A 144,179-nucleotide genomic window follows, 5' to 3' on the forward strand; every position below is an offset into this window, starting at 1 on the left:
TGGGGTTAAAACCTCTCCATCTTCAACGGTCCTTGCCCTAACTTCTCCATTGGGGTTCCCACTCTCAGTCCTATGTTTGGCTGCTTATGTTCTCATCTGTGTTGGTCACGCTCTCATAGAGCCTCCCTGGGGATGCTAATGCCAGGCTCCAGTCAGTAAGTGCTTCTTGGAATCAGTGGTACTGTCTGGATTTTGTGTCTGTAAATGGCATGGATCCCTAGGTGGGGCAGTCTTTGGAGGACCTTTCCTTCAATCTCTGCTCCACTCTTTGTCCCTGTATTTCCTTTTGACAGGAGGAATTCTCAATTAATTCTTTTGAGGTGAGTGGGTATATGAGGTAACCTAGTCACAAAAGAACACATGTGGTAAATGCTCACTTATGGATATTAGCCAAAAAGAAGCTTAGAATACCCACAATACAACTCACAGACCCCATGAAACCCAAGAAAAAAGAAGATCACACCAAAGTATGTATGCTATGCTCCTACTCAGAAGGGAGAAGAAAATAATCTCTGGGAAGTAGATGAGCGAGGCATCTGGGAGGGAGAGAGGAGGGGGAAACAAAAAGGGGTGCCAGTGTGAATACGGGAGGAGATGGGCAGAAGAACGAAGGGTCAGTAATTTTAAAGCAGCTGTGTATCAGTGGAGGAGCGGGAACTGGGAGTAGCCCAAGTGTGTCTCAGATGCCAGGGGCCTAAGAGGTCCTCAAGACTCAACAGGAAGAACATTAGCAGAAATAGCCATAAAAGTGGAAATAGAACCTGTAGAAACCATATCCAGTGGATAAGCATGGCCACTGGTTGAGGGATTGGGCCACCCACCCACTTCAAAATGATTAGTCATTATTTTTTAACAGGCTGTCAAGACTAGAAGAAAACTACTATTTCAGTAGTAGCTATAGGAGTTCGTCACATTACTAGTATGATCAACCATTAATGAATGGAGTTACAATTTTGGTCATGAAGAATAACTATTCTCAGTTTATGTCATCATCAATAGTGATAACCAAAGCAAAAAACCACAACACCCCCCCCACACACACACAACACGACCCCCATATGCACAATCAGACAAACATGTGAGAACATGTATAAATAATGTTCATGAGAAATAATAACTGTAATGTGGGGTAATTATACTATAAAATGCTCAGAGAAGTAGATAACTGTTGTGCATATACAAAAATACTTAAAATCAATGACAAGTTAAAAATATATGAAGGTGAATTTGCTTGCAAACTGACGCATTGATGGGTAGAACAGCAAAGGTGCAGCCAAGATTCCAAGCAAAACAAAAATGATGGACTAGCTACATAAACTTGATTGATCACAATTCTGAACAAAGACAGTTTTGTTATTGATTTGCACAGTTGCTTCTGCTGTGATATCTAGAATATATAGGGTTCAAGATCTTCAAAATATAGGCCTCATTTCAAAAGCTCCTGAGTGTACATCCTTTAGTAACTTTTAGATGATAGAATTTGATTATTATATTAAAAGAGATGGTACCCCTGAACACATAACAAATACATTAAAAATAAGATAGATGAAATTAGTATTTCATAAAGTAGAAACAATACTGACATTACAATGACTTACATGTAAAATAATAACGTGATAATTGTAAGCATATAAGAAATGTAAGATACACTTAGTGTAAGAATATAAATATTTATAGTATAAGAAATAAAAGTTCTACGAATCATTATTGATGAGACATATTTTAATACTTAACAATCTAGCTCTATGTATTTAAACCACTGCCAGACACTGGTGTATACCTGGAAAAATATTGAAGCTTTATGCTTTTCTTTTTATTCAATATATTCTTTATTTACATTTCAAATGATTTCCCATTTCCTGGATCCCACCTCCTCGAAAGTACCATAAGTCCTCTTCCCTCCCCCTGTTCCCCCATCCACCCCTTCCCACTTCCCTGTCCTGGTAATTCCCTACACTGCTGCACTGAGCATTTCCAGAACCAGGGGCCACCCCTTGCTTCTTCTTTGACATCATTTGATATGTGAATTGCATCTTGGGTATTCCAAGCTTCTAGGCTAATATCCACTTATCAGTTAGTGCATACCAGGAGTGTTCTTTTGAGACTGGGTTACCTCACTTAAGATGATGTTCTCCAGCTCCATCCATTTGTCTAAGAATTTCATGAATTCATTGTTTCTAATGGCTGAATAGTACTCCATTGTGAATATATACTACATGTTTTGTATCCATTCCTCTGTTGAGGGATCTCTGGATTCTTTCCAGCTTCTGGCTATTATAAATAGGGCTGCTATGAACATAGTGGAGCATGTGTCCTTATTACATGCTGGGAAATCCTCTGGGTGTATGCTCAGGAGTGGTATAGTAGGGTCCTCTCAAAGTATCATGCCCAATTTTCTGAGGAACCACAAGACTGATTTCCAGGATGTTTGTACCAGCTTACAATCCCACCAGCAGTGGAGGAGTGTTCCTCTTTCTTCACATCCTCACCAGCACCTGCTGTCTCCTGTGTTTTTAAACTTAGCCAATCTGACTGGTGTGAGGTGAAATCTCAGGGTTGTTTTGATTTGCATTTCCCTAATGACTAATGATGTTGAACATTTTTTAAGGTACTTCTCAGCCATCTGAAGTTCTTCAGGTGGAAATTCTTTATTTAGCTCTGTACCCCATTTTAATAGAGTTATTTGGTTTTCTGGGTTATAGAGTTCTTTGTCTATATTGGATATTAACCCTCTCTCAGATGTAGGGTTGGTGAAGAATTTTTCCCAATTTTTTGGTTGCTGATTTGGCCTTTTGACGGTGTCCTTTGCCTTACAGAAACTTTGTAATTTTATGAGGTCCCATTTGTCAATTACTGCTACATTTCCCTCTTTTAAATTTGTTTTCCAAGTTATTTGAGACATATTTTAAAATTGATTTGCAGACCAAAGTGGGTAAAGATAACAATTGCATATATATGCCAGAATAGAAATGCAAATGGCTTCCAAGAGACTACTACTAAAAATTTTAAAGATTTGTATATAGAAAATATAAGTTGAGTACAGTATTAAAATAAACATAACATACATTATAAGTATTATGTGTGCTAAGAAGAACGGTCTCTCAAAGCTGATTTGTTCTAGTACCTTCTTTCCCAAGCATATTAAAGCAAAGTATTCTGAGAAGGCATCTGTCTCTTGTCATACTGCTTCTCTGACCTTATATGAGCTTGGGGAGAAACAGAAAGCTGTTAAGGTTCTTAAAAAAAATGCCCCTGAGAACAATGAAGAGGTAAAATATTTGAAACAGATTACTAGTGTTTAATACATTACATAAAAATACCTGCAATGAGAGCAGGAAGTCCTTCAGCCATGGGATTCATATGCATAAGGAATATCTCAAATGGGTATCCTTGCTCCCTGCCAAACTGTCTCCATCAGTTTCTGCTGGTTTCTTTTAAGTATCTGATTTGATGACATTATCTGTCTGCTGGTACTCATTCTCTACTTGGAAGTCTCACCTACAGGCATTATCTTGAACTTTTGGGACTAAAAAATTAGTCCAGTTGACTAATTAAACTGCGTTTTTCTATTAATTAAGGGAGATATTTAAAAGTTCTGGACTTGGATTGTAATGCACTCTCAATTGATGTACTCTAGTTGTCCATGCATGATGATTTGAAGCCCTGGTTTGATGATGTTTTATCAACTGCTGTCTCTTTTATTCTGCTATTTGCAATTTATTCTGTTATTCCTGTTAGATGTGTACTCAATAAATTCAGTTATTTGAAAACCAAAAGCACAGCTATCATGTATCATTATCTATATAGAATAATAAGTATCAGTATAATAGTAAAGAAAAATGATTTTTAAAGAAGGAGCACTCCTCCATTGCTGGTTGGATTGCAAACTGGTACAACCCACTCTGCAAATCAATCTGGAGGTTCCTCAGAAAATTGAAAGTGTATCTACCTGAAGACACAACTATACCACTCTTGGGCATATACCCAAAAGACACCCCACTATGCCACAGGGGTACACGTTCTACCATGTTCATCCAGGCTTTGTGATAACCAGAAGCTGGAAATAACCCATATGTCCTAGAAGAGAAGAATGGATACAGAAAATGTGGGTCATATACACAATGGAATACTACTCAGATATTAGGAATGACAACATCATGAGTTTTGCAGGCAAAATGGATGGAACCAGAAAATATCATCCTAAGTGAGGTAACTCAGACCCCCAAAGACATGCAATGGTATGTACTCACTAATAAATGTTTATTAGTTAAAAAAGTACAGAAAACCCAGGATAAAATCCACAGAACTCAAGAGGGCTAACAAACCAAAGGACCCAAGTGAGGATGCCTCAGTCCTACTTGGGAGGGATAGAAGAGCGATCATAGAAGTCAAGATGGAGGAAGGGACCTGGGTGGGAAAGGCAACAGGGAGAAGAAGAGGGGAACATCATCAGGTGTTGGAGGAACAGGAGCAAAGCCTTCATGGCCAGCAGAAAGAATGGAAAAAGACAATGTCTGGAGGTAGGAGGTAAGTGGATTTTCTAGAGGTGAGAGACTTTCAGGACTCAAAGGTAGGGACCTTTGATGAAGTGCCCTACAGTGGGGAGAAGTAACTTGGAGAGTCTACTTCTAGTAGAAGGACAGAGCATCAAGTGGAGAGATGGTGCTGCTATCCCACCGTCAAAAATTCTGACCTAGAATGCTCATGACTGAAAGAACTTCAGGAACAAAAATCCTGAGGAAAAGGAAGTCCATTGACTGGTGCAAATTGGGATCCAGCTCAGGGAGAGGCCCCAGGGCCTGACACAATTACTGAGGCTATGGTGTGCTTATAAACAGGGGCCTATCACGACTGCCTTTGAAAGGCCCAACCAGCAGCTGAGTCAGATGTAGATATTTATATCCAACCAATGGTCAGAACCTGGGGACTCTTGTGTTTGAATGAGGGAGAAGCTGCAAGAAGCTGAGGAAGAATTTAACCCTACAGGAAGACCAGCAGCCTCAACTAACCTGGACTCCTGGGATCTTTCAGACACTGAACCAGGCAGCAAACACCAGCTGAGATGAGGCCCTCAGCACTGAAACAGCAGAGTAGGAGCTGGTCTCATCTCGATATTAGATAGTGCTTGTATTCTTGAGACCACATTGATATAGTCTACTGATGCATCATAATATAGGCAATATTGTCAAGAAAGAGGTAAATCAATAATGACCCAATTACTTTATGAATCTCATGATGCAGAATTGTCATTAACTAGAGTTAGGGGAAATTGTTTGAAGAGTATAATAAAGTTGGGAGACAATGTGAGTTGAGGTTTATATCCCCAGTACATGGCCAAATAAAATCTTAAATATGTGACCATCTAGTTCAAGCAGAGATCCTGATTAAATATTTAAAGGTAACGTAAAAGAGTTACAACATAATAGAATAAGGAATGGTAGCTTACTAAAGTAAGATATAGGGATTAAGTAAAAAAAGAAAAATGAGTGACCTCTGGCTCCAGCAAAAGTAATTTTGTCCAAAGCTGTTTGAGTTAAATGATAGGAGTGAATATTCCATTTTATGTGTTTAAAGAGAGAAATGTGAGACATTAAGTATAGATAATTATTTCATAGAACTTAGTTGTTAAAGAAGGCAAGAGATTTCTAGCTGATAAGGCAATTCAAATAATAGAATTTTTGTTTTCTTTTAAATAAATAATAACATGTTGCAAGTTAGAATGACAGGGAAAATTAATAAAGCAGGAAGAGTAAAGACTTATGAAAGAACAGCTTTGAGTCAGTATAAGAGAGTTTGTTCCAGTGATATAAACAGATGTTGGCGGAGGTTATAAACAACATGAAATCATTTGAAATATAAATAAAAATATATTGAATAAATAAATAAATAAATAAATAAATAAATAAATAAATAAAATAAACAACATGATTTAACTCCTGGATGAATTAGGCAATAGAGATTGCATGAGAACTGCTGGTGGTTGTTGTTGTTAAGATAGGGTCTTTTTTTTTTTTTTTTTGGTAACTGACTAATTTGAATATCTGAACAACTGAGTTAAATATTCACTTGATAATAATGGGTATAAATATAACATTAAGTTATTCAACTTAACCTGGGTTCCACATGTTCTCGTTACATTCAGTTGTATCATTGCTAGCCAGGGAAGGGTGAAAGGTAGTTTTAATCGTGTCATGTTTGTTTCCCAAAATTAAGCAAGCAAAAGGCAAATGAGGCCGGGCTTTTAAAGTGGGAGGTTATAAGAAGTGTTGACTTTTATCTGGAGATGGTAGGAATTAAAATTTAAAGCAAGAGAGGATCAGTGACTTTGTACAATGGTTGCTCCAGAACTTTCTTTGTATTTGGAAGATTATTGAAGTTAAAAGTAACAATTAATTAGGGGATTGGAACAAACTGAGGTCATGGAAACTCTACAATATTTGTAATGCTAAAGCTTATGGTATGTCTATGGGTATTCAGTGTGGATACATAGGACATTACAAAGGACAAAATCCCTGGTGTGCAGAAAGTGAAGAAGCCGCAAGCTCCAGTAGAGGAGATATTTAGAAAATCAACAAGAATCAGACAAAAAAAGCATGGTTGGGATATAAGTGATGCCTAAAGTGTAATCAAGCCATAATCATCAAGTCTTATTATCTGGGTAGCATAAATGGGCAACAATAATGTGAAATATAATAAGTGTCTCATTTAAGCCCAGTGTGGTGAAACATATATCAATGACACCTGCTATGTCAGATGCAAGGGATCACTGTCATCCACAGCAGACAGTCACAAACAACAAAAATAAACACAATAAAAGAAATATTTGGGATGAGTAAATAGTCCTACACTTGTTAGCAACTTAGTATGGAAAAAAATAATGATTTCTCCCCCCCCCCCGCCTGCCCCAGGGAAACCAGGGAAATACAATCAGAAACGGAGATATGCTAGGGTGACAAAGGACCAGAGAGCTAGAAAAAAATGCAGACCTGGAACAGATATTCTTGGGTAGTTTACAAAGACTTCCTGCATTTGCTAAGGCAATAATAGCACCTGCATTAAAGGTTAGAGGAGTAAATGTGGCACAGATGTAAAAGCCTTTACCAGTACCTGGAACAACTGAAGTATACCATAAGCATTAGCTACCTCCCCTCTCATCCTCACCTCCCAGTCTGACAAACATAATGAGTGCATTACGAATAAGACATATAATTTTCTAGGAATCAAAATTTCCCTCCTAGAAGTGCATCTTTTAAATTATAATGTAAACTGATGAGGACATCAGAACCATTACAAAGAAAAAAATCATTTAGAAAACAGTTTGTCTTTTTCAAAACAATGAAAGTTATTTTCTTTAGAACTTGGGTTTCTTGACTATGTTTCAATGATTCTACAGCATTTGACATGTTGATGATTTTGATGAAAAGATGAGCAGAATCAAAATGACATTTTGCATGTCAGCAGTAAGTAATAGAAAAAGATTTAAGATTCACTGCATTTAAAAAAAATTCGCATTAGGTATGTACTTTTCGTTCAAGGGAGGTAACTCTACTCCACAGAAAATCAACTTGGTGGCTAGTTATTTTTGTGTTAAAGCACCTTTTAAACTCAAATCATTTATCTTTTCTAAAATGAGATAAATTGTAAGCAATGACCTAGCAGTAAACACCATGTGTTGATGCCTCAATGTATAATATGCTCCTATTCTGTGGTTTCCCTGAGGGTCATATTTGTTGTTTTCCTATCCATCTCTTGACCTTCCCTCTCGAGAATGTCCTTTGCAGAGTTCTGCAGTCTATTACAGGTCTGTTCTGTGTTAATTAAAATGACATCCAAATCATTTGGGGGGCTGGATTCTATAGATGCATTGCTCCAAACTACATGTAATTAATCCTCCACTCAACACTAGCCGTAGCCCTATCATCAGCCATGAAGGTACTCAAAAGATTAATGAAACTGGATGAAATAAATGGAGCTGTAATTTGGAAGGACAAGCTAAACGGTCCCACTATGCAGACACTGCCAAAACTGGCAGACTGTAGCTCATCTCTTATTGAGCGGTGACAGTAAACATTCATCAAGTGAAGGAAAATAATGTGCCAGCCTTAGAGTGATATCTCACTCTATGCATAGAGACAAGAACACTCTGACTCGTCTTTTCTAATTAACTATAAATAACAACTAGACTATCTTACAATGCCTACAGATAATTTCCAGCCAGTTCAAGTGCAAGAAGTATGTCCTCAAACCGCTTGATTAGGGAGCGAACCACATGTAAAAACAGATGGACAGCTAATAGGCCATACTGTAAGTCTGAGCAATATGGAATGGTTGGCTAGAGATGTTACAGTTCTATCTCATGAAATAGGCAGTAAATTTGAACTCTAATTACAGTGTCTAGCCCATTTCCTAATCAGATTGTCATATAAAAGGACCTCATCATTTGATGGGAGAAACTTGAATCTTTAGTTCTTCTGTGGTAATCACAGTTCTTATCCACAGCAAAGCTCATACGACAAAGCATCTTGAGATTTGGAGGAGGGACGAACTGATGGCATTAAGGTGGTACTTGCATCCAAAATGTAGTCAAAGCTATTAGATGAATATATATAAACTTATGAAATCTAACATTAGAAAATCATTTCAGTGGAAGACACACCATGATTCAAATTAGTAAAATGTATTTGATGATTACTCTGATTTTAGAGATCAGTGGTTTAAACTTGGTTCTGTCACTTAATGTGATTTTGGGGATGCAAAATTATAATCTCCAAGTTAAAAATTGTGAATAAATGAAAATGTGGCTTTGAATCTTTTCTTTTCGTTTCCATCACCTCAGTCACTTTGTGGTCTCACTTGTCTATCCCCAGATGTGATGCCAGTCTTACAGTGAACCTCGGCACTTTCATTTTTATCTCACTGCTTGGTTAGGCTGTACATGCTTGTTGTTCATTTTTGCTGGATGAAGCCATGCTTATGTTGTTCCATAATCATTTCTTCAATTCATCAGTTAAATAAAGTGTAGTATACATTGAAAGAGAAGTTTTATATAAGAATCAACAAAATTGTGAATGAGATTTTTGGAAACTGTGAACCTTTTAGAAAAGTTATGTGCATATTTACATAAGCAGGAACACTATATACACATAAAATACAACATTAATCTTACAATAAAATATTACTTATTCACTGTAAGAATTCTAAAAATATAGGAAAGCAAGTTACTTAATTAAAAACATTTAAATATCATAATTCTAACATAGAAACTACCAAAACTTTGCATATTTTATTTGTGAACATATATAAATATAATTCTTTATATATTTTTTTAAATTTTTTAAATTTATTTTCTATATTCTTTGTTTACATTCTAGAAGCCTTCCCCTTTCCCAGTCCCCCCATATGTTCCATAAATCCTCTTCTATCCATCCATTCTCCTGTCTTTCCCCCTCCCTTTTCTCTTATATATACATATAAATATAACTCTAACAAACATAATGATTAATGCTGTACCTGTATTTTTAAAAATATAGTAGCATGTAAGTCTATGATTTATTTGATTTTCCTTCTAGAATAATGATTTTTAAATTTTATCTTCTTTATTAGTGGCATATTGTAAGACTTGTGATGTTATGTATTATAGGCATTTAATTAGATTGAAATAACATATTATATTTTTGCATATGGCACACAAAATTTCATAGACTAGTGAGATGGCTCAGTGGCTAAGAGCATTAGCTGATCTTCCAGGGGACTAGAGTGCAATTACAATCACCCAAACAATTGCTTACAGCTGTCTAAAACTCTGGTCCTGGGGTATTAGGCACTTTCTTCTGGCTTTCATGTGTACCAGGCATGCACATGATGTAGGCAAAACCTTCCACAAAACCATGTAATTGTGTGTGTTGTGTGTGTGTGTGTGTGTGTGTGTTCATGTAGATAGTATCCCATGCTTCCCAATATCTACAAGACTACCAAAAGAGTAGTCAAATACTGAAATGATTAACAATCCTTGAAGCTTAGCTTTTAAAGTTCCCAGTGTAAAGTCTATCTGTGATATAAAGGGACAGGTGCATGCGGAAGGGCAGACTGTGGCTCCTGCTGTTTCTATCACTGTGTTTTTGGTCTATTGGCCTCCCTCCCTTAAGAAGAATAAACACTCTCAGAGCAGAAAGCTAAAGAAGAAAATAAACCCATTATTACTTTGTTGACTAGCTCACTTGTGTCTGTTACTGATGATTGCTTCTAAACAATTCGAATTCATCTGTTTTTTTTTCTTTTAGAAATATGGGTTAGAAGTAAAATAAATCTTAAATGCCTCAACTGGGAAAAATACTAAAATAAGTAATGAAAGCAGCACTTGGGAAGCTAAGGCAGAAGTGTCACATATGTGAAGTACCATTGAGCTACACAGTGAATTTGCAGTCAGCCAGGGTTATTACTTCAGATCCTGTCTGAAAAATCACACACAACTCAATTATCTCCACATGCTTATACAATAAATGTCATTGAAAAGAGACAACGTGCTGGTCACTCATAATTGGCGTAATGTGATCTTTAAATCTTTGAAGTAATATAATCTTTAAAGTAATGTAATCTTTAAAATCTCCAAGTATCATGTATCATGGGACCAGAAACTAAGAGAGAACCCTAACTTAACATGGGAAATGTTGCTTTTGATACATAAAACCTGTTCATTTTTAAGCTCTAATCCATGAGCACTGGATGGTCACTGTGATGTGTGGCCCAAAACATTTAGAATGGTTTTATAGAAGAATCTCTATTCATCAAAGTATTATACCATGTGAGTTAATGCCTTCATCCATTCCAGTAGCTTGACAACTTATGCTCTGAAATGAGTGAATAACCATATTGAAATAATCCATTTAAAAAGTATCTCTTTTGTTCAAGTTTCATTGTTTTCTTAATATCTTTTACATCTCTACTTTTTTAGTATTGCAGCCCTTAAAAACTATTATAAAAAATGTTCAAATGTGGATATTTGAGGAGTTAAGAGGGCTGTAAGCACAACTATTGCTGTTTTAAAGTTTGAAAGATGTAACTAGTGTTCTATCCTTGTCTCCTTGTCCAGGTTCTAATGTCCTGTCCATGGAGGGTGCCTTCTATGAAAGCAAAGAGTCTGTGGGAAAAAATAACATCAACGTTCACATGAATCATGCTAAGATATTATTACAAACTGTTAAAAGGTAAGTTGATCAGCGTAATGATGGGGCCAATTGCCTGTAGAAGATCGTCATATAAACCTTGAGCATTGTAATGATTCAACAAGGTTTTCTTTATTAAATTTCTATGGCTTAAGAGATGGCCCAGTAGCTAAGAACACTTGCTGCCCTTGCAGAGGACTTAGGCTCCATTCATGGTACCCACATATTGCTTCAGAACCATCTATCACTATGAGATTTGATGTCCTCTTTCGCTATCCATGGGCAGCAGGCATACATATGTTATACAAACATCCATTAAGGCAAACTAATTAAAATAAAACAAAAATTTAAATTTATGAAATTTCAATGGAATATAGTATTGGTTGGGTTCAGAAAATAAAAGGTAGGATAGGAAATTTAGTTCCTTATATAAATGTAAATTAAATCCCAGTAGTTGCTAAGTATTTATAAGATTTGTCTATGTTAAAAAGGAACTGGAAGAAAACTAGAAAATAAAATTTAATAGAGATCTCAATCAGAAGGAATTTTATTTATGTATATCGCTGTAAAACAATATGTCTATAATTTCAGGTAAAATACAGAGTCCCAAAAATCCAATTATTTTCCAAGATAAGCAAGCTTAAAAGTGTATCCTTAAGCAAAGTATTGTCTGAATTGTTAAATTATAGCAAAGCAAGAATCTTTGGAAAAAAGAGGCCACATTTAAGGTTTCTATTGTAGAAACTGTAATATCATTATTCCTAGTGGTTCCTTTGAGACATATGATATATTTAATATTCCTGTCAGTTCCAATGCTAGAGTGCCTTCAATTTTAATATGATGAAAACAGAGTGTTTGAAAGTGTCTCAGGAAAGGACTGAGTTTTCATGGTGATAACTTCAAAACTTTAGGTTCAATATAGTGCATGCCAAACCACGTAGGACTTTCTGTCTCTTAATTCCTGATCTGTCAAAACTTGTCCCCAAAACAAATTGTGTTGTTAGTTAATAAATTCCTTTGGGACTTGATTGCTTGTTGAAATGTGACACTTGGGGTCTTAATGTGGAGATATAATAAAGAAATCCAACATTGTCATATATTCCCTGGCACAAAAAGATGCACCTATTGCAGGCATCATTCATTTTAGCACAGACTTACAAAATCTTAGTTCAGTAATGCACAGGTTCTAGCTTAGTGGGACCTCCTTTGACACCTAGTTGTTTTGAGAACAGAAGAGTGCTAATGTATTTTGGTGCACTTGTTGGCTGCTCTCTGTAAATGTAACAAATTAAGAAAAATATATTTACCAGGAGGGTTTTCTCTGTCTCAATGCAATATAACCTCTCTAAGATTTAGGCAAGACAGTTAGACAGATATATGGAGGGAGAGAGGGGGGATATAAATACAGAGAGAGAAGATTTTGTTGTATACAGGAATATTTTGGTTACATTGTACATCCCATCTCACTTGAAATTACAGGTTTTTTGTTTGTTTGTTTTTGCATTATTCTGCTGTAAAGGTTTCAATCGAAAAATACTCACTTAGATAAAAAAATCTTCTAACAGGACTGGATTAAGGTATAGGACTGGATTAAAGTATAGGAATGAAGTTTAGTGGGATCTAAGTACCTCTCAGTTGCTCCTGAAATCAAAGAATTTTATCCACTAAATATTTCTTGGTACAGTATACCATAGAATAACTATCACTCATAAATAACTGCTGGGTAGTTCAGAGACAGTAAGACTTGGCTCAAGATCAGTAAGAATGAATTTGAAGCAAATCACAAAAGCAAACACTCCCCTCAAACACCTGAAAAAATAAACCTATAATTAATTCATATATAAATGTTGAATACTATGCTGTTTTAAGTATATATAAATAAAAACATAACAATATGCTATTAAAATTAGCATATTATTAATTAGCTGCATTTATAACAAAATACACAGAATATATATGAACATTTACTTCCTCAAATTCTATCAGAATTATGGGATTTTTGGTATTATCATTTACCCCAACTTTCTTTTGATATAGGTATACAATTGACTGGCATGTAATAAATTTCTTGTAAGTATGTATGTATCCCACACTATCCTGTCAGGGAACAAAAATTCTACCAAACATATTTGTGTAATTGATAAAACAAATTATTTCATGATCGATTATCAAAATAATTTGACAACAATTTGGGAAGACACAATTATCGAATATAGGAACATTACTAGTTTGAAAATCCTTATAACGTTAAGTTCAGTTAAAGTTTAGATTCATGCTACAGTATGTTATGAATGTCTAGGCTCTACTAGAAAATTGAAAAGCTCAGTTCTAATATCAACCATAAACTGTCACTAATAACCTCACAAGTTGCTTAGTCTCTGTTCCTGTCATAAAATAATAGTGCATTTCCATGTTGATAAATTATTTTTCCAAAAGGGAAGGCAAACACAGCAAATACATCTGTTATTCTCTTGAGTTGGAGAATGAGGCTGTCAGATACACACTTTGAAATATAAATTTGGTCACTTTCTCTAAAAACATCAAATGATATCAGGCAACACAATGATCTAAAACAAGTTAGGGGTAAAGATTCTATTATTTACTTTTTGTATTCTTCATGTTAATTAGTTCTTTAGGCATGCTCTAAATGAGTTCATATAAAGATACTTCTCCATGTTCTTCAAACTAATTTACTTTTTTAAAAAAAGATATTTCCCTGAACCATTGGGATTTGGTATTCCCCAACAGTTTGTGCAACTTCATGTACAATCATATTCCCAGATTCATAAGGACTATCATTTTACTATAAGTTTTATTGAGAGCCATTATTAGAAATAACTATATAATTAGATTCTTGTATATATAAGTGCAAACCATAATATGAGTTTCCAGTTCAATGACTCTTTTTTGTAGTTGGTCCCACTGTTCTAACTTATAATAAGGACACATGCTCTACTATGTTCATAGCAGCCTTATATATAATAATGAAAAGTTGGAAAGAACCCAGATGTCCCTCAACAGAGGAATGGATACAGAAAATGTGGTACATTTAGACAATACTAATCAGCTATTAAAAATAATGAATTCATTAAATCCTTAGGCAAATGGATGGAGCTAGAAAATATCATCCTGGGTGAAGTAATCCAATCAATAAACAACACACATGCTATGCACTCATTGATAAGAGGATATTAGCCCAGAAGCTAGGAATACCCAACATATAATTCACAGACCACATGAAGCCCAAGAAGACTGAAGACCAAAATGTGGTGATACTTCTGTCCTTCTTAGGAGGGGGGATATACCCATGGGAGGAGATACAGAGGCAAAGTGTGGAGCAGAGACTGAAGGAAAGGCCATCCTGATATGGCTCCACCTGGGGATCCATCCTATATTCAGTTACCAAACCCAGACTCCATGGTGGATGCCAAGAAGTGCTTGCTGATAGGAACCTGATATAGCTGTCTCCTGAGAGGCTTTACCAGTACCTGACAAATACAGAGGTGGATACTTTTAGGCAACCATTGGACTAAGCACAGGGTCCCCAGTGATGGAGCTAGAAAAAGGACTCAAGGAACTGAAGGGGTTTGCAGACCCATAGGAAGAAAAACAATATGAACCAATCAGTACTCCCCAGAGCTCCCCTGGACTAACAACAAACAGTACACATGGAAGAACCCATGGCTCCCCCCGGACTAAAAACCAAAGAGTACACATGGAAGGACCCATGGCTCCAGACGCATATGTAGCAGAGGATAGCCTTGTTGGACATCAATGAGTGGAGAGGCCCTTGGTCATGTAAAGGCTTGTGGCCCCAGTGTAGGCCAGTGTAGGGCAATCCCAGGACAGGGAATTGGGAGTGAGTGGGTAAGTGAGCAGGGGAGGGAGGGTGGGAAAGAGGGCTTTTGGAGGAGAAATGAGGAAAGAGAATAACATTTGAAATGTAAATAAAGTATCTAATAAAAATATGAATAAAAAAAGTTAAATACAAAAAGAGAAAAAAGAAAATCCAATTTAAAATTGAGAGCAAAAAATGTTTGTCTCAATCAAGTACTAATCTGTTTTTTTATTTTTGATAAAGTTTTATCAAAACTTTATTGTACATAAGCCTTTTCTCTCTTTCTGTCTCTCTGTCTCTCTGCCTCTGTGCCTCTCTCTGTCTCTGTCTCTGTCTCTGTCTCTCTCTCTCTCTCTCTCTCTCTCTCTCTCTCTCTCTCTCTCTCTCTTCAGATTTCCAAAGCCAACCTTTGGAATCAATTAAATCTCAGAGACATTGCTTAGTATTGTTTTGTTTAACCAATTTCTAGCCTTAGAATCAGAAGATTAGCAGTACGGTATATACAACTGAGCTGAGATTAAGTACTAAATATATTATTTGGACGAGATCAATAGTAGAGAGTAATATTTACTCTATAAAGGTTTTTGCTAAAATAATTGAAACAATAGTCATATGGAATTTTAGTGAACAATAATAAAAGCTGTCTGGTTATTATATTTTATTAGATGACATAATCTATGTAAACAAAGGATTCACAACTATTAGCTTATTTTGTATCAGTAAATTATAGGCTCCTTGAATGTAGAAATAGTCTCAACTTGATTATTTGCAAACAGAAACAAACAAAAATGATAGCAGTAACGGGCCCTCAGGTATGAACACAGTGTACTTGAGACAGTCTGGTTCATTCCCTTGGTGCATTTTCAGTGATGCTGTAGGCTTCTGCAGAACCAAAAGCTTTTAGAGGTAAATGCATCAATTACACATAATCTTGTGATACCATCCTGTTGTGGGTCCTTAGTCATTCATCTGCAGCCCACAGAATGCCATCTGCTTAATCTGGATGTACCTTGTTACAGAGAGAACTAGGAGAAATAAAGTCTCATACTGACTTCATTCCTTTGAATATGTATTTATTTATTTTCAATGACACTATTGTTCTGTTATCTATGGCATTAATTGAATATGAATGTTCAAGTCACCGCAAAGATATGAACATCCTAAATTTTGGATGAGTTATCTTACATATATACTCTCTGCTTTAAGAAAAAGAAATAAAATTCAAGAATAGCAATCCTATTCTTGCTTATATACATTCAAATACTATGAATCAAATAATTTGTGATAAATACTTAATGAAGGCTTACCAGTCTCTCAAATTTTCTGCTATTGTTTTCCTTTGACATTTATAGTACATGTGTTAATAAAATTAATCTAGAATATGAGATTTTTGTATGTAAGAGAGAGAGTGAAATAGAAATTAAGGCTCAAACTGGCTGTCAAATGGTTCAGGAAGGAGGTAGCCTTAACCTACATCTGAATTGTATGCTTTTGTATTGAATTTTGTCAATTTGTGAACACAGATATAAGGACCCTTTCTTATAAACAGATCTTGAAACTAGAAATTTCTTTCATTAAACTGCCAATTAGGCATAATAAAAGGCAAGTTACTGGATCCAGATATGGTAGATATAACTTACCAGGAAAATAGTAGTTACCAAAACACAAGAATGCTTAATTTGAATGTGTTTTTTTCTGTCAAGGATACATGCCTTAGGACAGTGCTTCCTAATGTGGTTGGGCATATATCTGGAAATTAGGTCACTGACGATATTTTCCACAGAGTGACCAAGGCTAGTCTCAGACTGATGGACAGTGGTTCTTCAAGTACTAGTTCTAATAAACCAACAAATCGGGGTCTAGATATTCTCTGTATTTCTCCATCATGCGTGTACCTCTTTCTTATGGACATTCCTTTCCTCCTAACTCCATGGTGGACTACAGCAAAATGAGCATCAACAGAGTAGAACAGAAGACAGTATCACCTTGAAGCTCCAGAACCTTAAGAATCAAGAAGCTAACATGCATTCTTTACACATATTCTGAATACATGTTTTAGTGCAGCGATACAAACCAGAGTGCTACATTATGCTTTTAATAGAGAAACAAATGGTCTATCACAAAGACTAAAAAATGGAAAGACTATGTCCATCTTTCACTTCTCTTACATACTGTTCTCACCAAGATAAAATGTTATTTTTTCCAAATGATAGTAATAACCTTTGGAAATGTTTCAATGTCCATTTTCTCCTCCAACCTGTTCTCTGTTCACTGCCACATAACTTAAGTGTTGATATGACTTACTCTTTGTTTTCATGGCTTCTTCTTGAGCAGATGGTTACTCTTCACTGTGCCTTTCTGTGCTCCATGTAGCTCAGTATTCCTTCAGTTCCTAAGGAGACTCTTTGCTCTTCCTTATCTCAGAGCTTTTACATAATTTTTCTGTGTGGAATGTACTCCCTCTCATCTTCACCTGATATTTGCACCATCTCAGCTCAGCCCTACTTATCTTTCACCTAAAAACTCCAACTCAGGCAATGCAATCAGATCCCCTGCTTTCAAAAATATTTGTTTCTCCTACATGGAAAATGTATATACATGTGTAAATTTTCATATGAACATGAAATTTGTCAGGTAAAATAATTATAAGCTAAACAAAATAATATTTATATATAAATGAAATGTATTACAAGATTCTGTCTGAAAGCAAGACAACTAATTGGAAAGACCTATTCAGGTACTTTGATATTGGATAAAATGATCTTAATTTATATTATGAATACCTATTCAGGTATTTTGATATCAGATAAAATGGTCATAATTTACATTTTGAATTCCCAGTTTCTACAATACTGAAATAGTAGGTCAAGTCAAATCTGGTAGTACATTCCCAGCAATTGGGAAGCTGAGGCTGGAAGATAATTAAAATGAAATTGGGTATAAAGTATCATCCAGTCCCCCCCAAAATTTGAGTTCAGATGGAGCTATGAAGTGACACCCAGTTCTACAGTCAAACAACAACATATATATGTATGTGTATATGGGTGTGTATGTTTGTATAACTGTGTTTATGTTAGTTTGTTAGAGATATGAAAAAGAAGAGAGAGGGAGAATTCCCAGGACCATATCACAAGGAAAACAAATTAAAACTATACATGGTTGGCTTTTTTCAAGATAACATACTTTAATTTACTAAAAGAATTAAGTTTTAAAAAAGATTTAAAAAAACAGCAATTTTAAGAGATACTATTTCTTATACTAGCAGATTGTTTTCAATGGTAAGTAGAATAACGTTAAAGCAAAAACTGAGGTTCAGATTCATGTAGGGTTCTATTATTTAATGGCTTCTTTTTTCCTAAACCAGCAATCAAAGAAACTGTGTCTCTCTTTGTGTTTGAAGGGAAGAAAAGGAAAACAGGTAAAAGAGGTATGCTTCAGCACATAGGTGAAAGAATAAATCCCACAATGTCCTCAGGAGCAGTTGTTAATTCGACTCTTGCAAGTAGGCAGAATTGTTTTGAGCATGTTTTTCTTCTGGCCTTCAGGTTCCAATTTTCCAGAATTCTCCTCCTTTGTTGCCCATTTTTTTAAATCACCTTTTGTGTATATCAAGTTATCTGCTCTATCTCTAACTGTTGGGTTCCTCATTTGTCCTTTTCCCTTCTTTAATGACTGCATAGTCTTAAATATTTCCATCATGCAGATCCTAGAGACTGAATTCAAGCAGCCAAGTTTGGTAGCAAACAGCTTTACTTGCCAAGCCATTCATGGGCATATCACTTAGGAATCTTTATACCTTTACCTCCTATCATTGCCTTCCAAATATATCTTTCTTTTATCCTCAGTCATGATATGTACATTTCTACCTTTATCTCTTGGTTTAATTTGGAAGGCATTTTTCAGTGACTGTATTGTTCTTTTTATTCTGAATTTAGCTTAAAGTTGAGTTCTCTAATAATCAGATTGTATAAGTAACCATATCCTTTATTTTACTTCTTCTATTAGTCTTTGAAAGCACTTATCTTTATCAATCTTTTGTCTATTTACTCATTTGTCATTCATTCCCTAATTCTCTATTCCTTAACTTGAAAATGAAATTTCTGAGACTGAGTAACTTGTCTAGGTTATTTAACTCTATCATCCAAGGCATGCATATAGCAAGCAGCATACATTCTGCTATATCAGTAAGCTACAGGTTCTGTAGGCTTTTTGATCACTTAACATAAAATCAATCTCTCCTTAATCACTGCAGTCTGGTTTAAACCTTTAGTTTACTGTTGTGAGAATTCAGAGGGATGGGCTGTACCAATCTTTCTACTACAAATTTGCATATGATTAGAAATGCAATTCATTATGCAAATATATATTTGTTAGAAAAATACAAGTGAGATAGGAACTAAGGAGAGCAGAGTACATGCTAAGCTAAAATGTATAGGTTATTAGTTTTACTATGTGAATATCTGATAGTACTTTTAAATCACTCTCAAAAAATACATAAATTTCATTGAAAATGGAACAGATAATGCCTTTTTTCCATTAATGAATCCATTTGAATGTAAAAAGTGAAATGTAAATGTGTATCTTATCATAAGCTTCTTTGGAGATGTGCAATCATTTCCTATTGTTTTGGGGATATCATACTTAAACTGTGCCCTGTTCACCTGACAAAATTTGGTGTTTAACAGTATGAAGGTTTTCTGTGTAAATCTCTATGCTTAAAAACTCATTTAAATATTCAGTGGCAAGCTTATCAAAAAAAAATGTCTTAGTTTTACCAAGACAGAGCATGTGTATTTGCCTCTTAGCAAAGTCTAACACAACCTTTGAAAGAGTGAACTCTACAATAGAGAGCTACTTTTCCAAGAATAGCTACTTTTAATTGTTTTCAAAGTTCAGACTTAAAGACCAAGTTGTTCATGCCATTAAATCAAAGTCAAAGGAGAAAAATTTCCCCCCTGTAATCTAGGATTCCAACTATGTCAAGACATGGGGAAGAGCATTTAAGTCACAGAGAAAAGGTCGTACCTAATAATGATAAGGGAGCCTTTGTATTCAAGAGTAAATCATGGGCAACATTGACTTCCATGCTGATATTTATGATTAAGATTACTCCCAGTTCTGAGTGCTAGCCAATGAAGAAGGAACTTGTCAATGGAACTATGGGTAATTCTACTGAGGTCCTCTGCCCTACTGTATTAGAAAAAAGTTCATTTGATCACTCACCTGGTATACTTTGTATATTGAAGGGTTTCTATACTTGTAGCACGAAGCATTGCCATGTGTATATAAGATGACTGAACTGATTCTTTACTTCTCTTCTTATTTTCCTTCCTTCCTTCCTTCCTTCCTTCCTTCCTTCCTTCCTTCCTTCCTTCCTTCCTTCCTTCCTTCTTTCCTTCCTTCCTTCCTCCTTCCTTCCTTCCTTCCTTCCTTCCTTCCTTCCTTCCTTCCTGTCTTCACTTCCCCTTACCTTTTCCTACTTTTTTAAAAATTTCTTTTCTTAATACCTATTTAGTGAGTATGTCCATTCTATGTTCTCATGCTGGGGAAATAGAACAGCATAATAGAAGTTAGTCAGCGATTCTGTGGTCAGAAAAATCAGTGAACAAACTAATACAGTAAATATATTTTGTGTCAAATGATGTAAACTAAGGGATTTTGGTAAAAAAAGAGTCTAACTATTGGATGAGTCTAGATTCCAAGCCAAGTAGAGCATCTAAACTGAAACATTAAATGTAAGCATATAAAAGTATATATATATATATATATATATATATATATATATATAATTTATATATATAATTAAGTAGGAAATATTCCTGTGATGGGAGTATTACAACAGAGTAAAAGCAGAAATCTGCATTGCATATGAGAACAGGAAAGACATAATGATTATAAATATTACCACAGGGAGCTTAATCTTACATGAAAATCTGAAGAAATGTGTGAGAAAAATAAAATGGGCAGCTGATATCTTTTCTGTATCAACAGATAACAAGCAAAACATTATAATAGTATTTCTTCCAATATATCTGTTAAACACTTAAATGGTTCCTACAGATTAAGATCCTTATAGGAAAGACCACAAAATAATTTTCTGTTAAAATGAGTGATATTTGTTTCCAAGATTGAATAGGCTCAATTAACATGAGCCCACACATTATCAGAAAAAATAACACACAGTGAAATTTGAAATTTGGACCACAATTCAAATCATCCCTTGTTATCTCGAGTGGAAATTATGAATGGCCACAATTGCTAGAGATTCTAGCACAGAAACATGAACATAGAATGTGGATATGCATACTTATAGTTAGGATTAATGTGTATAGTTAAAGGTAGTTTTAAAAAGGAAAACAAAATCCTCAAGGAAGGAAACATGATGTTTCTAAAGCCATGTATAATGTTTGCAAAGTTTGAACAATCCATGCAAAAGTTCTATCATCAATAAACCACAAGATAATTCTTAATTAGTACTCAAAATGTTGTTTGTTCTCACAAAGTAGACAAGTGTACAATATTTATTTTAATTGAATTAGGAAGTAGATGAAAACAAAGTAGAAAGGTTGCTTCTGGGCTACTTAATAAAGGACAGAAAGCTTAGTATAAGGAGATAAAAATGGATCAAATCGTATTCTTTTGCAAGGTGACCTCCAATTGAACCAGCACCATTTGTTGAAAACGCTATCTTTTTTTCCACTGGATGGTTTCAGCTCCTTTGTCAAAGATCAAGTGACCATAGGTGTATGGGTTCATTTCTGGGTCTTCAATCCTATTCCATTGATCTACTTGCCAGTCATTGTACCAGTACCATGAAGTTTTTAACACTATTGCTCTGTAGTACTGCTTGAGGTCTGGGATACTGATACCCTCAGAAGTTCTTTTGCTGTTGAGAATAGTTTTAGCTATCCTGGGTTTTTTGTTATTCCAGATGAATTTGAGAATGGCTCTTTCTAACTCTATGAAGAACTGAGTTTGTATTTTGATGGGGATTGCATTGAATCTGTAGATTGCTTTTGGTTAGATGGCCATTTTAACTATATTAATCCTGCCAATCCACAAGCATAGAAGAGTTTTCCACTTTCTGAGGTCTTCTTTGATTACCTTCTTCAAAGATCTGAAGTTTTTCTCATACAGATCTTTCACTTGTTTGGTTAGAGTCACACCAAGATACCTTATGCTGTTTGTGGCTATTGTGAAGGGTGGCATTTCCCTAACTTCTTTCTCAGCCTGCTTATCCTTTGAGTATATAAAGGCTACTGATTTGCTTGAGTTGATTTTATAACCAGCCACTTTGCTGAAGTTGTTTATCAGCTGTAGGAGTTCTCTGGTGGAGGTTTTTGGGTCACTTAAATATACTATCATATCATCTGCAAATAGTGATAATTTGACTTCTTTCTTTCCAATTTGTATCTCATTGACCTCCTTATGTTATCTAATTGCTCTAGCTAGAACTTCAAGTACTATATTAAAAAGATACGGAGAGAGGGGGCAGCCTTGTCTAGTCCCTGATTTTAGTGTAATTGCTTCAAGTTTCTCTCCACTTAGTTTGATGTTGACTACTGGTTTGCTGTATATTGCTTTTACTATGTTTAGGTATGTGCCTTGAATTCCTGTTCTTTCTAAGACTTTTAGCATGAAGGGATGCTGAATTTTGTCAAATGTTTTTTTAGCATCTAATGAAATGACCATGTGGTTCTTTCTTTCTTTCTTTCTTTCTTTCTTTCTTTCTTTCTTTCTTTCTTTCTTTCTTTCTTTCTTTCTTTCTTTCTTTCTTTTTGCAATTGCAGTATTTTTATTTTATTCGACATTTTTTATTTAAATTTCAAATGATTTCCCCTTTTCTGGTCCCCCACTCCCCAAAAGTCACATATTGTACATCATTATGTACAAGATTATGTTTTGGGTATTCCAGTTTTCCAGGCTAATATCCACTTATTCCTGAGTGCATACAATGATTGATCTTTTGAGACTGGGTTACCTCACTTAGTATGATGTTCTCTAGCTCCATCCATTTGCCTAAGAATTTCATGAATTCATTGTTTCTAATGGCTAAATAGTACTACATTGTGTATATATACCACATTTTTTGCATCCATTCTTCTGTTGAGGGATACCTGGGTTCTTTCCAGCTTCTGGCTATTATAAATAGGGCTGCTATGAACATAGTGGAGCATATATCCTTATTACATGCTGGGGAATCCTCTGGGTATATGCCCAGGAGTGGTATAGCAGGATCTTTCGGGAGTGACTTGCCCAGTTTTCTGAGGAACCACCAGACTGATTTCCAGAGTGGTTGTACCAATTTGCAACCCCACCAGCAGTGGAGTAGTGTTCCTCTTTGTCCACATCCTTGCCAACACCTGCTGATAAAGTTCACAGGGTTTCTAATTTATGTTTAAAAACTTAGAGCTAATTTTATAATTAAAGAAATATAAATTGGCAACCAATAAATTGAGAAAAGATCTTCACCAATCCTACATCAGATAGAGGGCTAATATCCAATATATATAAAGAACTCAAGAAGTTAGACTCCAGAAAACCGAACAACCCTATTAAAAAATGGGGTAGAGAGTTAAACAAAGAATTCTCACCTGAAGAACTTCGGATGGCAGAGAAGCATCTTAAAAAATGCTCAACTTCATTAGTCATTAGGGAAATGCAAATCAAAACAACACTAAGATTTCATCTTACACCAGTCAGAATGGCTAAGATTAAAAATTCAGGAGACAGCAGGTGTTGGAGAGGGTGTGGAGAAAGAGGAACACTCCTCCACTGCTGGTGGGGTTGCAAATTGGTACAACCACTCTGGAAATCAGTCTGGCAGTTCCTCTGAAAACTGGGCACCTCACTTCCAGAAGATCCTGCTAGACCACTCCTGGGCATATATCCAGAGGATTCCCCACCATGTAATAAGGATACATGCTCTACTATGTTCATAGCAGCCCTATTTATAATTGCCAGATGCTGGAAAGAACCCAGGTATCCCTCAATAGAAGAGTGGATGCAAAAAATGTGGTATATCTACACAATGGAGTACTATTCAGCCATTAGAAACAATGAATTCATGAAATTCTTAGGCAAATGGATGGAGCTAGAGAACATCATACTAAGTGAGGTAACCCAGACTCAAAAGGTGAATCATGGTATGCACTCACTAATAAGTGGTTATTAACCTAGAAAACTGGAATACCCAAAACATAATCCACACATCAAATGAGATACAAGAATAAAGGAGGAGTGGCCCCTGGTTCTGGAAAGACTCAGTGAAACAGTATTCAGCAAAACCAGAACGGGGAAGTGGGAAGGGGTGGGAGGGAGGACAGGGGAAGAGAAGGGACTATCGGAGAGGGGGGGGCTAGAAAAGGGGAAATCATTTGAAATGTAAATAAATTATATCGAATAAAATAAAGCATGAAAGGATGCTGAATTTTGTCAAATGTTTTTTTAGCATCCAATAAAATAACCATGTGATTTTTTTCTTTGAGTTTGTTCATGTAGAGGATTGCATTGATGGATTTCCGTATATTGAACCAACCCTGCATCCCTGGAATAAATCCTACATGATCCTGGTGGATGATCGTTTTTATGTGTTCTTGGATTCAGTTGGCAAGAATTTTATTGAGTATTTTTGCATTGATGTTCATAAGGGAAATTGTTCTGAAGTTCTCTTTCTTTGTTGGATCTTTGTGTGTTTTTGGTATCAGCGTAATTGCGGCTTCATAGAAGTAATTGGGTAGTGTTCCTTCTGTTTCTATTTTGTGGAATAGTTTGAAGAGTATTGGTGTTAGGTCTTCTTTGAAGGTCTGATAGAATTCTGCACTGAAGCCATCTGGTCCTGTGCATTTTTTGTTTGGAAGGCTTTCTATGACCCCTTCTATTTCTTTAGGTGTTATGGGACTGTTTATATGTTCTATTTGGTCTTGATTTAATTTTGGTATTTGGTATCTGTCTAGGAAATTGTCCATTTCCTCCAGATTCTCCAGTTGTGTTGAGTATAGGCTTTTGTAGTAGGATCTGATGATTTTTTGAATTTCTTCAGTTTCTGTTGTTATATCCCCTTTTCATTTCTAATTTTGTTAATTTGGATACTTTCTCTCTACCCTTTGGTCAGTCTGGCTAAGGGTCTATCTATCTATAATGTTCAAAATGCTAGAAGAAATAATATTGAATTTTCATTGCCAAAAAGAAATGGTATTTCAAGAAATAATTATATATAACCTTATTTAAACAATACATGATATATATATATATATTAGAATTTTAAGTTATTTTTTAACATGCACAACTTCTATGACTTTGTATAATGGTTATAAGTTCAGGTGGGGTGTGATGTTCATGCTTGTAATTCTATCAGTCATTTGACAGGTTGATGGTCACAGGTTTTATGACCAGTTTGAGTTGCACAATGAGCTCAAGATCAACCTAAACTCCAGAGTGAAAAATATGTATTGGAACCTCAAAATATTTTAAATAAAAATCTTAAAATGCTACTATATATACAATAATTTATGAAATGAGAAATCTTCAGAAAGTCTTAGTAGTCCTGACTTGTAGATTTTCAGATATTTTCATGAGCATGAACTCTAGTAGCAGAGCCAGCAAGACACACTGGATATAGTCCTCTTATTTTGTTTGTTCTCCCTTTAATCCTGATTCAGTTCTACACACAGCGGAGACCTAGGAAATTTAAGTTTCACTCTCTCTCTCCCTCTTCCTCTACCTTTCCCTCCCTCTCTCTCTCTCTCCCTCTCCCCCTTCTATCTCTATCACTTCTGTCCTTATCTTTATACTTTATACCATATATAAATATATGTTTATATATATATACATGTATATATTTATACTTTATACCATATATAAATATATATATATATATATATATATATATATATATATATATAAACACACATAGGATTATCTAGAATATTCTTAGGACATCAAGATATACCTGCCTTCTCAAGATGTTTTTAGGTCTCTCCCAAATCCTTCTAATTGCAGTACATTAGGACTGAGACTTATCGTACTGTACAGGATCATTCAGGCATCTTCTGATGTAGAACTCCTTGCTGTGGGCCTATGGTGCTATACACAAACATCTGTATAATTTTTCAGCAGAGGAACAATGAAGAATAATGAAGAAAAAGAAACATACAAAATAGCACATTTAATATCTAAGCATACTTATTGTCTTTTCTTCAGGTGCATTGATTTTGTTTATCTTGAGCCTCTTTCTAATATTTCCCCCTTTATAAAGAGCTGGCATGAAAAATTTGACTAACAACTTATGAATTCATTATATTACTAATATTTGAGAACTTTTTCTAAAAAATCATATCCATACAGTTAAATGAAATACACTATGATTTCTCTTTTTCCTTTTAGCTCTTTTCATCTTCTTACTTCTCTCATTACATCAAAAGAAACATAAAGTGTTTCACTCTCCCTGAATTAAGAACCTTATCTTAATTTTATATACTTCTTTAGTTTGGTATTTGTGTGCTCTTTGTAAATATCCAAGTCATTGTTATAGCAATAATTTATATTGACATACATTCACATTGCTAAGACAAAACTCGCTATGATATCAGGATTAATCAATAAAAAAAAATTTGGGATAAAGTTATTCAAATTAATATATCATACTGTATCTAAACTATTTTGAGCTAGGTAAAAAACTTGGAGAATATTTTGATGCCAGAAGTACTTGACATGCAAAAGTATCAGCCGTTAGGGAGAAGGGAAAGTTGATTAGTGCTGATTTTCCTCCAGAGGCCAGGCACTAAACTGCTCAGCATCATTTGTATTGCTTCTGACAGGAGAAGAAAACAGCCAACCATTTAAGATGGCAACAGTTGGAGGTTTGTTTCACATCTGTAACCTTACCCAGTAAGGTAATCACATTTAAAAGTCAGACATTGTTTTAGGAAGCATTTCTAAACTCATTGGATTTGGTGAAGCTATGAACTATAAGAAACTTCAATATACACAGTTGGAAGAAAAATATCCCCTCATTCTATGCCAAAGAAAGGAATACTTCCTAATCAAATACATTCACTTGCTAATATTTGAATTGGAGAGCCTCATACAATCTCTGACTCTTAACTACCTTTCCATTAAAATAATTTACACTTAAATATTTTCCTAAACTATTCACATAATAATAAAATATGAAATGCTTAATCCCTCTTAATAGCACCATTCTTACTTAAACAAATACAGGGAGAAATCTTTCTGATGGTATGAAGTTGGTTATTAACAATACATTATGAAATTATCAACAAAGGGGTGGAGCTGGCATCAGAACTGTAAATGAGGAAGTGAGGATGGGTGTTATCATTTTGTGGACAAAAAGAAAGAAAGAGGAAAATAAAGGCAGAATGTTAGGAAGGAAAGTTATATATAAAATCACAGTATTCAGATAAAATAGATTAAAGTTTAACATAATTTAAAAATTATATTAAATTTTAGGTAATGTTAGGCAATGTAGCTGTTGAGATATGGAGACTGTCACAGAACCCCATAAGGTACAAGAGTGGGAGCTGGGTGTCATTCATGTCGGGTGACAAATGATGGGGAAATATTTGCTAATGGTGTTTGTGTTAAACATGGAATAGATTTAGATAGTTTATGCGCTGAAATTCTGGGAGAGAGAGAGAGAGAGAGAGAGAGAGAGAGAGAGAGAGAGAGAGAGAGAGAAATTTAATCCTCAGAAATATTAAAGTAGACTGAGTCTGGTCTAGTCTAGACTAGACTGACACAAAGATAGAAACGGACATCTGAAATGAAGGGCTATCACTGCGCACGTGTGTGTGTGTGTGTGTGTGTGTGTGTGTGTGTGTGTGTGTGAGAGAGAGAGAGAGAGAGAGAGAGAGAGAGAGAGAGAGAGAGAGAGTGTGTGTGCATACACATGGGAACATGCATGTTTGGGTATATGTGGACACATGAGTACATGTGTGTATGTACATACGCAAGTAAAACTAAGTGTGTGTGCCTGTGAAAGCCAGGGGTTGATATTTTGTGTGTTCCTTGTCAACCATTCTCTACTCTATCTGTCTATCTATCTATCTATCTATCTATCTATCTATCTATCTACCTACCTAACTACCTACCTACCTACCTACCCATATATCTTAGGATGAAGTCTCTTGCAATAGTCTGAGTTTACCAATTCAGATAGTAGGAAAAGACTTCAAGTTTGATAGTGTATTGACTTATTACAATGCCATATCTCATAGATGCTCATATCTAGAGGTAACCCGAGTAAACTCAATTCCCATCCTGTTGATGATGCCTGGTCAATGTGGTTCCCCTAGTATCTATGCTAGGGAGGCTGCCTGTATTACTTATATCAAGGCTTGATCTGACTCATATATTACGATTCATCTTTTAAAATTCAACACAGGGTTCATTGTTATTTTTTTCAAGATCGTTTTCTTTAGAAATCAGGAATTAAGATATCCTTTGCAATTTTAGCAAATTGTGGGTGGAGTCCTAGCTTACTATTGGACAGAAAGTCCCATTTAGTATGCCATTAAATAATAACTTTCATTCATAGTGGCTAATTTTACATCTGAACAACTGTAATATCCATTATTATAAGATCCCTGCCTCTGCTAATTTTATTCTTTAATTTTTTCTCTCAGAATATTTTGCAAAGCATCATAGGAGTTGCCTGGCAACTGCTACGAACAAATTCAAAGAAAGAGAGGTGATTTAGTAAAGACTTCAGACACAATCAAACCCTTGTAGAACGAGTAATGTATGTGCTTTATTCAGAAAAATATTACTGTACCTTAAGCTTGAAATTTTACTTGAAATTTTAAAAATCAATAACTTATTTTGAATCATATATAATCAATAAATGAGTGTAACATGGGAATTGATGAAAAGTGACCACTAAAGCAGTTTAGAAATGGTGTTTCTTATATTACAGTACAGTATGCTCAGGTATTAGAACACAGAGATCATAAATGTATTATGCTCACTAACAACATTCCTTAAATTTTGTCTGTAATTGGAGGACACCAAGAAGAAAATTGTACCTTATCTACCACGGCCACAGAGAAGATCTGGTAGATGCATACATTTTATTGCAGCATTTATGGATGTGGGGCCATTAACGATATGGGAGGTTATCAGTAGTAGATAACTCTTAGGGGATGTGAAAATTAGAACACTGAACTTGACATCTCAGGATAAGGAAGTATTTTAATTTAAGGCAAAAAAAGTACTAAGTACTACATGAATGCTTCTATATGAATAAGAATGCCCCCATTGTAGAATGAAGGCTGTTTTCTTAATCTAGTTTAGCAGAAAATAAAAATCATTGGTTGGGTAGACAGCTGCTATTACTGAACTTTGGCATGTAAGCACTGAAACACAAATGCAGGTGCCTTCACTTTCCTCTTTTCATGGGCTAGCTTCTTGTGCGAAGATTGTCCTTTCCCAGTTCGGCTGCCCAAATGTTGGAAAGTGACCACTAGCCAATCCCAAGACTCAATATTTAAATACTCAAAACAAATGTTTCTCTCTTCTCCTTCAGTATAGTATGGAGAAGCTTAAGGAAGCACTAGGCTGTTCCCACAAGAACTGAGCAACTGCTCTAGAGGGCAGATAATAGTCACTCAACTACCTATTTTAAAGCCTTTCTCTGAGTTTCTTCTAAAACACATTGTCCTTCTAATAATCATTTTGGGTAAGGACTGAGAAAGAGACAATGAAGAGGTCACATGTGTGACCTTGAAATCTAAGGTCATTTTAGAAGACAACTCTCACATGCAATCTCAGACTTAAAAGGTGTTGTTTCTAGTTTTGGATTTATTGTGTGTGTGTGTGTGTGTGTGTGTGAAAAGCATGTTCTTTTATGATAGAATTGAAGATTTATGTGGAAAATATTTCTGATAAAATTGTAGAAAACTGTAGAAAAAACATGTTAACATTTTATATAAATATAATAAGGGTAGACAGGTAGGCATGAAAATATTCCTAAGTTGATTGAAAGTATAATTATAAACATTTTCAGATAAAGCTGAAGGCTTACATGGAAAATATTCCTGATAAATTTGAAGAAATATATAGAATAACATGTTTTGAATTTTGTCCTGCAATCTTATTCTGTACAATACAGAGAGCAGCAATGCCATTACCAAAGCATGGGTTCTAAAGATTAGTTCATAGTCAAGTCAGGTTCTCTAGAGTTAGAAGTTAGACTCCAAAAAAGTCAAATAGTCCAATTAAAAATGGGGTACAGAGCCAAAAAGAGAATAATTAACAGAGAAATCTCATGTGGCAAACAAACACTTACTGAAATGTTCAACATCCTTAGTCATAAGGGAAATATAAATCAAAAGGACCCTGAATTCCACCTTACATCAATAAAAATGGTAAAGATCAAAAGTACAAGCTGGCAAGGATGTGGGCAAAGGGGGACACTCTTTGTTGATGAGATTGCAAATTGGTTCAACCACTCTGGAAATCAATCTGGCATTTCCTCTTAAAATTGCAAATTGTTCTAACTGAAGAAATATACTGTTCCTGAGCATATACCACAAAGATGACCCACCATACCACAGGGACACAAGCTCCACTATTTTCATAGCAGTCTTATTTATAATAGCCAGAAATTTGAAATAAACCAGCTGTCTGTCAACTAAAGAATGGATATAGAAAATGTGGTTCATTTACAAAATGGTGTAGTGTTCAGCTATTAAAAACAATGACTTCATGAAATTTGTAGGCAAATGGAACTAGAAAATATCATCCTGAGTGAGGTAACCAAGACCCAAAAGTATATGGATGTTATGAACTCACTGATAAGTGAATACAAGCGAAATAGAATAGCCATGATACACTCCAAAGACCATAATAAGTCAAATGAGAAGGAAGGATCAGCCAAAGTGAGGATTATTCAGTCCTACTTAGATGAGGCAACAAAATAATCATGGGAGACAGAGGGAGGGAAATGAGTGGGAGAAGAAAGGGTGAGGTGAAGAGGGGTACAGAATCAGATATAGTGGGGTGGCAGGAAATAAGCTTAGAGGGTCAGGAGAATGAATAGCACTATGCAGAACCTAGGGGTGGGGAACTTCTAAAAAAGTATAAGAGGCAGCCAGGACTCAATGTAGGTGACTTTAGCTGAAATAAACAATAGTGAGGTGTTTGAACGTGAAGAGCTCACCCCCCCATTACTTAGACAGGGCCACCAGTAGAGTGATGGGACTTCAAACTACCTTCAAATTTTGACCAAGAATTGTTCTCAATTAAAAGAAATGCAGAGCAAAGACTAATGGAATGGCTGACTAGTGACCAGCCATCTTGGGATCCATTCCATGGGCCAGTACCAAACCTCAATAATATTACTGATGTTATGATATGCTCGCAGACAGAAGCTTAGCATGATTGTCCTCTGAGGGTCTCTACCAGCAACTGGGAGATAGATGCAGATACTTACATGTAGATACTTACATTCTACCATTGTACTGAGGTCAGTGACCTCTATAGAGGAATTAGGGGAAGAACTGAAGGAGACAAAGGGATGGCAACATCATAGGAGGACTACCAGTGGCAACCAACCTGGAGTCCCCCGGGGTGCTCCCACAGACTAAGCCACCAACCAAAGACCATACATTGGCTGTTCCTAGGCCCAGAGCACATGGTAACAGAAGAGTGAGGACCTTGTTTGACCCCAGTGGGAGAGGATGGATCTAATCCTGTAGACACTTGATGCCCCAGATAAGGGAGATGTCTGAGGACAGAGGTGCACCCCCTCAGAGGAGAAATGAAAGGGAATGTGGTGGAGAGCCATGGGAGGCAGGAAAACATTTGAGATGTCAATAAATAGTTTAAGAAATATAAACTACTAAGATTCAGTCGATTAGAATATTATAGCAGCATAATATCAATTTAGAATCAACAAATATAAACATCTTTACCTATTTTTTTAAAAAAATTGTAGCACATAGAAGTCATACCACTCTTTGTGAAATTTAAATAAGAGATTACAAATTTGGGACCAGGCTACTTATTAAAATTAAGTTACTTAATATGAGTCAATTTAAACACAGAACAAAGATACTCTCCTTTTTTTTTTTTTCGTAGAAGATAAAAAAGATGAGCCAGACCAACACCTTAAAAATTGCATGTCAGAAAACCCAATATGTTTATATTCAGGCAGTATTATAGACTAAAAATTGTGTTTTATCTTGGAGACTGTTGCATATGTGATTGCATTTGTAATTTTAAAAAAATCAGGTCAGATCACTTTAAAAATGATTTGCAAAAATCTGGCAAATATAGTTGGCACATATCAACGAAAATGTAATGGATCTCTCATTCTAGATGCAGTTGAAAATAGCAGTCCTGAGGCCATTGTTAAGGCACAGAGTGGGCACAGAAAATTGGAAGTCTCCCCAGTTTTCACTCTCTGAGAAACAGTGGGGGTCTTGGCTAGTAGAGCTCTGAATATTCCGTAAAGGCCAATAATAAGTTTACCACAAAAATAGCAGCAGTCATAGCTGCAAGAGCTCTATAGTCTTGCCAGCAAGGGTATACCATACCCACACACATCCTTGGAAAGGGGTGTAGGAAACATCATCTTCATAAATGAGGCTACAGGATTTTCTATTTGATAAATCTGTCACGGAAAGGGTGAACAATGTACAGTTTCCTCCACTTCAGCTTCCACTGCATGTGTTTTAATGTGCCTAGGATTCCTGGGACGTAGTGACTATCTAACTTAAATAGGAGCAAGCAATGCCTTACATCCACTGTTGAAAAAAATTCAAATGTCACACTGATTGCACAGAAGCAGGTAGCCTTTTTGTACAAAGTGAGCATCATGGTGACAGACGGGGCACACCTGGAAAAGGCCTCCAATTATGTTCAATTGTTACACTCAAGACGTCTTTATTTCTATGGATGTCTGAGGGAACTGTTCCCTTGGACTTTCGTCTATGCAAGGCATGGCACAAAGGAAAGAAATTTGTGCTGATAGTGTATTTATTGTATTAGAAGAAGCAGCCGCAGTTACGCTCCCCCTTGTGGGACCCCTGGCCCACCAAAGGCAAACCATTGAGAAGGTCTTCAGAGTTATTCAGTCATGGCACTTTGTAGAAAAGAGGTTGTTGATAACTTCAGCTTTGGAACTGGTTAGCACCGATTCACCTCAGTGTGCCACAGAAGAGGAGCACTGTGAGGGTTCTGGCAAATATGTGCCGGAGTTTGGGAACGATGGAGCTCCTCTGACGTGTCATCTGTAGATCCAGGAAATGGCTATCCAAGGGAGCAAGGAAACCACTTGTGGAGTAAAGCACTTGGGCACAAAAGATAGGGAAGCAAATCTTATTCCTGTTCTCAGGTCTTTTTTTTTTTTCTCCTGGAACTCTGTTAAGCACAGAATATAGTAAATGGAGAAGTGGTCTTTAATTATCCAACTGCTCAGGCCAGTCATGATAACAGTTATTATTTAATTACAAAGGATATTGTATATGGTTGGACTGAGGAAACAAAGTTCACAAAGCGATCCTCGGTAGCAAAACAGTACAGAGTGAAGCAGTGTTAAGTCTTAATTAAACAGAGACTAAAAGATACAAGCAAGACCAGCATGGCCAGAGAAAAGACAGAAATATCCAAGTGACTCAAATGAACTGAAATTATTGCTTTGTTGCCTCTGAGGAACATACATCACTACAAAAGACAAAAGCCATCTTAGAGTGAAAGGGTAATCAAAGGTAGCCAAGCAAATGCAACCAGGAAATAAGCAGTAGTTGCTAGTCTAATAAAATAGACTAGAACCCAAATCTCATCAGAAAATATAAAACTCATTTCAAAAAAGACACTATAACCCTTAAAATATGCACCAAGCTCAGGTGTATTCAATTTCATAAAATTTTTTATGGACAAAGAGGAAGGGATAAGCTCTAATATATTAATAATATGTAACTTCAGTATCTCACCATTACCAAAATCGAATGATCATTCAGATCAAAATGAATAGAAAAATTACAGAGATAAAGGATATACTTCCCAAATCAAAAAACAAAAAACAAACAAATATTTTCAGAGAAATCCTGTCTTGAAAAATAAAATCAAAACAAAACAAAAACAAAAACAAAACCAAAAAGGATATACTTGACAATGTTAGAGAACACACATTACTCTTTGAAGCCTATGCAACATTCATTATAGTGTAGCATATATTGGGAAGCAAAATATCTTTCAGCAGTCAAAAAAATTGACATAATTCTTTGTATTTTGCCTGGCTATGGCAGAATAAAATTTGATATCAAGAGGGAAAGAGACCACAGATCTTTTACATAGCCATAGAAATTGAACCACACCCTACTGAATGACTAATGGATCCCTGGCTCCTGGTAGCTCAAATATGTGTTGATGGAAGGCTGTACCCCCAGAAGTACATTTAATATAAATTGGAACCACTGGGTTATTAAAATATTAAGAAATGGGCGCAATATTATTTGTGAAAGGCAGTTTGAGGTATTTCTATGAGAAGTTAAGGGGAAGAATTAGGGATGGAATCTGATTAAAATACACTGAATAAAATTATCAAAGAGTTAACAAAATATTTATTTTAAGAGAATTTTTACATTATTAGAATTTAACGAAAATTAAAACATAACATACCCAAATTTGTGAGACACGATGAAGGCAGTGCTGACCAAAGTTTATAGCTGTAAATGCCTCCATCAAAAATTAAGGGTGAACTCTCAGACCAATGTAATGGTAGGTTTTATGACTTTAAACTTCTGGAGAAAAGCAGAATCTTAAATAATAGACAGAAATTAGTGAAATAAAAATAAAAAATCTTACATAGACAATAAAACAAAAAAATGTTTCTTTGCAATGATTAATAAAGTGACAAACCTTTACCCAAATTAATCAAAATGAAGAAGTTGCAAAAGGAAAAAGAAGAATTATTACAATAGACAACATTTATTCATAGGACATATTTCTGAAAACTATTTTATAAACAAGAAATATAAAATAAATGAATTATTTTTAACACACATTACAAACCATAGTTAAACTAAAACAAGATAAAACAGACAGTTAAATAATAAACAATATATAGTCAGCAATAAAAAAATTCTCCAACCAAATTGAAGAATAAAAGCCCAGGGAGATTTAGCATAATTCTAACCAAATTTTCCAAACAAATCAAACAAACTAAAAAAAATACCCCAAAAGCAATGTTTCTTAAACTATTCTAAATTCATATTATATGGACAACATTACACTGATGTCAACCCAGATAAATATATCAAAACAGAAATGTGTATACTAATTGTCCTGACCAAAATATACTCAAATTTTTCAATAAAATATTTGCCAGTCAGTTCAAGAACTTATCTAAAAGATCATCTATCAGGATCAGGTTGGATCCCTTCAGTGAATGCAAGAGTAGTTCATCATATTTAAATCATTAAATATAACTCACACCATAAATAGATCTGAGAGAAGAAACTTTCATGGAATTACAAATTAAAACTACTTTGAAATTTAATCTTTGTTAGGATAGTGAAGATCAAAACAAATGAAAGCAAATGGTGAGGTGAACATTCAGAAAGGATGCCACCTATCCACTGTATTGGGAGTGTGAACTGGTGCAGCCACTATGAAAATCAGATGAGCTACTCCTCAAAATGAAGGAATAAATATTTCATATGTTATATTTCACTTCTGTGAATATTACCATGAGACTACTTCTTTCTATTAAGATTCTGTCACATCATGTTCATTGCTATATAACTATGGAAAAGAAATACCCTACATGTCCATTTTTTCATTAAGTAAATCATAGAAACACACACACACACACACACACACACATATATATATATATGCATATCCATATATATATATATATATATATATATATATACAAAGTTGAATGCCATTTATCTGTAAAGAATGAAATTTTCATATAAATAGATAGAATTGGAAATAATCATTGGAAATGGGATAGCCCAGACCCAAAAAGACAAATGATACATTTTCTTTCTCATATAGAGATTATACTTTTGAAACTATCTATATTTTACAATTGGAGAATTCATAGAATTCAGAAGATATTAGGTTGTCATGGGGACAGGAGATATAAGTGATATGAAGAAGTAACAGGCATTCATAGAGCAAAATAGGTGGGATATGGGAGAAGGGGTATGGGAAAGAAAAACTAACAATAAAGACCTTTGAAAAAGCCATATTGAATCTGTAAGGGCTTGCACACACAAACACATACAAACACACACATACAGAGTCGTATCACATATAAATTTACATACACACAAAGGCACATCACACACACTACATACACATACTTATATATAATCATGCACTACATATATATATATATACCCATATATAATCTCTCTCACACACACATACACACAACCCCATACACACAGTGCTACACTAAATGCACACAAGATGCATATACTCCCATTCTTACAATGACATACATACATGTGCAAATACCTGACAAAGGTATGTAATGCATATACATACACACACATAAAGATATCCACACACATATGCAGAAACAGGCACATTATACATATGCTTGCGTGCACACAGAGAGAGAGAGACAGAGACAGGGAGAGAGAGAGAGTTTGAGACAGTACTTAAGTTACACAATGAAAATTAGAAAATGCCTCTTCTAGACAATATAGCTTATCAATTTAAAGCCCATTGCCAGGCTACTTCTTTCAGTGTGTTTGGTTGTGTTTCATAGATACTCCAAATATTAGATATGAAGACCCTGCAAAAATACCTCATAGCCCAGATTAACTCTCAGCCAATTATAACTGATAAATAATTGATAGTAGTGTTTATTATAAATTTGTGCAAAGTATTAATATTCACATTTTTCTAAAACCTGTGAGACTTGAGAGTAGCTTGTTTCACAAGGAGGTGACCCTAATCTAGAGCTTCTGACAAGCACATGACACCATAGTAAGTAGATTCTATCATTTGGGAACATAGAGGGAAAACTTAGCTTAATATTTCTGCTCAGTACAAACGGGAAAAGAGAATGTCACACATGAGGAGCTAGACAACATCTGTTGTCAGACCTTGGGTCTATGTTGTAGATATGGAGGAATAGGCTCAATTAGTAGGCATATTATAAAAGAAAGTTTAGCAAGTGTGACCTAATGTTTGAGCAGTTAATTAGCTTCAGATGTGAGACCGTGAAGGGCTACCCCATGGGAATAGAAATTAAGAATGTCATATTGAGTTTATACTAGAGCATGTGTCACTTCAAGTTTCTAGTGTCAGAATGGCAAATGAGTTTTAACTTCGCGAAAACTCTGACTTATAAGCAGAGTTTCCCCAGAGGGATACACAGAATAAGACTATCAGGCAACACCCAGGCTCAGCAGGGAACTCTGGGTGATTGACTAATGGCATCTTTTACCAAAGCAGAAAAAGAAACTTACAAGGTATTTATACCATGTATTTCCCAGCCCTCTGTTAACATGACTACATGAAACGGTAAATGTAGCCCCATGACAAAGCCCAAACTGAAAGCAAGCACAAAGCCCCTCCATACACTTCTTTCCACTACTCAATATCAGGAATCTAAGCATCTATCATAAATTGAGAAAAAGAGCTAGAGTCTCAAGACAGTTATTGTGTGACACTATTAACTTGAGAACAAATGTCTATTCACCCCGTATAGAAAACTGATGAGAACATAGTAGAACATATGTTCTTCTTGCCATGCCAGGGAATCTTCTGGGTATATGCCCAGGAGTGGTATAGCAGGTCCTCCGGAAGTGTTATGCCTAGTTTTCTGAGGAACTGCTAGACTGATTTCCACAGTGGTTGTACCAACTTGCATTCCCACCAGCAGTGGAGGAGTGTTCCTCTTTCTCCACATCCTCGCCAACACCTGCTGTCTCCTGAGTTTTTAATCTTAGCCATTCTGACTGGTGTGAGGTGAAATCTCAGGGTTGTTTTGATTTGAATTTCCCTAATAAGTAGTGATGTTGAACATTTCTTAAGGTGCTTCTCAGCCATTCGAAGTTCTTCGTGTGAAAATTCTTTGTTTAACTTTGTACTCCATTTTTTAATAGGGTTATTTGGGTCTCTGGAGTCTCACTTCTTGAATTCTTTGTATATATTGGATATTAGCCCTCTGTCCAATGTAGGGTTGGTGAAGATGTTTTCCCAATTTGTTGGTTGTCATTTTGTCCTTTTGACAGTGTCCTTTGCCTTTCAGAAACTTTGCAATTTTATGAGGTCCCATTTGTAAATTCTTGCTCTTAAAGCATAAGCTACTGGTGTTCTGTTCAGGAACTTTTCCTCTGTGCCCATGTTCTCAAGGGTCTTCCCCACTTTCTTTTCTATTAGATTCAGTGTGTCTGGTTTTATGTGGAGGTCCTTGATCCACTTGGAGTTGAGCTTTGTATAAGGAGATAAGAATGGATCAATTCGCATTCTTCTGCATGCTGACCTCCAATTGAACCAGCACCATGTATTGAAAAGGCTATCTTTTTTACACTGGATGGTTTCAGCTCCTTTGTCAAAGATCAAGTGACCATAGGTGTGTGGGTTCATTTCTGGACCTTCAATCCTATCCCATTGATACCTGCCTGCCTGTCACTGTACTAATACCATACAGCCTTATTTATAATAGCTAGAAGCTGAAAAGAACCCAGATGTCCCTCCATGGAGGAATGGATACAGAAAATGTGGTATATTTACACAATGGAATACTACTCAGCAATTAAAAATAATGAATTCATGAAATTCTTAGGCAAATGGTTAGAACTGGAAAATATCATCCTATGTGAGGTAACCCAATCATAAAATAACACACATGGAGTGCAGTCTCTGATAAGTAGATTTTAGTCCAAAAGCTCTGAATACCCAAGACACAACTCACATTTCAAATCATTCCCAAGAAGAAGGATGGTGAGGGTCCTGGTCCTGGAAAAGGTTGATGCAGCAATATAGGGGATTACCAGGATAGGGAAGTGGGAGGGAGTTGACTGGGGAATGGGTGGATGGAAGAGGGCTTATGGGACTTATGGGGAGGGGGGAACTGGGGAAGGGGAACTCATTTGGAATGTAAACAAAGAATATATAAAAGAAAAAGAAAAAAGAATAGAGAAAATAAAGTGTACAGTAGGGTGAAGAAATCTAGCAATTCAGAAATAAATGGAAGTCTATGAGATTGGAAATCTCATAAAATTCTAGCCAGGAAGATTCAAATTGTAAAAGTGCAGTAGGGAAGACACAGAAGACAGTACGTGTCAAGAATGTTCCTTCCATTACATGCTTTGACATCAAGAATGCCTCTGATCCTTAAAGGTGGCCATCCTTAATATACTGACTTTACTCATGATAGCCCATCTGTACTTCGAATTATTCTGTAATAAAATTTATGGTATATACCATTTCTCTACTTTTTAATTTTTTGATAGTTTCATACATACATATAATTAATTTTAGTCATTTTTACTCATTCCTTTCTCAAACGGCAAAAACTTTCTTCCATAGGTGCTCCCTTCTACTTTCAGGTTTTTGATGTGTGTTTTCTAATGAGTTTAATTGGAGATGCTTGAAGAAGCTCAGGTAGGAGGTTACTTACTGGAGCAAAGGGAACTTATTAGTGGCTATGTAACTAAAGAAATGGACACCCTTTTCCTGAAAACATGGTTTCATAGTTCCTTGTGGAGGTATATAGCCTTGTAGGCCGCTTCCCTATTGAGTATAAATAGTTGAAGGGTTCATTCTTCTGTAGGTCCTGTGCAGATAACCATATCTGCAGTAAATTAATGAGTTCAAGAAAACTGACATGTCTGGAAGACAGCTTTTCTCAATAAATTCCCTTTATCCTTGGGTTCTATTTTTTCTGCACCCAATTTTCACAATATTCCCTGTATCTTGAAGGGGGTCACATTTTATGTGTACTCTTTTTAAGAACTTTTAAAAAAGAAAGTCTAATTATGAACTTCAAAGCCATCACCCTGCATTAGTTACAGACTTGGCTGTTTCCTAAAAATTCAGAACATCCCTATCAGCTCACAGTTTGTTCTGTGAGTCAAAACCCACTTCCTTCCTCTCTTCTGGCTTCCCTCACTGAGATATATCCATGGCTTAGAATCAACCTCATTTTTCCCCAATTCCAAGTTAGCACTTGGAAGGCCATTTGCCACTAGATATTTCCAGTGATTTTAGCACCATATATTTGACATTCACAAAGACTACCAAGCCAAGTTGTCATATTTTTTGCTTTTAAATTTCTCATACTGAATTTTACCTACATATAGATCGACTCAAGCATAAAAGTAGATAAGTATTTATTAAAACCACAGTTAATCATATTAACTACCCTTTAACTAGAATAGTATTCTAGTCATTTTTTTCAGTTTTGGCATATTTATTATATTTATAAATGATATAATTTGTTTGGACTTTTAAAAATATCAGTTATCATTTTTTCTCTTCCCTTTCTTGTACTTCTTTCCTGCAAACTCAATAGCAAGCTAGGCTGGCCTTTTGCTTTAGGGGTTTTATTATTTAATGATAATTATCAACAACAATGGGGTTTATTATAAAATTTCCACCTATGTGAATAACATGTTCCAATTATATTTATTCCATATTACCCTTTCCTGCCTCCTTACACTTCCCAACAGCTCTCCTATACTTTCATTTCATTCCCTTGTTTGCCCTGATCTTTTTACTTTTAATTTCTGATGACCCAACGAGTTTCACCTGTGTACTAACAAATCTAAGTATCTACTAAATTTGCACAAAATTTAATGAGTAGCCAAGAAATATTAAAATTAATAATCATATTATATTTAGTGTACACACACACACACACACACACACACACACACACACACACACACCATGCCTGCAAACATTCCAAAATTCCTTGTCAGGATTGGAAGAAAAAGTGTTACTGTTCAAATCATCTTGCAAGCCCCATGTACACCGAGATGTCATTTTCTAAGCAGAGACTATCATGCTTCGGAGAATATTTCTATAATAAGATTAGATGAGTTCAAACACATTTATCCTTCCTTGGATGATCTCAATTTGCAATTTTAAAAGCAATAACCTTGTAATGAACAAAATTTTCTATCACCTATTTCATCCTTTATACAAAGTTTTTATTTCACCATGACAAAATAATTTGAAAGACATTTTATCCTTTTCAAACTTGAAATTTAGTGGTATTGTTTCATCCCCTATATGTGAAGGTTTTAGTTAATGTCCTACTAACAGTAATGTTAGTAAATAATGATGCACAGAGAGTTTACCTAATGGTTTATTTATAAGTCCATTGGGGAAAACTAGGAATGAAAAACACACAGTTCTTGGGGAAGGACATATGGAAGAAAAAAATCATCAGTGCTTAAAACTGTGTGCAGAGTTCTGAGCAACTGGGGAGTATTCTACTTCCTAGGTGTTATTGTTGTAGTCTAGAGTCACAGTCTAGAATTCTGCTATTGTTTCCTCTCTAGTCTGTATTAGTTAATATACTTCACAATGTTTATAAAGGTAATATATCCATTGTATACAGACTTAAGTTTCATTTCCCAATCTACTAGCCTTGTATATAAAGTAAGAAATGAGGTATCTAGCATAATAGAAGTAGGTCAAGATTTCATAAATGATGACCCAAAGACTGGAAAATTGAGTGAAGCAACCTGTAAACTGTGACTGCCATGCTTTCTCTTTGCACCAACATTTCTTTTTTTTTATTGGATATTTTCTATACTTACATTTCAAATGTTTTCCCCTTTCCAGATCTCCCCTTCAGAAACTCCCATTCCACCTCCCCTGCCTCTATGAGTGTGCTCTTCCACCCACCCACTCCCATATTCTTGCCCAGGCATTCCCCTACACTGGGGAATTGAACACCCTCAGGCCCAAGGGCCTCTTCTTCCACTGATGTCCAAAAAGTCCATCCTCTGCTACATATGTGGCCAGTGCAATGGGTCCCTCCATGTATATAGTTTGGTTGGTGGTCGAATCCCTTGGATCTCTAAGAGGTTTGGCCTGTTGACAATGTTGTTCACTCCATGATGCAGCAAACACCCTCAGATCCTTCATTCCCTTCTCCAAAGCCTCCATCATGGACTCACTAGGTCAGTCCAATGGTTGGCTGCATGCTTCTGCCTCTGTATTTGTCAGGCTCTGGCAGAGCCTTTCAGGAGACAACAATATCTGGCTTTCACCAGCAAGAACTTCCAGGCATCCACCATAACGTCCAGGTTTGGTGGCTATATATGGGATGGATTCACATTTTCAGTCTCTGGAAGCCCTTTCTTTCCAGAGTGTGGTCTCTGCTCCATACTTTGTCTCTATATTTCCTCCTGTGAGTGTTTTGTTCACCCTTCTAAAAAGTTCTGAAGCATTCACATTTTGGAGTTCCTTTTTCTTAGGCTTCAGATCATCTCTACAATAAATCTTGTGTATTCCCAATTTTTGGGCTAATATCCACTTAGCAGTGAGTATATATGGTGTTTGTTCTTTTGTGACTGAGTCACCTCACTCAGGAAGATAGTCTCAAGTTCCATTCATTTGCCTGCGAATTTCATAAAGTCATTGTTTTTAATAGCTGAGTAGTATTCCATGGTGCAAATGTACCACATTTTCTATATCCATTCCTCTGTTGAGAGACTAGATTGTTTCAAAGCTTCTGGCTATTATAAATATGGCTTCTATGAGCATAGTGGAGCATGTGTCCTTATGACATGTTGGAGAATATTCTGGGTATAGGCCCAGGAGTGGTGTCCAATTTTCTGAGAAACTGCCAGGCTGATTTCTAGGGTTGTGGTACCTGCTTGCTATTCCACCAGCAATGGAAGAGTGTTCCTCTTTTTCCACATCCTAACCAGCATCTGCTGTCAACTGAATTTTTTATTTTGGCCACTCTGACTGGTATAAGGTGAAATCTCAGGGTTGTTTTGATTTACATTTCCCTGATGACTAAGGATGTTGAACATTTATTTAGGTGTTCCTCAGCCCTTCAAGTTTCCTCAGTTGTGAATTTTCTGTTTAGCTCTATTCTCCATTTTTAATAGGGTTATTTGGTTCTCTGGAGTCTAACTTCTTAAGTTCTTTGTATGTATTGGACATTAGCCCTGTATTAGATGTAGGATTGGTAAAGACCTTTTCCCAATTTGTTGCTTGCCATTATGTCCTATTGATAGTGTCCTTTGTCTTACAGAAGCTTTGCAATCTTATGAGGTTCCATTTGTCAATTCTTGATCTTAAAGCAAAAGCCACTAGTGTTCTGTTCAGGGACTTGTCCCCTTTACCCATGTATTCATGATTTTTCCCCAATTTCTCTTCTATTAGATTCAGTTATCTGGTTTTATTTGGAGGTCCTTGATACACTTGGGCTTGAGTTTTGTACAGAGATATAAGAATGGATCAATTTGCATTCTTCTACATGTTGACCTACAGTTGAACCAGCACTACTTGTTGAAAATTCTGCCTTTTTTACACTGGATTGTTTAAGCTCCTTTGTCAATGATCAAGTTACCATAGGTGTGTAGAATCATTTCTGGGTCTTCAATTCTATTCCATTGATCTACCTGCCTGTCACTGTACAAATACCATGCAATTTTTATCACTATGGAACTGAAGTACAACTTGATGTCAGGGATGCTGATTATCCCAGAAGTTCTTTTATTGTTGAGAATAGATATTGCTACCTTGGTTTTTTTCTTATTGAAAATGAATTTGAGATTTGCTCTTTCTAACTCTATGAAGAATTGAGTTGAAATTTTGATGGGGATTGCACTGAATATATAAATTGCTTTTGGCAAGATGGCCACTTTTACTATATTAATCCTACTGAAGTACTCTCCGTCTATGAACATCTATGCTCCAAATGAAAGGGCATACACATTCATAAAAGATACTTTACTAAAGCTCAAAGCACACATTGTACCTCACACAATAATAGTGGAAGACATCAACATCCTACTGTTATCAATAGACAGATCATGGAAACACAAACTAAACAGAGACAGAGTGAAACTAACAGAAGTTATAGACACAATGAATTTAACATATATCTGTAGAACATTTCATTGTAAAAAAAAAAAAAGAGTATACTGTCTTCTCAGGACCTCATGTTACCTTCTCCAAAATTGACCACAGAATAGGTCACAAAAGAGACCTCAACAGATATAAGAAGATCCATATAATCACATGCCTCCTATGAGATCACTACAGATTAAGGGTGGTCTTCAATCGCAACAAAAACAACAGAAATCCCACATACACAATGAAGCTAAACAATGCTCTACTCAATGATAACTTGGTCAAGGAAGAAATAAAGAAAGAAATTAAAGACTTTTTAGAATTTAATGACAATGAAGGTATAACATACCCAAACTTATGGGACACAATGAAAGCAATGCTAAGAGAAAAACTCATAGTTCTTAGTGTCTACAAAAACAAACTGGAGAAAGCATACACTAGCACCCTGAAAGCTCTAGAACAAAAAGAAGCAAATACACCCATGAGGAGTAGACAGCAGGAAATAATCAAACTCAGGACTGAAATCAACCAAAAAGAAACAAAAAGAACTATACAAACCAGCAAAAACAGGAGCTGGGTCTTTGAGAAAATCAACAAGACAGATAAACCCTTAGCCAGACTAACTGAAAGGCACAGAGTCAGTATCCAAATTAACAAAATCAGAAATGAAAAGGGAAAGGGAGACAACAACAGAAACTGAGGAAATTAAAAAAAATCAGATCCTACTACAAAAACCTTTATTTAACACAAATGGAAAATCTGGATGAAATGGAAAAATTTCTAGACAGATACCAGATACCAAAGTCCCCCCCCCCCAAAAAAAAACCTGGAACAAATAGGTTTAGCACAGAATTCTATCAGATCTTCAAAGAAGACCTAATACCTATACTCTTCAAACTATTCCACACAAAAAAAAAAAACCCAGAAGGAACACTACCCAGTTCATTCTATGAAACCATAATTGTGCTGATACCAAAATCTCCCAAAGACCCAACAAAGAATGAGAACTTTGGACCAATTTCCCTTATGAATATAAATACAAAAATGATAAAATTCTTGAAAACCAAATCCAAGAACACATCAAAGTGACCATTCACTATGATCAAGTATGCTTCATCCCAGGGATGCAGGGATGGTTCAATATGTAGAAATCCATCAATATAATCCTCTACATAAACAAACTCAAAGAGAAAAACACATGATCATTTCATTAGATGCTTAAAGAGCATTTGACAAAATTCAACATTCCTTCATGTTAAAAGATCAGGAATTCAAGGCCCATGACTAAATATAGTAAAAATAATGTACTGCAAACCAATACCCAGCATCACATTAAATGGAGAGAAACTTGAAGCAATTCCTCTAAAATCAGGGACTAGACAAGGCTGCCCTCTCTCTCCCTATCTATTCAGTATAGTCCCTCATGTTTTAGCTAGAGAAATTAGACAACAGAAGGAGGCCAAAGGGATACAAATTGCAAAGAAATAAGTCAAAATATCACTATTTGCAGATGATATGATAGTATGTTTAAGTGACCCCAAAAACTCCACCAGAGAACTCCACCTACATTTCTATATGTAAGCTTTCTCCCATTTCTTGGAGGAACTGAGAAAGTGCTCATGGAGCTAAGAGAATGACTATTGTTTTCATGTAATAATTTGGAAACATACAAATGACTTTTATAGCACACATTTGTGTATATATGTCTGCTTGTGCACACACACACACACACACACACACACACACACACACACCCCTTATACTGTAATGAAAATTTATCCGATGTGGTCTGTGACTGAAAAAAAATCCTGAAAATCCTGACATCAATTATTAAATACCAAGGCATGAATCTGGAGGGTTGGATCAGATTAGCAATTTACCTGCTACTGTAACTAAAGAAATATCTGGTAAGAAATAGATGCTTTGAGTCATATTCTTTTCCACTCTCCCCATTCCTTTCTTCTCTGAGCAGGTTTTTCCTCTACCTTTTTTTCCAAGCTGAATATGGGAATATGTAGAGTCCAACAGCCAAAAGCAGCGAGGAAAGCACCAGCAGCTTGCCACATCTTTAGCGTTATGGCATGGACTTCAGCAGGAAAAAACCAAATTGGTTTAGATCACTGCTGACTCTGTTAGTAATGATAATTTTTATTGGATACTTTCTTTATTTAGATTTCAAATATTATACCCTTTCCAAGTTCCCCTCCCCCAGAACTCCCTATCCCATTCCCCTTCCCCTTACTTCTATGAGGGTGTTCACCCATCCACCCACCCACCCACTCCCATGTCCCTACTCTTGCATTCCTCTATATTAGGGCACCAAGCCTTCACAGGACCAAGTGCTTATTTGACTGAATAGCCAATTCAGTGATGATATTAAACATTGACCTTTATTTTCGGCAAACTGTCAAAATGTAGCAGTCTAAATGTTTTTCAAGATGTCAGCCTGAATGTAACACAACAAGGACTATTTATCTGACTCATGCTCCTTTTCATTTATTCTCGGTGAAATTAAGATGAGTGAGGAGAAGTCACAGGATAAAGTCAAATGTACTCAGGTGTCTAATAGATAATCAACGGGCCTGTATGAGATCAGTTTACACTACAAGATGATACAATCATAGGAGTTGGGTAGGAGGCCAATGTAAATTCAGAGACATCCTCTCTCCATTGACATTTTTACCTCCTGTAATCCAATTTCAAACTGGTTTAAAAGCTAAGATTACCTAAATGACAAAATTATTTTAAAAAAATGTTTAAATATCTATTTATGATTTAAGTATGAACAAATTCCAATTTGATACACAGTTTATTCTCATGTAAACAAATTAAAACTTTTATGAAACAAAATGATTGTGCTTTTTTTTACTTTAAATTAATCATTCCATTCATTTATATCTCAAATGATATTCCACTTCCAGTTTACCTCTCTACCAACCCTCGATCCCATGATACCCTTCTTCCCAGTTATCCCTTCCCCACCCCTATCCTATATATGTCCTCCACTCTCCACTTTGCCTGTATTATGGTGCCCCCTCCCACCTACACTCTCCCACCCCACCTCTCTAACATTCCCCTATGCTGGGTCATCAAACATCCTTGGGACCAAAGGCCTCCTCCTCCATTGCTGTCAGGTAAGGTCATCCTCTGCCACATCCTATCCACATATGTATCTGGAAGCATGGATCCTTTCAGTTACACTCCTTTGTTGGTGGTCTAGACTCTGGGAGAACTGAATGGTCAGGCTGGCCTATGTTGTTCTTACAATGGGGTTTAAATACCCCTCTGTTCTACCAGTCCTTCTGCTAGCTCCCCCACCAAGTTCCCTGAGCTAAGTCTGATGGTTGGCTTCAAGTATTCACATCTGTATTGGTCAGTTGTTGGATGAACCTCCCAAGGAACTGCCACACTAGGTTCCTTTTAACAAGTGCCTCTTGACTACAGAAACAGTGTTGGGTTTGATGTCCATAGACATTATAGATCCCCAGGTGGTACAGTCCCCAGTTATTCTCTCCTTCAGTCTCTGTTCAATTTTTTGACCCTGTTCTTCCTTAGGATAGGAAAATTTCTGGGTTAAAAACATTGAGGTGGGTGGGTATCCCCATACCTCAACAATGGGCCATGCCTACTACTGGAGGTGGTCTCAACAGGTTCTATCTCCCCCCTTCTCTATGCCTTTTGACTAAAGTCATCCCTGTTAGATCCTGGCAGCCTCATGTTTCCATGGTTTCTGGGACCCTCCAGTGGCTTTCCCCAGTTCCTCATCCCCCACTGCTACATATTTTTATTCTATTTTCTGACTCTCTGCATGTCTCTCATATCTCCTCCAGTGCTTCATAAAATATGTATTTGATGACCTAAATAACACATATAATTTAGTAAATAATTTTAGAACATGATTATTGATATTCTCTTGATTATGATTAGGGCTATAAAGAACCAATGATAAAAGAAAGAAGGGTAGGATGAGAAAGACATGGAGGAAGGAAGGAGGATGGCTATGACTTAATAAAATCTAAATACCTATCATTTCACATTAATGATAAAGATTTTGATTTATCAAATAATAATTCTTTTGTCCACTGATGTTTTTCTGGTTATATAAAATCAAGGAGTCTTGCAAGAACTTGAATATATACTTTAGACATATCAGGTATGCTATATATTAAATATAAATGGAAACATAGAAACAACTCTAGTGAAATACTGTCTGAAAATACAGATTCTTCTATCAATTCTAGCATGAAAGTCACTATTTTAGTCATAAAATAAATATTTTCTACAAAATATTACAGATCTATTTGTAAGGGAATAAAACTTCAGATCTTGAACCAATATGAGAACATCACCAAGGAATGAGCTTCATTATAGTATATATATGAAAAGAAATGTTCACTCTAGAGCTGATGAAAGACTAGGCAATTGGCACCAGGGAGCCAGTAAACTCCACGGCCTTCTGTATGTAGCCCACCAGGAGAGAGTGATCTCCCAGCAGAGCTTTCACTTCAGAGCTCAAAGGTGAGATCTCCACCTTCTCTATGGAGGGGACCAGCTAGGTGCACACAGGGCATAACATCAGTGGAGCAGCTGGGACAGAAGTCTTCCCACCACGATTTGCACCAGGGTGTCAGGAAACTCCACAGCATTCTGTGCATAGCCTGCCAGGAGAGAGAGAGATCTTCCAGCAGTGCGTTCACTTTTGAGCTCAGAGGAGTAAGGACACAGGCATACAGGCCACAGCAGGAGCAAACTCCAGCCAGAGACAACAATATCAACTAGCACCAGAGATACACAGATGGTGAAAGGCAAGCACAAGAACCCTACCAACAACAACAACAACAACAAAAAAGGCCTCATGGCAATATCAGAACCCAGTTCTCCCACCACAGCAAGACCCGGATATCCCAACACACCAGAAAAGCAAGAGTTAGACTTAAAATCTTATCTCATGATGCTGATAGAGGGCTTCAAGAAAGACTTAAATAACTCTCTTAAAGAAATACAGGAGAACATCCACCAACAGGTAAAAGCCCTTAAGGAGGAAACACAAAAATCCCTTAAAGAAATACAGAAGATCATGGGTCAACAGGCAGAAGCCCTTAAAGAAGAAACACAAAAACTCCTTAAATAATTACAGGAAAACACAAACAAGGAAGTGAAAGAACTGAACAAAACCATCTAGGATCTAAAAGTAGAAGTAGAAACAATAAAGAAATCACAAAGTGAAATATCTCTGGAGATAGAAAACCTTGGAAGGAATTGAGGAATTAAAGATGCAAGCATCAACAGCAGAATACAAGAGATAGAAGAAAGAACATCAGGTGCTGAAGATACCATAGAAAACATTGACACAACAGTCAAAGAAAATGCAAAATGCATAAAGCTGATAACCCAAAACATCCAGGAACTCCAGGACACTATGAGAAGACCAAACCTAAGGATTATAGGTGTAGATGAGAGCGAGGATTTATTTCTTAAAGGCCCAGTAAATATCTTCAACAAAGTTGTAGAAGAAAACTTCCCTAACCTAGAGAAAGAAATGCTCATGAACATACAAGAAGCCTTCAGAACTCCAAAGAGATTGGACCAGAACAGAAAGTCCTCCTAGCATATAATAATCAAAATGCCAAATTCACTAAACAAAGAAAGAATATTAAAAGCAGTAAGGGAAAAAAGGACAAGTAACTTATAAAGGCAAACCTATCAGAATCACACCAGACTTCTCACCAGTGACGGTGAAAGCTAGAAGAAATGGGCAGACCTCATACAGACCCTAAATGAACACAAATGCCAGCCTTGGCTACTGTACCTAGTAAAACTTTCAATCATCATAGATAGAGAAACCAAGATATTCCACGATAAAAACAAATTCTATGGGACATATGGAGAGGGGGGAACCAGGAAAGGGGAAAGCATTTGGCATGTAAACAAAGAATTTAGAAAATAAATAAAAAAAACAAAATTTACACATTATCTGTGCACAAATCCAGCCCTACAAACGATAATTGATGGAAAATGCCAACACAAAGAGGGAAACTATACCTTAGAAAAAGCAAGAAAGTAAACTTCTTCCAACAAACCCAAAAGAAGATATCCACACAAACATAAAAATGACATCAAAAATAACAGAAAGCAACAATCACTATTCCTTAATATTTCTTAGCAACACTGGGCTCAACTACCCAATAAAAAGACATAGAATATTGAAATATTTCTCATGTAAATCTTCAATTTTATCAGAAAATATTTGCAATTCCCCTTTTAATTAATTTAGTAATGTTTTTATGTCTATCATTTTATCTGCATTATTTTTCATGATAAGCTTCAATTTTAATGTATTTCTATATACCTCTATTTTATCAGAAATGTTTTCAATGTGAATCTTTGATTTTATCACAAATGTTTCTAATTCAACCCTCAATTAATCTAGAGAGAGTTTTTATATCTAACATTTTATATGTAAAAATTTCCATGAAATAGTAAAAAAAAAAAGGAAATATATTCTAGCAAGGAATTGTTATATTTAATTTCAGCAAAGGATGAATATAATCAGCTGAAGGTAGTAGAAAACAGCATAGGAAGTGAAATTATTTGGATATATGATAAATTTATGACTTTATGTAACATCAGAGTTCTGCATTTCTCTTAATTTTTTACTTATTCCTTTCAACGATGGTGCTATTATAGATATCACTTTATACCCTCTGAAACCTATTCTCAACTGCATGCAGGAAAACACATGCATACTTACATATATTTACAGACATACAAACACATATACATACTCTTACAAATATACATACATACAAATACACAAGCCATTGGGGGAAAAACATGGACATCAGGAAACTAACATGGGTAACATGGGAGGTTTTTAACTCTAATGGACTTTTCAGCAGTGAAATTTCTGTCAAGAAATGGGCAGTACTCAGTTTCTTGTAGTATATTATGGTTTCAGAAAAATTACAGAAACCCAGTGTCTCTTTAAATCCATTAATAAAGAATAATCATGTAACTCACTGTTTAATGATTTAATTTAACCCAAACATTGAAAATAGCTGCATAATAAAGCTATTTACATGTGCTAATTATCAATTTCCTGCTGAGTACATATGTAGCAACCCTACAGGAACTTTCTTTTCTCCCCAGAAAATGGATGAATGTGCAAAGATTATTGTCAGTTAGGATAATAAGGATTAGGAGAAAAAATGAACAAGAAATTTCAACAGACAAAGCACAGACAACATGGTACCAAATGCTTTCATGCAGGAACATGAGACAGCAAATACCTCAATGGACTATCCCATTTTTTTCTATGTACCTTACTTTAAATTTAAAGAAGAATACATATAAGCCAATTGAGCAAGTGAGTGATAGTTTGGAATCTAACAACAGGAATCATCCATGTCCATTGGGACTCTAAACTAAAACACAGACAGGGAGTGGGAGATGCTTAGAATAACAATGGTGAAAGGACCAAGTTTGTCACATGTGCCATAGGCCTATAATCCTCTCTGCTGTGGAGATTGAAACAGGAGAATAACAAGACTATGATAGCAAGTGCTTTGAGTATTTGCAAGACCAGCATTGGGTAGATTCCCACGTCAAAATGTAGAGGCACAATTTGTAAATCAGTAATAAGAGTATATCAAGATGAATGCCTGGTTATCTATACTATGAGAAAAAAAAAAGAAATGAGAAAAACAATGTCAATCACGTACATCAATGTAGTCATAGTATCTTCCTTCAAAAGTTCTTCCTTAAAGAATCTCTACAGAGTGTTTCTGGTTTTGCTAAATAAACAAATATTTACTTGTGATCAGAATTAATTTTCAGCTAATTTTTAGTTTATTATTTCATGTTATGCTTCACATTTAATGGCTAAAAGCATATATCTAACCAAAATTTTTACAAAGTGAGAAAAGAGACTATCAAGTTGAACTAAGGATGTTTTAAGGCATTTTCTTTCCAATTTGGCTTGTCCTATATAAATGTAGTTTATTTTTTTTCTCAACTTTATTTTCTCCACAACTTTAATTTTAGAATTCTTTTGACTTTCTAATGTTAAGTGAAAACCTTTTAGATAGTTTAAATTTAATTTTAGCAATTAAATTTAAATTTTGTGGTAAATTAATATCAATACAAAAAGCAGTTGGAACTGTCAAGGTGTTAAAAAGAAACTCCATTCTCATTAGCATTTTTGTTCATATTTATCTGATGCAATAAAAACAAATACATTGCTTCTAGCAATTAATATTTTCTTGTTGATGACTTTTTAAAACTTGTTGAAAATGTCTCATATCCAATGTTCAACTTATATTTATTATTGAAACTTAAAGACAATAAAAAAGTCATATCAGCATCAGACCAATGATTCAACTCAGTTGAATAATAGTTGAACTAGTGGCAAGAAAATGACATTTTATGAAGTATGCATTTCAACTTTCATGTTCCAATGAATCACAGAACTTTTTATATCTACCCTTAGAAGATGTCTTAGTAGAATATGAACACTTACTCATTCTCCAAAAGCCTTGTAGAAATTAATGCACTGTTTCACATATTTGAAACCATAATTTTAACCATATTCTAATTATTAAAAAATCAATCATTTATACACATAAATACTGATCCATAACCCAAATTTACATTAATATCTGATTATCTTTTTCTACCTACTTCTACTCAGAATTCTAAATAAGCAAAAGACACCACCATATTCAAGCTTGCACTAGATCTTAATCACAGATCTTCTCTAAGCACCTGATAATCTTTTATCTAAACTACCTCTGGTAATTTGAATGATAATGACAGTCATATGCTTATATGTTTGGTACTTCTGCCATAGTTGTCTAAATTCTTTTTTATATTCAATATATTTTTTATTTACATTTCAAATGATTTCCCCTTTTCAGGCTCTCCCACTCCCCGAGAGTCACATAAGCCCCCTTCCCTCCCCCCTGTTCTCCCATCCACCCCTTCCCACTTCCCTGTTCTGGTTTTGCCCTATACTGCTACACTGAGTCTCTCCAGAACCAGGGGCCACTCCTCCATTCTTCTTGTACCTCATTTGATGTGTGGATTATGTTTCGGGTATTCCAATTTTTAGGAGGCATGGCCTTATTGAAGGTGATGTAACACAGGCAGTGGGTTTGAAGGTTCCAAAAGTCCATGTCCTTCCCAGTTATTCTGGGAATAAATTTAAGTACATGACTATCAATTTAGTCATGTACCTGTGGATCAAATGGAAACTCTTGACTAATTTTTCAGCACTGTGCTTTCTGTTCTGCTGCCGTGTTCTCTGCTATTATGATCATGGCCCCATTAGACCCTGCTATTATGATCATGGTCTGTTAGACCCAAATTAAATGCTTTATTTTATAAAACGGCTTGGTTATTGGTACTCTTCACAACAAAGAACAGAAACCAAGTCAGTGCCTATCATAAAGAATTTGAGTTATCAGACAATCAGCCCATTTTGGGAGGCACTAGCATACAGAAGTAACTCATTTTAATACTCCAAAAGAAAGAATAACCAGGGGAATATGCTGATTCTTAAATGTGAAGAGTTAAACATAAGCAACTGTCTTACTTTTTGATTGCTATGATAATATGCTCACTAATAAGTGGTTATTAACCTAGAAAACTGGAATACCCAAAACATAATCCACATATCAAATGAGATACAAGAAGAAAGGAGGAGTGGTCCCTGGTTCTGGAAAGACTCAGTGAAGCAGTATTCGGCAAAACCAGAACGGGGAACTGGGAAGGGGTGGGAGGGAGGACAGGGGAAGAGAAGGGGGCTTACGGGACTTTCGGGGAGTGGGGGGGCTAGAAAAGGGGAAATCATTTGAAATGTAAATAAATTATATCGAATAAAAAAATTAAAAAAAATATGCTTTGACCAAGACAACTTATAAAAGAGAGCGTTTTCATTGGTTTATGGTTTCAGACATTTAGAAACCTTATGACAGAATGACAGAATAAGATGAGTACTCATATCTTGAATCATAAACAATAGGCAGAGAAGGGATGAAGGGAGGGAGGGAGGAAGGAAGGGAGGAGGGAGAGAGGGAGGGAGGGAGGGAAGGAGGGAGGAAGGGAGAGAGAGAGAAGGGGAGGCTGGGAATGGTGCAAATGTTTTGAACCCTAGATGCCGACCCTGAGTGACACAGTTCCTCCTACAATCCATGCCCCGAATCCCTCTTAAACAGTTCCACCAACTATAGACCAAGTACTCAAACATTGAGCAGATGGGGGCCAGTCTCTTTCAAACCATAACAACTTTTATTTTTGTGTTTATAACTAATTGGAAGCCTACACATCTTCCAAACATTTTCCTCTAAAGTACAAATGGAGTGTAGCAGTATGGCTGTACTCTGAACTAGAGATCCAAAAACATTCTAGTAAATGTTTGGGATAGAGTAGCTATGCATCTTTCAACACAGTGAGCCCTTGGGAGTCATCTGTCATATACCTTTCTTTTTTTCTGCGCATAGTTCCCCCGATAACCACTCCTTCCTGTGTGTGTGTGTGTGTGTGTATGTGTGTGTGCATGCATGAATGTGTGTGTATGTGTATGTGTGTGAGTGCACGTGCATACATATATGTGTGCTTACACACACCCACATGCCTTATATTGAATGAGAGTGTTCTTCAAAGGCTTAGCTGCTTGAATCCTGGGTTCTCAGTTTGTGGTCCTTTTTAGTTAGGTATAGAGGGAAGATGTGTTGTTGATGGATAAATGAGCCACTGAGGATAGACTGTGAGGCTGAAAATATATTTGCCCTCTATGCTCCCTGATTTTGTTTTGAGAAGTGATCTCTCAGCTGATCCAGCTGCTATGCCTGCCAGAGGCCTTGGTTGCCTGCTGTGATGGTGATGGACTCTTTTCCCTCTGGAAATATAAGTCCAAATAAATATATTGCCTTTATCATAGTGGTTTTTCACAAAGATAGAAAATTAACTAATACAGAAGTCAGTGCCAAACAATAGATATTGCTGTGACAAACCTGGCCATTCTGCTTTTGGTATTATGTGAAAGACTTTGGGACAATAAAAATGATAAAACCCTGCAAATGAAGCTTATTGGGCCATTATAACAGAAGCTTGCAAAACGGTAGTACTGAGAGATACTAGAACTGTGGATGTCTCCCTCAAGAAGTTTCAGAGATGAACAATATTAGTAGTGGTGGTAGGAACTATTCCTACAGTATTTTAGGAGAAAATACGTGTTGTGCATTTTGTTTAAATCTACTTATGTCAATTTGGTCCCTACAACTACATGGGAATCCACATATCTACATGTAAGATGCCAAGGAACCCTACCCCTATTCCATTTTGATTGACAGTGTTGCTGGCGGCCAATGTCTAGGCAAGGAGACACAGACAGGACTTTAGAATTCCTGACCAAGAGACTGAGGAAGGAGCAGGAAGGGAGAGAGCCACCATGCTGGAAAAGGAGTGGCTGCAACACCTGAGAAAAGTGCTGGATAGAGAGACAGCCAGCATGTAATAAATAGCTGGGGATCATGGCTCAGGAGGGCTGCAGGTCTGGATCTTTGACAGCCAAGTTGGAATATAGGTTTGAGCAAGTTATAAGTCAGGTATATTGGATGGTAGAGTGTGTTAACTGTGTGGAGGTTAAGAAGTGGCCCAAACATTGAGCTCTTTAATGTATATTAAAATATAGGTGTGTATATGTGTGTGTATCTGTGTGTGTGTCTGTGAGTGTTTGTGTATGTGTGTGTGTGTGTAGTAAGGAATGCCTGCTTCCCTTCATGAAGTACTTAAGTAGGGGTTAATTGGCTACTACAACAAAGTGGCTTTTTTCCCTATGTCCCAAGAATATGCCTGAGAGTAACTGTTAAATAAATGGATTAATTTCTTGGGAAGAAGAGATTTCAATGGAGCCTAATATCAATTGTTATATAGTTATTAGTAAGCATTCTTACACAAGTATATGATAAAAAAGAGATAATTGGACAGAACAAAAAAATATAAATATAAAATTTGAAGTAAAAAGGACTGGCAAACTTAATCTTGTATCTATGGCTTGCTTTAACAGAGATTACTAGGTTAGAACCATTAAAGAAAGGATGTATTTTTAGCATTGATTTAAAAGTAAGAACTCTGGGCCACACACAACTCAAAGAAAATAAGATTAAGACATTTCTGCTCAAGGTCAGATAACTAGAATCCAAACCTAGTACTAATTTCATTCAAGGGGCTGAAACTGAAAGCCAAACTTGATGGTTTAGGTCACATGGTGGTACACTTAGAATCATCACAAAAGCAAAGAATTCTTAGACTTTTCTCCACAGTTTTAGAGAGATGATGAGGGCAGTTAGTGTGTGGCAGGGGAGTCTCAGCATGAAGGCACTGAGAGTGCATTGCATCAAGATGTGAAAGTGAAGCCTGGGTTTCAGTGGAGGCCCCACCCCTACCCCATGATAGAGGTGAGATCAAGCTATGGAATATACATGTCTAGGATATTTGCACACCAGGAATAGAACACAACCCAAAATGATGTATGTTAGAGGCAGGGAACTACAGGATTCAGTATTTGCCCTATTGTGTTTTGGTTTTTCTTTGTCCAATACTGACTCACTATGCTTTTCCTCATCCCTTTTGTAATAGTAATGAATATCCTATACTTTATTGTATATTGTCTTTCAATTTTCAAGGACTTACAATTAAAAGTTTTCTTCAGTGTTAGAAGAGAACTTTAGATTTTAAGTTGTGTTGAAGTTATAGTTTTCAGAGACTTTTCAAGTTGGTCAAAATACATTTTGTATTACGATATGGCCAGGAGACCATAAGGACCAGATAATGGAATGTGGTCATCTGAATGAAAGTAGCCATCTTAGACTTATATGTTTGAATACCATTACTCTAGTCAATGGTTTTCTGTGGGCATATTTAGGATGTAACACCTCATTGAAAGACATGTGTACTTGGGGATGGGCTTTAAAATTGTAAAAGTCACACATCATTCCCAGTTCATACTCTCTGCTCCACAATTTCAGCTTAACATATGCATTCTCAATTGTACTGGCTATTATGTTGCCCACCTGCCATGCCTCTCCCTCTCCCCTCCAAGTTTGTTACCCTTTATTCTTCTGCAACCATAAGCCCAAATATACATCCACTCTGGAGTTTGCCTTGGTCATGGTGTTTTGATAGAGACATAGAAAGGTAACTAATACATTGAATGTATTCATGCATACAGAAGACCAGCAATTAACCCTCAGGTATCAGTCCTCACATGTGTCCCCCTTAATTTTATTTGTTTGTTCCCTAATTTTGCTTTTGGAGGGCAGATATCACCCTGAGACATGGGCTGGGCAGGTGGGCTAGTAAGGTGGTCTAAGATAGACAACCATCAAGTCCCAGAGATCTGTATTGACTTCCTCAGCACTGATGTCATAAACAAGCACAGATCATAAATATTATCAGCATGAACTGAATGTTCAGTATTAAATTCAGATTCTCATGCTTACATAGCAAGCACTTTGCCTTTCAAGTTATCGTTTTATTCCTATGACTCATGTTTATAGACCATAGATTACTTTTTATTAATAAAAACTTATTAACCCTTTTTCAAAGTGTGTGTCTCTTGAAATATTTTATACATATAATCTGGTTATTTTCCCCATCCCCAACTTGTTCCAGAGCCTCCACACCTCTTTTCCTACCCAAGTCACACAATTTCTTTTTCTCTCATTAGAAACAGGCAAGCATCTGATAATAATAATACATCAATAATAATAAAATGAAAACAAATGAGAATAGGAAAAAACAAATGAAAGAGGTCAAAACCAATAATCTAGAAACACATGCAGATGAAGAGACACACAAGTTAAGGTAAGCATTAAAAAAATGAATGCAATAATGGCATTTAATTTATATTTGTATGGTCATCTTCTGCTGGGTATATGGCCTACCATTAACAGCAGTAGTCATAGCACTAACAAGGAAAATTGTCATATCCTACAAATAATGCCCAATTAATACCTCACATAGATCTTAATTCTAAATTCTGAAATTAACCTTAATTCCCAGAGTTTGTTATAAAGTTTTGTTTTTACAAGATATGACTGTAAATACCATGCAATTCTTTCTTAGACATTCTATAGACAATCCTTCATCTTGATCATAATTTATAACAGTATACTAGCCATTGGGTGTGAAGCTTTATTACCTTGACAAGTGTCTCCTACAGTTAAACATATAAAATGTAAAGAAACAAGTCTGAGATATAAATATGAAAAATGGAGATTGTAAATTAGTATTTCTGCAAAATTTCTGATGAATTCTTTATTGTAAAAAAATATTTTGTATTCATTGTTCCAATCAATAGGCACAAATATAAGTCCATAAATGAATGATTTTTAGGACATAATGAATACTTTCAACTGCTTATAGTTTTCTATGGCTCTCAAAATCATTAGAGATTATTAAAACTGAGTTTTAACCATATATATATTTAACCATATATATATATAACCATATATATATATATATATATATATATAAATGTGAGTTTTTTAGACAAAAGCATAGATAGCAATAAGGGACTGGATATCAGTACCCCCACATTTCCTCTGCCCTTCCAGTTGCCCTTCTACACCTGTATGGATTGAAGTCCACTGTGCCCCTCCATTGTTTTCCATGCTGAAAAGCTCATTTTGTGCTGGCCAAATCTGCAGGTATGAGCTCCTTGTAGACATTTTCTTTTTAAAATTATTCTGTACTATTGACATGACAACCTTTCCCCTGGCCCTGTATTGAGAATAGAAGAAATGAGTGACTAATTGGTTGACTAGATTAAGAAAAATACTTCAACAGAAATAAGATTGACAGTATCCATCAGAAATAAATTTAAATTCAAAATACAATTGGCAAAATGCTTGGAATTGCCCTCTACTACCTAGCTATTTTTAATAAATAATTGGTGCTACTTGTAACGAAGAAGAGATGCTGATCAGAGAAACAAAGAATCTTTCAGCACAGATCACATTGCATTCCTACATTCTCAAGACATTTAAGAGCATACATTTTGTGAAAGTTGGTTGCTAGAGTAACTATTAAAGTAAATTTCCATAGTGATTCCAGGGACATTTTAATGTTGCTATATATCTATTTTAGAATAATGTGTAGAAATCTGATATCAAAATTGTATTGTATTTCTAAGCTGATGTCAAGTTTGTAAACCCAACCCTGATTAAAGCATTGTAAGCATTTAGGGAAGTTGGTAGTCAAGCAACTCAAATAACAAACAGCAGCTGGAAAGAATGGAATGTTTAAGGAGGTCAGAGATAAGAAATTTTCATACTCTACAGAGTTTTCCTGACTTCGACTGCTTCCCTATACAATTACTACCTTTGTCTGCTTTGAATTTTGTTTATTGTAATTATTTTTATACCTAACATGACTATTGAAGTGTTTTTGTTTTTGTTTTTGTTTGTTTCAACTTGGATAACCTGTTGTTATCAGCTTTTTTTTTTTTTTCTGTTTTCCAATTGAAACCAGGTAGAGGAAAAAAGAAACTATTTCCCATTTGGTCAGTTTTGACTGTGGTCCCTAATGAATTAATATATGCTTGATGAGTGCTGGTTTGAGTTAATAAATAAATTAATGATTGAGTAAAGGAAGAAAGAAAAGGAGTAACATAGAGAATGACAGGAGAATTGCAGAGGATACACAACTGGGAGTTAGGAAAGCAAAAAGGGAGATATATCTGATCCTTTGCCTTCTATGCGAACAGAACAGATACACACACACACACACACACACATGCATATGTGTGTATACATATGTATGCATATAAATACATAACTGAATAAATGTGTGTATGTGCATGTGTGCATAAGTGTGCATATGTGTGTGTGTGTGTGTGTAATTTGCCCCCAAACAAGTATAAAATGTAATAATAAACATTAAAAATTTATACCAAAGCTACTCCTAAGTATCTCTTGACCATGGAATACAATTTTAATATAGTGTCTCTCTTGGCATAATATTCTCACTGATTCATTTTATCAAATGGGTGTGAAAAACAGCTCCCAACTATCCTTATCCATACTTAAGTTTTCTTACCAGTAAAGACACTATAAATCTCAGATGACTAGAAACGTACAATAACAATAATTATGTGATGTCTTAAGGGCTTTGATAAACATATAAAACACATTTAATTATTTAAGGTTTTTATGTCTATGGTAATATAATATACTAACCTCCCTGATTTAACATTACAATGTCTATTCTTCCTATCTTGCTAATGTATGTCATTATCAGTTTTAGCCAAAAATATCTTTTCCTGGCTTTTCTGCATGTTCTTTCCTTACCTGCAATAATTGTACTAATGCTTCAAAGTACAAGTAAAATTTTACCTATTCCTGTACAGAGTGTTTGCTTTATTTTTCCCACTTACAGCTTTCATTGCCTTTCACACTCTGCTTCTATTGTTGCAATCATCATACTTGTGCTTCCTTTTTCTTTCTTGTTTCTCTATCACCTAATGTAGAAACCATATACATTCCACTTTAGTCTTTCCAGACATAAAATACTACTGAAAGGCAAAAAAATATTGAAATGAATAAGTGAATAAGTGGTTGAATAGTGATTTATATAAAGTTCTCTCTCTCCATCCCACTTTGTGTCCCCCACTTCTCTCCCTCTCCCTCTCCTCCTCTCTCTCTGTCTCTCTATCTCTCTTTCCTTCCCTCCCTCCCGCCTTCCCTCCTTCCTTCATTCCCTCCCTCCCTCCTTCCCTCCCTCCCTCTCACCCTCCCTCCCACCATTTCTATTTTTCTGAACCATCTCTATCTCACTGTAGTAAAGACAAGACCTTAACACAGACTGGGATGTCTTCTTGTTTTCAGAAAATGACTCATACCCACCAAGTCAGAATATGAATAGACAAAAGTCCTAATGGAGCCTGTTCATGATAGGCTAATCCTATGATCCCAGTATTCAATATTTGGGAGGTAGAGTCAGGAGATCATGAGCTCAAGACTAGTTTATGCTGCATAGTCTGATACTATCTCAGCAAAAAGACCTAAAACACTCACACTATGAGTGCAACTAAAAAAATGAAAAGCAAGAAGTCTCTAGCACAGAGTCCTAGTGGAGGGTGACTACTGCATGCACATTCACAAAAAAAACCAAAAACAAAAAAAAAAAACCCATAAGCTGTTTTCACTTCATATCAAGTAACATATTATTCAATTATTTTTACCTTACACCTTTAAAGGAAACAATCCAAAATTTGACCCACAAAACCCTGAGTCAAACTTCTCATAATTTTAAGTGTAAGGACTCTCCTCCCATAAGCAGTTCCATTTGATATGCAGAAAAACACAACCTGAGAAATAGTACGTTAACACTGAGAAACTTTGAAGAGTTCTGTAGTTTAATCCATACAGAACATATCTCCATTAGAAGCCAAAGTTACCCTTTAAAAGGAAAGTATGTTTTCTACACTTGTGTTCGAGAATATGCTTTTGAACTATGGATCAGCCTTCATAAATACATCTCACTGTTTTTTTTTCTATGCTGTGTTTATTCTGTTTGTTCAAGCTTAGAGTGAGGACATAAAGGATGCTTTCCCGAGAGACTAAATGTTAGAATGTCAGACGTCTACGTGCACACAGCATTGTATCTGACGAAAATAGAAGGAGATATCTGAATACTTCATTTCATTTTGTGGTTAATAACATTCTAGTTTCTAGTCTAACCTCCCACAACAGGACTGATTCCACAGATAGAACAAACTATTAAAATGCCGTTAGAGTAACAGAAGATGCACAGGAGTGTGGTGCACACTGGACTCCATGCTGGGAATCTAGTTTACAGTCTGTAAAAGTTCTTCCTTTGGTCCTGTGAATCATTTTCTTTCAGTCACAAAATGTCAGAAAAGAACGAGGTGGGAAACCCAAGCCTAAGGTCAGGAATGCATATGACCACAGAGAGGTTGGCAGAGAAAGGAGTATGTGCATGTGACATTTCCAGAAAAAAAAAAACACTTCTAGATATAAATCTGAATTTCGTATAATTTTTTCTGTCAGGTATTTTTTATTATTTGACAGTTTTCTACATGTATATAATACATTTTAGTCATTTCACCTTCAATTCCCCCCTCTTATCCTCTTCACTCTCCCACTGAAACCCTTTTCTTCCCCTCCTACTTTTGCATCTTTTTGTGTGTGACTCACTGCATTTAATTAGAGTAACTTGCATAGCCAGGGATAGAAGCTTATTTACTGGTGAAAAGGCAACTTAATGATGTCCAAATCAACATAAAAAAATGAGACCTATCACTTAGCTGTCATTAATTGACAATTGTAGCCTCCTCATTTTGATGGACCAGATCTTCCCACAGATACAGTGAGTTCATTTGTATAGTGGACTTGGCTTACAGAGAAGTTGTCCTGTTGCGTTCACATCTCCCCATTCTGTGGATCTTACATGCTTTTCTCACTCTTCAATGATGCTTCCTATTGTTTCAGAGAGGGAATGTGGATGTCCCATTCATTCATATATGAATTGAGAATAATTTTCTACAGTCAATTTATCACTTTGAGAGGTACAATGAAAGTCTTATGAAACTACTAAATTCTCAGATAAAAGAAGTAAAGTGAGAATGCTAAAACAAATAAGTTGAGACTCATCCACTGCTTAAAATCAGAGATAATTACATATGGATAAGGGATTTAGAGCACCACAGATCAAGGTCATTCTTATCACTATAATAAAATGTTTCTTTCCTTCACTTCCATTTATCTAAGTGAAGAGATAACATTTTCCAAAAGGTACTGAAGTACCTAAATTATAACAGCTGGAACACAGATGAGATGAGAGTTAAACTGTCTTCTATTAGGACAAACATTAGAACTATGAAAGAAACATTTGCAAACACCTCCGTATAAAGAAAATACAAGAGTTTTTGTACAATATGATGTACACTAAGCAATATCCATTATATTCAATTTGTTATATTTCTAAAAATTTCCAATTTAAATTTTGATTAAAGTAAATATTAGCATATACATTACCACATAAATAAAATAAAAGCATTGATTAATCTTCAATAATCTGTAAATGCAGAGAGGCTCCAACAGCATAAGTTTGAAAGCTGTTGACTTACACAGTCATTCCTATCATCGAATCTTCATTATTCCTCCTCATTCAAACTAAGCATCACACACACACACACACACACACACACACACCAAATACTTAACTATCAAGACAAATAATGAAGGACAGCTAAAGAAGTCTTGAGCAAAAAGAGTCCTGTGGGAGATATATATCAGCACACATGATTTCAAGCTCTTCTATGGAGCCCAAGTAGGTAGAAACAGCATAAGATCAGAAAACAGACATACGTATCAGAGACAGAGAAACAAATTCTGACATATTAGTCTATACAGCCACAGTTACATGATATTTACAATGATGCTGAAAACACAAGCTGGAGAAAAAAAACAGAATCTTTGGCAGATAGCACTAGAAAACCCGTGTTTCACCATGCATAAAAAAATGAAGGTAGACCCTTACATTTCACCTTGAACAACAGTCAACAGCAAAGGAATCAATAATAATATTAGACAGGATCCTATAAAACTGCTAGAGGATAACAAGTTTTCTGAAATCTCCCCTAGAGAAGACTAATTCTCTGGCTTTCACTACTCTGCAGTTGCTTGTATTTCTTTGTATAGGGTTGAGGCGCCTGAGAATTTTCCATGTTGAGTTAGTGTTGTGCAATATTGTCTTATATAAACAGCCATGTTTATGATAATTCATGGGTGTAGCTACTCTGAAATTCTAAGCAGGTGAAATTTCAAAGCAAATCTCCCTGCTCTCTTAAAACCTTTTTGCCATGTATTCTACTATGATGTATACACATACAAGTAATAGTATATGGATTCAACAGGTTACATTTATATATTTAGTATTATGAATAAATGTATATATATATATATATATATATATATATATATATATAACAAAAAATTTAAAAATACAGGCCAAGAATTTAGGGAGAACAAGTTAGAGGTACATATGAAGGGCTGGAGGGAGTAATGGGAAAGAAGGAAAAAAATAATTATATTTTTTTCAATAATTTATTCACTTTACATTCAAGTCACAGCTCCCCCATTCCTCCTCTCTTCTCAGTCTCATCCTCACAAATACCTTCCCCCACTATCCTTTCCCCTTCTTCTTAGAGAAGAGGCGACCACTCTCTAAGTGGGTACTACCCACTCAAGTACTGCCTCACCTTGAGACATCCAGTTACAGGAATAAGCACATCCTCTTCCACTGATGCTCAACCAGGCAGTTCATTCAGGGGAAGGGGATTCAATGGGAGACAACAAAATCAGAGACATCTCCCACTCCATTTGTTAGGGGACCTACATGAAGACCAAGCTGCATGTCTGCTACTCATGTACAGGGAGGCCTAGGTCCAGCCTGTGAATGTTCTTTGGTTGGTCGTTTAGTCTCTGTTAGCCTTAAGGGTTGAGGTTAGTTGATTCTGTTGGTCATTTTGTAGAGTCCCTATATCTTTTAGGTCCTTTTCCCAACCCTTCCGCAAGATTCCCCATGTTCTGTAGGTTTGGTTGTGGGTCTTTGCATCTGTTTTGGTCAGTTGCTGGGAGGAGGCTCTCAGAGGACATTTATGCTAGGGTCCTACCTAAAAGCATAGCAGACTATCATTAACTGTGTTAGGAATTTGTCTTGCCCATAGGGTGGGTCTCAAGTTGGACCAGTCATTGGTTTGCCATTCTCTCAGTCTCAGTGCTCTGTTTTTTTCCTTGCATGTCAGGCAGTGGACTATGCCAGGAAACTTGGTAAGGTTGAGTGGGTTCAGAAAACCCTGTACCCTCACAGTAGGCATGTCACCTACTCCTGACCAAGTACCTGTCACGTGGCCACAGTACCCCATGGAGAGGACCATTGTAATCACTTAGTGGCAGTGCCCTGAAGCCCTTCTCCATGCAGAGGAGGCATCCCTAGCATCTCAGACCAAGTCAAAAGAAAGCATCTGATCTTAGATGTGAATCCACCCCAATATGTATGTAAGACCCCTCCACAAGGAATAAAGGTGTGGGAATTGTTTCAGCAAAGATTATCTGAAAGCCTCTGTCATATAAGAGTTCTAACACTCTTGGGAAGAGAGTTCTTTCCCTAAGCTTTTACTGCCGGAAGCTACTGGATCTTACTGAATTCACTTCCAGCTTTGTGCAGCAGTGGCCTCTGAAGAGTGACTTCCCTCTCCCAACAACTCAGTGCAGCATCCTGCTCCAGAGTATCAGAGACTGCACAGGCTGTCCCCATCCAACTTCTGACTTCCCTCTCCCCTTAGGAAAGCACAGCTCAGATCCTCTAGCAAGGCCAGAGCCCTGCAGATTTCTACTTATAGAGTCTGGTACATACTTGGACTTCTTGTAGGCAGAACAAATATTGAGTCAGAGATTTTGTGGGTGGGTTTGTGTTCATATCCCTCCACTGGGAGTCCTGCCTGACTACAGGAGGCTGCCACTTCAGTCTCTATATCCCCACTGCTATATCCCCACAGCTAAAATCATCCTCATAGACTCCCTGGAGACTCAATGTAATTATATTTTAATTTCAATTAAAATGTTTTAAAGTTGCTAGAGGAAAAAGCAAGGAGTAGACTTGGACTTCCAGGAACAGGGCAATTCTTTCTATATTGGGGACTGGTATTTCAGATAATAAGAAAAACAATTGGGAGCTCACCAAGCTAAAATGCTTCTGTATAGTAAATAAAATGTGAACCTAGTGAGGTTTAAACCAATAGAATGGGAGCATAGCTTTGCCAGCCATACATGTGACAGAAGAATAGAGGCTGTAATATTAAAAAAATCTCAAAAACAAACAAATGAGTAAACACATAACCTTAAACATCAAGAAAACAAATAAAACAATTAAAAATGGGTTATGATTCTGAACACAAAATTCTCACAAGAAACTCAAATGTCCAGTAAACACTTTGAAAAGTGTTTAATATCCTGAGCTACCAATAAAATGTAGATATTTGTTTTAAGATTCTATCTAATACTAGTCGGAATGGTCCTTGTCAAGAATCCAAGTGTCATAACTGTTGTGAATGAGGCAAAAGGGGGATTCTTATAAAGCATTGGTGGGAATGTAAACTTGTTCAGCCACTATGGAACTCAGTTAGAAAGATACTCAAAAGAAACTAGAAAAAGAATTATACTACAACCTACCTATACTTTTCCTTGGCATAGTCATCAAGGAGTTTATATTTTATTTCAAAGATGCTTACATATCAATGTTCATTGCTGTTCTATTCAAAGTAGCTAGAAAATGGTTCAACCTAGATGTCCATCAACTGAAAATATGAACAATGAATATGTGGTATATACAAGCACAGGAGAACATTATTAAGCTTCAAGAGAAATTAAGTCATGACATTAGAAAGTAAATAGATGGAATAAGAAAAATTATACTTAATGTTACCCAAGACCCAAAAGAAAAATATAAAATCTTCTTTCACATATGTGAATGCTACTTTACTGCTTGAGTTTTATGTGTTTAGTCTCAAGTAGATATGAAAATCAGGAAACTTTTAATAGGCCAGTGGCAGTATACTTAACAAGAAATAGGATATCATAGAAGATGTTAAACTTGAAATTGGGATACAGATAGTGCAGTGGCAGAGGTGTACATATGTAGGATAATGTAGCAGAGTGCTACAGATAGCCATCAGAAGAGAGGAGATGCCTTAGTCAAATAAGGTGTGTATGAAAAAGTTACAGGAAACAAATTGTTTTGCAATACAAATAAAAGAAAAATAAAATGCTATGCATGTGATAAGATAGAACATGTTGGGAGGGAATGCTTCAAACTAAAGATTTAAGCAGGAAATGAAGCAGAGAATTATAGAAATGAAGACAGAGAATGCTTAAACAAAACTAAGGATGTATGTACAATCCATATAAAAATCCCACTACTTTGTAAGTTAAGTACATCATAAACAATAAGAACAATGAAGTTGAATGGAGGCATCTCATATGGATTAATGCAGTGATACATTTTTCTACATATATATCTTATCATAAAGAATTAAGATACTGGACCTTACAACCTAGTTAATAATATGCCTATTAACCTGCCTTTAAGAGAACAATGTAGCTAACCTTACCATATCTTGAATTTCCCTTTTGATTTTGTGATTTAAGATAAATGCTTAGCTTTAATCATAAGTTATGTACCCTTCCATGCCCCTGACTCAGAGTAATGTGTATGGGTAATAGAAATCATTTTCTCCAAACAGCTAACAAGTTGAAAGCAACCTTAAAACAAATATCTCATAAATGTTGGAGGCAACATGGTGATATAGGTTGATAGCATCTGTTAGCAGTTTTAAATGCTATTCTGGGTTGGATGGAGTCAGTAAAATGATTCTTCCCTTGTAAAGCTCTGCTAAAGGTCTCTATAAAGCATTCCTTGCTCCTTCCCCGTGTTATTTAATAAATACAGAGTAAAGCCTTTGTCAGGTATAGGCATAGATCCAGACATAAAACACCAAGCTGCAGGGAGAGACAGATATATTATACAACAAAAAGGCCAGTAACCAAAAACTATAGACAAAGAACGCAGGAAGAGAGGTGAATATATCAAATTTGGGTGTGTTTTATTGAAATAATTATAAGGATGTTGCTTTGTTGTCATTCCTTAATGGGACAGTAAAGCATTTTGATGACTCTGATGATTAACTAATATAGGAAAATTGTGGTATTTCCAGAAGGCAAGGGTTATTCAATAAAATTCCAAGTTTTAGGCACAGATAACCATCCTGTGAATTATTGCTCTGGGAGGCCCAAGAGGCACCTGAAGAAGACAGGCTACTGAGAGTGCTTTTGTTTAACCAAAAGTTATGGTCATAATTAGATAATTAAACCCTATTGCTAGAGGCACTACACACTTTGGAGTAGGACATAGAGAGATCAATCTTGAACAGATCAGGAAACTCCCCACTAATGAGCTTTCATGGTGGCTGGAAAGTGCATATAGGCTCCACGGGATGAAATTATATCTATGGTGTTATTCAGTGCTGCTCCCTGCATGCTGCAATAATGACCTACCAGGAAGGATGTACCTGCTTGCCACAGTGGTAAGATTATTAATAGGGGCAATCAGCTGTTCTCTTGAGTGGATCTGAGGCCTGCTCCACAGGAGAGAGTTCATTCCTGGTATTATAGACATAATCAAAAACCATGGCAAAGAAAGCCAGAGGTTCCAGGGGACAACTTATTTATGTTTCTAAAAGATTACTTTGCTAACCTCCTTTCTAAATATGTATGCTTATACCATAGATTTGTACTTTTCCTAACCCTGCTCTAAGAAGCTTCTTATGCACAGAGTACTGGTTAGTCCAGAGACTCGTAACTGTTCACAATGCTGAGAAGAAGCAACTCTGAGTTCTCAGAAAGAGATGAAATATCGATGTCAACTCACACCCACACACAATGCTCGGAGAGCAAAGAAGAAGAGGACTTGAAAAGAATGTAAGAACCAGATCAGGAGAAATGTGAGAGGCTGGCTTCTGGGCATGACATAGCTTTTATAAAGTTGAGCTTAGCATAGCCGTGGTTATCTGAACAAGACACCTATAAAATCACCAGAGTCAAAGTTCTAGCATGGAGGGAAGGATGGTACCTGATGACACAAACATGGAGAGGAAAGGGGCAGGTAATCACTGCTGAAGGATGAAGAGTTGTTTTCCTTTGTCAGGGACAATAACTGTTGACTTCCCATTTCCCAGTGGAAAACCCTGCACGAGCACACACACACACATACACACACATATATACACACACACACATACACACACACACACACACACACACACACACACACACACACACATGAAATGTCAATTGGACCTAGTGAGTTGTTATAAAAGAGAAAGACCTGAAGTTAACAGGAGGATGGGAGTAATATTGAGGAAAGGTAGAGTTGGGAACCAGATGGAGAGGGGCATTGGATATGACGATGATGCGTTGTATCTATGTATGAAATTTTCAAAAATAAATAAAAGTTGCCTTAGTCTAGGGGTTTACATTCTACTGGCAGAAATCAACAATGAAATCAGTGAAGGATATAATATATAAGATGGTGGTAATGCAAGAAAAACCTCTGTGATTCCTTAAATTTAATTACAGATGTATAAAGGTGCAGTGAGGAAGTGATATAATAACTTACCAGCTAACAGACGCTTGTGATATCCACAATGAAGTCTATACTGAAGCACTGATTTAACTCCCATCATAGTCACACACTGCCCAGACTCCCAGAACTGCTATTGTAGCAACTTTCTGGCCTGCTAATTCTAGACTCCTCAGTTAGTTACTGCATTTCAAGGCCATCTTTTTATCCTAAAGCTCCCTCTCCATTTGCATAATCCTGTGGCTCCTTCTTATCTGTAGCCCATATAGATTACAGTGATTTTCTTTCCTCAAATTTATTAAAAATAGCCCTTAGACCTTCTTTTTTAAAATATTTTTATTTTCTATATTCTTTGTTTACATTCCAAATGATTTCCCCTTTCCCGGATTCCCCCTCCCCATATGTCCTATAAACCTTCTTCTCTCCATCCCTTCTCCAATTACCTCCCTCCTTTTTCTCTGCCCTTATATTCCCTTCCAATGATAGATTGATCCTTTCCAGGATCAGGACCCTCTCCATCGTTCTTCATGGGAGTCATTTGTTATGCAATTTGTGCCTTGGGTATTCAGGTCTTCTGGGCTAATTAATATCCACTTATCAGAGACTACATTCCATGTGTATTCTTCTGCTGAGATTGTAAGAGCTTTAGCTAGGATCTGTTGCTTGCATTTTCTGCATCTAAAAGGCTTCAACAAATCATTTTATTCTGGATACCCTTTGGTCTATAGAGTTTGGGTTTTAAAGTGACAAGGACCACTAGGCACATACACAAAAATATAAAAATAATGAAAAAATGTTGGGAAGTGTAGGTTGGAAATGGAAAGTTTAATTTGGGTGCCTAGAAAGGCAAGAAGATAATATTTAGGCAGATATTTAGAAGTACTAATTATTTAGACAAAGATTAAATGAGATGAATAAGAATTTCAGCAATTAGAAGTTTAAATGAGATTGTGCATAACATACAAGATAATGAGTATGCTTTCAATAAATAGTTTTACTCAGTTTACTCACTGGAAAAGAACAAGGATACCACACTAATTTCTCTATAATCGTTTAAATACGTAAATTAATTAAATGCTTTTCTTATTTAGATTAATGGATTTTAAGGTAAGGTTTTAGGATACTGCCATCCTGCTGACAATGCAAAGGTCTTATGACCAAAGCACTTCCTGCTCTTTTTAAAATACCTTTTTTCTATTTCTTTCATTGAAAATAGATTTTCTTTTCATGGAACGTGTTCTGATCCAGTTTCTTCTCCAACATGTCCTTATGCTATTCTTGAACTCCATCCCTGTAGGTGCTCTGTGGGAGGACACAAAGTATGACTGATCTAGGTAGTATGAGGGAATGCTCAAATTTCTGGAGCAAGTTGAAAGAACATGACACACTGTTGTTAGGTAGTTCCTTAGACATTAGCAAGCTTGGATGATAGTGGAGCTGAACCTATCCCTCGAGGTCAACAATACCTTGTAGTGTGTGTGCCCATACACGTACACACACACACACACACACACACACACACACACACAATGCACATGCACATGCACATACACACGCACCCTCTCCCCCGCACAAAATACTGTAACAGCAGGATATTTCAATTACATTACTAATTATAAGAATGTTTCATGTATCTTACCACTGTCCTAGAGGGTGACCTGACATCCTGAACATCCTGATAAATCCTTAATGGGTAATATCTAACCTGGCTTTAGGAGCCCTAAATCATGAAGCTCACTTATGGCGAACAAAGGTACTACTGAACACTCCTTTAAAAGGCAATCAAAATAGATCTATTAGTCATCTACACAGGACAAAGTCCTCCAGAAAATGCTGCTTGCTCTAGAAATGCCTTAGAATACAGCATAAAACTTGAAAATGCAGAGCAGAACTGTGATGGATCTGGCCCTTGTTCTGTTCTAACTCTAGAGAAGTGGTTTGCAGACATCCTATATAGTAGATATTTACATTATGATTCATAAAAGTAGCAAAATTACAATTATGAAGTAGCAATGAAATCATTCTATGCTGGGGTTCACAGCAAAATAAAGAACTGTATTAAATGGTATTAAATCAGGAACTTTGAAAACCACTGCCCTTGCGGATATACTTGACCCTATTCCATCTTCTACACTAGACAATGAGTCTTATCTGGGCTCTTTTAATGGTATCACAAGGACTAGGGAGATAAGGGTAGTAGAAAATAAGATCCTAATGATACCATCAATCTGAAACCACTCAATTCCTATAACCACTACAGGACTATAAGTCTTCACATGAGCCTGGGTGGGAACAGATATTAATAACAATACTTGTGATAATAATAACCATATGTTTTTAATGTTTAGCATGTATTCCTCATAATACTCTTTGAGAAGAGACCTGTTCCAAAATTATTATTCACCTTAGGACATAAGTGCCCAATACCATAATGTTGATTAGTGTTTTGACATCAGCTTTCCTCAATCTTTCATATCCATGAGGGTGTAAAATAGAATATGAAAGAACAAGAAAGACATCACTGATACAACAGTAGAGATATATGGAGATTGTCTTCCTTTTTCAGAGTGTGTGATTGTTTGAATATGTTTGGTCTAGAGAGATGCACTTTTGGGAGAGATGGCATTGTTGAAGTAGGTGTGGTCTTGTTAGAGGAAGTGTGTCACTCTGTATATGTTCATTTAGATCCTAGTGCTAGGTGCCTGGGATCCACTCTTCTCCTACCAGCTTTCAGAAGAACAAGCTCCTCCTGCACCATGTCTGCCTGGACACTGCCATGTGTCTCCCTTGATGATAATGGACTGAACTTCTGAACATATAAGCCAGTCTCAATTAAATGTTGTCCTTATGCCTTGGTCATGGTGTCTCTTCACAGCAGTAAAGTTCCAACTAAGACATAGTGATCTTTATTGTATACTAGAGATCTTCACATGAGTGAAATGTGTCATAAGCTTCAAGACAAATGATCAAGTCCTTGAAGTATGTAAATTGATTGTCAGTTTTAAAAGACTTCTATATCATGCCAGAAATACCTTAATGCCATAGAAGCAAAAACAAAACAAAACAAAAACAAAAACAAAAACAAAAACAAAAAAACAAACCAGCTTTTATGATAAATGTGTGCCTCTCCCTTACAAGATCAACTTATTGGGACAATGAAATTTAAGTAAGACATTTTCTAAGGAGTCCCACATTAGAGGGGGAAAAAGCTTAAAGTCCTAATCCTAGGCATAAGAATTATCCCTGTAGGAAGTTTTCACGCTATTCTGACAATTGGTCAGACCACTTCTTAGGAAAGAGGGTAGCCATAAGCAATGATGGGTCAACTGCATCTTGATGTAGATTGCTTAATATTGTGTACTACTTGCACTGTATTTATACCTAAGCCTTGTGATGCAACCTGAAGACAGACATGGCTGTGTATACAGGTGGGATGTCAATGGTAATTATTGTTCTTCACAGTATAGTTAAGTTGAATTTTTTGGAGGGTATGCAGTGAACTTTTATTTATGACATTAAAGAAAGTAGGGAGGCTCCCTAAGCCTCTCCTGTTATTATGGGGATCTGTGAAGGCACTTTATATTCGTTATTACTTGGTTCTTTAACTAAACTACTGAGCATCAGTAGCCAAGCCTGTTTGTTAGAGTTATTAGAGCACAGTCTCTGGCCCTAACAACTTAATAATAATACTAACTGGTAGAAAGGCTAAGAACAACTTCCTTTAGGATAGGCACAACACCCTTATGCAATCTCTTCATTCTTTCTTCCTTTTTGAAATTAATGGAATATTTACATACCCATCTCGAATTCCCTTGGATGAGATCTGTGTCTGAAGTTCAGAAAAAAAAGTAAACAAAATAAACTTCAATGCCACCATTTCCATGCCAATCCCATGTTGAAAAGATATTTGATTTCTATCTTCAAAGTTCCTCTGAGAAAAGATAGGCAGTAATTATGGAAAGAAACCTATTATTGACTCTTGCCCATTTTGGAGTTAATTTTCTCAGAAACATTACAACCAGAAGCATAAATTAATATTTTACTATGTTCATAATGAGACATAATGTCTTATTTTTTTTAAGGAATGTAGAAATGTAGGGATGAAAATGAATTACAGCAAGTAATGGCATCAGGGAGACAAACTCTGATTAAGGCTATTGTACTGGCTCTTCTTCAAGACCTATGAATACATTTAGAAATTAAATATGTGTAGCAGCTTAAAATATGAATGCAGTCAGTGAATTCTTCTGACCCATCAAAGCTCAGGAAATATTAGGTAGCATTAGAAAAATAGTCAATACTTTATGATTCTAACATAGAAAATTTTCAACCTTGTTGTTAACCTAAAACAGAAGAGTTGTTTTCAAAATGTCTTATTACTCTGGCTTTATATAAGTAGATTTCTACATATAAAAATCACTTAGAGATGGTCTATGGAAAAATGAAAACCTTATTCTTGATATTTTGCATCCAACATTCATAGTTCCCATTTCAGGACTAAACAAAAGTTCTAAGATATGCAGCCCTTGTGCCATTTTGGACCTAAATGAATTATTGCAGAACTTCCAGAATGGTGTGAACAGAGACCTACTGAATTGTAAAAGGTTATAACAGAAGGACTGCAAGGGAAGATGCAGGAAAGTTTTACTGTTCTCTCTTCATTATCATTTATTCTTTTGATAAAGGAAATCATCACATACTCAGTGAGGGTTCATGAATCCTTTGATTGACAAGTTTCCTAAAGGGATCAATCATGAGTAGGGATCATTTCCTATACATTAAGAAGTTATGAATATTTGAAATCCCTTTCCTCAGATAGGTCAGTCTAATGTATTGTATTTCTCTAATGTACTCTTAGAGTCAGAGTACATATAATCAATCATTCATAGCAAGAAAAAAGTAAGCCTCAAGTGAAGGGGAAAAAAAGATTCAATTGATAGTATCACATCTCCAGAAGAAATTTAATGGGATTTAAGGATAGCTATTGTAACACGGAAGTGAACAATTTTATGGCATGGGAGATTTCTTTTCTTAATAAAATCTAAGTATTCTGTGAAAGGAATGAAATAGTACATTAACATCCTGACTTTCTTAAGGATTAAAACAGGAACAAAGTCAGAAATGCCTTTCATTGAATTTTCTTATCCTGTTCTATGAAAATTAATTACTTATTGAAAAGACAGTTGCAAAATATGTACAATGTATGTGTTTTTATCCTGCATAGCATCTTTTCAAACATTAATTATAGCAAAGAGTTTCAATTCAAAAGGAAGGAATTAAAAGAAGTATGGGAGAATTAAGAGATCATAATGTCATTTTTAAATAAATTGAAGAATTTACAACTTTACAGATCTTTTATACACTTTAATTTCTGTCCAAATTTATTTTTTATATCAATATTCAATATTTTATTAAATCTGATTTTGATCTTGAAATGTGACAAATAATAATTTGGAACATATTTGTCTTCTATTAATAAAGCCTTTTAATTTGTCCAAGACACATACAAAGTTCTTTTTCATTTAAACATTAAAAAAAATTCTCTCATACAATGCATTTCAAGCACAGCCTCTTGTCTTCCCACTGCTCCCAGATCCTGATCCCACTTCTCTTTCCCCAGATTCACTGCTCCTCTATTTCCCTTCATACAGAGCAGGCCTCCCAGGGATATCAACTAAAGAGGATATAAAAATATTCCATAAGACAAGGCATAAATCCTCAAGTCAAAGTTGGACAAGGCAACACAGTAAAAGGAAAATGGTATGAAGTGCAGGCAGAATAGTCAAAGAAATCCTCCATACCCATTCTTAAGAGTCCCACAAAAAGCCCAAGTGAAACAACCACAGCATTTGTGCAGAGGGCCAACGTCAGACCTATGCAGGCTGTGTGGCTCCAGCTTCAGTTACTGTGGGCCCCCATGAGCCCTCTTTAGTTGATTTTGTGGTCCATGGATTTTTAAATAAGAAGTTTTATCCTACTGAAGAAAATAAATTTCAATGTGATTCATTTATTTCTAGGGTCTTAAAATCTGAACAATGAGTACTTCATTTTCACTAATGAACAATTGAGTTCTCTTGATGACTTTTATTGTTATAATGACAAACTTGTTGGGATTAAAATGAAACTGTAACACAAAAGGTTTGGGTTTGTGGTGCAGAGATACAACACTTGCCTAATTTGTGAACAATCTTGTTTTTATTTATATCATTATCAAAAAAATGAGGGGAGGAATGATAAAAGGAAGGAAGAAAAGAAGGAAGAACAAGTAGGTATAGAGATATATTTATATCATAGCTCTATGTTCAGTATCTTAGCACTATATAAAGCTAGGCATGATGGCACATAGCTATTTTCTCAGTAACTGGGAGGTGACACACGTGTAAATTCTAGGCCAGTGTGAGATATATGGGACCCCATCTCAAAATAATAAAACATGCTATATGAGACCTGAGTATTTATATATGTTTGTAAACACACACACACACACACACACACATTCACACATGTGCATGCACACACAAACCAACATCAGAAACAGTAGTAATGAATCCAGTTCTACCAACAGTAGACAGAGTCAAAAGATCACTGTGCACATTCATTTCTTATGTTAATAAAGAAACTCCTGGGGATGCATTACTGAGATCAGACTTAGTCAGCTCTATATTACACCATATTGTGGTCAATATTGAATTTTCAAGTATGCTTTTCCCCAGAATACTATTTCTCAAGTAATTTCTGACTCCATTCTAAGGATAAAGGGTATCCCGTAGTTGGGTAGACATGTAAGTGGCTCCATTTGTATGGCGACACCTACATATGACAGAAGGATAAATGACTTATTCCGGGGAGTAGAAAGGGAGCAACTTTTGTAAACTTAATATGCAAATTGAGGCTATAAGTACATGTTAAAATGCCCAGTAATTTACTGGACATATGTCTTATCCGGATCTCATAAATATGAGAACACTCTGCATCATCTGTCATCTGACCATCCGATGTGAACATATTAAGAGGCCGACAAGCAGAGAACTCCCCATTCTCCCAAGAACTTTAGCTTGGCTGAAGTTCTCCAAGGAACTTCCTTGCTCTTGAAGGTTAGTTTATTTGCAGTTGAAAATGGGTGACTAAGTCTTGTCAACACATATTATGTTACCCCAAATTGCATGTTCTAACTTGGAAGCAATTTCATAAGTTTTTTTTTTCTTTTCTTTTTTTCTTCACTTCTCTTTTTTTCTTTCTCTTTTATTTTTTTTTTAAAGATCAAAGAAGCCATTATTCAAAACATTTCAAACATAATGGTGGCTACATCATTTCAGGGTGATACAGCCAAGGAGAAAAGACTCTGATTTATGTTTAATTGCTAACTGAAACTATTTTTTGATTGGTGTAAACCAGGATTGTGTTGACATAGTTCAATGTACTTCTGTATATTAATTATAGGCTCTTAATTAAGACCAAACTCACAGGTAAGCAAAGAAGGGCTATTTAAGGGACTAAAATTATCAAAAAATAAACTGTACTTAAACTCTGGACCTACAACTTTCATAACTCTCTACAGCACTGATGGTCTAACCAGTCAAGCTTTGCAGATACTTCTTCTTTCCAGGAATTCTCATTTGTACTGCCTACTCAAATTAAAATCAGCCTATCCTCCTGTTTGCCAAGCTGGATCTGCTGTCCATGAGTCTATCATTTTGTGTATGAATCTGGCACTGTCTTTTCTCTTCTGGGGGCTGAATTCCCTGCAGCTTAACTCTAATTCTGTAGCCTGACTGGAGGTTGTGGCCTCAGATCTTCTGCAAAGACCTCCAGCTGGTTGGTTATTTCATTCTTAAAGACTCATTTACATCCCTATCCCTTACCAAGCACTGGAATTTCAGGACTCTTAAACTCCTAGCCTCTTTAATCATTTGTAACCTTCATATAAATAATATTTAAATATAGATGTAGCTATATTTACTGTGCGACACGCTATGTGTGATGTGCTAGTTAATGACATGGACACCAACAAGGTTTGAATAAATGCACTCTTTCCCCTGAGAAATGAGTTTCTCACCCATTTTTCAGCTGCCCAGCCTGTCCAGCATTCCCTGAGCCTAATGTTACTAGGGACAAACATGTAAGGACCTGCTCTCTCCTCCCAATCCCTTGCCAACCATATTCCCCCAAAGCATACCAAATAGCACTAAATTGCACCCTCCTCCCCTTGCTCCCTTTCCTCCTCCAAAACTCTGCTTGCTTTCTCTGAAGCTTGCCATTACCATGGACAACTAGATAAGAGCCTGTCCCAAGCCCTTATCTGTTAAGTCACCCTAAAACACACCCAACAATCTTTTTTTTTATTGGATATTTTCTTTATTTACATTTCAAATGTTTTCCCCTTCCAGGTCTCCTCTTTTTCTGTGAAAAAAAATGTGAACACTATCTATCTGTAAATCTATCCCTGCAGAAAGAAAAAGATTATGTGCACCCAAGAAAACACAGGAAATAAATAAAGTCATACCAGCAAAACCAAAAGAATGGAGGACACACACAGACACACACACAGACACATACACACACACACACACACACACACACACACACACACAGGCACATACACACATAACCAACATTAAAATAATAGAAATTAGTAATAATTGGTCTTTAGTATCTCTCAATATCAGTGTACTAAATTCCTTTATACAAAGACACAGTCTATCAAAATAGGATTGAAAAACAGTATTCATCATTCTGTTACATATGAGAAACACACCTCAATGTAAATGATAGACATTACTGTAAAGGGTTAGGAAAAAATTCAAGTAAACAAACCCAAGAAGCAAGTTGGAGTAGCCTTTATAATAACTAACAAAATAGAGTTCCAAATAACAATTAATCAAAAAGATAGACAACAATTTGTACTCAATAAAAAAATATCCACTAAGATGGCAATTTAATTCTAAATATCAATGCCCCAAATTCAAGGGTACCCACATTGGGAAAAATATTTACTAAAGCTTATATCAAAGATTGAACCCACACTTTAATAGTGGAGGATTTCAACATCCAACTTTCACCAATGGACATACCAACCAGACAGAAACTAAACAGAGAGTCAATGGAACTAACAGATGCTATGAATCAAAAGACCTAATGAATATTTACAAAAAATTTTACCCAAACACAAAGGATTATACTTTCTTCTAAGCACCTTCTCAAACCTTCTGCAAAATTGGCCATATACTTGGTCATAAAACAAATCTCAACAGATACAAGAAAACTAATAACTCCTAGTACCTTATACCACTGGGAATTAAAGCTGGAGTTCAACAACAATAGACACAAAAAATGACAAACTCATAGAAACTATATCCAATGACCACACAGCCAAATAAGCAGTAAAGAATTTAAAGACTTTCTATCTAAACATATGGGGCAATATGAAAGTGGTGCTAAGATGAAATTTCATAGCAATAAGGGCTTTTATAAAGAAATTAGTGTGATCTCATGCTGGTAACTGAATAGCAGACCTAAAACTCTTGAACATAAAGAAGCAAACATAAGCAAGAGGAGTAGATGGCAGGAAATAATCGAACTCAGGGCTGAAATCAATTAAATAGAAACAAGCAGATTAATACAAACGATCAATGGAAGAGTTCTTTGAGAAAATCAACAAGATAGACAAACCTCTATCCAATATGAATAAATGGTAGAGAGAATATCCAAATTACCAAAATCAGAAATGAAGAGGAGGGCATAACAACAGACATTGAAGATATTCAGAAAATCATTAGGTTTTACTTCAAAAACCTACACTCCACAGATTGGAAAATGTAAATGAAGTGGATGATTTTATTGACAGATTCCATGTACCAAATGAAATGAATATCAGATGAACAATCTAAATAGATGTATACCATCTAAACAAAATCGTAGAATTAAAAGTCCTCTAGGCAAAAATAAATAAGTAAATGAATAAATAAAATCACATGGCTAGATGGTTTTATTACAGTAATCTATAACACCTTCAAAGATGAGCTAATATAAGTATTCCTCAAATTATTTCACAAAATACAATCAGAAGGAATAGTGCCAAATTCATTTTATGAGACCACTGTTACCTTGATACCTAAACCATACAATGACTCAACCACGATAATAATTTTACAACAATCTCCAATATGAATATTGATGCATAAATACCCAATAAAACACTTGCAAACCATATCCAAGAACCTATCAAATACATCATACATTGTGATCAAGTAGTCTTCATCCTATAGATGGCCCAATATGTGAAAATCCATCACTGTTCATCCTTCATATAATCAAACTGAAAGAAAACACATAATCATCCTATCAAATGCTGAAAAAGCCTTTGACAAAATATAACACCACTTCATGAAAAAAGTCTTAAAAAGGTCAAGGTTATAAGGCACATAACTAAGCATATTAAAAGCAATGTACAGCAAACCATTAGTCAACATCAAATTAAATAGAGAAAACCGTAAAGCAATTTCACAAAAATACACAAGACAAGGCTATCCACTCTCTCCATATCTATGCAATATAGTACTTGATGTTTTAGCTAGAGAAATAAAATAACTAAAGTAAAACAAAGGGATACAAATTACAAAGGAACAAGTCAATGTATAGCTATTTGTACACTATAGTATATATATATATATTATCTCAAAAATTCTACCAAAGAATTCCTACATCTGAAAAACATCTCCTAAATGAAATTAGGGAAATAATATTCTTCACAATAGCCAAAGATTATTTATCTTGGCATAACTATAAAAAGCAAGTGAATAACCTGTATCATAAGAACTTCAAATCTTTAAAGAAAGAAATTGAAGAAGATATCAGAAGATGGAAAGATTACTCATGATCATGTATTGATAGAATTACCATGGGGAAAAAATTATCATTGGCAGAATTAACATTGAAAAATAAGCCAGGACACTTTCAAAAAAACCTATATAATTGGAAAAGATTTTCATCAACGCTACATCTGACAGAGTATTGATATCCACAACATAAAAAAACATCAAGAAACAAGACATCAACAAACAAAATAATCCAATTAAAAATGGGGTATAGACTTAAACAGGGAAGTCTCAATAGAGGAATCTTTAATAGCCAAGAATCAAAAAATGATGCATAGAAATAAACCAAGAATTCATAACAGAGCACCTTGAGATTCCACCTTATACCAATCAGAATGTCTAATATCAAAATCTCAGATGACAACACAAGTTTACAAGGACGTGGAGAAAGAGGAACATACCTCCATTACTAATAGCATTGAAAAGTGGTACAACATCTCTGGAAATCAATCTGGAGGTTCCTCAGAAAAGTGGAAATAGACCTACCTGAGGACCCAGTAATACCACTCTTGGGAATATACTCAAAAGATTCTCCACTATGCCACAGAGGCACATGTTCCACTATGTTCATAGCAGCCTTATGTGTGATAGCCAGAAGATGGAAACAACTCAGATGCCCCAAAACAGAAGAATGGATACAAAAATATGGTTCATTTACACATTGGGATACATCAGGAGCTTTGCAGGAACTAGAAAATATCATCCTCAGTGAGGAACCTCAGACCCAAAAGGTCATGCATGCTATGTTCTCACTAATAAGTGGATATTACTTGAAAAAAAGTGTCAAATACCCAAGATACTGTCCACAGAACACAAAATGCTCAGCAAGCTGAGGCCAAGTGAGGATGCCTCAGTCCCACTTGGGAGGGAGAAGAACATAACCACAAGGCAGAAGGGAGGGTCCTGGAAGAGGAAGGGGATAAGGGAGCAGAGAGGGGAACATGATTGGGAATTGGGTGGGGAAAAAAGAGTAAAATTCCTGAGGGCCAGCAAAAAGAATGGAAACATTCAACCTCAGGAGGTAGGTTGGGGTGACCCTCCAGAATGTACCAGAGACCTGGGATGTGAGAGACACTCAGGACTCAACAAGAGGGACCTTAGATGAAATGCCTTACACTGGGGCGAGGGAACTTGTAGAATCCACCTCCAGCAGAAAGACAGGGCATCAAGTGAGGGAAGGGGTTCCCATCCCACAGTCAAAACTCTGACCCATAATTGTCAAAAGAATTACAAGGATATAAATGGGCAGGGGCCTGAGGAACAAAAGGTCCAGTGACAGGCCCAAAGTGGGATCCAGGTCAAGGGTAGTTCCCAAGGCCTGACACTATTACCAAGGCTATGGAACACTCACAGAAAGGGACCTAGCATGACTGCCTTTCGAAAGATCCAACAAGCAGCTAAAAGAGTCAGAGTCAGATAGAAGCTGCTAACTCCTGTGGTTGAATTAGGGGAAAGCTGAAAGAAGCTGAGGAGGAGGGTGACCTTGTAGGAAGACCATCAGTCTTGATAAACCTGGACCCCTGAGATCTCTCAGATACTGGAAAACCAACCAGGCAGCATACAACAGCTGATATGAGGCCTCCAACACATATACAGCAGACAGCTGCTGGGTCTGGGTTTAGTCAGAGAAGATGTACCTAACCCTCAAAAGACTAGAGGTCCCACAAAGTTTTGAGGTCTGGTGGGGTGGGGATGGGAGCTATGGACATCCTCATGGAGACAGGGGGCAGGGAGGAGGTATGGGTTGTGGTATAGGTGTAGACTAGGAGGGGAATAAAATTTGGAGTTTAAAATAAATAAATAAAGAGAAATATGTTTACCATTATTAGCAATCAAGGAAATGCAAATCCAAACTACCTTGAGATTCTATCTTATACTAGTCAGAATGGCTAAGATAAGAAAAAACAGAGAGTGCATGAGGATTTGGAACAAAGGAAAAACTTCCCCATTGCTGGAGGGAGTGTAAGTTGTTCAGGCAGTTTTCAAACCAATATAGAGGTCCCTCAGAAAGCTGGAAATTTTTCTACCTCAACATGCATCTATATCACTCCTAGGCATATACTCAAAGGATGCTCCACCATACCACAAGGAGACTTTTTCAGCTGTGTTCATAGAAGTTTTATTTGTAATAGCCAGAAATTGGCAACAGCCTAGATCCCCCTCAACAAAGAATGGATATAGAAAATGTGGTTTTACACATCAAATGTTCATTTACACATTAAAGCTATTAAAAACAAGGACATTGAGAAATTAGCAGGCAAATGCATGGAACTAGAAAATTACATCCTGAATGAGGTAACCAAAACCCAAATGGATATGGATATAGTACATTTACACAAATGGAGTACTGCTCAGCTATTAAAAACAATGACATAATGAAATTTGAAAGCAAATGGATGGAACAAGAAAATAAAATACTGAGAAAAGTAACCCAGAAGTTCAACTAAAAACAGGGTATGTACTCATTTATAAGTGGATACTAGTCATAAAGTACAGGAAACCCATGATAGAGAGCATAGACCCACAGAAATTAAATAGCAAGGAAGGCCCAATGTGGGTGCTTGAATCTCACTGAGCTGGAGAAATAGATTAGACATGGGGGATGAATGGAGGGAGGAAAATGATTGGGCAAGGGGTATAGGGATAAGGAAAAAAGGGATGATCTGGTGTGAAGATGGAGAGAGAGAGAGAGAGAGAGAGAGAGAGAGAGAGAGAGAGAGAGAGAGAGAGAGAGAGAGAGAGAGAATACTGGAAGAGGTAATTGGATAGGCGTGCATTTCTGGAACAAGCTAGAAACCTAGGGCAATGGAAATTCTCAGGAATCTATGAAAGTCACAGTTTTTAAGTTTCCTAATAATGGGGGATATAGACCCTTAACTGGCCTTACCTTGTAACCAGACATGACTTCTAATGGAGGGATAGGGATACCAAACCAAGCACAAAACCTTAGACCCACAATTTATACTGCCTACTTGTGCAGGGGTAATACATGATGCAGAATTGGTGAGAAGAGCCAGACAATTACTGGACCAGCTTGAAACCGATGCCATGAGACAGAGTTCACCCCTGACACTACTATAGATATTTTCTTATACTTCCAGACAGGAGATTAGCATAACTGTCATTAGAGAGCCTTCATGACCCAGCAACTTTTATTTTGAACTTTTATTTGCTATCTCTGCCATGAATATTAAGAAAAGTAGAAGGGTTTGTCAAATTACTATCAATGAGAACATAATACCAGGTGAATTTATTGATTTCAACCAATTTAGACATTGTGAAAATAAATATGTTTCTCTCTGTCTCTGACACAGTATGATGTCTGTAGAAGATGGCAGCTTCCAAACTGATGTAATGAATTGGTGGCTAAGGTAAAAATATCATGTGACATTGCTGTGGTGTCTCTCTGTAATGCATCTCTGTGTATGTGTGTGTGTGTGTGTGTGTGTGTGTGCATGCATGTGGAGCCCAAATATTGATGTCAAGTGTCTTCCTTGATTGTTGTTTACTTCATATTTCTAACAGGGTCTCTCCCTGAACTCAGGACTCAATGACTGGTTGTACTGCCTGGACAGTGAATTCTAGAATGCTCTGGCTACTACTCTTCTCTCCGACTTAGGGACTCAGCATGAGCATCATATGCATTTCTATATATGATCCAGGGATCCAAATTCATGTTCTCATGCTTGTGCAGGAGATAACTTCCTGAGTTGTCCCTTAAGCACCCACTGTGCTTTTATTGTAGACAAGATGCCTGATTCTGTCCCTCTAGCAGATCACTGTGTATGTCTGCAGTAATGAAGTTATTCCATATCAGAAATGATTCTCCAAATGAGTGGACAAAATTTCTAGAGGCCAAGAAGAGAATATTTTATTAAGAATGATTTTGTTATAAACCTACCTCTGCCCTTGAGCAATTACTTGTGAAAGCTACAATTTGTTGTATTTTCTGGAAATTTTCCTTTCGGAAAATGTATAAAATATTAATTTGAAATGAATGTAATATTGATCAACTCATCAACGAGCTAATACTACAACTAAAGACTGAAAGGGATACTAGGCAAATGAATAGTTTTTAGTGACATGGTCCCTGGCTACAGTCTTTTTTTGTTGTTGTTGTTATTTTTGTTATTTGTGTTTGTTTTTGTTGTTGTTTTTCTTCTTTTTTATTGGATATTGTATTTATTTACATCACTGATGTTATCCACTGTCCCTGTTTCCAGTCCCCAAACCCCTTATATCATCCTCCCTCCCCCTGCTTCTATGAGGGTGCTTATACAACTACCCACCCACTCCTGCTTCCCCAAATAGCATTCCACTACACTGGGGCATTGATGGCTAGAGTTTTATTAAACCTCTCAGAGGCTCTGCTTCCATTCTGGGCCTTAGTCCTTTATCCATGGTCTTCCCAATACTTATAATTTTAGTTGCCATCTCTAGATCCAGTCTTGTTTCCACCATTTGTTTTTTTTGGAATGTGAATCTGCACAGACCTGATCACTGTCCTAAAGAATTCCCACCCATTTCTCTTCCCTAGGATTCCAAGCTTGACAAGTCTTAAAATTGATAACAAAAATAAATACTAATCTGATGAAAGATATTTTCTATCCATTCACATTGAGGAAGTGAGAGACTAGTGATTGGAGGAAAGAAGAGGAAGAGCTAAGAGAAGTGAGGGGCAGGAGAGGAAGAGAAATGTCTGGGCAGGGAAGCTGTACAAGTGGAGTGGAGAGGAGGAGACGCGGATATCCAAATGGCTTCAGATGTGTTTCCGGTGTTCTGAGAGGTTAGAAATATTGGAATAAAACTTTATCATTGTAAATTGGCATTATGTCATTGGGAGTTTCATTCATATATATATTTAAGAGACATGCTATACCGGATACTTGGAGCAGAGGCTTGGTGGGATGGAACTATATTATAAATATTTCCCACTACGCTAATATTGTTAGTGCAGAGTTCTTAAAGTTAGTACAGTTGTGTCTTCCATAGAAATCTGTGTTGACTTGACCCTGTGCTTCCCCCACCAATGTAGGCAACCTTGTGCGTACATTTCTATGGAACTCCAAGGTTCAATTTATGAAGTGTCATTTCATGTAAGCTTCAAGAGAGACTCCCAGCAGTTATGTTAGCTCTCATCTGTCTGTTATGATCATGTCCTTTCTTCCTTCCCAAGCTTCTTATCCCTGTGGAGCATCTCCAAATCCAGAGCTCTGTTAACTGTGATTTATTGCTTGGAAATAAACTCCTAAGTATCACATGTCAAGACCAGAAAATTAAATTTAGCTAAATTAAATTAAATTGGGTTCATTGTACATTACAGCATCATTTGAACATCAAAGTATAATACATGAACGCTTACCTATATTGATGTAGTTATTTGCCTATACATATACCACACACACACAGACCACTCTTAGAAATGTGTTTTTTTCAGTATAGCTTCAGATGTTATAAGTATAATTTTGACATGTGTATTTTCAACTGAAATGGAAAATGTTGCAATTGTTAAAATGCATTTCAGCTTTTCTTCTCAGTATGTCTCTATATAAAATGGTTTACCCCAACAACTGCCTAGAGTTTAGTGATTTGAAAATCTTGCATATTAGCAAGAGAGTTGATTTTCTCCTTCTACCATGTAGGTTCTAAGGAACAAATTAAAGTTGGCAGACTTAATGGTAGGCACTGTTTGATACTATACAATGTCACATGCAAAATCCCCACCTTCAAACTTTTATTCAAAACCCTTACCCAGTAAAACAACTTTATTTGATAATTCAATAGCTTTCAGTTTCAAAGGCATCAATTTGGACTGAAATATAAATAAACTTTGTATACCAAATTGCAAATTCTGAAGGTATTGATTTTTCAGGTTTTATTGCAGTGAATCATCTCTAGAGTAGTGCTGGATCTGACAGAAGAAGATGATAGTCTGATTGTTCATTCATACCACTCAAATCTAGAGTATAGCACCGTTCTGTCTAATCTATTGTCTATTTCACATTTCTATCCTCTTTAAAACTAGACAGAAATTAGAGGGACTTGGAGACATTTAAAACTTTCTTTTAATTGTAAAAGTATTTTTTTATTGGCCTGATATATAATTGTGGTCTTAGAGACTTACTGACAAATAAGCTTACCCCTTCCTAGTTATTTATGATCTCTGGTTGGCTGGTTCAACTCATCTCTTTTGTGTATACCTCTTCTCTAAGCTGATTGATTCAATATGGCTTGCTTCTCTCAGCTTCTCACTGACATGTTCTCTTTGACCTCAATCTGGCATTTTTTTTCTAATATTTTGGCTCCTTCTTATTCTCTGGCTTCTACTGCCTCTGCTGACCTACATTCATCTTCACTGCACTGTACTCACTGCACTAATTCCCACCTGAATCAACTCCCAGCTCACTAAGGAATTGAAATCTTTTCCCCTGCCCTGCTCTTATAATATAGCTTTTCTCCAAATACTTGGGTTTAACCTATTTCTGTTCCACTCTGTCAAATCTTATTCTGGTTCTTCACTTTGTCTGCCCCTCAATTGTTTGGAATTAAAGACGTACACTAAGATCATGTCTGAATTTCAGCAGGATCACACAGACCTAGAAGGCCTTTAGATGTAATTAGAGGAGTCATATTGTCAAATTAATATTCTACACTAATATTATTTTACCTTTACATTGTGACAAAAGACAGCTTTCATTTTGAGAAGACAGAAGCATAGCATTTATCAAACCACTGACTATATTATTTGGTGCTACTGTTCTTAATTTGAAAGAGGATTTATTACAGTCCATGTTAGCCTCTATTTACTTAAGAAGCTGAAGATGCCCTTGGTTTTCTAAATGTAAGCTTTATAGGATTAGGCAACTTCATGGCTTGTGGATGTTCCTGTGAAATCTACTTTTGTGGCTCTCCTTTTGTCTATTCAACTCAACCCTTGCAGCCTTGCTTAGCTGCTCAACAGCGGTCATCACTTTTGTTTCCAGGACATTGATTGCTATTACATTTGGGAATCTCGGCAAGGATAATCTCCTTTCATAACACCTTGAGTTTTTGTTTGTTTTTTGTTTTGTTTTATTGTTTAGACTGTTACTAAAATTAAAAACCTACACAAGTCAAACATAGCAAGTTTATTGCCAAAAGAAAGACAAAGCAACACAAAAACAAAACAAAAAGATTTACCAGTTGGACTGTACTCATCCCGGGAAATTCTATTCTACTACAAAGGTGGCAGTTTCTTTTCTCCACAGATGGCATACTCATCTATATATCCATACTGTCTTAGTCAGGGTTTCTATTCCTGCATAAACATCATGACCATGAATCAAGTTGGGGAGGAAAGGGTTTATTGAGCTTACACTTCCACATTGCAGTTCATCACTAAAGGAAGTCAGGACTGGAACTCAAGCAGGTCAGGACGCAGGAGCTGATGCAGAGGCCATGGAGGGATGTTTCTTACTGGCTTGCTTCCCCTGGATTGCTCAGCCTGCTCTCTTATAGAACCCAAGGATACTAGCCCAAAGGTGGAACCACCCACAAGGGGCCCTCCCCACTTGATCACTAATTGAGAAAATGCCCCACAGCTGGATCTCATGGAGGCACTACCCCAACTGAAGCTCCTTTCTTTGTGATAAGTCCAGCCTGTCTCAAGTTGACACACAAAACTAGCCAGTACACATACCCATAGCATTTACATCTATATAGTATTATGCTATACTTTAATTATATATTTAATTTTCAGCTCTAGATATTTAAAGTATAGTAATTGATTTAGGTCAAATTTAATTTAACGGTATTCACAACAAAGCTTTGTAATTTGCAGTGATGACTATGTATTTTATCTGTTTATACCCCAAGTCCTAATTACTGACAGGCTCATGGACAAGCATAGCAAAAGTTATTATGTGAATGAATGAGTGGACATAAGCTTCATATAGCTCCTTCTTCAAAGGTATATTGATCATTGATGAAGTAGAGATTTGTTTTAATATCTGTTTTTTGTGACAATGATGTACATAATACAAATCATTCTTTTATTAATTTTGAAATAGTAAGTAGTATGTAAGTACATATTAAGCTTATATTCTCTTAATAATTTTTAAAAGTGCAGTCAATTTTAGACAATGTATGGTGATAATTAAGAAATCCTACTGTGACAATGACAAATGCACTGTTGTTAAGATTAGGTGCCAAGCAATTCCTATGTAGACAAAGAGATCTCTACATAAGAACTGGATCAATTCTGAGAAGAGTAAGATAGTAATTATATGGAAAGTTTTCCCTAGTATGTCCATTTTGTATCTTAATCCAAGGTAGAATATGACTTTGAAGATTGTTGCTAGGAACAGCTAGCTCTTACCTTAAGTACTTATTATATTATATAAAATTGCATGTGTGTTTATTTACCTCCCAGCTAAACCCTGACCTAAGATGGTAGATGTTTCTTTAAAAACTACTACAGAAATTCCACAGATGACATTAGGAAATGGAACAAATAAACAAACAAATCCTTAGAGGTTCTAGGAACAATGGTTTATGAGTCTCTACCCTAGGAGAGGTTTTTCTGAGAGATGGGTCATTCCCATCTTCAAAGCTAGTGCAAATTGTCTTTACAAAATCATTTTTAGAGTTCCTTCTGATTATATCCATTGGGATCTATCTATTCTCCAGGGGCTTGTAATTACAGTGGACCTATAAGATATGATTATTCAGAGTTGTTTATGTAGTTCAACTTATTTAACAACTTTCAATTCACCAATTAAATCTCTTTGGTGACAGATTAACAGAATCCAAAAATCACTACTCAGACATCCTGGGTGGGAGTTGGAGGTATGTTTTGAGGTTTCATATGCTCAAGTCAGTGTCAGTGTGGAAATTATTTTCAAGCTGCCTGCCAATCTTGATGTAGAACTCTCTCTTTTTCTCCACACCATGTCTCCCTGCACCATGCTTCCTACCATGATTATTATGGACTAGACACTGCACACTGTAAACCACACCCAATTAAATAAGAGTTGCTATGTTCATGGTGTCTCTTCAAAGCAAAAGAAACCCTAACTAAGACACCATCATTCATAAAAAGTTTAATGTGCTTCAAGAACAGTTTAATCAGCAAATCTTAAAATTAGTTAAAAGTTAATATAATGGTATATTATTAAGAAATCAATAAATTTTGATGAATTAAAGATAAATGAAATCAATCAAATAGACTAGGAAATCAGTGCATTCTCATGATCAATAACACAAGGTGCAGAGACAACCACAGCTACTTCAATATCTTTTAGCACCTCTTGCTTGAATAATCTCAGCCAGGGTCTCTGTTTCCTCTTAAACATGGCGATTTATGAAGTATCATATGATACTAATGTATCCATAACAGCTTTCTAAGCAAAGGTCAAGAGGTCAATAGAGGCGATATTGTCTAGTTATAACCTAGGGGGAAAAGTTTAGAAGTGGCTTCTTAAAACCAATTATTTCACTTAAGCATTGCCACACTTGAAAACTAGGGATGCACACTTCTCAACATTAAAATATTACTTTTTTCTTTTTTTTATTGATTATTGTCTTCATTTACATTGTCAATGGTAAAACCTTTCCCGATTTCCCCCCTCCCCAAAGACTCCCCAGCCCCTCTTCCCACCCTCTGTCTCCACATATATGCCCCTCTACCCAACCCATTCCCACCTCACTCCTCGATTTCCCTTTGTTGGGGCATCTATTGAGCCTTTACCTGACCAAGAACCACTCCTCCCCTAATCAGCACACATTACCAGTATTTTATATTATGAAGTTTCTCCACCTTTGAGATAACTGCATTAGCTACTAAGATGAAGCATCATTGCTATGCAGTGCACTAGTAAGGTTATCTTGTACAAGGTAACATGAACATAGTAGAAGAAAGCAATCATCTGCTTATAGGAAATTTGAAAGCTCTGGAAAAAAATTTTTTTTCTTAGAGCTTTAACCATGATTGGAATTTGACATTTCTAAATGCAGGGGTTGTTGGTGTGAAGGTTACATGTCTGTGGGAGGGGATATAATATTCTAAAAATAAAAGGTATAACATTTGTAAATGGTAAAACAGCATTTAGATTTTGTTATATTTAAGATGGTGTGAGTGCTTCAGCATGAATAAAGACCAGGATAGGATGTGGTATGATTCTTGTGCTGCAGCAAATTGAAAAGTAGGTGGGAGCAAATGAACTTTTGGGAGAAAATTCCCATGTAGGCTCCTAGCTAGGAGAGTGGAACTGAGGAAGGGACTGAAGGAGCTCCAGGGGAATCAGAGACCTGAAAAATCCAAGGGCTGTGTTTATGCCTTGGCTATAATTTGCATATCATGAGACACAGCTGTGGTAAACAGCAGGCTGCTCTAACATGTTCTTCATAACCAACTGACAACCACCACAAGATAAACATGGCACAATGTGAAAAAGTATGAACTATTTGGGGAAAGCTCTGCTTTAGTTTAGCACCATCATGTTGGGGCTATTTGTAGGAAAGCTTTAACTTTTAAAATAGAATTTCACAGAGTTACCATATGATTTCCAAGCTTTGGGAAAACTGTGGACATAGGTAGGCCATGCTGGTTATTCATAACATTTCAGCATACAAATAAGACTTATATTCCCTCCTTTCATGGACGTGCTGAACTTGAAATGCAGGACTTTGATTCTCTTATTTTCGTATTCTTGTTTTGTATATGAAAGGATATGCCAGATTTTCAGCATTCCAAATCTAGGTGACAAATTTACTAACTACAACAAGAATAAATATCAGTTTATTCCATCTTAGAAGTTCAATCCTATCGAGTAGCAGGAAGAACTGCTGGCTGCCAAGACTTGCAAATTTAACCGTATGTTCTTTGGAACAAATAACTAGCAGAGCCATATATGTAAGCCAGCAGCTGAAAAACCCGTGCTCAACTTTAGAAAAATGATTAAACAGCAAACCAAACTTCAAATTACTTTCACATGAATACAAAGCTGAAATTATATGTATTATGTAAAATCTCTCCTTCAAATGTAATGACTTCCAATGGGTTTGTGGGTGATATGAAAATATATGCCCACTCGTGCTTCTGACTGTGAAATCCTATGCTTCATTCAGAGTCTGATACTGTGTTTTAAATAAGTTCTAATCCATATATTCTACAAAGAGATAGAAGGGAACAGAAAATTCCCCTTAGTATAAGATGCAGAATAGAAGCAAATGGACATTTAATCCAGCTACCTTTAATGTTTGAAACATGCCATAAAGAGAAGATGGAAGAGAAGGTGTACTTTAAACATCAAAACTATGACTTCCTTTCATCATGAATATGGCTGCATATTAGTCTTTACAAAATGCAGGTAAGTCCACATATGCCTCAAAGCTTCATGAACATTTAATAATCTTGTAGAGTATAAAATGACCATACATTTAATTCCTATGTACTAATCATTTTTAAGCAGTATAACTAGTTATATCTTTACTCACACAATGACAAATTAATGTATTATATGTATGGCACAGAAAATGTGCCACAGACATACAGAGCAACAACTCTTTTATTTTTCATTCCTCCATGAGAGGAAAGCATCCAGTGAGCTTTCTTAGTCTAGGTGCCTACAGCTGCACCTAGCATTCTGTCCCAGATGAAATGTAGTGAGTCTCTACATTCCATTCTGGTTAAATCAGTCTAGTTTGCTCTCAGACTTTAGGAATCATTCCCTTTGGTCCCTTCTTCCATATCTGACTATTCTTGCCTGGGGCAATACTCTGACTTTCTAGCTGGACTGGAGAGAAAGGCCTTAGGTATAAGCTGAGTTAAAACATTCTTCTTGGACTTTGATCAGGATGAAAACAAGGTAAGCTAGAGGGAGAATTCCTAAGATGATTATTTGGAGATTCATGAACAGTTTTGAAGCAGGCCAGGTTCCTGGTACGTTTTGAGAATGAGATAATCTAATTGCAGCAACCTCAGTGAGTAGCAAACAAAGGGATAACATCATAGTTAGATTCTAGAATCTGCTTAAGGGAAGAGAATTGTGTTGCGATAGGAAAGTGTTTCAGTTTTTATGGAAATTTTGGATTTTGCCTGCAAATCTAATTTTTTTCCTCTTGACAAATGTTCCATAAGATATTGAACATCTACTCCATAGCAGGAATTATATTTTGTGACAAAATAAGATAGTGATATAATAAAACAAACACCATTCATTCTATGAATCACAATTCAATATGATAATAACCAATAAACAATCATATTATGAGATATGAATGTGCTTATGGGCCTTGATACTAGAAATCCAGTTGTATGCAAACAGCTGATATTTATACTGATATCTACAAAATCAATGTGCCCTAAGTAAGGAAATCAGTGAGGACAGAGAACCCGGAATATACAAATTATACACAGAAGTTATCCTGTTTGGCTATTAATTCATGATTAATATTAATCATGATTGGCTGTAGACGGGGCCAGTCTTGTGCCAGGCCAGAAGCAGGCAGTCATAGCTCCTATGAGCTCTTGTCTACAATGACTTTCTCATGTTCTCATCACAACATTTCCCTTCTCTTTTCCCATCTTCCAGCTCCACATCCTTACTGCTTCTCATCAACAATGTTCTGTTAGCCTCAATCTAATGTTTTCTTTAGGACCTATCAAATCATCATTTTTCTAGTTATCTCAGACAGGCATATGTCATTGTACTAGCTACCTCTTTCTACAAAGGGAAGTTTCTTTGATTAAGGATGATGCTAGTATTTGTCTATGGGTATAACTTAAATAATGGCATTATCATTTAGTGAAATGTCAATGTAGATAAACCGCAGAATGAGTTGCCCCTAGAGTCTATATTTCCAACCATATTTATTTTATAAACTGTGTTACAGGATAAGGCATATATTCATTCTTATGGAGAATATTTTAAATATATGCCAAGATCAGATGGTCAGTCCCATAACAGTATGTCACAGTTAAACCAGTGGGCATATTTCACCTGATAGGTTGCCATAGGAATATGAAGAGTTCACAGCTGGGTAAGACCAGTGATTCCTTACCTTCCTAGAAGCCTGTACAGCCTGTTCTAGCACTGCAACGGCTGGACATACTAGAGCTAACTGCTGGAATCTGAGGTAAGGACAGACATTGAATTTACATGTGTACCAAAAGTTGAGACTACCAGGCTAATGGTAGTTTCAAACCTATAGCTGTACAGATAGTCTTGCTAGAATTACAGGGTCACAAAACAAAAGGCAAAACTATAGGAAAATATATAAATTCTGTGAAGAATTTGAGGATAAAAGAATTGGAAGGAGATATAAGAAAGTAGGGTATGGGAAGTAACACTATATTATATACACCTATGAAACAAAGAATAAATTTAGTTAATAATGTGAAAGAATATATGCAATAAAATGAAGTAATTCACAGTAGTGGGCCCAGGCACAGATTGGACGTAGGCACTGTTTAATCTTGTGTCACATAAAACACAGTTCAATCATTCACTTTTTAACACATAAAATCTCACTGATGCTTTTTGAAGAGGGGAATAAAATAATCAGACTGACATTTAAAATTAATTATAAAAGAATATTGACCAATTAGAAGACCACAACAATAATTCAGAAATGCATAATACGTCAGAGATAAGATAATGATAGAAATAATGAGGAGAGAGGTTTTTAAAATGTAGAATAAATTATTTGATGAGACTATTGGTGGGAGGTTAGATTCAGTATTTCAAGGATAATTTCTCAATTGTCGGCTTGCTGCTAAGTATGGCTCTACATTCTTGTCAAATAAAAAGACTAACCCTATTTTCTTGATTATTTTAAGGGTATATAATTCAGGGAATATAATTATGAGTTTAGGTTTTAATAAGCAGACTCTGTGATATTTCTAAGAAGTTGAAAGAATATAACAGGACTCTTGTTTAGTTCTATAAATTAAAAATCTGAGTATGGAAAAATCTGTGAGTTGTCTTAGAGATGGGAATCAAAGTAATTGGAATGGATAAATGTTCTAAGAATACAGAACAATACAAATGAACTATTTCCAAACCTAGAAATGTCTTAATTACAAAAATCCATATTTTAAAAATTACCATAAGACAAGAGTTTTAAAGAAATGTCTAAGGATTCTAGGTTAAACATAACAAGGTGTAAACTCATATTTGTTTATGTTCCTTATATACAAAAGGGCCTACTATCATATTCATAACATGGAAAAGCCATAATGCAAATGAAATCTAGCTAGTCCAATGTACTATAAGTATATACTAAGTCTACAGACTTATTTCCCAAAGTAGACTATACAATATCTCATTTAGGGGTCTGAAGAGATCGTTCAGCAGTTCGGAGTACTTTTTTTCTCTTCCAGGGGACACAAGTTTGGTTCCTAGCAGTCAAATTGAGTGGATCGCAAACAACCATAATTCTATTTTAAGGGAATCTGATCCCTGCCTCAAATATCTATACATTAAGTCATAAAAATCTTCACAAGCATACATACATAACTAAACAAATTAATCTCTGAGATATCCTTTCATGCTTTACATTGATGATTTTTGAAATAATATGTGTCTGTAAAAATACATTTAAAAATTAATTTGTGGCTGACAAGATGTCTCAGAAGCATTTCTTGTCATGAGCAATGACCTGAGGTTTAGTTCAGGGATCCACAGTAGCTGGAGAAAATACACTACTGCAAGTTGTCCTCTGATCTCCACAGATGGGCCATGACAAGAGCATATTCCTCACAAACACACAAAATCATTAATGTGACAACGTTTTTCAATTAATATTACTTAATACTTCTTAATTTTAAAAACTGCTTTTAAGTACTTACTATTAGGAAGTGTGGCTGGCTATGATATGTAGTTCACAGTATTTCACATTGGCTAACACTAGTGGGACAAGTTCGCTATCTGTTATCTACATTAGCCTTAGGCAAAAATGCCAAGCATAGTAATGCACACTTTGACAGAGAGATGTTCCATTCAGACCAGAACTCCATGTTGGTCATCTAGGATCAAAGGCCCTCAGTGCTGTTTCCATGGTTACCTTGACTTTGAAATGGAAGGTTCTATCTATTCTGAATGCTAAAGGTTTCCCTTCTCTGGTTTTATGTAACTTCATACTGGTTTTATATCTGTAGTTTTCAATATTTTCTATTTCCAAAATTTCCAGAGAATCCTGACCTCACGGAGATTTCATTCAGTGGTTCCCAGGAAGAAAGATATTTATAAATCACTTGAGAAGTTTCCCCAAGTTTCTCAATGTTATATAATCCCATCACCATAGAAATTGTACTCTTTGTCCTATTTGAAGAACTAGTGCACTGATTTTCCAACTACTAAATAAACCTTAAAGTACAGCCAATTCTTCCCATTTATGCCCAAGGCACTGTACTCCTCAGTTCAGAGGATCTCCCAAATTGATCACTTGATAGTCACCAGAGGACTTCCTCTTTTTCTCTGTGTTTTAGACTTTAAAATGCTGATATTGTTGAACAATGGAAACCCCTTAATGGAGGATGTTGACTTAACTTTGGGATTTCTGGCAGGTGTCAATCTTTCTGCTTAGAGAAAATGTGTATGTAATTACCATAAAGATTTCATGACACCATTCCAGTAAGAGCTGGTAAAATCATTATCTTTCAAGTAGCAGTATACTGGGAATCCATAATAGGAAATTGGTGGCAGTGAGAAAAATAGAAGTCTTTTTCCTTGTTTCTTAAAGTTTATTCTGTATATTGTACATTCTCATGGAGACATTAGAGCATTCTGCATATAGTAGCACATGCATTCATTAGATAACACAGTGCAAAGATTTACAAGTTAGGACATTTAATATCTTTTATCTATAGATGGGAATGTAACACTAGACAGAATACATGAGATATTAGGTAAATTACTGGAAACATAAGATCTCTGTAAATCTTGGTTCTTTTTCTAAAAGAGAACTTATTTATTTCCCAAAGTTTCCTTTTGCTTATAGGTTCACTACCAAATTTTCTGGGAAAAAAACTGGAAATATTTAATTTACTCCACTAATTATTATTTAGGGAACAGGCTGTACAAGTACATTCTCTCAAGGAGACAAATTGGGACACTGATTACAGTGCTTCTCAGTTATAGCACATGAGTATACCCACAAGCAAATAAAGGTTGATATTCTACTAACTGTTAATTAGTATGCACATAATATCCCCAGAATTTGAGTAATTGTGCTGAAGTGCTTTGCAAGAAAGCATTCATGTGAAATGGAACTTTTTCATTCCATAGGTTGCTAGCAGGTTACTTCATTTTCCTGTTTCAACAATATTTCTCAATACATTGACTTATACTATTGCACAATCCTGTTTTTCTCCACTTCAATAATTATTAGAAAAAATTCACTTTAGCAATTGCATTAGTAAACCTTTCAATTAACACAAAGGTAGGATCAGAGATAAAGCTAACAATATGATCAATGCTGGTAGCATATCTCACCTTTGTTCTATTCTAGAATAATAGCAGTACTCAAATTCCATAATTTCATCTCTATATTCTAGCAAATAAACCCTTAATTATAATCTGCTACACATCATGTTTCATAAATGAAATATAAAACAAAAATTCTATTAAAATGAAATAAATATCTAGCAGTCAGCTTTAAAATGCTCACTCAAAATATTAAATTCTCATGAGAATATTAAATAAGATATACCTATATTGAAATTATTTCCACAATCTATTTGGTTAAGCATGTTTTAACAGAAATATGTCCCAAATATTCTGATGAATTGAAATTCCAATTAATCAATTTGATTTTGAATATTTGAAAATTGACATATATGAATATAAATGTGTAAAATAATTAGAGATATCTTATAAGGAATATCTAGTTGTCATTTTAAAGATAAAACTCAATTCTTGGGCTGAGGATATAACTCAATGATAGAGTGTTTTCATTGAGGTACAAGGCTCTAATATATATATATATATATATTATATATACTGAAATATATATATACTGAAAATATTATTGTTCCCATGGTTAATTTTGAGAACTTGGCCATACCATGGTGACTAGAAGTATTGTCAAATGTTATTTTGATATTTCTGTACAGGTGGCTATTACATGAGAGTAGCGTTGAGAATAATAGCTATGATTCACTCAAAACACAACGAACCTAAACTTGAATGCCTTTCTGATAGAGCACACAGGGACCTTCCTGAGGTAAGAAGGGTTCAAGTACATAGGAAGAACATTATCAACCAACGAGACCCTGCCACCCTCAAAGCTCCCAGAAACTAAACCACCAACCAAGGAGTACACATGGAAGGACCCATGGCTCCAGCCATATATGTAGGAGAGGATGGTCTTTGTAGGGCATCAATGGGAGTAGAGGCCCTAGGTCCTGTGAAGCCTCGATGCCACAATGTAGGGGAGTTTGAGGACGGGGAGGTGGGAGTGGGTACGTTGGGTGGGGGAACACCCTCATAGAAACAGGGGGAGAGGGATGGGATAGGGGGTTTCCTTCCAGGAGGGAAACTGGGAAAGGAGATAACATTTGAAATGTAAATAAAGAAAATACCCAATAATTTTTTTTAAAGAAAAGGATTTACATCTTCAGATTTGAAATTCAGTTCCTATGTCTATTGCCTTCTCCCATCTGCTCCACTATGTTCATAGCAGCCCTATTTATAATTGCCAGAATCTGGAAAGAACCCAGGTATCCCTCAACAGAAGAATGGATGCAAAAAATGTGGTATATATACACAATGGAGTACTATTCAGCCATTAGAAACAAAGAATTCATGAAATTCTTAGGCAAATGGATGGAGCTGGAGAACATCATACTAAGTGAGGTAACCCAATCTCAAAAGATCAGTCATGGTATGCACTCACTAATAAGTGGATATTAGCCTGGAAAACTGGAATACCCAAAACATAATCCACACATCAAATGAGGTACAAGAAGAATGGATTAGTGGCCCCTGGTTCTGGAAAGACTCAGTGTAGCAGTATAAGGCAAAAGCAGATCAGGGAAGTGGGAAGGAGTGGGTGGGAGAATAGGGGGAGGGAAGGGGGCTTATGTGACTTTCAGGGAGTGGGGGACCAGAAAAGGGGAAATCATTTGAAATGCAAATAAAAAATATATTGAATGAAATAAAATAATTAAAAAAAATAATTAAAAAAAAACACTCATGGGAGGGAATACAAAGACAAAGTGGGAAGTAGAGACTGAAGGAAAGGCCATCCAGAGACTGCCCCACCTGGGAACCCATCCCATACAGTCACCAAACCCAGACACTATTGTGGATGCCAAGAAGTGCTTGCTGACAGAAGCCTATATAGCTGTCTCTTGAGAAGTTCTGCTAGAGTCTGACATCTAGAAGTACATGTTGGAATGAGCACAGGGTCCCCAATGGAGGGGTAGGGAAAGAATTGAAACGGGTGAAGGGGTTTGCAACCCTGTAGGAAGAATAACAATATCAACCAACCAGACGACCCCAGAGATCCCAAAAAAATAAACTACCAACCAAAGTACACCGTGGAGGGACCCATGGCTCCAACAGCTTACGTAGCAGAGGATAGCCTTGTGGCCATCAGTGGGAAGAGAGGCCCTTGGTCCTATGAAGGCTCAATATCCCAGTATGGGCAAATGCCAGGGCAGGAGGCAGGAGTGGGTGGGTAGCTAGGCGAGTTCCCTAATATAAGCAGGAGGTGGGGGGAAGGGATAGGGGATTTCGTGGGGTTGCTGCAAACCTGGAAAGGGAATACCATTTGAAATGTAAATAAAGAAAATAACCAATTAAAAAAATTAAACTCCTTCACTCCCCCCCACCAAAAAAAAAGAAAAGAACACTTAGGAGAGCTTGACACTAGCTCTGTTCAATTTAGACTATATGTTATTTCCAAACTACACTTAAAATTAACTGCTTTTGGCAACTCTGTTTATATGTACTTCAAGTAGGAATAAAGGCACCCAGCACTATGTTAATATAAATACAACTTGATGTTAGACTTATGAAAAGCATTTTGACTATATGGCTATTTGATGTTTGGTGACCCTGTTGTTAGAAATTGTACTCTGGTTCCCTTGATGCATGATCTGAGTTCTTAACCACATAGGGATGGGTTTAGGCTCTTACTAGACTCTTACTAAATAGTTTTGTCATGAAAAAGATGACAGAAATTTATATATATATATATATATATATATATATATATATATATATATATATATATATATGAATGAGATGGCCTTGTGATTTATCATAGGCAGTCCTCAAATTCTGCTATCCTCCTGCCTCAGCTTCTCAGACGCTATATTACAAGCATGCTATAATACACTTTGCTAAATTTTACAGTGCTTGATAGATATTTACTTATTGTTCACTAATTAACAAAGTAACTGTCTTTGGAAGGATTAAATCTTATAGTTCAAGGATTTGTTCTCAATGGCTCAATAAAGAATCTTAGGTTTCAAAGTATAGATCAACTGTAGGAACATCTGTGAAGCACTATGAATTACTTTGCAAACCACCACCACCTTAGATTTGATATGGTGATTCACAGAGAAATCCACAGCACTTGACAGTTTATAAAATGCTTGTACACACGAACTAATAAAAATCATTTGACATAATGTCCTAAATTGAAAAATATTTAAGACATCTTTTTATCCTTCATATGGCATTAAAATAGAATTTTAATTTAATTTTAACAACATATGAACAAAGGAATAAACAATTAAACAATTGTAAATTCACCAGGTTTATATATATATATATATATATATATATATATATATATATGTATACTATATAACATATACTAAATAACATATAATGTATATTATATACTATTTTCTTTTAATTCGCAAAATAACAAGAAACACTGATAATTATGAAAACCACATAAAAGAAAATTATACCTTCTGTATTATATATAAAGGGACCTCAATTAGAAGTATAAGCAACAACAACCAAGACACGACACAGAAGTAAAATACCCTCTATGTACACAGAACTGAGATATGGGTATTAATAAGTCTGTGGGAGGAGGGAAATAAAATAAGGAATAAAATTACATATGTGCATCTCATATTATAATAAATATATAAGGTCATTTTGCTCTAAAAAGTAGTCTCAGCCTTCCCATGAGACTACACACACACACACACACACACACACACACATTGCATAAGTTCTTAGATTTTATCTGTTTTTTCTATTGTACATTTGAGTAAATGTTTTGCATGTGATTGGCTGAAACCCACAGAGGCTACTTAAATAAATCTGCCACAGACACACACGAAACATACATACACACACACTCACACACACATATACACACTCACACATGCACACACACACAAAGACACACACACATTGCATAAGTTCTTAGATATTGTCTGTTTTTCTATCCTACATTTGAGTAATAGTTTTGCATGTGATTGGCTGAAACTCACAGAGGCTACTGAAATAAATCTTAGTTTCCTCAATAGCATCAACTCTGATAAAAAAATAATCACACCAAGGAAAATGAAAAAAATCCATAAATGGGCATTGCTTTTATGGAACAGGAATAAGACATCTTTCTTTTTTATCCTTTCTTTTTTCTCCTTCATTATGTTTTGCCTCAGTGGTAACATTTATCTAAACATTAAAAAGAAACTCTACTTTTAATTTATAATTAATGAAATGAAAATAATCTGTAAATGTTAATGGACTAGGGGTATATCACTCAGGACATCTATGGATTTGAGAATTTTTACTCTTTGTTTGGATATCAGGAAATGTCATTATTAATTAACATATATTTTTCAGAAATTTATGAGCCTATCATCTTAGAGTGTTCAACACTGTCACTAGAGGTCACTGTGCATTCCCAAGTCAAAAAGAGAAGGCCAGACTGGCAGGCTATGCAAGGAAAACCTTTAAGTGGAAAAAAATTGTAAAATTATTTACATCTTCATATATACTTATTGTATGACTGGTATATAACAGGAATGATGATTGTCAGATATTAAGGAAGTAAACACAAACCCAATTCACACACTGGCTTCAAGCAACAGATAAAACAAAATAAATAAAACAGAGAAGAACAACTGAAAAGAATCCACATTACTACAGGTTGCTTTCAGAGTCCACATTATCCAGTGTTAGCAGGAGGCTTCTCTGAGGAATTACCCAATTGAAAACCTGAAGGTACAACACAATATAGCAATGAGGATAGGATAAGGACATTTGAAGCAGATGGGGCACATGCAGGTTACAAACAGTAGAAAGAAGAAATTAAAATGTCATCTGTTCTGTGCTACACTATTGCTGAAAAGTGGAAAATTACACAAAATTTAGATGTAAGTGAAAACTAGCAAGCATATCCAGAATGTAAATAACAAATGAGAGAAATTAGAAAATAATGATGATACCAAGAAACTGCAAAGTTGAGAAATATGTATGGCAGATGTGCATGGCAGATGTGCAAGGTAGAGAAACAGCTGTGTGGAAGAGCCTTAGGACTCATGGATCAGTGCAGCACTCATAACCAAACTGGCCCATAAGAAATTTCTTGAGAAATCATGCAAATATTTTTTTGAGTTTCAGTATACAAGCTGTGTAGATGAAATACATTCAGAAGCCAAGAAAGATTTGAGAACAGATAATTGTGAGGTCACAGGCTTCCAGAACATCCAGGAATGAGCTCAATCTGTACTGTAGGAGGATTTCTGAGGGTTAAATAAAAGCCAGGATTCCCAGAACCAGTTCACATCGATTAAAGGAAACACTTCCCTTCCTCATGGCAGATGGGACATAGGTGTTCAGAGAAATGTATCTGTGGTTTCTGTGCTGCTTATTAGCTCATCAAAGCCGCTGCTGGCCTCTGAACTCCTTCTGTACCACAAGTACATTTCAACATCCACACTATAGCTCTCACTATGTACAATCTGCTTTTCTTTATCTCTGTTACAGACTATTCCAGGTAAATCTAGATGTTCTCTCTCTCATGTCTACAATAATAACCGTCCCTAATAATAGAGCGACCAAGTCAGCATTTCCTTTTGTCACCTGAGGAGTCAGGCCACATTTTTCCTTGAGCTTCATTATACCAGTAGAGTAGATAAGATAAATTCAGAAGCCAGCCGATAGTCTGAAAACAGACAACCACATATAAAAAGGCAACATTAAGTAGATTAGTGAATGACCATTCCATTCCAAATGTGAAATCCAGTTAAAATAATCATCAGAGTGAATTCACTGCAGATTTTATAATATTTCATTCATCAACTTGCTCTTTTTTATTTACACAAGACAAGTACACAACAATCCAAATTTAGTTTTTGGTGCTAGTTGGGCACTCTGCTTTTCTTTTCTTATGGTTTTCAACATAAGAAATTCTGCCAGGGAACCCCCTTTCTAGGTGAATACAGTTAACTAATAGAATCTTTCCCCAACAGGGTCTGAGGTCAGAAACATGTGAGGTATATTATCCATTGGTAAAAGGGCATAGTGCAGTGATTCACTGATTTTTAAAAAGCTAGTAAGACATATGTGGCATGTCTTATTTTCTAATTAACACCATCTTTAGAGAGAGTTACTTACAGACTGCTTTGTGTTTCGGCCTATGGATAGATTCATAAGTATATACTACACATAGAAGGTGTGAAGTAAAGCAAAGCATTTATCCTTATATTGTCTGACTCTGTGATGTTTCTATAGCAAGAACAATGTTAAAATTGCCAGAAAGCAGTGATATTCTACAATGGTATTCATGTCTTAATTTCTCTTTTTTTGTTTTTGTTTTTCTTTTTTATTGAAAAAGGAAGTAAAAACACTTTATGATGAAATTAAATATTTACATGGAAAATATTTCAGATAAAATAGAAGATATACATAGAAAAAAACACATTAAAATTGATGATTTTCATGGAAAATTAAAGAGTAGAGTGGTAGACATGTAAGACATTGCTAAATTAATTGAAATATGAAATAGAAACATTTTATGATAGAATTGAAGTTTTACATGGAAAATATTTCTGATAAAATTGTAGAAAAATTTTAGGTGTTAAAATTTTAAACATGTTAGAATTAAAGATTATCGTGGAAAATTTTAAATAGATGTTCTATGGTAGGCATAAAAGTACTCCTAACTTGATTGAAAGTGGAATTATAAACATTTTCTGATAAACTTGAAGATTTACATGGAAAATATTTCTGATAAAATTAAAGAAATATATTGAAAAACATGTTAAAATTAAAGATTATCATGGAAATTATACATATAAAGTGATAGGCATAAAGATAATTCTAAGTTGATTGAAGGTGGAATTATAAAGCATTTTCAGATAAAATTGAAGAATTACATGGAAAATATTTCTGGCAAAATTCAAGAAATATATAGAAAAACAAGTTAAAATTGACTATTTCATGGAAAATATTACATATAAAATGGTAGATATAAAAACTCTTTCTAAATTGAAGGTGGAATTAGAAACATTTGTGATATAAAGATTTACATTATGAACATAGTGGAGCATGTGTCCTTATTGCATGCCGGGGAAGAAGGCTTATGCCCAGGAGAGGTATAGCAGGGTCCTCAAGAAGTGTCATGTCCACTTTTCTGAGGAAATTCCAAACTGATTTCCATAGTGGTTGTACCATCTTAAAATCCCACCAGCAGTGGATGAGTGTTCCTCTTTCTCCACATCCTTGCCAGCACCTGCTGTCTCCTGAGTTTTTAACCTTAGCCATTCTGACTGGTGTGAGGTGAAATCTCAGGGTTGTTTTGATTTGCATTTCCCTAATGACTAATGATGTTGAGCATTTCTTAAGGTGTTTCTCAGCCATCAAAATTTCTTCAGGTGAAAATTCTTTGTTTAGATCTGTACCCCATTTTTAATAGGGTTATTTGATTCCCTGGGGTCTAACTTGTTGAGTTCTTTGTATATATTGGATATTAGACCTCTATTGGATGTAGGGTTGGTGAAGATCTTTTCCAAATTTGTTGGTTGCTGTTTTGTCCTTTTGACAGAGTCCTTTGCCTTACAGAAACTTTGTAATTTTATGAGGTCCCATTTGTCAATTCTTGATCTTAGAGCATATACTATTGGTGTTCTGTTCAGAAATTTTCTCTTCTGTATTTCATTAAGGGATTTTTTTGTTTCCTCTTTAAGGGCTTTTACTTGGTGACTGATGTTCTCCTGTATTTCTTTAAGGGAGCCATTTAAGTCTTTCTCGAAGCCCTCTATCAACATTATGAAAAATGATTTTAATTCCAACTCTTGCTTTTCTGGTGTGTTGGGGCATCCAGGACTTGCTGTGGTGGGAGAACTGGATTCTGATGTTGTCATGAGGCCTTGTTTTCTGTTGGAAGGGTTTTTGTGCATGCCTTTCACCATCTGTTTATCTCTGGTGCTAGCTGGTATTGTCTCTGGCTGGAGTTTGTTCCTCCTGTGAGCCTGTAAGCCTGTGTCCTTACTCCTCTGAGCTCTGAAGTGAAAGCACTGCTGGGAGATCACTCCCTCCTGGTGGGCTGTGCACAGAAGGATGTGGAGTCTCCCAGACTCCTGGTGCAAATGGCAGTGGGAAGACTTCTGTCCCAGTTGCTCAATTGATCTTAGGCCCTGTGTGATCCTAGCTGTTCCCCTTCAGAGAAGGTGGAGATTTCACCTCTGAACTCAGAAGTGAAAGCTCTGCTGGGAGATCACACTCTCCTGTTGGGCTGTGCACAGAAGGCTGTGGAGTCTCCAATATTCTTGTCTTAACTAAAGCATAATTATATGTGATAAAATATTTAATAAATTATATATAAGAAACATGTTCCATGCTCTAAACCTGAGAGATGAGGCAAACTCAATGTCTAAGACCTTCAAGCTAATGAACGGCATCATAAATGTGATATGTGCTGGACAATATGGCGTTGCCCGCCATTATATGGCATTTCTGTGTTCTGCTGGCAGATATTAATGTGAAAGTCACTAGTGTTAACCTGAACACATCTGATTAACTACAGTCTGGCACTATTCAACAACCTGGGGAAACGTTTCAGCTAATCGTGGCTCTTTTTAATTAGGCTAATCCTAGTCAACAAGTATATTAGAAGACAAGTGCCATTAGGAAATTGGAAACTGTTGTCTCGCTTCTGATTAAACTATCTAAAGAGAAAGTTCAACATCTCCATAATGTCTTGATTCTTTCCTAGTCTCAGAATTTTTTACTTTACCTTTCCACACACCAGGCAAAACACAAATCAGAATAAAAAGGGGAGATGTAGATGAAGATGATAGCATAACGGCAGAACAAATGTCGATGCTACTTAAAATAATAGTTGCAACCAACAGTAGAGGCTGCTGAAGAGAGATGGGTTCTGCACTCATGGGCCAAGTCATGTTACTATTGTGACATTCCATACTGGTGAGCAGAATTGGCAGCACAGCTCCAAAGGAAGCCTGCATCCTTTCTTGTATATGAAAAACAAATGAACAGATACACAGCAAGCAAAACATAATAGGAAATGAAATGCTTGCACAGTTCATATGATCCTCCTATGGCTTGATCTTCTCCTTTCAGTTAAAATCTCTTTTATCTAAACACTGAAATAAAAATGAAATTCAATGGATAAAAATAAATTACTGGATACTAGAGGAAAATCAGATATTTACAAGAAAACCTCAGTGGCAGACTTTTACTATTGGTGATGATTGTAAAAGGACAAACATTTAATGTATCCCACAAGACATTAAATTTATACTACTTATTTATATTTTCAACAGAATTACTATAATAACTAGATGCATGACATATAGATCCTTCTTTCTAGAGAAAAGAAATGATGAGGCAAATGAGATTGCTAAGAAGCTAAGTCTGAGCAAGCCTTTTGACCTGAGTTTGATCTCCAGATTTCATAAAAATATGCCATATTTAGTAACACACAGCTTTAATCCCAGATCTCTTGTTGACATAGAAAGGAGAGACAAGAATATTGATAAGTAGCTCGGAGGGCAGCTGCCCTGGGGTCTGGAGCATAGAAAAACAATAGGAATGATTCTGCTTCAGCAACTTAGAAAGAGAAAACTAATTCCACAAGGTAGTTCTCTGACTTCTACACGTGTACTGTGGTACACATCTGCAAGTGTGCACATACAAACACAACACACACACACACACACACACACACACACACACACACGGCATTTAAATATATACATATTGTTTTTTGAGGCAGGGTTTCATTTTTCCATTGAGGGATATCTGGGTTCTTTCCAGCTTCTGGCTATTATAAATAGGGCTGCTATGAACATAGTGGAGCATGTATCCTTATTACATGCTGGGGAATCCTCTGGGTTTCCCAGGAGTGGTATAGCAGGGTCCTCTGGAAGTGATGTGACCAGTTTTCTGAGGAACCGCCGGACTGATTTCCAGAGTGATTGTACCAGTTTGCAACCCCACCAGCAGTGGAGGAGTGTTCCTCTTTCTTCACAGCCTCACCAACACCTGCTGTCTCGAAATGTGTTATGGCTTATAGATCCTGAGTAGGCTTTCTGTGAATACTTCACCTTGAAAATGTAGTTCAGCACATTTTTCTTCTCAGTAAATGATGGCTTAACTCACTGATGAAATCATTAATCTAGAAAACGTAATTTTAAGAGCTCTACTTTATGAAACACCTGTATTTGCTCCTGGATCCCTTTGAATGCATGAAAGCCAATACACATGGATGATGCCCATGAGGTTCCAGAAGACTGATCTGCTAGGTCAGAAGAAGTAATGGCAGCAGAGCTGTGTAGAACAGGCTAGCTTCAAAAACCATATAGAACTACTTCAGTTTCCAGAACAGTGGAATTTTTGCATTATTTTAAATTATTTTTATTAGTATATAATTTATTTTATTGTCAATATTATATTTCTATTATTTATTTTACAATAGTTTTCATTATGTGAAGTGTCTTTTATTCCTACTAAAGATTTTGTCAGTCTTAATGCCATTGGTCTGAGTGCATGTTCCTGGTGAATATTCTCTGATTCTTCACACATAGTTTTCAGTTTCCTATAAAATTCCAATATTTTTTGAATTAGTTATTTTATTCACTTACATACCAAATGTTACTCCCTTTATTGGTCCTCCTCACAGAGTTCTTTACCCCATGAACTTTCCCCTTTGCTCCTAAGAGAATACTTCCCTCCTGCCCCTACACTCCCCTTTCCTGGAGTATCAATTCTCGACAGGTTCTCCCACTGTATTTAGACAAGGCAAAACTCTACTACATAGGGTAGCTCTTTGGTTGGTGGATAGTCTCTGGGAGCTCTCAGAAGTCCAGGTTAGTTGACATTGTTGGTCCTCCTATGTTATGTACTTGCTGATATGTGAATGTTAGCCAAAAAGTATAGAATATCTATGATTCAACCCATAAACCATAAGAAGTTTAACTCGAAGGAAGGTCCAAGTGAGGATGCTTCAATCCCAGTTAGAAGGGGGAACAAAATAATAATGGAAGGCAGAGGGAAGGAGGGATCTGGGTGGGAGAGGGGAAGGGAAGGGGAAAGGGGGCAAGATTAGGTATGGGGGGAACAGGAGAGAATCCCAGAGGGCCAGGAGAATTAATGGAAATATGTAGATGTTGGGAGTGGGGGTTGGGGGATCCCCTAGAAAATCCCTGAGACCTTAGTAGAAATGCCCAGCAATGGATAGATGGAACATGAAGAGATCACCTCCCCTAGATAGACTGGGTCTCTGGGGTCACCAACTCACATTCAAATATTTGGCCCATAATAGTTCCTCTTTAAAACCAAAAAGGCATAGACAAAAATGAAGAAGAGACTTAAAGGAAAAGCCATCAAGTGAATGGCCAAACTTAGGATCCATCCCATGGGTGGGCAAAAAGCCCTTACAATGTTACTGATATTATGTTGTCCTTTCAGACAGGAACCTAGCATGGTTCTCCTCTGAGAGGCTTACCAGCAGCTGACTGAGACAAATGCAGATATATATATATATATGTGTGTGTGTGTGTGTGTGTGTGTGTGTGTGTGTATAAATGGGTATAATTTTATGTAATATTCATTTTTAGATAACTATATAAATTTTTAAGTAAGCATACTAACGAGATTGATTGTATCCTATTTTAATAAAAATAGAAATAACCTAAATGTTTATCAATGTGAAAAAATTTAAAAATTATAATTTAACTCTATTATAAATAATTCCTTAAATGTGGTGTTTATTAATTATATGTTAGTCATATATAGAAAATTTGTGTGCATCAAAATACATAGAAATATGAGTATAATGATCTGTTTATTGATAATTAAATCAGAGGCCATATTCCAAATAAAAACATGTTCATTAAAGAGACATGTGGTATTAATTTAATGGTTTATATTTGGGATCTTGATATGGAGGAAATGCAGAGGTGTCATTGGTAAGAAGGATTCAACATTTTGCTTCACACTAAGTAGAAATAATCAGGCATATGGTAAATATTCAATGTTAAAAGAACTTCGGATGGCAGAGAAATACCTTAAAAAATGCTCAACTTCATTAGTCATTAGGGAAATGCAAATCAAAACAACCCTGAGATTTCACCTTACACCAGTCAGAATGGCTAAGATTAAAAATTCAGGAGACAGCAGGTGTTGGCTAGGATGTCAAGAAAGAGGAAAACTCCTCCACTGCTGGTGGGGTTGCAAATTGGTACAACCACTCTGGAAAGCAGTCTGGCGGTTCCTCAGAAAACTGGGCACCTCACTTCTAGAAGATCCTGCTATACCACTCCTGGGCATATACCCAGAGGATTCCCCAGCATGTTATAAGGATACATGCTCTACTATGTTCATAGGAGCCCTATTTATAACTGCCAGATGCTGGAAAGAACCCAGGTATCCCTCAACAGAAGAGTGGATGCAAAAAATGTGGTATATCTATACAATGGAGTACTATTCAGCCATTAGAAACAATGAATTCATGAAATTCTTAAGCAAAAGGATGGAGCTAGAGAACATCATACTAAGTGAGGGAACCCAGACTCAAAAGGTGAATCATGGTATGCACTCACTAATAAGTGGATATTAACCTAGAAAACTGGAATACCCAAAACATAATCCGCACATCAAATGAGGTACAAGAAGAACGGAGGAGTGTCCCCTTGTTCTGAAAAGACTCAGTGAAGCAGTATAGAGCAAAATCAGAACAGGGAAGTGGGAAGGGTTGGGTGGGAAAACAGGGGGAGGGAAGGGGACTGATGGGACTTTCGGGGAGTGGGGGTCCAGAAAAGGGGAAATCATTTGAAATGTAAATAAATATATCAATAAATAAAAAAAAAGTATAAGAAAAAGATTTCAGTATCTGTTTGGTAACATGAAACACCAAGCTCAGAAATGTTGTCAAATTCTTGCACGTAGTTGTTAAACTACACTGTCAATGTACACCAATGAGCTCTTTAACATTGTAGCTTGCAAACAGTGAAGTGCAAGGAATATTTTCTCCAAACTACTTCATATGGAATGAAACATGCACAGAAAACTGGAAGATCAAGATTCATTCATCAGTTAGGAAGCAAAGAGTGGCTGAACTTTTTTCTGTTACCCTTACCTTTCTACAAGTAAAATGCTTAGAATAGTATTGCTCTAATTGGTACAACCACGCTGGAAATCAGTCTGGCGGTTCCTCAGAAAATTGGGCATGTCACTTCCAGAGGGTCTTTCTATACCACTCCTGGGCATATACCCAGAGGATTCCCCAGCATGTAATAAGGATACGTGCTCCACAATGTTCATAGCAGCCCTATTTATAATAGACAGAAGCTGGAAAGAACCCAGTTATCCCTCAACCGAAGAATGGATGCAAAAATGTGATATATATACACAATGGAGTACTATTCAGCCATTAGAAACAATGAATTCATGCAATTCTTAGGCAAATGGATGGAGCTAGAGAACATCATACTAAGTGAGGTAACCCAGTCTCAAAAGATCAATCATGGTATGCACTCACTAATAAGTGAATATTAACCTGGAAAACTGGAATACCCAAAACATAATCCACACATCAAATGAGGTACAAGAAGAACAGAGTAATGGCCCCTGGTTCTGGAAAGACTCAGTGTAGCAGTATAAGGCAAAACCAGAACAGGGAAGTTGGAAGGGGTGGGTGGGAGAACAGGGGGACAGAAGGGGGTTTATGTGACTTTCAGGGAGTGGGGGGCCAGAAAAAGGGAAATCATTTGAAATGTAAATAAAAAATATATCGTATAAAAAAAAAGAATAGTATTGCTCTACCAAGGTTTTGGAAATAATTTCTTCATAGTTAGTGGTTATTAATATACAGTCTAGTTTTTTTCAACTAGAAGAACTCTTGTCCTAGTTGGAAGTGAATTATAAATTATGCAACAAGATGGTTTTTCAATGATCGTCTCTCTGTTCAGTCAATGGTAGGATTCCCTCTGTTGACTGTGAATTAGTGCCTTTAACCTTTCACTTCAACACTATCTTCATTTTATGCTTCTATTCATAAAACCACAGAACCAGACAAGTGGAGAAATAATTATTTAAAAGTTTCACACAGGTTTCACACAAAAGTACAGTGATGGACATTTAAAAAACAGAAAAATATTAGGCCATTTTAATCATTCACACAATAGAAATTCTAGCATTTGCCTCAATATCTGACCCAGCAATGTCCTTAAGTTTTATTATATAACATGGACAATTACAGGCAAAATAACTACATTTCCTTTGGAATTACACTACTGTCTTTGCCCTCACTTATATTAGAAATAGTGAAAGAGATGACATTTAGCAGGAGAGATTAGGCCTACCAGTAGGGAACAATGAACTATAATAGGAGAAACTGAAATGATGTTATCTCTTAAGAAAAAATGAAAACAGGTTACAGCTCTAGATTTGATGGCAAATTCAGCCAGCATTTGTCATCTTATTGGTACACATTCAGATGTTTAACCATCTGTTGATGCTGCCAAAGGTCCCAACATAACTTGGTGTGAAGGAATCTGTAGAAAATATTCTTCATGAAGCAAAGTTGACACCTTTTCATCCACATGTAGTACTGCCAAAGCTCCATATACATGCTTAGTTATTAGAAAATTTAATAATTTTTAGATTAAATAAATGTTTGATTGACAGTCTCAAGCTTGAAGATCTGCACCTACAACTTTGCAATGGGGCAAGTGGGCAGATAGTTTTTCATTTGACATCATTTAGGCAAAAATCAGATAGTTTTCAGGAGACAATATTCAACTTGGCTAACTAAAAAAGCCATGATTATTAAAACAAAACAAAAGAAAAAAGACATCAAATTAGAAGTTAACCGATGTGCATTATCCAGGGATTAGGTTTGCACCAGTAAAAACAAAAGAAAAACCCAATGAAAATGATTCATATATAATATTTCTCAAAATTCAATGACTACATTCAATCATATTTTCCTACCTGTAAATCAATAATGTCAAAATTTTCTAACATCAACTGATACTGTGTTCCAGGCTCACATCACTGATGAAAGTAAGTCTCAATGTACACCAATGAGCTCTTTATCTTTGTAGCTTACAAACAGTGAAGTGCAAGGAATATTTTCTCCAAACTACTTCATATGGAATGAAATATGCACAGAAAACTGGAAGATCAAGATTCATCATTCATCAGTTAGGAAGCAAAGAGTGGCTGAACTTTTTTCTGTTACCCTTACCTTTCTACAAGTAAAATACTTAGAAAAGTATTGCTCTAATTGGTACAACCACGCTGGAAATCAGTCTGGCGGTTCCTCAGAAAACTGGGCACGTCATTTCCAGAGGATCCTGGGGAAAACATCATTAAACATTTGTCCCAGTTTACTTAAGAGGTAAACACTCAAATTGGGAATAAAAAATTTGGACCAGTGAAACCTGTCAAACAATGTTATCTTGAGGTAATTTGATTTGTATTCATTAACACATATTAATGATCTTATGGGTCAAATTTGAATGTTGAAAAACATCTATATAAGATTTTAGTGCTTGCTTTATTAACTCGTTGTTTTATACTCAGAGAAGTTACTTCCTTTTATTTAAAGCACTTTCTCTCCCTCCCTCCCTTCCGCCTCTCTCCTCTCCTCTCTATCTCTTGGGTGCATATGTGTGTGGGTATCTATACCATAAGTTTGTGTGTGTGCTTGAATATGGATTTCTGAAGAGACCAAAAGTATTGGTTTTATATCCATTGGTGTTGAAATTGCAGATGTTTGTGGGTTATATCCATAGATTCTGAAAACTTAACTCAGGTCTTCTTTCAGAATCCATAGATTCTGACAACTTAACTTCAGGTCTGCAGAAAAGCAAGTGTTCTTAACCACTGAGCAATCTCTCAATACCTTCCTTCTTTTTTGGTATCCTATAAAGAGTATTTTTAGTCAATAATTCTAAGATGTGTTTAGGTGATTGATTATCTAAGCCACCATGTTATAGATTCTACTCTTAAAATAATTCACATATAATATACAATTATATAATTTATATATTTATAGTATTAAGTTAAAAAGCTAATACTAAATGAAAATATAGTTTTTTGGGTAACATAAATAAATAATATGAACAAGCTAAATGATTAAAGCGTGGTGGTTAAATGTAACAACAGAGGCAAAAATGTTGTGTTTAAATATTTTTAAATAGGATATACTCTAATACAACTTTGACAGTTTTCCCTATGATGGTACAAGGTTTGCACCATAAAAGGGAATTAATCTATGTCATATAAATTTATATATTTCTTCTAATTTTATCTACTATAAAACTCAGGAAAGATTAAATACAGGAGTCCTAGTAGACAGCTGTGTTCACTGTATGCTGGCCCCATATAACAGTCCCAATCCATAACATTTTCAGGAGTGAAATAGATCTATGATCCTCCATGTTGGTTTTCATGTACATTATTTTAAATATATAGAACATTTTTATGCTCAGGGTTTTAGCATCTCAGAGCTGTCACTATTCTTATAAGACTTAAATGGCATGCTCCAATGGAATCTTCATTGCCAGGTGTCAAACCTGAAGCTTAGTAGTTAATTGAAAGGTGGCTCTCTGCAACAATTGTTCATTCATAATTTGTGTATTTGTTGTGTAATAATTAAAGGCAAGTGTTCATGGTGTACGATCAGTGCTCCTTTTTGAAGAGAAAGTTTTATGTTCTTGAACCTATCATTCTAACCAGATTTAATTAAACCATAGTTCATGCCTAGTGAACACCAACCCTCCATATAACCTCCACCCACAGAGAAGCTAGCATGGTGACTAATCAGAATATAACTTTGGAATAATAACAGATACTTCAGAATCAAATCCTGAAAAGTATTAGCTATACTGACTGTTTTGTTTTGATATCAAAGAATACTACACCCCTCTCAAATATAACAGATATTTGTGTTCATTTATATCAAACACACACACACACACACACACACACACACACACACACACACACGTATAGACATACCATAAATTTATTTGGTACATCTGCCTGATTTTATTTTCTCTCTTAATACATGCTGATAAACCTTTTTCTGTGTCCACATAAAGTTCTACCCTGAGGTACAGGATACCTCAATACTTTCATAGAAAGAACTTTCACTTACTTCCATGTATAAAATATGGTTACCTCAAAAATATATCATTTTAGTTTCTGAAGAAATATTACTACCTCACAAACTTCTTGGATATGTTTTAGATGTATGTTATTTGTTTACTGTGACCTTTTGTGAAAAAAAAAGTTTTCACCTACATGTTGTTCTATCTCCAGAAATATTAGTAACAACATTAGAAAATAAAAGTGTTATACAGTTATATAAAGTATTCTCCATCTCAACATTTACAAATTGTCTCAGGAGCCTTCTTTAAAGGCTTTCCTGCTGTCTCTGTCTCTTCCTTCTCTGCTTAGGAACTAAGCAAATTCAGATGTTGCCCTCATTTCTCAAATCCTTTATTAGCTTTAAACAGCAATGGTTTGCCTCTCTTAATACTTTAGTTTTAATGACTCACATTTGTAAGACTTGAGACAAGACCAGTCATTTAATTTATAAAAATATAGATTGTTTTCAGGATGATTTTCTTTTCTAAATCTGAAAGTCATGTGTTCTTTGGTTTGTTTATTTGTTTGTTTTTGTGGGTGAGAAAGGGGATAGACTCAGAAAGTTGGTGTGAACCCAGACTCTCTTTCTTGAATATCCATGCTTTATGGAGGTTCTGGTATTATATAAATTGTAAATTTTGCATATGATCATTTCACATTCTCTATATACCTTACACTGGAAGCCTTTGGGTTTATAGCCCCATATCACTTGCAGCATGTCTATAAAGAACAACTCATTTAAAAGTAGAGATATTAAATAATAAAGAGCTTTCATAATTCCAAGTTTCATAATCTCTAAGACCATATCAACAACAGATAAAGTCTCTGAGGGATATTTAACACATGCCAACATCAGTGTCGTTTTTGCCACATGATAACAATGTCTGGGTTAGTCACAATTACCAATCTGGGGTAGTCACAGGCTTACCATGAACATTGTTCTATTTGTTCCTTAAGACAGTTCTCAGAATTTGGCTTCATATCTAACATTGTGGTATTAGAGTGGAGGGATCCAATATTAATTTTAAAATGATTTGTCCAAAACCATATGAATAATACATAGCAATTTAATTTCATATTAAGTGTCAGGACTGAAAGTGAAGTCCTCAAAGCTATCTACAGCTCTCATTATAAAATAATGTCTTTGATTAACACCAATAAGAAGAACCCTTCCCAAACAACTTCAGAAAATAGCTCATTAAGCACATGTTAGTTAGTTATAACTGCTACCTTGGCACAGCCTAAAATTACCCTGGAAGAGAGTCTCAATTGAGTAATTATCCAGATCAGGCTAGCCTGTGTATATGTCTGTGGGGAAGTCTTGATTGTTAATTTACCCAGCCCATTCTAGGCACTTCCCTAGGAAAGGACCTATTAACAATGAGGAAGGCGAGCAGACAGAATGAGTATGTTTGTTATTCTGGGCCCTTGAATGTTGTTCTAGTTTGCTTTCTATTGCAGTGATGAACAAAATAATGAAAAGAAAATTGGAATGTACAAAGATTTCTTCCCTCCCTCCCTCCCTCCCTCCCTCCCTCCCTCCCTTCCTTCCTTCCTTCGTTCCTTCGTTCCTTCCTTCTTTCCTTCCTTTCTTCCTCCCTCCCTCCCTCCCTTTCTTTCTCTCTTTTTCTGTTTTTTTGGTGTTTGGATTTTTTTTTTTCACCCTTCTAGGAATTAGTCCATCAGTGAGTTAAGTCAGGGCAGAAATCTGCTTACTGGCTAGCTTTCTATGAACAGCACAGCTTGCTTCTTATGTAACCCAGAACCAAACACCAAGGAGTGGCCCCAATCACAGTGAACTGGACGATCACACATTAAACTTCAATTGAGAAAATTTCCCATAGACATGGCCCAGAGGAAATTAATGATGCAATTTGTCAGCTGATTTTGCCCTTCTTGGGTGACTCTAGTTTTTCACAAGTTGACAAACACTATCATGGCAGTGGATGTGATGTAACTGTGGATGGGATCCAGACTCTTGCTTTGACATGTCCCTCAGAATTGTAAAGAAAAATCAACCCCTTCTCCCATAGTGGCTCTTTTGGTCAAAATATTTCACCGGAGAACCAGACAAGAAACTAGAGCAAAGGCTAAGATATATTGAAGGTTGTTTAGGAAATTCAAATTCAAATAGATTTCATATAATATTATTTTAAAATTATTACAGAAGCTTGTACCTTCAATCCGCTTTTGTCTAATTGATTTCAGCTTCATTAGTTTTAATTGAATGAAAACTGTCATCATGGAGTTTCACATTCTCAGAATCAAGCACTGAGCATGTTTAGGGGTAACTAATGTCAACAACACCCCTGCGAACATATTTGGTTAGATGTTTATTACTGAATGCAAATCTTTAGAAAAATAAACAGATCAGAAAGATAAATCTATTGTTCGCTGAGTACACTTTACTTCATTCAGTATTTCCCTCTGTTCCTTATATTTAAAAAATGCTTGGTCACAAGAATGAAATATTTCAGTCTATGAAAATTAAAGAAATGACTATAATTGAGGTTGTCCATTGACCTTCATATGCAAAATGAGGCTTACATAAGTACCCATGCAAAAATATGTATGAACATACATGCATACACATACAGATATGTGTATATACAGATATATGTATATGTTATATACAGATATATGTATATGCTATATAATATATGTGAAGTAATTTTAAAAGGAAAAATGGTAGAATGTCTTCAGCATATACTATTATAATATTATGCTTAATGAATCTGAAAAATTAATTATTAAGGGTCGTTAGCCAACTGTATCACAGCTGTTACTAAAATTTGATCAGCAAATTATCCTGTTAGGCATGAAATAGTCACTATCAGGTGATCAGGTTATTCTGAGTATTACTACCTTTGGTGCATTATTTTGAGGCATTGCATAATTGATTTTAAATATGTAAAATATTTAAAATAGTGATTTAAAAAGAGAAAATATTTAGGACTATTTAAAGGATGATTACAGATGTTCAGTTATCTGCCTAGCTATCTGACTTTAAATGCAATCAACACTTAATTTGGAAATTTTTAAAGTAGATAATTTCCAAATTATAAAATTGCTTTGAAAGTGACACACTATCAAGTTAGTATTTAGAACTTAAAATGCATTTTGCAAAAAGCAATGTGAAAAACAAGATAAATATTAATATGTAGGGCAAATGGCACTGCTGGTGTCAAGAAGCTGTCAGCAATCAAATATAAAATTAATCCAATGATGCTGTATTTGAAATAGTATGTACAACAGTAGAGACTATTATCAACGCTGGAGTAATTAAGAAATTCACTGTGAGCCATGCTATCATGGATTCATAGCTATATAAGCTTGTGCTAGTTTATAAGGGAGGGGGTATAATTGCTGCAAGGTGATTAGGAAGTAACACTATTAAAGAGGGTACTGGTAGAGGCAGCATATACCAGCTGATATGAGGCCCCTGGACTCAGACAGAGAAGATGCACCTAACCCTCAAGAAATTTGGGGGCCCAGGGAGTGGGGAGGTCTGGTGGGATGGGGAGGGTGGGGATTTCTTCTCAGAGACTGGGGGGGGGCGGTTGGCAGGAAGTGGGCAATGTAGAACAGTGTGAGCGTGGACTTGGAGAGAAATAAAGTCTGGACTGTAATAAAAGATTAAAAAATAAAAAATAAATAAAAAGAGGGTACTGGTAGATCAGGGAACTCAGGAGCCTGTAAGGACTGGGGTCACTGTTCAATGTTAGCAACTGGACTCTCCAAATAAGTTCTAGTTAAACATCAACATCAACATAAACATGCTTTTGGATTGAGGGATCTAGAAGCTAAAGGTGAAGAGAGGCAGAAAATTCATTATGGAAATGATCAATCTGGAAAATAAATAGTAATAATTCTAGATTTATTTAAAGACAGTCTTGTTAAATTCTGTGATTAAGATGGTAAATAGAGGCAGAAAGAAGGGAATCAGAGGTAAAACTGTACTTTGAAAGGGATAACAGGAATCTTTTAATTTTAGAAATTAATATATTCTTTTGAGAAAGAATGATTGGAAGAGCCAATTAATTCTCAGCAAAGTGAGAATCCTTCTGTTGATGTGTTTAATTAAAGACAGGGCTTCTTTGCAGCTGAGGACAAGGACAATAGAAACCTTAATTAGATTCACAGTTTCATGAGGAGAACATGCTCCTGGATTTTGGCATAAGATAACACTCAACATCACTACTTTACTCCAATTTAAAAACCCTAATGCAAGAGTTCGGGCAAGGATTGAAGGCTTAGACTTAGATGGGAACTCCATAGGAAGACCTACAGAGTCAAAAAACCTGGACCCCAGGACACTCGCACAATATGAGCTACCAAGCAGAGAACACCCACAGACTGAAACAAGGTCTCCCAGCACATACATAGCAGACAGACAGGCAGTTCAGACTTCACAGATACCTAGCCTGGCCTCAGTGGGAGGGGATGGTCCTAACCTGGCAGAGACTTGATGTGCCAGGATCTGGGAATAACCAAGGGGTTCACACCCTTTAAGAGTAGAAGGGAAGGGTGGATGGAGGGGAAGGATTTGGTGAAGGAGGGACCTGGAGGGAATCAGCCTTTGGGATGTAAACAAATACATTAATTAATTAATTAATTAATTAATTAAAATGTATAAGAACCAGTGTTTTGTTGTTTGTTTTGTTTTTGTTTGTGATATTTAATCGGGAATAGTTATGTTTTGTCTCTAAATAATTAGCTATGATTGATCACATAATGTTAGAATCATTTCAAAGCCTAAAAGTGATTTGTAAAGATTTGAATTTCTGGATAGATTTATATTGATAAAATCATTCCATATAAACCTGTTGGTTTTCTCACGCTCTCCTGGGTATTGTAAAGACTTCCTCTTTGTTTAACATGTTTCTTCTCTCAGCCTTGATACACTTCCAAACTAAAATCTTGTAAGACAGAAGTCCATGTTCTGATATTTTTTCTACTATTTCCACATCAGATATTTTAGGTCCTAAGTGACAAATATTTTTAATTATATTACTATCCCATTCTTTTTTTCTTATCACTAGACCTATTTTTCTAAAATCTATGTTGGTAATAAGTTATGTTTTCAGATATAGTATGTTTTGATGGACTAGAGAAGAGTCAGAACATGCCAATTAATTTCGAAAATGTGATCTATGATTTTAGATGCTGTGATTCTGTGATGCCCATATTTATTGGAGTCCTCAAAATTGATTCTTTTAAAAATCTCATTTGCGTGAGAGTCACACGGAAAACAATGGGTTTAGGAAAAAAGAAGAACAGAATTAAAAGAGAGACTCACATAAATACTGCTCTATATTGTCTTAATTTCATTTTAATTTTAATATTTGCAAAATTGATACTATAAGTCATTTTGCCTGAGGATAGTATTTGTGTGTGTTCATATTTGCGTGTTTGACCGCCTGTGTATGCACAAGCATGAACATGAATATTAAGAACTGAAATGAAGTTAGGCACCTTCCTTTAGTATTTTCATCTTTATTTCCTATCTCTCTGAACCTGGAAGTCCCTGACAATGACCGGAATACCTAGCCAGCTGCCCATGTGATAGTCTATCTCTACAGTCCAGCTATAGTTATTGCCAGGGGGTTAACACATCTGCCAAGTTTCTATGTAGATTATGGGCATCTAAATTAGTTTTAATACTTGAATATCAACAATTTATCCACCAAACCATCATCCAATATGCTGATATTTAATTATTAAGTAATACAAAACCACAGTCAACACATTGTATGTTTCCAATAGAACATGGAGAGTGACACAGTTATAATAAATACACAATAAAGCAAAAATTTATTTAATAATAATGAAAGGTGATATGAAACTTAGAAATGTATACCAAATAATATTATAAATATTAACATTATAAAAAAGTAGATCATGTTTCAATGCAGTTTTATTAATTTTGATAATTTTGCTTTGATAATATTCAAATTTACAAAAAGTTGAAGTAAAATGTTGCTTCTGATTACCCAGATTCATCAACTAATAAATTATGGATACTCTTTTGCTGTTTCCCTTTCTTTCCCTTTAAAGACTAATGGTTTAATAATTAATAAAATCACAAAAAAAGGAAAAAAAGGAAATACACCATACCATGATATTCCTACACATCCCAAGCCACTCAAATTTTGGTGTAGCCAATAAAGAAAGTGATGACTGCTCAAATGACAGAAATATCAATAACCTTGGAAAAATTAGACAGTTTAATTACATAAGTAGTTATGCCGACAAACAAGGTATGATGTAGAGACAGATAAAGATAAAATTAATGATTTGCTATTATGAGAAAAATGAGATACACCAGTGAGATTTTACTTAGGTGAACTGAAAGAAATGAAATTCAATACATTTTTAGTAGAGCACAGAAAGAAACAAATTATTGGGAAAGTTAAATATTATACAATTAAAAGTTAATTTAAGAATTTAATATATATCAGGGTCTTACACATAATGGTGTGTACCTTATAGTGAAAAGAGCACAAAGTTATACACATAATTTCCTGTTATCTTTTCTAACCCAGAAGATGCCTGAACAGTTGGAATAAATTGACATATGTGTTTAATGTTATTTTTCTATGTCTATGAAATGAGGGTGATTATTTTCCTTCTTCTTATCATAGACAAGGGTTAGATCAATTCATTGGACCAAGACAATTTTCTTGTCACTGGATGATAAACTGCAAGCCTTCTGTGATACACATTTAAAAGCCAATAAAGGAAGACTCAAAACTGAGTACCATGTTGGATTTTAACTGAAGCCAATATTAAAAAAATGATTTGGATTTTATAATTCATGTTCAAACTATAAAAAAAACTATAAATATTGAGTACTTTTAAAGCAAATTTTTAGGCGGATGAATGAACAGAAACAGAGCCTTGACCATTTACTATTCCTGAACATTTATATAAATGTAACTGTTTCATAAGTTTTATGAAGAAATCTGAAAAACTTTATAAATGCGTCTGTTACTTTTTAGTAGAGACTCCTCCAACATGTATAGCATAATTCCCATTGCACACATGTACTCTTTCCTCAATGTTTGCATTTACCACCGTGCAAAAAGAATCATGATGGCAGATTAACTTTGTGCAGTTTTAAGAAAGGCTTCATCAGGAAGTGTAAGAATTGGTTTGCACTATAAATAGTGGCACTAAGTATATTTATTTGATATTCCTGAAATAAAACAGCATTTACATGATTTAGTATTTTACACATGTACATATACATAAGAAATGATATCTTAGAAAACTATGTTTATATGCCTACAAAGTTCTGACTGAACATAATTAGAGAAACTGGAAGAGAACACTAATATAGACATATATGTAGACATATAAATTTTAATATTATTCTTTTCCTACTAGTTCTATTAAACCTTTCATACAAATATTGACATTCTCATTATTAAATTGTTCATGAGAAGTAAAACAGAAAGAAACAATTCAAGTTGACTCTGATAAAATGTTCATCTAACAAACATATTATTAGGACTGAGTTTAAAAAGAAATGTCTTTCCTTAACCAAATTTACACCCAGAGAAAATGATCTAATAAAAATAGCATCAACAGTGAGTCTCAAAGTAAATTTTTTCTAGGTAAAATTCCTCTTGTTTTCAAAAATAACTTTCTGTGAGTAACTCAAATATGGAGTTGGGTTCCAAAGCAATCGAAACAGTGGCAAACACCAGTCACAGAGTGTTGTCCATGGCAAGGAGGGAGGAATGAGTAGGAAGATTTGTGGGTGTTCCCGGGAACTTGTCAGTCTCCTGTCCATTTTCAATAGGAGACTCACAAGTTCCTGCAAATGCACACAAACTGATTTTAAGCAGGTGCCCGTTGTTCATAAGCAGATGCTGACATGTCCATCAATTCAAAGGAGTACTGTTACCAGTTCCTGCTGTAGTGTCTGCCATGTTGTAGCCGGGGTTAGTGACTCATTGTACTCAAGTACAGTGAAAATCCAGTGCACTAGTCACTTCTGTTCCTTTGCTTAACAGATCTTAGCTCAGCAACTTCTATGCTAGTCACTGCTGTTGTCTTGAGGATACAGTGATGGATAGTTTCTTGACTTTATGGCACTGCTGTTGGCCATCTGTCCTGATTATTTTCAATAATGCCCGAGCTGATCCATCAGTCTTCATTGTTCAGTGATGCCATGCATTTCAGGACAATGTGATGCATTTGACATCATGAAGAAATGGAAAAAACCCAGGGATAAAAACTTAGAGATCTGAATTGTAGCCGCCACCCCAGACAAAACTGCCATGATGAGCCTTTCACTCTATGGGGGAGTTTCTGTTTTCTTATTCCTAAAATTACAATTTAGGCTACTTTACTTCACTTTTTATTATTTGTATAAATATATTTTGCTAGGTAATGACAGGAAACACTTAGGAGTAAATCATGCATACATAAAATATATTGCTAGAAATTTTTTCTTCTCTTACAAGTTCATAAAACAAATAAAATGCATTGGGTTTAACAATTATTATTATATTGAAATACAGAATTACTAGCATCTCATTTTATTAGTCAAAATGTAAGTTATTATTATCATATAAAAGAAAATATGTTGCCTTCTTACTGTCTTCTAATAGTCAACTATCTTCCTAATATTTAATTTCCCTATCAGATCCTAGACTCTAGATGCATTATTGTAGACCAAGACTTTGTGAAAAACATCCAGATGAAGATTTGCTTAGGACTATATGTCACTGTGAACAGTTTTTCTAGAAAATTGAAGTTATATAAAATTATATCTCCACTGGTTTGTTCCAATGATAAAGGGATACTTTAGTACCCTCTTTCCATTAAAAAAACCTACAGTCATGTGTAGAAGTTCTCCCATACACAGATCCTAATAACTTACAATGTTATGAATATTCAATGTGGTAAAATGTTACAAATGAACATGCTTGACACAAAATAGATATTGGCAGGATAATTCTATGTTGCTATGTCTATGACATAATAAGACACAGTCTGTCAATGACCTTGGCAGCCTGCTATCCCAGGGGGACCTCCATTCTTTGCCTCTCCCTCCCCTTCATCAGAACCAAGACTCCAGAACCATAAAGAAAGGAGCATTTTGTTCTCTGAAAGGTTCCAACCAGAGACTGACTCAGACAGATATGGATACCCACAGCCAGACAGTGGATAGACCTTGGGGATTCTTCTGGAAGACTAGGAGGTAGGATTACAGGTCCCAAAGGGGATAGGAATTCCATAGGAAGACTGGCAGAGTCAACTTTACCTGAGCATCTGTGGCTCTCAAATCTGAACCACCAGCTAAAACTTATACACAAAGGCCTGGCCTACGCCTCCCTGCTCATATATAGCATAAGTAGAGTTTGCCCCTTCATGTGGGTCCTGAACAACTGAAAGGAGGGCTATCCCAAAAGCTGTTGCCTGTAAGTGGAATATATTCTTCTAGCTGAGCTGCCTTGTCTGGACTCAGTGGTATCAGAAACACCAATCCTTGAAGAGACATGAAATGCCAGGTTGGCGAGATACCCAGTGTACCCCATCCACTCAGAGGAGAAGGGGTGAAAGATTTGGGAAGGATGCTGGGAGGTGTGACTGAGGAAATGAGCACTATGTAAAGTAAATGAGCAAAATCTAAAAGTAAAATAAAAGAAAATTAGCATAGAACTGGGCATGATAGTGTACAACTTTAATTCTAGTACTCAAGAGGCAAAGTCAGGCAGATCTCTGTGCGTTCAAGGCCAGCCTTGTCTATGAAATGAGTTCCAAGATAGCCAGGGCTGTAATACAGAGAAACCCTATCTCACAAAACCAATCAAAACAAAGAAAGAAAACAAAAATGTTTAGCTTAAGAGCAAAATGCACACAACAGGTTCACATATGTGAGAAAATGTTCAAGAGAAATATTAAATAGAAAATAATGGTATAATCCAAGAGTGGATCATCAGAGTGAGTTATTTATCCATTATGTACTCTGTAGGTGCATGCCAATGCGTTTAAATTGAGTTTCAATCCTGTATTTTCAAAAAATGTTATGTATGGTGCTACGTCTGTCTCATAGTGGTTTGCCTGTTATTCTCTCCAGCATTATTGAGGTTGAAAAATAGAAGATAGAATAAATTGGATGTCAGAGCTCTGGTGTTAAATTTATATATTAATGTTGAAACCTTTAATATGGAAATGAATCCCTAAGAAAAATCTCTACAGAATATGAGTCAAATTATACCAAACTGACTGCATTTATCAAATTGTGATGCCTTCATCATCATCAGGAACTGGGACATCTTAAGATTTGACCAGGTTTCTTTCTTCCTAGGAAACTGTTACAATGTGAAGTAGAAATGTTATTTAGAATAATCAAACATCACACTATTCCTGCATTTCTTAATAAGAGTCACCACTCCTTGACACCATTATCACTGTTGGACAATTAACTTTTTGCAACTTTTCATTACAGAAATATATTATCTAGAGAATATTCATAAAATTTGCAAGCACATAGTGAGGAAAATAACTAGAAATCATACGGTAGGTATTTCTTAGGCACAAACCAATTGCTTACAGATAATATGAATGCTGTAAAATATTTGTAGGAGCTGAAGAGGATTTTTGGAAGAGTTTTATAGTCTAAAAGTCTTGAATTTCAACACGCGTTTTATGTATTTATCCATTTTATTGATAAGCATCTTATACTAATTTATACTAGTTTCAGAACATAATCTTTGAAAAACAAAAATAGATTTCAGGAAGCAGCAAGCCAATATTTTACTTACATTTTTCTTTTCATTATTATCTTATGTGATCTATGAGAATGACAGGAATGGCTGCAATAAATTGGAGTTCAAAAAGTATCTTTTATGCTTGAATATAATCACACATCTGTCAATATATTTTTATTGGAATTCTGGAGTCCAGGAGAAGAGTCATATTCTTTTAAAAGATTTCTTTTCATTAATTGTTTCATTTAATAGTGTGTGTGTGTGTGTGTGTGTGTGTGTGTGTGTGTGTGTGTGTGACAGAGAGAGAGAGAGAGAGAGAGAGAGAGAGAGAGAGAGAGAGAGAGAGAGAGAGAGAGGTGGGCAGAAGAGGGTATCAGGTCTCCTGGAACTGGTATTACAGGTGGGTTGATACAGAACAAACTTCACCTAATATTCCATCTGTAAGTATTTATATCTAATTGGAGTTCAAAAAGTATCTTTTATGCTTGAATATAATCACACATCTGTCAAGACATTTTTATTGGGATTCTGGAGTCCAGGAGAAGAGTCATATTCTTTTTAAAGATTTCTTTTTATTAATTGTTTTATTTAATGTTGTGTGTGTGTGTGTGTGTGTGTGTGTGCGAACAATAAGCAGATTCAGTCACCTTGGAAGAGCAGCAAGCATTCTAACCTCCTTAGCCATCTTCCCAGGTGAGGAGTAATTGTATCCTTCATTCAAAGACATGAGATGTTTTATTGTGAGAAGTAAGTTTTCTTGTTTCTCTATCAATTGTTTTTATAATCTGATTCTTATTTTAATTACTTTTTATTTATTTTAGAAACTATTTTTGTCATTATTTTTTTATTCGATATAATTTATTTACATTTCAAATGATTTCCCCTTTTCTAGCCCCCCCCACTCCCCGAAAGTCTCGTAAGCCCCCTTCTCTTCCCCTGTCCTCCCTCCCACCCTTTCCCAGTTCCCCGTTCTGGTTTTGCCAAATACTGTTTCGCTGAGTCTTTCCAGAACCAGGGACCACTCCTGCTTTCTTCTTGTATCTCATTTGATGTGTGGATTATGTTTTGGGTATTCCAGTTTTCTAGGTTAATAACCACTTATTAGTGAGTGGATGCAAAAAATGTGGTATATCTACACAATGGAGTACTATTCAGCCATTAGAAACAATGAATTCATGAAATTCTTAGGCAAATGGATGGAGCTAGAGAACATCATACTAAGTGAGGTAACCCAGACTCAAAAGGTGAATCATGGTATTTTTGTCATTATTAAAGATATCAACAATGTGTCACATCAATCACAAGTATTTGCTTCATACATTTCTTTAAGTTTTTATACATATGAAACTATAGAATATAGACTTTTAAAATATGGATATAATTAAATCCATTAATTATCATCCGGTAAGCTGATTTTCTTTATTTTCAGAAATTTTCTTAATCTGCTATCATAAAATTACACTTCTGATATTGTTATATTTGTCTTAGGTATTTAATTTAATTACAACTTATTTTTATCTATAAAAGGATTGCAATTTTTGCCAATCAATATTTAGTGTGTCAACCTTTTGCAATACTTTGTTAAGAAATAAATATTTTTCTTTGGGCATTTGATCAATACCTTATTTTGGAAAATGAAGCTTATACTGTAATTTTCCATTTCTTTGTAATTAAAGTAACATAAATTTTTAATGTAAAGCATGCTCTCAAATAATTAGATATAAATACTTATAGATGGAATATTAGGTGAAGTTTCTTCTGTATCAGTGCACATACCATTTGAGGTTAGATATCAGTTTGGGACATTAAAAACTTAAAAATGACTCTCAGAGATTTACACATATTTTAGAGGCTACTGTAATTTTAGGAACTACCTAAGTTCTAGTTAAATGTGCAACTTTTTGACATAAAGCATCAATATGATTTACATTAATTTCTAATATTAAGTGCTCATAAAGACAAAAATAGTAAAAGAATGATTTAACGGTTATATAAAATTTCACAGAAATTGGAAACCTTTTCAAATGAAGCTCTTGAGCAAAGATATAGATGATCTGCCCTAGAATATTACATGGAAGCTGAGTGGAAGCACTGTTTCTAAAGAGAAGAGACTTATTTTCAAGACAGGTGAATTTGCTGGTCATCATGTCAGTCATATAAAAAGTCAGTACAATTTGGGATACTTCTCTTACATTCAGCTCAAATCTAAAATTATATATTTATTTGATAATTGGTGGTCATATGTTATGTGAGGCTTTATTTCAGTTCATATTTTCCTGTTTCTGTATTAAATGAGAATATTTTCCAAGAACTGTCACAGATTTTATTATATGTATCACTGTTTCAGAGCCAAGACAGATGTGACTATTTATGAACAAGATGTCAACTAGAATATGAGCAAGAAATATCATACTGAGAATGTTGGCACACAATTATATAACAATTTGCTTCTAAGCCTGCATTGTTATTTCTTAGTGAGAGTAAAATTTAGTCTTTATACTCAAGTGCTGTAAAAATTAATAATGAGGTAAAGATGTACAATAAAGCATTTACCCAGAAGATCTTTTGATTTATTAGAAACATTGCTTTGGAGAGAGCAAATTTCGTATGTGACCCCCACTGAAGTTTTCCAATTCTCAATTTTCTCATGTGCAAAATTATGGCTCCTCTATTTTATTAACATGATCATTACATAAAATAACTTAGGGACATTAAGGATATCATCACAGGGTACTTTATTACTGTCTACACTTACACACACACACACACACACGCACACGCGCACGCGCACACGCACACGCGCACGCACACACACACACACACACACACACACACACATCCTACAGAAACAAATATTTTTCTTTCCCTGTCCATGACATACTGAAGACAGAAACAAAGAGCATTTTAGGAAGCAATGATGACTCTCTATTGGAAAATGACAGAAAATTCTACCTACATTACCAAGACAAATGCTCTTGAAAGTGTAACTAATTCTTGAAAGCATCAACAGGTGGTGAAAAGATTCCCAATAAGCCTGCTTACTGGAAACAAGAAGTCATTGGATAAGAAAGTTATTGTAAAGATGACTTTGTACTATAGTTTTATCTATCTCTGGTACTAAACAAGAAGATGGTGCAATGAAATTTTCCACAGTGCCCATGTGCTCCTGGCTCTTCCCCACTATTTTTTCTATTACTTTCAGTGTGTTTGGTTTTATGTGGATGCCCTTGATCCACTTGGTCTTGAACTTTGTACAAGGAAATAAGAAAGGACAGATTTGCATGCTAACCACCAGTTGAACCAGCACCATTTGCTGAAAATCCTTTTTTTCCACTGGACGGTTTTAGCTTCTTTGTCAAAGATCAAGGGACCATAGATATGTGGGTTCATTTCTGGGTTTTCAATTCTATTTCATTGATTTTCCTGCCTATCACTGCACCAACACCATGCAGTTTTTATCACAATTGCTCTGTAGTACAGCTTGAGGTCAGGGACACTGATTCCTTCAAAAGTTCTTTTATTGTTGAGAATACTTTTCGCTATCCTAGTTTTTTTTTTTTTTTAATTCCAAATGAATTTGGAAATTGCTCTTTCTAACTCTATGAAGAATTGAGTTAGAATTTTGATGGGGATTGTACTGAATCTATAGATTGCTTTGGGCAAGATGGCAATTTTTACTATATTAATCCTACCAATCCATGAGCATGGGAGATCACCTATCCATCTTCTGCAACCTTCTATTTCTTTCTTCAGAGACTTGAAGTTCTTGCTTAGTTAGAGTCACACCAAGGTGTTTTATGTTATTTGTAACTATTGTGAAGGGTGTTATTTCTCTAATTTCTTTCTCATTCTGTTTATCCTTTGAGTAGAGGAAGGCCACTGATTTGTTTGAATTAATTTTATATCCAGCCACTTTGATGAAGTTGTTTATCAGATTTAGGCATTCTGTGGTGGATTTTTGGGGGTCACTTAAGTATACTATAATATCATTGGCAAATATGAATACTTTGACTCCCTTTCAGTTTGTATCCCTTCGACCTTTTGTTGTCTAATTTCTCAGGCTAGAACTTTGAGTACGATATTGAATGGGTATGGAGAGGGTGGGCATCCCTGATTTTAGTTGGATTCTTTCAAATTTCTCTCCATTTAGTTCATTGTTCGCTACTGGTTTACTGTATAATGCTTTTACTATGTTTCGATTTGGGTCTTGAATTCCTGATCTTTCCAATACTTTAATCATGAATGGGTGTGGATTTTCTTAAATGCTTTCTTAGCTTCTAATGAAATAATTGCATGTTTTTTAATCCAATTTATACAAAGAACTGAAGAAGTCATACTTCAGAGAACAAATAACCCTATTTTAAAATGGGGTACAGAGCTTAACAAAGAATTATCAACCGAGGAATACTGAATGGCTGAAAGCCTAAAGAAATGTTCAGCATTCTTAGTCATCAGTGAAATGCAAATAAAAACAACCCTGAGATTCCACCTCACACCAGTCAAAACAGCTAAGATCAAAAATTCAGGTGACAGCAGGTGCTGGTAAGGATGTGGAGAAAGAGGAACATGCCTACATTGTTGGTGAGATCACAAGCTGGTATAACCACTCTGGAAATCAGTTTGACAGTTCCTCATATAATTGGATGCAGTACTACTGGAGGACACACACAGGGAAAACACTCCTGGGCATATACCCAGAAAATTCTCCAATATGTAATAAGGACACATGCTCCACTATGTTTATAGCAGCCTTATTTATAATATCCAAAAGCTACAAAGAATACAGATATCTGACAACAGAAGAATGGATAGAGAAAATGTGTTATATTTACACAGTGGAGTAGTACTCAGCTATTAAAAATAATGAATTCATGAAATTCTTAGGCAAATGGATGGAACTATAAAATATCTGCTTGAGTGAAGTACCCAATCAAAAAAGAAAATAAATAGTATGCAGTCACTATTAAGTGGATATTATCCTAGAAGCTTGGAATACCCAAGGTACAATTCACAGACCACATGGAGCTCAAGAAGAAGACAAGCCGAAGCATGAATACATCGTTCCTTCATAGAAGAGGGAACAGAATACCCATGGGAGGAGATACAGAGACAAAGTGTGGAGCAGAGACTGGAGGAAAGGCCACCTAGAGACTTCCAAACCTGGGGATCCATCCCATATACAATTACCAAACCCAGACACTATTGTAAATGCCAACAAGTGCTTACTGACAGGAGTCTGATATAGCTGTCTCCTGAGAGGCTTTGCCAATGCCTAACAAATACAGAAGTGGATGCTGGAGCCAAAAATTGGACTGAGCATAGGGTCCTCAATGGAGGAGCTAGAGAAAGGACACAAGGATCTAAAGGGGTTTGCAGCCCCACAGGACGAACAACAATATGAACCATCCAGTACCCCCAGAGCTCCCGAGGACTAAATCAGCAACCAAAGAGTAGAAATGGAGGGCGACCCATGACTCTAGCCACATATGTAGAAGAGGATGGCCTTGTTGAACATCAATCAGAGGAGAGGCCTTTGGTCCTGATGCCCCAGTTTAGGGGAATGCCAGGATAGGGAAGTGAGAGTGGGTGGATTGATAAGCAGGGGGAGGGGAGATGGGATAGGGGTTTTCAGAGAGGAAACCAGGAAAGGAGATAGCATTTGAAATGTAAATAAAGGAAGTATCTGAAAACAAACAAACAAACAAACAACAACAACAAAAGATTGTGCAATGATATTTATCTCTATTAACAATGGGACATTTTTCTGCTTTAGTTTGCAGAGTATAAAGTAAAGGAGAACAAGCATATTAATATTAATACAAGTATCATTGGATATTCAGGAATGCTCTACAGAGTGTTCTGTTCTGGTCATACAGAACATGTATGGAGCGCCACTGAAATCAGATAGTGTGGTGTGTTTAGTAAGTGAAAGGTAGGTTGCTAAATTGATCAAATGGAAAGTTGTTTTCTGATTCATTGCCATCTTATTTTCTTACATTTTTAAAATTAAACAACGAATGAAGTGTGTGTAATTTTCAGATGGGCAACATGTCCTCAAATGTAACTTATGATTTTGATTAGCTACAAGCTTCCTATGCTTAATATCATTGTTCTGTAAAATAAAAAATAACTACTTTTTATGTGGGGTCCAATTGATCAATTTATATAATATGTATGAAACTTGTGGAGAAATAACAGAAAATAAACAAAACATTGTCTTCTCAAGAGTACTTCTCTCTCAGGGCCTTTTATATAGATGCTATACAAATATTACTAATGTTTTAACTCTTCTCAAAAGAATCAAATTTTTAAAGAGTTAGATTTGATTTCATAAAACTAAGAATTTTTCTTATATTTATATCAGAACATAGAATTTATTTTTCTCAATCAATAAAAGTGATTTATTATTGATCTGGGTAATCACAATTTTCTATTGGACAGGGCAGAGAGGCATAGAAACAATAAGGCTTTGGGCACATCATTGAGGGAAAATCTGAAATAAGGAAACTGAATTGATAAGACCCATTGTAAACATGGACACCCAACTATACAGGCTCTGTTCCTGGATTGCGTAAATGGAGAAAACCAGATGAGTATACATGCTCTGCCACATAATCTGGATCCAAAGGAACCAATTGCCTCCTATTATGCAGTCATAATTACTCACCAGGATGGACTGTATCTCTATGAACAATAGAATAATTTCTCATACTGTTGTGCTAGATAATGTTATCAATGAGTCCATACAGTCAGTGATCATAATTGTTTCCATATGTAGACAATAAAACAATGCTTCTTAAAACTATGTCAAACCTGTGTGATGGTACGTAACTGTAACCTAGGTCTTGGGACAGAGGTATGATGATCTCTAGAGTTTCTTAGCCACACAGTCATATTAAATGGTTAAAGATGGTAAACAGGAGAGAATCTGCCTTAAAAATAAAACATTGAGGTAAGACATTACTTTCACTCTTTTAAATTCTGGGACTCTGTCTTGAAGCAGTACAACTTTGTCCATGCTATTACAGTCTCTGTGAATTCTTATGTATATCAGTATTAGTTTTGGCTTTTGTTACTTTTGTTCTTTTTGCTTTGTTTCAGGAGGGTTAGGGAGGTAGGTAGAATCTAAGAGATTGTGGGGAGTGGGGAACATGATCAAAATGCGGTGGACAGAAAATATGATTAAAATGATTCAGAGAGTTGTAGAAGACTCAAAACATTAACATGTGCCCTCCTTGTGTGAATCTATAGATGCACACATCCACACACATATATAAGCATACACTATCATGCTACCCCCCCCCCCCACACACACACATAAACAATGCTGGAACAGAAGTCAGCCTGGAATAAAATAGAAATTATTTTTTAATTTTTATTGGCAGGTCATTAAGATCCTTATAAACAGAAATAGTATGTTCATATGACAAAATGTAGGGAGGGCTGCTGCTACTTGTCATTTATACATACTTTTATTAAGCCTGATGATATGAATGTGAATGGCCTACAAGGTCTTACATATTGAAAGAAAATTCAGATTCCAGATTCCAAAGTTGTTTTCAGGCTATCATATATGGCTTAATACTTGCAAGCCCAACACACACACACACACACACACAGAGAGAGAGAGAGAGAGAGAGAGAGAGAGAGAGAGAGAGAGAGAGAGAGAGAGAGAGAAAGAGAGAGAGAGAATAAATATGATGAGAAAATCTTACTGTAAAATAAGCAGCAGCCATCCGTTGCCTGTGTTTCCCTTGTCTCTTGATTGCATCAAGAGGCACTGACATCAATCGTGTGGGTTATGTACAGAAATTCCAAAATTCTGCTCAGTGACAGAACCAATTGATAAATAATGACTCATTTATCCTCATCATTAAGCAACCAATGGCTGTTTGTGTGCCCAATGGCCTATAAATAACTGGTAAGAAAGGAAGGTCCACTCCTCATGTTGGAACAGCTATCTGTTGACCTCTTGTGCACTCTCTTAAAAGTCAATTTCATTTTATTGTAGTGGAAATGAGCTGTTGTAAAAAGAACATCAAATTTTATAAGACTGATTATCTTTTCAGTATGAACTATATCTCCCTCATGTAAAAAGTGGTCCTAGGTAAAACAAAACAAAAACACTGTGTTGGTTGATTCTTGTTTCAATTTCTAGAATGAAAACTCCATGTTGCTTATACCTGGGTCAAAATTGATCATTCATAAAAAGAAAACAGGACTTAAAGAGAAAATGATATTATAAATATCTGAAGACTGATATATGTATTTCTGAAACACAAAGAACACAAAACAGGAAATGATTACAAATGACAAATTTGATAAGTCTGTGGTAAGAAAGCTGCCACTAAGCCTGGCAATCAGAGCTTCAACACTAAGATCCATATGGATCTGGAAGGAATATCCACACAACAATAAGTAAGTGCCTGATAGTTTTCAAAGTATATTATAGAGCATGATGTATGAAATGTATTTCCAAATTATATATTGTCAGTTAAGACTTATCAGTTATTTTAAAAATAAGGTTAAATGCTTTTCTTCAAGAATGTCTTTAAAACGTGGCTACACAGAAATGCAAAATTAAGAAAAACAAACAAAAACCAAAAAACAAAACAAAAAAACCAAACCAAACCAAAACAACCAATCAAACAAATAAACACTTGAAAAATCAAGGAAATGCTAGCCTGTGTTTTTAATGACCTTTTTGTTATTTATGTTTCAATCAATTGTTGTCCTTTGACAAATAGATGTTTTGGGTTAAATTTCATTTTTACTTTTCTTGATAAGTAAATGGGCAGGAAATAAAAATAAATATACCGGCAAAAACTTGTACCTGGGTTTGTCTAGATTATATGCATCTTTCCAGATAATACCATTTTTCAAATTGTGTGCCTATATGATGTTATTTTTGTCATTTTTGCAAAGAGAATGCACCTTATTATTCTGTGTTGATAGATGTCATGTTATATAGCAATCTCTGCACAGCAGGGCATGCAAATGTGGCACTTATTTTAATGAAGAGAAATGCTACTTGCCCACATCATTCATATTACAGCATACCTAGAGTTTACCTTGAATTTATACAGTAATGCTTGTTCCAGCTTAAGGGAAATCAATGCACTTTTCTATGCATTTCATATTCTATCATTCCAATGATGGGCACAGAATAAAGTAATTCTATAATGCTACAATCATGATTTTTTTATTGCTTCATCAAATGCAGGTAATAGTTGGGTTTTAATATGCAATACAGTTATTACTGCATGGTAACCATGTGATTACTGCTTCCTACATTTGCACAGAATAAATGTAGCATTTAACCACCATGCTCCACTGATTTTTTATCTCAAATTAAGCATGACAATAAACATATGCTAGTGTATTGGCCTTCAATATCAAGGCTACATGAATTATCCTCATCTGCTGATATACTGTTACGAAGTTAATTGATTTCATTTCTTATCAAATTTCTCTCCTGGTATATATGAGGAAATGAATCACCTGAAGATATCTACTAAAGCAAAATAGTTCGCAAAAAGAATGTTCTGTTCTTAGGGCTAATATCTAAGATATGCAAAGAACTCAAGAAAATAGACTTCAGAGAGTCAAATAACCCTATTAAAAATGGGATACAGAGCTAAACAAAGAATTGTCACCGGAAGAATATCAAATGGCTGAGAAACACCTAAAGAAATGTTCAACATCCTTAGTCATCAGGAAAATGCAAATCAAAACAGCCCTGAGATTTCACCTCACCCCTGTCAGAATGGCTAAGATCAAAAACTCAGGAAAGAACAGGTGCTGTTGAGGATGTGGAGAAAGATGAATACTCCTCCACTGCTGGTGGGGTTGCAAGCTGGTACAACCAGTCTGGAAATAAGTCTGTTAGTTTTTCAGAAAACTGGGCATAATACTACCAGAGGACCCAGCTATACCACTTCTGGGCATATACCCAGAGGATTCCCCAACATGTAATAAGGATACATGCTCCACTATGTTCATAGCCGTCCTATTTATAATAGGCAGAAGCTGGAAAGAACACAGATATCCCTCAACAGAGGAATGGATACAGAAAATGTGGTATATTTACACTATGTAATACTACTCAGATATTAAAAACAATGAATTCATGAAATTCTTAGGCAAGTGGGTGGAACTGGAAAATGTCATCCTGAGTGAGGTAACCCAATCACAAAAGAACACTCATGGCATGCACCCACTGATAAGCAAATATTAGCCCAGAAGCTTGGAATAACCAGGAAACATTTCACATATCAAATGATGCCCAAGAAGAAGGAAGGAGAGGCTCCTGGTCCTAGATATTCTCAGTGCAAAAGTGTAGGGGAATACCAGGATAGGAAAGCTAGAAGGTGTTGATTGGGGAACAGGAGGAGCGAAGAGGTCTTATGGAACTTTCATGGAGGGGGAAATCCTGGGAAGGGGAAATCATTTGAAATGTAAATAAAGAATATATAGAATAAAAAAAATAAACAAAATAAGTTAAAAAATAAAACTATGTATAAGAGGCCTGTTGTGAAGGAAAAACAAACAAACAAACAAAAATGAATGTTTGTTCTATAAACTTGAACATAAAAATAACTATATTTTGACAAATGTAACAGTAAACTAAGCACACAGATCAGATGAAACCTGAATATATCCATTCTAATAAACTTAAAGGAATAAGTATGTCATAGAAAAGACGTTTGCACCCAAAGATACTAGTTGGGTACATGGTAAAGCAAATGCTGAAAGAAAGTGACAAGTAGGAATAAGAGTAAAATTTAGTGGAAAGAGATGAATGTGCATCTCCAGTATGGAAAAAAATAACACTGCTTTCAGATCCTGCTTCTGATCATCTGACCAAGGTACACTAAAAATCACAGTGAGAAGAATCACAACCTGTAAAGTGTATACTACCATCTGGGCGTAGTGAGGTACACCTGTAATCCCAGCCCTTGGGAGGCAGGCAGATTTCTGAGTTCGAGGCCAGCCTGGTCAAGAGAGTGAGTTCCAGGACTACACAGATAAACCCTGTCTCAAAAAACCAAAAAGAAAATGTATACTACCAGAAGGGAAACAGTTAAGATGCAGACTGTAATTGGTAAAGCATGGGTAACCATTACTCCATTACATTCACACTTCATTTTATACAGGATTATGTACACAAAACATTAAAATACCCCAAAATAAAAAATTGAACATGTTACTGAAAATTATATATTATATCATATATATTATATCACACATACACACATATGTGGGAAAAACCCCAATTTTATATATATATAAACTGCAATATATGATGAAAAATAACATGTAATACTATATACATATATCTATTCTTTCTCAAATCCTGTGAACATGATATGCTGTCTTTTTCTTACTGTGATAGGAAACTTCACCATTACTATATGAAGTGATCAAACATTAAAGAATTCATATTTTTCTGATAATCTTAGATCTTCAATATTTTTCCATATAATGAATAACCAGCTACAAAACAACGTATAAGATGGAAAGTTTGAAATTTGAAATATGACTTATATTCTAATCATTATTTTCTACTCATATCATAGTTTAATTTATAACTTATATGTTCTTTTTGAGCTTTTGCTTATATTACAGACATAGCCTGATAACATGTTTTGGCCTTCCTTAAAAGGTACTGTAATGTATGCCACATTTAGAACAAGTAATGCATGTTTTATATCAAAGCACCCTAACTACATTGTGATAATTGCATGTTCTATAGCCTCATTCCTTCTCTTTAGACCCACATTGTCAAATGTCTTGGCTTTTTGAAATTAGTGGGGGGTTTAATAAATTGGGATCACAATTGATGTTTAGTTTTGATTTGGTTTACCAGTGCCAACTGTCATGCCCTTCTGTCACATTGACTGGTCTATGTGGCTACACTGAATGCCAGGACTGATTGTTGATTAAACTGAGGAGGAGAGCTTTGGCAAGTTTCAGTGAATATGGACACAGGCAAAAACTGAACCTTTCTCTGGGGTCTGAGTTACAAACTAACACAATCAATCTCATCAAAGTAAACCCTTCCTTTTGTTAGGAACAAGCAAAAGAAACTTATTCTAAGTACTTCTATTTTGCTTTATGTCTTTATTTAATCATAAATAGAAACTCAAGGTCCCAATTTCTATGAGAGCTGGGGACTTCCCTATAGCTGAAGAGCTTCTGTTGTAAACCGTTGTCTGCATCCAGATATCTCAAGAACAAATCGTGAGAAGATTGTTGTCTGAGGGCAGCCATTGCAAGGACAGCTTCTCCAGCTTGCTGGCAAGATCAAGCAAGTTCATCTTTCGAGTCCTAAGAATGAATACCTATCCCACTTCTCCAAATGCTTTCTTAATTATTTTTTTAACCAGGAAAGAATATAGAACCCGATGACATCTAAATCAATGTACATGTGTCATAAATATATATATAACCAATTTGCCTATTATGCCCATATTAACTGTGTGCAGCTGATTCATTCCTTTGTCCCCTTATCACTCTGAGCTTTGGACCTAGTGGCTAAAAGAATGAATTAAGAACCTTGAAGTGGGGCAATTCAACAACATAAGGAGGTCAAAGGGATACAAATTGGAAAGGAAGAAGTCAAACTATCATTATTTGCAGACGACATGATCGTCTACCTAAGTGACCCAAAACACTCCACTAGAGAACTCCTACAGCTGATAAACAACTTCAGCAAAGTGGCAGGTTATAAAATCAACTCAAGCAAATCAGTGGCCTTCCTATACTCAAAGGATAAGCAGGCTGAGAAAGAAATTAAGGAAATGACCCCCTTCACAATAGCCACAAACAGTATAAAGTATCTTGGGGTGACTCTTACCAAACATGTGAAAGATCTGTATGACAAGAACTTCAAGACTCTGAAGAAGGAAATGGAAGAAGACCTCAAAAAATGGGAAAACCTCCCATGCTCATGGATTAGTAAAATCAATATAGTTAAAATGGCCATTTTGCCAAAAGCAATATACAGATTCAATGCAATACCCATCAAAATCCCAACTCAATTCTTCACAGAGTTAGAGCAATTATCAAATTCATCTGGAATAACAAAAAACCCAGGATAGCTAAAGCTATTCTCAGCAACAAAAGAAATTCTGGGGGAATCAGTATCCTGACCTCAAGCAATACTACAGAGCAATAGTGTTAAAAACTCCACGGTATTGGTACAGTGACAGGCAGGAGGATCAATGGAACAGGATTGAAGATCCAGAAATGAACCCACACACCTATGGCCACTTGATCCTCGACAAAGAGGCTGAAAACATCCAATGGAAAAAAGATAGCCTTTTCAATAAATGGTGTTGGTTCAACTGGAGGTCAGCATGCAGAAGGATGCGAATTGATCTATCCTTGTCTCCTTGTACTAAGCTCAAATCCAAATGGATCAAGGACCTCCACATAAAGCCAGACACTCTGAAGCTAATAGAAAAGAAACTGGGGAAGACCCTTGAGGACATCAGTACAGGGAGAAAGTTTCTGAACAGAACACCAATAGTGTATGCTCTAAGAGCAAGAATTGACAAATGGGACCTCATAAAATTACAAAGTTTCTGTAAGGCAAAGGACACCATCAAAAGGACAAATCGGCAACCAACAAATTGGGAAAAGATCTTCACCAATCCTACATCAGATAGAGGGCTAATATCCAATATATATAAAGAACTCAAGAAGTTAGACTCCAGAAAACCGAACAACTCTATTAAAAAATGGGGTACAGAGTTAAACAAAGAATTCTCACCTGAAGAACTTCGGATGGCGGAGAAGAATCTTAAAAAATGCTCAACTTCATTAGTCATTAGGGAAATGCAAATCAAAACAACCCTGAGATTTCACCCTACACCAGTCAGAATGGCTAAGATTAAAAATTCAGGAGACAGCAGGTGTTGGAGATGGTGTGGAGAAAGAGGAACACTCCTCCACTGCTGGTGGAGTTGCAAATTGGTACAACCACTCTGGAAAGCAGTCTGGCAGTTCCTCAGAAAACTGTGCACCTCACTTCCAGAAGTTCCTGCTATACCACTCCTGGGCATATACCCAGAGGATTCCCCACCATGTAATAAGGATACATGCTCTACTATGTTCATAGCAGCCCTATTTATAATTGCCAGATGCTGGAAAGAACCCAGGTATCCCTCAACAGAAGAGTGGATGCAAAAAATGTGGTATATCTACACAATGGAGTACTATTCAGCCATTAGAAACAATGAATTCATGAAATTCTTAGGCAAATGGATGGAGCTAGAGAACATCATACTAAGTGAGGTATCACTGACTCAAAAGGTGAATCATGGTATGCACTCACTAATAAGTGGATATTAACCTAGAAAACTCGAATACCCAAAACATATTCCACACATCAAATGAGGTACAAGAAGAAAGGAGGAGTGGCCCCTTGTTCTGGAAACACTCCATGAAGCAGTATTTGGCAAAACCAGAATGGGGAAGTGGGAAGGGGTGGGTGGGAGGACAGGGGGAGAGAAGTGGGCTTGCGGGACTTTCAGGGAGTGGGGGGCTAGAAAAGGGGAAATCATTTGAAATGTAAATAAAAAATATATCAAAAAAAAAAAAAGAACCTTGAAGCCAGGTACCCTGAATACAGCACAGTCTCCAATGGGTATTCCCTCACTTAACTCATAATGTTAAAATATAATGACAAAATATTGCAGCTTCTTCCTGCTTCTCCCCTGCCTTGTGTTTCTATCCTGGGGACATGGTTCAGATCTCAAACTGACCACCCGCTGGAACGCTCAGAAAGTAAAGCTTTTTTTTTTTTTTAACCCTCCATATTTGAAGTGAGTTTTCTCAGCTTCTAGCCTAAACCCAACACTTTTGCACCAAATGGTAATAATAAGTAACAAAATGGTAACATTTTGAGTTGTTTCCAGAGTATCTTAAAGTGAATTTTATGGTTCGCCAAAAAGAGAAAGAAAAAAAGAAAAAATGCTTATTTTAAGCAAATAGTATCAAACATTTTTCAGAGAGTAGGAAATTGTTTTCAGTATCATTTTAAGAATACTATTGTAAAATGAATGAAAGAATAACCATAAGTTACATTTAATGTGTAGCGGTGTAAGTAAGTATATAATGATACAGAATTTATTACTGTCAAGTCATGGCTCAGTTGTTAAGTGAAGAAATACTAAGTGCAAGAAAGTTTTTTCAGATGACTTACTGAAACACATAAATTTTCTCAATTTGAGTCAATTCTTCGAATATGGTGCCCTTTATTGTTAACAAAAGCATAGATAGCTAAGTAATATGGAATATTCCATATGCATGATCATAGATGGATGAGTCTGTGGATTTATAGTAAGTGATGCTGCATTATATGCAATGGGAACATGTTTGAAAAGGAACAGAAAAATAATGACCACATTTATGGAGGACTGAGTGTTTGATAGGCACAAAAGTGCTGAGCATTAAAACACTAGATCCAAGGAATATCAGAGTTAGCACAATAAACACAATCTTAAATGCACAGGGAATATAAATATATACAGAAGTATCCAAAACCAAATGTTCACATAAAATAAAATGGGATGTTTGCCTTATCACCAGAATTTTGCAGCATATAAGTTACTTTCTATCTCTCTGCAGCTAACATAAAAGTTTTCTTAAAATATCCTTGTCTAATGTACACATCTACAGCATATTTTTGAGTGAATAAAAAATAGCTTCATCAATTGAAATGTGAAATAAGGTATGAAATGTGTATATAAATATTCTTAAGAATAAGTTTAGACTTGGAAGCTTAGTCTTAAAATATTGAGAAAAACATTGAGAAAAATTACGTTACTTAATCCTGAAATATTAATTTTATAAATCTTAGTGGTAAGTTAATTTTCCATTTATAGTATCTTTATGTTAAATATTTTTCCAACTGTTTTTTAAATAAGTTTGAAAAACATTCAACTTCTTAAAAGTAATATCAGTATCTCTCATGTAAATTCTCTTAGAAGGAATCCAAGAATGTAAAATTTAATGTATAGTTAAGAAAATTGAATAAATACTTCTTGTTTAGAAGTCTTTTAGATACCATATATATTCCTTTCCCTTTGTGTTTACGCATCTGTGCATTTGTGGACACACATACACTCACACACAAACACACAAGCACACACAAGACAAAATGAAGAAGTATTTCCTTTCTTTTTATATTTAAAGTAAATGATATAGGTAGAAACCTTGGTGTTTAAAGCTTACCAAGTAAGAATGAGGACCTGAGTTTGAATCCCCGATGCCTGTATCAAATGTGATGAATGGTGATGGAGATAGGTAGTTACCCACTGGGCTCTGGAACTAGTGTAAAAATAATGATGAGATCAATGAACAATGAGAAACCTTGTCTCAAAAATAAAGTGGAGAAGCACTAGGAAAAACATTCTGACTCAACCTCTGGCCTCTACATTTTTCAGTATAAGTGAACACAACTCCACGCACATGTATACACATGTATGTAACACACACACACACACACACACACACATACACACAATAATGAAAGTGTTCTTTATAGAACAAAATAGTCTTCAGGAAATGATTTATTGAATTAGAATTTAGGAAGATTGGACAACAAGAAATGTAGATTGTGTATACTATACAGAGCAAAGTCTACAACATAAAGCAATTTGCCTTTCATGGTGAAATCCACAGTTTCCTCTTTTTTTGTTTTATATTTGATTTTTATAATCTTGAAAAATAAGTGAGACCAGAAGTCATTATTCACATTATCTGAAGAGGTCACAATTTTAGTCAGCATCAGAGCAAAAGATAATCTCAGAGTGAACTCCTAAACTCCTTTTCAGAAAATACATAATGCTCCTGATTATTTTTGTGTGTTTACACATGCTAAGCTTGACACTAATAAGTCAAGAATCTAAGAATTGAATAAATTGCAGTACTTGTAAAGAACTATGTATTTGCTGGTTTCATCCATCAAAGCCTCTACCACTTGCACTTTCTGGAATATAGTGGCCTGTGTCTCTCCTCTAGGGTTCATAAAAAGTTTGGAGTGATCACCTTAGTATGAATACATTGTGGCTGATTTGTCTTGGAGATACAGAATCCATTCTCATTTATCAATTTTTTCTCCTTGCTTTACTTAAGCCTGGCAGCAGAAAAACTTAAGCAGAACATCACTGCTCACAGAAATTTATACATTTCTAATGGCTACAAAGAAATAATGGAAGGACGTCTCTTAGAACAAAGGCTCAACATTTCCCTTTCTGTCTTCATACAATAAATAAAGGTATGCTATAAATGACAAGACTTTGAAACAAATTGTTAGAGAAAAAAAATGACTTTCTTTCAGGGTATATCATTAGGTGTGTGTGTGTGTGTGTGTGTGTGTGTGTGTGTGTATTTTCAATGGCTAACCTTCAGGTATCACTTTCTTATACTGATAATATGGCAATGTGAAAATAATATAATATAATATAATCAACATTCTATCTAGATCTCTGTTGACTTTGCACTGGATTTGACTATTTAGAGACAGGCTCTGACATAAGTAAATAATGTATATAAATAGTATTTAATTTGAATTTTAATGAGATTTTTATCTTACTAAATATTTATTATTTTGATCATTGCATATCAGTGATTGGGAAGCCTTTATTGAGTTACCACCTGACTGTACAAATGTAAGAAAGGGAAATATCTTTTAATTCTTAGCAATTAACAGTGCGAAAGGCTCCAAAATGTGCTAACTTGTGTCTAGTCATGTTTCTTTCCTCCTATGTGGTTTACATGGCATTTCACAAACAAATGGGTTCAGACAGTCAGTTACCACTGTGAGGCAATGACAAAATTTATATTATGAAGCACTTAATACTAGGATATTTGGAACATCCTCTTGAGCAAAGTAAAGAAACAAAAACAAACAATATTCTCATTCAAGGAAATGGATTAAATTATGCTAATTTTAGAGAAATATCTCTATACAATTTCAAGTAAAAATAATATATAAGTTATATGCAACTATAAACACTTGTACAATCTCTGAGGATGTAGGAAGTTCCTGAGTATGAACACATACCAGGCTTGGTTTTCACATTTTGAATGTTTATCTGAAAACATTTGCAGTAATTTAAAATGCAGATTCCCATGTCATCCATAATTTCTGAACCAATTCATGGAAAATTTGTGTCTATGTTTCTAGTAAACTTCCAGGAGACAAGATCTAGAGATAATGGACTCTTCCTGGAAAGTTACTATGTAATTTAAAACACCTAAAGATCAATGGATTGATATTTTAAAGTTAATTTTCTTTTGAAATGATAAATCACTTCAGTGGTAGTGAAAACTACTAGATAATTAAATATAAACATAAGGGTTTTTGGTATTGTTAAATAAATGTATATAAAGAATGTTCAGCATTAATTGCTTGGTTCATGTACTAATTAGAGATAACATTATATACCTACTCAAATTAGTTTTATTAAATGGAATGTTATCTACCTACCCTCTAGTGTGTAGAAGTGAACAGGATCTAGAAGAGAGAAGGGGTGAGAAGAAAAGAGTTGTGAACTTGCAATGGCATACATTCATTTAACACCAGATAATGTCTCAGGATATGCTGTGAAACTAACATTGAGGATTCCATGGATTTCCCTTTGGGCTCTTATTTTAATTGTGTGCAAACTATGGGTATATCGTTCTTGTCCTTTACCTGGCCTGGACAACTATTTCCTGTGTGTCTAAATGAAATGAATGAGTACCACACAAAACAATACTGAAGAACATCCACTATTCTTCCAAATACATTTCAGCATTTTGGACAACAAGATTAATTAAGAAAAGGTCTTAATTAAGGAAATGTCTTAATGGAAGAACTAAAATAGACATTGGATGTGGATGGAGAGAGAGAACTGGTTAGGGAGTGAGATGGAGAGGGCAAATGGGGATTGGGTTTAAGAGGGTAGAGAGGGAGAAGGAAAATTTGTAGGGGAGCATCTCAGGGACAAGCCAGAGATAGACTCTGGTGGATACTGGGAGGATATGAGAGTGACCCTAGATGACACTCTTAGTAATGAGGGTTATGGAACCTAAAGTAGATGACACCTCCTGTAACCATTCAGGACTTCCAGAGAAGGGAGGGAAATACTAATCCACGCACAAAAACCTTGACCTAAAATTTTCCTGCTTACAAGTTGTGACGGAGTAAAGATAGAAAGATATTGAAGGAATGGATAACTAAAGATTGGCCCAACTTGAGTGGCCCTGGGAGAGAGCTCACCCCGGACACTATTAATGATAATCTGATGTGCTAACAGACAAGAGTCTAGCACAACTGTCATCTGAGAAGCTTCATCCAGCAGCTGATGGAAACAGATACAGAGACCCACAGCCAAACATCAGGCAGAGCTCAGGGAGCCTTGTAGAAGAGTTGGGGGAAGGAATAAGGGATGTGGACAGGGTCAGAAGACCACATGAAGACCTACATCATCCGCCTATGGCTATATAGACCTAATCTAGGCCCATGGGGACTCACCAACACTGAACTACAGATGAAAGAGCATGCACGAACAGGACCTTGGCCTCCTACACATATGTAGCAGATATGCAGCTGGTCTACACGTGGGTTCCCCAACAACTGGAGAAAGGGCAATCTCTGACATGGAATCTGTTTCCTGCATTTTCCCCAGACTGGGCTGCATTGTTATACCTGAGTTCAAGAAGATATA

Source organism: Apodemus sylvaticus, chromosome 3 (assembly GCF_947179515.1).
Source record: "Apodemus sylvaticus chromosome 3, mApoSyl1.1, whole genome shotgun sequence".
NCBI classification, from domain to species: domain Eukaryota; kingdom Metazoa; phylum Chordata; class Mammalia; order Rodentia; family Muridae; genus Apodemus; species Apodemus sylvaticus.